Here is a 107,061-nt window from a genome sequence, read left to right on the forward strand (position 1 = left end):
GTTCATAAATTTACAAGGCAAACACATAAGTATATAAACCATGTGTCTGAAATAGTACAGGGGAGCAATCCTGAAACCATTTTGACTCTTCCAGTAACCTCAAATATTCTTTTTTACTTACAAATCCTGCCTTTAGGGCATATTTGTGTGTGAACAGGGTGAGCCTGTGACCTGCATTCAGGAACTAAAGTATTAACCATCACAAAAGAATGGCCAGGCTGCCCAGGTAAAGCAAACAGTGCCAAGCAGGAAACACCATCAGAGCACTCCTGACATATGGTTGTCAAGCCTCTGCTTAAAGACCTCCAAAGTAGGAGACTCCACCACACTCCTTGGCAGCAAATTCCACTGTCCAACAGCTCTTACTGTCAGGAAGTTCTTCCTAATGTTTAGGTGTAGTTTGGATCCATTGCTCCGTGTCCACTTCTCTGGAGCAGCAGAAAACAACCTTTCTCCCTCCTCTATGTGACATCCTTTTATATATTTGAACATGGCTATCATATCACCCCTTAACCTCCTCTTCTCCAGGCTAAACATGCCCAGCTCCCTTAGCCGTTCCTCATAAGGCATCGTTTCCAGGCCTTTGACCATTTTGGTTGCCCTCCTCTGGACACGTTCCAGTTTGTCAGTGTCCTTCTTGAACTGTGGTGCCCAGAACTGGACACAGTACTCCAGGTGAGGTCTGACTAGAGCAGAATACAGTGGCACTATTACTTCCCTTGATCTAGATGCTATACTCCTATTGATGAGGCCCAGAATTGCATTAGCTTTTTTAGCTGCCGCGTCACACTGTTGGCTCATGTCAAGTTTGTGGTCAACCAAGACTCCTAGATCCTTTTCACATGTACTGCTCTCAAGCCAGGTGTCACCCATCTTGTATTTGTGCCTCTCATTTTTTTTGCCCAAGTGCAATACTTTACATTTCTCCCTGTTAAAATTCATCTTGTTTGTTTTGGCCCAGTTCTCTAATCTGTCAAGGTCGTTTTGAAGTGTGATCCTGTCCTCTGGGGTGTTAGCCACCCCTCCCAGTTTGGTGTCATCTGCAAATTTGATCAGGATGCCCTTGAGTCCATCATCCAAGTCGTTGATAAAGATGTTGAATAAGACCGGGCCCAAGACAGAACCCTGTGGCACCCCACTAGTCACTCTTCTCCAGGATGAAGAGGAACCATTGATGAGAACCCTTTGGGTTCGGTCAGTCAGCCAGTTACAAATCCACTGAGTGGTAGTGTCAGGGCTGCTTCCAGATCCTAGCTCACAGAGGATCACGCTAGCCAGCGTTCACTTTATAAAAGTCTTTATTGAGTTACAGTTTCCAATTTCAAACAGCCGCATGCAGCCCTACGTCTTATCAGCTAGACCGGCGAAGCTCCGTCTGAGTCCCCGCCTCCTGTACACCAACTTAATAACCTCGCCTTACTCCACCTTTTCCGCCTTCCCCTCCTTCTCTGGGTCCCTCTGCCCCCCGTGCTCTCTTCCTTCCTGGACTCTTCTGACGCTGACCCCCCGGACCCTTCTGTCTCCTTGCGACGGGCTTTAGGACCTGGCTCCCTTTCCGGGCTGCTTACTCTGCCGCCTTCCTGTGCATTTGAACTTGGCGCGCGCGCCCAACCTCTCACTTTCCGCTTGACCGTTCCTTCGCTCCCCGATGGAGGTGTGGCCACTCCTGACTCATGCCCTCCCCCCTGCGGCGAGCCGCCGGATCCCGATACCTGGCGCCCTTCCTCCCCACTGCGCTCTGTTGGGGACGTTGGCCCCGATTTCCAACTGCTGCTCTCTGAACCCCCTTTTGTCCCTTTTTCCTGGGGTGTCCCCTTAATCTCCCCCCTCGCTCTGGCCACTGGCGCTCCTTTCTGTGAATCTTCCGATTCACTGGAAAGACTCGGAGATCTCGGGTCGTCGTCATCGCTCATCTTTCCTTCGGACTCCTCCCCCTCGCTCTCTGTTTCCTCCCTTGCCCTCGCCTCTGCTCCTGAACCCCTGACATCCATCCCCCCCTCGAAGCCCCCCCTTCCCCCCCCTCCTTCAGGTGTGGGTGCTGGTTGCTCCATTGTCATGGGGACGAATGCCGGATACAGTTCGCTTCCCGTGGCTGGCATCCAGCTGAAGACTTCCGGTTCTTCCTCCCTGCGCTCGTCGCCGACGGTCGCCTCCTCTTCCATCTCTGTGCCGCCGTGCTCGAACCCAAGGTCCTCCCCGAACACGTCCATGTCCGTCTCTTCATCGGTCCCTCCTGGGGGCGTTGCTCGCTCGGGACCCTCCAGCCACTTCCTGCGCCACTGCTCCTCTGGTCGATCATCCCACCAATACGAGGGTTCTGAGGCAGATCCCGAGGGTGACCCCTCCAGGGAACGTGTGTTCAGTGTGGGTTCCTCATCCGAGTCGAACCCCTGGAACGTGCTGTCCGAAAGCGTGGGTGTGAAAAGCCAGTCGTCGAAAAACTCGGCTGGCATGGGCCTGTGTGGAAAGAGGGCATGAAACTCGTCTTTAAGTAGCGGTTCGTCCAAAGCGTAGCCCGGCACCCAGCTGTTGGCACTGGCTGGGGTGCCCTCTCTGGCGAGAAGGTATTCTACTCCCTCTTCCTCCCATCTAGAGTCCAAAATCTCTGTGACCTCGTTGATGGGCTCCTCCTGTGGCACTCCCCGTGGCTCGGTCCCCTCCCGAAGCGGACTTGGTGCCGTTCCTGGCTCCTGAAATCTGTGAGGTGCCTTGTAGGGAGTTAGCACCGATCGGTGGAACACCGGATGCATCCTGGATCCCTCCGGAAGTGTCAGCCGGAAGGCCACCGGGTTGACCTGTGCCTCGACTCGGTAGGGCCCCAGTTGTTTATGCCCTAGCTTCTTCTTTGCCAACGATCTGGCCGGCACTGCGTGGGCTGCCAACCAGACCCAGTCGCCCACTTGGATCTCTTCGCCAACCCTCCTGTGTTTGTCCGCCTGCACCTTGTATGCATGTTTAGCTAGCTCCAGCTGCCGCCGGAGCTGATCGTGGACCTCCTGCAACTCCGACGCGAACGCGTCCGCTGCTTGCGGCTCCCCCTCCCCCATTCTTTCCAGTCCCGGGAAGGTTCTGGGGTGCCTCCCATTGTTGGCGAAAAACGGCGTCACTCCTGTGGACACGTGCTTTGTGTTGTTGTAGACGAACTCTGCGAGTGGCAGGTAATCCACCCACGTTGCGGGCTGTTGATTCGCATAACATCTCAGGTACTGCTGCATAATGGCATTGACTCGCTCCGCTTGCCCGTTGGTCTGCGGGTGTCTCGCCGACGCCAGGTTGATCTTGACGTTCAGGAAGCCCATCAGCTTCTGCCAGAAGTTCGAGATGAACTGTCGCCCCCTGTCGGACAGTATAGACCGCGGCAGACCGTGAACCTTGAACACGTGATCTATGAACAGTTTGGCGGTTTGTTCCGCCATGGCCACCTTCGCACACGGAATGAAATGCGCCATCTTGGTGAACAAGTCCACCACCACTAGCACTGCTGTCTTGCCCCTCGAGCTGGGTAGATCCGTGACAAAGTCCAGGGCCACTCTCTCCCATGGTTCGAACGGGGTTTGCAGCGGTTCCAGCAGTCCCGCCGGCGGTCTGTGCACTGGCTTGGCCCTCTGGCAGGTGTCGCACCTCGCCACGTAGTCTGCGACTTCCCCTCTCATTCTGGGCCACCAGAAATCTCTAGCGACTAATTCCATCGTCTTCTCCGTGCCAAAGTGCCCGGCAGTGGGCGCGTCGTGCAACTGCTGCAATACCTTGGCGTGAAGTTCGTCTCCCGGCACGTAGATGGCCCCTTTACGGATGAGCAATCCATCGCGCTCCTGGAACTCGTTGGTCGTCGCCGTGCCCCTGTGCACCTCTGCCAATTTTGCTTGCGCGAAGGAGTCGTCCTGCAACGCTCGCCGTACCGCATCCAGGTCAACCGTTGCCGAAGCGCACGCCCACGCCGTCGGTGCGAAGATGTGCATGGCCGTCGCTGGCTTCGCCTCCTCCAGGTATTGGGGTTTACGGGATAGGGCATCCGCCATGACGTTGGTGTCTCCTGGGACATACTCTATCCGGAAGTCGAAGTCCGCAAAGAACTCTGCCCAAGGTATCTGCCTCTGGTTCAGGAACTGCACTGTGCGCCAGTGCTCTAGATTCTTGTGGTCCGTGCAGACCTGCACTGTGTGCTTGGCGCCGATCAGGAAGTGCCTCCACGCTTTGAATGCTGCATGAATGGCGAGCAATTCCCTGTCCCAGATGGTGTAGTTCTGTTCGGACTTGCTGAGCTTCCTGGAGTAGAACGCTCCCGGCCTCCAAGCCCCCTGCGGGTCTTGCTGCAACAGGACTGCTCCCACGGCTCTGTCTGAGGCGTCCGTCTCCACCCTCATCGGTCTGCTGGGGTCGACATGTAGTAGTTGCTCTTCCGACGCGAAGAGACGCTTGAGTGCCTGAAAGGACTGCTTCGCCTGCTCCGTCCAGATGAACTTCTTTTTCTTGGAGCTGAGCGTGTCTGTGATGGCCGCCGTCTGCATTGCAAATCCCTTGATAAACTTGCGATAGAAGTTCGCAAAGCCGATAAACCGCTGGACCTCCTTTCGGTTGCGCGGGCTCTTCCAATCCAACACGGCGCGAACCTTGGCGCTGTCCATGGCGAGCCCCTTGTCTGACAACTTGTAGCCCAGAAAATCCACCTCCGTCACGTCGAACTGGCACTTCTCCAGCTTGGCGTACAGCCTATGCTGCTGTAGCCTGCTCAGCACTTCCTTGACGTCTCTGTCGTGGGCCTGCTGCGATTCAGAAAATATCAGGATGTCATCCAGGAAGCAGACGCACTTCTTGTAGAGGAGCCCCGCTAACACGTGATGCATGAAAGCTTGGAAACAGTGGGAGCCATTTTGCAGTCCAAACAGCATAACTCTGTATTCGTAGGTGCCCAGGGGCGTGAACATGGCTGTCTTCCACTCATCGCCCTCCCGCATGCGAATGAGGTTGTACGCCCCGCGCAGGTCCAACTTTGTGAACACGCGTCCTTTGCGCACCGTCGCGAGGAGGTCGTCGATTCTGGGCATGGGGAAATCCGATGGCTTGGTCATGCTGTTTAAGGTCCGATAGTCCACTACGAGCCTTTTTTGGGGCGTGTCCCGCTTCTTAACAAAGAATACAGGACTGCCCCCCGCTGCCTTGGACTCCCGGATGAAACCGCGCTCCAAATTATGATCTATGAACTCTTTGAGTTCCTGCAGTTCGTCCTCAGACATGGAATACAGCTTCCCTTTAGGCAGCGCCGCCCCCGGCAGCAGGTCAATTTTGCAGTCATATGGTCTGTGGGGGGGCAGCCTGTCTGCCTCCTTCTCGCAGAAAACCTCCAAAAATTCTGCGTACTTGTGGGGAATCGCTTGCAGCGTGCCTAGCAGCAGCTGTGACTCCTCTTCCTCTCCCTCCTGCCGGGGCAGGATGCAGTGTTCAGCACAATAGGAAGAGCCGAAGACCAGCTGCCGCTGGTACCAAGCCAGCGTCGGGCTGTGCCTGTCCAGCCAACTCATGCCCAATACAATAGGCGTGTCCGACAGTTGGGTGACATTAAAACTGATGATTTCCCTGTGATTTCCCAGCCGCATCATCATTGGCGGCGTTTGCTTCACCACCTGACCCCCGAGCAGCTCCCTGCCATCCACCGTGACAACCTGCAGGGGCAGCGTGGCAGGCAGCAACTGTATAGCGTGCTGATCGACGAAGTCTTGCCCAATAAAGTCCGCATTGCTGCCAGAGTCCACGGTGATTGGCACGTCCATTGTGAGTCCATTGGGTAGCTGGAGCGATGCGGTGAGCTGCACTACTGGTTTGGGCGGGAGGGGGTCTGTGGGCTGCAAAATCTCTGGGGACTGCTTCACTGACTCGTCTGGCTGGGCCCCAGTGCCTCTGTCTCCAGCCAGACTCCGTCGTTTCCCTGCTGTGTGTCTCTGTGCTGAGTAGCTGCAGTTACCGTTGCAGAGGCTGCAGTGTGTTTGTGGATCCTCTGGGGACACTCTTTCGCCATGTGCTGAGGACTATCGCAGATGTAGCACTTCCGGTTCCCGCTAGGAGGCTTCGCCTTGACTGCTCCCGGCGCTAGGGCTCTGGTAGCTGACTGAGCCCTGGCACCTCCAACCTCCATAGGTTCCGCTCCCCCTCCTGGCGGAGGCGTAGATTGCGCACGCGCTGCTTCCCTGGGAACGAAGGAAAACCCTCTCGCTGGTTCGCGCCCTCCGCGCCCTCCGCGCCCTTCGTCCCTGCTCCACGGACGTTCTTCCAGACGCACCCCAACCGTCAGCGCCCTCTGAACGACCTCCTGCGTGCTCCGGGGTCTCTCCCCCCTCGCAATTTCGTCTTTAACCGCGCCGCTCAAGCCTTCCCAAAAAAGGTCTCTGACTGGAGCCGAATCTCTGTCCCATTCCAGGGCACTGACCAGTGCAAAAAAGCGGGCATGATACTGCCTTACACTGGCCCTCATCTGCTTCAGTCCGTGTATCTCTTTCCGGGCAAGATCCACGTCTATGCTTGATAAAAAGCACGCATCCATTGCTTTAATGAAGGCATCCGCACTTCGGAGCGCCGGATCCTTATCTCTCCACAAATTGCGCAGCCATGCTTTAGCATCTCCATGCAAATGGGACAGGATAAACCCCACCTTCTCTTGCTCATCTCTAAAGTCCTTGTCCAGCAGTTGCAGCGCACACTGTACATCTTCTCGTAAGTTGGGGTACTGTTGTAAATTCCCATCGAAGTGAGATACTAGACCGCCTGCTCTTCTCCCCAACCCAATTCCCTCCGGTTTGGGTGTCAGTTGCCCTTGCTTCGTAAGCATTTCCAACCTGATCTGGAGATCCTTGTAGGCGGCTGCTTCCCCCTCTCTCTTCCTGGATGCGAGTATCTTGGCATTCAGTTGTGTCACTGCTTCTCGCAGATCCGCTATCTGCTGTTCGGCAGTCATCTTGTCTGCCGTTCGTGAGCTCGCGAGTAGGCACCAGTCTTCACCCCTTTCTCTGAGGCTTTAGGTGCCAAAACTAGAGACGGAGCTTACTGTCAGGGCTGCTTCCAGATCCTAGCTCACAGAGGATCACGCTAGCCAGCGTTCACTTTATAAAAGTCTTTATTGAGTTACAGTTTCCAATTTCAAACAGCCGCATGCAGCCCTACGTCTTATCAGCTAGACCGGCGAAGCTCCGTCTGAGTCCCCGCCTCCTGTACACCAACTTAATAACCTCGCCTTACTCCACCTTTTCCGCCTTCCCCTCCTTCTCTGGGTCCCTCTGCCCCCCGTGCTCTCTTCCTTCCTGGACTCTTCTGACGCTGACCCCCCGGACCCTTCTGTCTCCTTGCGACGGGCTTTAGGACCTGGCTCCCTTTCCGGGCTGCTTACTCTGCCGCCTTCCTGTGCATTTGAACTTGGCGCGCGCGCCCAACCTCTCACTTTCCGCTTGACCGTTCCTTCGCTCCCCGATGGAGGTGTGGCCACTCCTGACTCATGCCCTCCCCCCTGCGGCGAGCCGCCGGATCCCGATACCTGGCGCCCTTCCTCCCCACTGCGCTCTGTTGGGGACGTTGGCCCCGATTTCCAACTGCTGCTCTCTGAACCCCCTTTTGTCCCTTTTTCCTGGGGTGTCCCCTTAATCTCCCCCCTCACTCTGGCCACTGGCGCTCCTTTCTGTGAATCTTCCGATTCACTGGAAAGACTCGGAGATCTCGGGTCGTCGTCATCGCTCATCTTTCCTTCGGACTCCTCCCCCTCGCTCTCTGTTTCCTCCCTTGCCCTCGCCTCTGCTCCTGAACCCCTGACAGGTAGCATAGTCAAGACCGCATTTTACCAGCTTCTTTACAAGAATATCATGGGGCACCTTGTCGAATGCCTTGCTGAAATCAAGGTAGGCTACATCCACTGCGTTCCCTTCATCTACCAGGCTTGTAATTCTGTCAAAAAACGAGATCAGGTTAGTCTGACATGACTTTTCAGAAATCCATGCTGACTATTGGTGATCACAGCATTCCTTTCTAGGTGCTCACAGACTGTTTGCTTAATGATCTGAACCAGAATCTTCCCTGGTATTGATGTCAGACTGACTGGGCGGTAATTATTTGGGTCCTCTCTTTTCCCCTTTTTGAAAATAGGGACAACATTTGCCCTCCTCCAGTCTGCCGGGACTTCGCCTGTTCTCCAGGAATTCTCAAAGATGACTGCCAGTGGTTCCGAGATCACATCTGCCAGTTCTTTTAATACACTTGGAGGCAGTTCATCTGGCCCTGGAGACTTGAATACATCTAAACTAGCCAAATATTCTTGTACTATCTCCTTAGTTATTCTGGGCTGTGTTTCCTTTGCTGAATCATTTGCTCCAAATTCTTCAGGTCGGGCATTGTTTTCTTTATCGGAGAAGACTGAGGCAAAGAAGGCATTGAGGAGTTCAGCCCTTTCTGTGTCCCCTGTTTGCATTTCACCATCTTCTCCTCTGAGTGACCCCACTGTTTCTTTGTTCTTCCTTTTGCTACGAACATACCCATAAAAGCCTTTTCTGTTGCTTTTAACCTCTCTAGCAAGCCTGAGTTCATTCTGTGCTTTAGCTTTTCTGACTTTGTGTCTATACGTGCTGGCTATTTGTTTGAATTCCTCTTTGGTGGTTTCCCCCCTTTTCCATTTTTTGAACACATCCTTTTTTAATCTTAACTCAGTTAAACGTTCTTTAGATAGCCACCCTGGCTTCTTTAGGCACCTTCCATGTTTCCGTCTCATTGGTATTGCCTGACGTTGTGCTTTTACTATCTCCCTCTTAACAAACTCCCAGCCATCATGAACTCCCTTTCCTTTTAGTATTACTGTCCATGGGATCTCACCCAGCACTTCCCTAAATTTTATGAAGTCGGCTTTCTTAAAGTCAAGAAATTGAGTCCTATTGGCTGCTCCTTTCCGCTGTATAGTAAACTTCAGAAGAGCATGATCACTCGCGCCTAATGATCCTTCCACTTCTACCCCACTAACCAGGTCATCAACATTGGTTAGGACCAGATCTAAAATGGCTGTTCCTCTTGTTGCTTCTCCCACTTTCTGGACAATGAAGTTGTCTGCAAGGCCAGTGAGGAATCTGTTTGACCTTATGCTCTTGGCTGAGTTTGACATCCAACAAATATCCGGGTAATTGAAGTACCCCATTACTACTACAGTGGTACCCCGCAAGACGAACGCCTCGCAAGACGGAAAACCCGCTAGACGAAAGGGTTTTCCGTTTTGGAGGCGCTTCGCAAAACGAATTTCCCTATGGGCTTGCTTCGCAAGACGAAAGCCCATAGGGAAATCTCCGGGACAGCAGGGAAGCACAGCGCGTCTTCCCCACTGTCCTCTGACCTCCTCCGAAGGCTGGCGGTGGGGCGGAGAGACCTCCTCCCGCCGCCAGCCTTTGGAAGGCTGCTCCAAAGGCTGGCGGTGGGGCGGAAAGACCTCCTCCCGCCGCCAGCCTTCGGAAGCCTGCTCCAAAGCCTGGCGGTGGGGCGGAAAGACCTCCTCCCGCCGCCAGCCTTCGGAAGCCTGCTCCAAAGCCTGGCGGTGGGGCGGACAGACCTCCTCCCGCCGCCAGCCTTCGGAAGGATGCTCCGAAGGCTGGCAGCGGGAGGAGGGCTCTCTGCCCCACCGCCAGCCTTTGGAAGGCTGCTCCGAAGTCTGGCGGCAGGAGGAGGTCTTTCCACCCCATCGCCAGCCTTCAGAAGGCTGTCCTGAAGACTTGCGGTGGGAGGAGGGTTTTCCTTCCCACCGCCAACATTCAGAATGCTGTTCTGAATGTTGGCGGTGGGGAGGAAAAACCCTCCTCCCACCGCAAGCCCCGGGAACAGAGGAGAAGCGCTGCGCCCCTTCCCCTCTGTTCCCGTACCTGTCCTGAAGGCTTGCGGTGGGGAGAAAAGCCCTTCTCCGCACCGCCAGCCTGGTAAGCGGTTTCCATAGGAACGCATTAATTGATTTTCAATGCATTCCTATGGGAAACCATGCTTCGCAAGACGAAAAACTCGCAAGAAGAAAAAACTTGCGGAACGAATTAATTTCGTCTTGCGAGGCACCACTGTATCTCCCTTCCTTTTGCATGCTTGGCCATCTGTTCCAGGAAGGCATCATCTATGTCCTCCGTTTGGCTTGGGGATCTATAGTAAACTCCCACAATGAGGTCTCTGTTATTCTTCTCTCCCTTAATTTTGACCCAAATGCTCTCATTTTGGCTTTGAGGTTCTAAATCTTGGATCTCTTCATAGGTATACACATCCATGACATATAACGCCACTCCTCCTCCTTTCTTGTCTGGTCTGTTTCTCTGAAATAGATTCTATCCCCCCATTATTACATTCCAATCGTGGGACTTATCCCACCAGGTTTCAGTGATGCCTATTATGTCATATTTAGTTTGCTGTACCAAGAGCTCAAGCTCATCTTGTTTATTTCCCATGCTTTGCGCATTAGTGTACAGACATTGAAGTCCATTAATCATTCCCCCGTGTCTCTTATTTAAGGATTTTTTCCTCCCACCACTAGGTCTGCGTGCTGTTTGCTCCATTTGGTCTATGACATTTGGATGATCATCTTCATCAATTGATAGACTCTTACCTTAAGGAGCACTGTCTCCCTCCCCCACATTAGTCAGTTTAAAGCCCTCCTGATGAGGTTTCTGAGATTTTTGGCAAAAACATTTCTCCCAACCGTTGTGAGGTGCAGCCCATCGCTTGCCAGAAGTCCATCTTCAAGAAACTGCAGTCCGTGATCTAAGAATCCAAACCGTTCCTGTTTACACCATTTGCGAAGCCAGCTGTTCACTTCCACTATTTTTCCCTCTCTCCCTGGGCCACGTCGTTCAACTGGGAGGACAGATGAGATGACTACTGTGGGCAAGAAACCCATAAAAGAAATGGAGTGGCCCTCATAGTCAACAAAAGAGTGGCGAAAGCTGTACTGGGATGCAATCTCAAAAATGATAGAATGATCTCGATACGAATCCAAGGCAGACCTTTTAACATCACAGTAATCCAAGTTTATGCACCAACCACTGAACTGAAATTGACCAATTCTATGAAGACTTACAACACCTGTCAGAGCTGCTTCAAGATCCTAGCTCACAGAGGATCACGCTAGCCAGCGGTCATTAAGTAAAAGTCTTTATTGAGTTACAGTTTCCATTCTCAAGCTGCTGCGTGCAACTCTACGTCTAATGGCTAGATCGGCGAAGCTCCGTCTGAGTCTCCGCCCCTTGTGCACCAACTTAATATCCTAGCCCTGCTCCACCTTTTCCGCCTGACTGTTCTCCTCTGGGTCCCTCTGCCCCCCGGGGTCTCTTCCTTCCGGGATTCTTCTGACGCCGACCCCCCGGAACTCCCTGTCTCCTTGCGCCGGGCTTTAGGACCTGGCTCCCTTTCCTGGCTGCCTACTGCGTCACTTTCCTGTGCATTTGAACTTGGCGCGCGCGCCCAACCTTCCACTTTCCGTCTGACCGTTTCTTCGCTCCCCGATGGAGGTGTGGCCACTCCTGACTCGTGCCCTCCCCCCTGTTGCGAGCTGCCAGCGCTTGATCTCTGGCGCTCTTCCTCTTCCCTGCTCTCTGGCTGTGACGCTGGTCCCGATTTCCAACTGCTCTCCTCTGAGTCCCCTCTGGCTCTATCTTCCTGGGGTGTCCCCCTAGGCTCCCCCCTTGCCCTGGCCACTGGTGCTCCTTTCTGTGAATCTTCTGATTCACTGGAAAGACTCGGAGATCTCGGGTCGTCGTCATCACTCATCTTTTCTTCTGCCTCCTCCCCCTCGCTCTCTGTTTCCTCCCTTGCCCTTGCCTCTGCTCCTGAACCCCTGACATCCATCCCCCCTCGAAGCCCCCCATTCCCCCCTCCCCTCCTTCCGGTGCGGGAACTGGGTGCTGCTGTGTCAGAGGGACGAACGTCGGATACAGTTCGCTTCCCGTGGCGGGCCTCCATCTGAAGTCTCCCGGTTCTTCCTCCCTGCTCTCGTCGACGACGGTCACCTCCGCTTCCATCTCTGTGCCGCCGTGCTCGAAACCAGGGTCGTCCCCGAAAACGTCCATGTCCGTCTCTCCCTCACTTCCTCCTGGCGGCGTTGCTCGTCCTGGACCTTCCTGCCACTTCCTGCGCCACTGCTCCTCTGGTCTATTGTCCCCCCAATACGAGGGTTCTGAGGCAGATCCCGAGGGGGACCCCTCCGGGGAACGGGCGTCTCGTATCGGGTCCTCGTCCGAGTCGAACCCCCGGAACGTGCTGGCAGAAAGCGTGGGCGTGAAAAGCCAGTCGTCGAAAAAGTCTGCTGGCATTGGTCTATGTGGGAAGAGGGCATGAAACTCGTCTTTGAGCAGAGGTTCGTCCAAGGCGTAGCCCGGCACCCAGCTATTCGCACTGGCCGGGGTGCCCTCCTTGGCGAGAAGGTATTCTACCCCTTCTTACCCCCATCTGGAGTCCAAAATCTCCGTGACTTCGTTGATGCGTTCCTCCTGTGCCACTCCCGCATGCCCGGTTCCTTCTCTGAGCGGACTCGGTGCCGTTCCGGGTTCCTGAAACCTGTGCGGTGCCTTGTAGGGAGTGAGCACCGATCTGTGGAACACCGGATGCATTCTGGAACCCTCCGGAAGCGCCAGCCTGAAAGCCACCGGGTTGACCTGCTCTTCGACTTGGTAGGGCCCCAGTTGCTTATGCCCCAGCTTCTTCTTGGCCAACGACCTGGCCGGCACTGCGTGGGCTGCTAACCAGACCCAGTCTCCCACATGGATCTCTTCGCCAACCCTTCTGTGTTTGTCCGCTTGCACCTTGTATGCATGTTTGGCCAGCTCCAGGTGCCGCCGCAGCTGATCGTGGACCTCCTGCAACTCCGACGCGAACGCATCTGCTGTCTGCGGCTCCCCCTCCCCCATCCTTTCCAGTCCCGGGAAGGTTCTGGGGTGCCTCCCGTTGTTGGCGAAGAACGGCGTGACCCCCGTGGACACGTGCTTCGTGTTGTTGTAGGCAAACTCGGCGAGTGGCAGGTAATCCACCCACATCGCAGGCTGTTGATTTGCATAACATCTCAGGTACTGCTGCATGATGGCATTGACCCGCTCCGCCTGCCCGTTGGTCTGCGGGTGTCTCGCCGACGCCAGGTTGATCTTGACGTTCAGGAAGCCCATCAGCTTCTGCCAGAAATTCGAGATGAACTGTCGCCCCCGGTCGGACAGAATAGACCGTGGCAGACCGTGAACCTTGAACACGTGGTCTATGAACAGTTTGGCGGTTTGCTCCGCCGTGGCCACCTTGGCACACGGAATGAAATGTGCCATCTTGGAGAACAAGTCCACCACCACCAGCACGGCCGTCTTTCCCCTCGAGCTGGGCAGATCCGTGACAAAGTCCAGGGCCACTCTCTCCCATGGTTCGACCGGAGTTTGCAGCGGTTCCAACAGTCCGGCCGGCGGTTTGTGCACCGGTTTGGCCCTCTGGCAGGTGTCACACCTCGCCACGTAGTCCGCGACCTCCCCTCTCATTCCGGGCCACTAGAAGTCCCTGGCGACTAATTCCACCGTCTTCTCCTTGCCAAAGTGCCCGGCAGTGGGCGCGTCGTGCAGCTGCTGCAGTACCTTGGCGCGAAGTTCGTCTCCCGGCACGTAGATGGCCCCTTTGCGAATGAGCAATCCATCTCTCAGCTGGAACTCGTCGGTCGCTGCCGTGCCCCTTTGCACCTCTGCCATCTTTGCTTGCGCGAAGGAGTCAGCCTGCAACGCTCGCCGCACTGCCTCCAGGTCCACTGTTGCCGCAGCGCACGCCCACACTGTTGGTGCGAAGATGTGCATGGCGGCCGCTGGCTTGGCGTCCTCCAGATATTGTGGCTTACGAGAGAGAGCGTCCGCCATGATGTTGGTGTCCCCCGGGACATACTCTATTCGGAAGTTGAAGTTCGCAAAGAACTCAGCCCAATGTATCTGCCTTTGGTTCAGGAACTGTGCCGTGCGCCAGTGCTCCAGATTCTTGTGGTCCGTGCAGACCTGCACCGTGTGCTTGGCGCTGATCAGGAAGTGCCTCCATGCTTTGAATGCTGCATGAATGGCCAGCAACTCCCTGTCCCAGATGGTGTAGTTCTGTTCGGACTTGCTGAGCTTCCTGGAGTAAAACGCTCCCGGCCGCCAAACCCCCTGCGGGTCTTTCTGCAGCAGGACTGCTCCCACGGCTCTGTCCGAGGCGTCTGTCTCCACCCTCATCGGCCTGCTGGGGTCGACATGCAGCAGCTGCTCTTCCGACGCGAAGAGACGCTTGAGTGCCTGAAAGGACTGCTCCGCCTGCTCTGTCCAGATGAACTTCTTTTTCTTGGAGCTAAGCGTGTCCGTGATGGCCGCTGTCTGCATAGCGAAGCCTTTGATAAACTTGCGATAGAAGTTCGCGAAGCCGACAAACCGTTGGACCTCCTTCCGGTTGCGTGGGCTCTTCCAGTCCAACACCGCTCGAACCTTGGCGCTGTCCATGGCGAGCCCCTTGTCAGACAACTTGTAGCCCAGAAAATCCACCTCCGTCACGTCGAATTGGCACTTCTCCAGCTTGGCGTAGAGCCTATGCTGCTGTAGCCTGCTTAGCACTTCTTTGACGTGTCTGTCATGCTCCTGCTGCGATTCCGAAAAGATCAGGATGTCATCTAAGAAACAGACGCACGTCTTGTAGAGGAGCCCTGCCAACACGTGATGCATGAACGCTTGAAAAACGTGGGAGCCATTTTGCAATCCAAAAGGCATAACTCTATATTCGTAGGTGCCCAGCGGCGTGAACATGGCTGTCTTCCACTCATCTCCTTCCCGCATGCGAATGAGGTTGTACGCCCCTCGCAGGTCTAACTTGGTGAACACGCTGCCCTTCCGTACCTTTGCGAGGAGGTCGTCGATTCGGGGCATGGGGAAGTCCGATGGCTTGGTCACACTGTTTAAGATGCGATAGTCCACCACAAGTCTTTTTTGGGGCGTGTCCCGCTTCTTAACAAAGAATACAGGACTGCCCCCCGCTGCCTTGGACTCCCGGATGAAACCGCGCTCCAAATTATGATCTATGAACTCTTTGAGTTCCTGCAGTTCGTCCTCAGACATGGAATACAGCTTCCCTTTGGGCAGCGCCGCCCCCGGCAGCAGGTCAATTTTGCAGTCATATGGTCTGTGGGGGGGTAGCCTGCCTGCCTCCTTCTCGCAGAAAACCTCCAAAAATTCTGCGTACTTGTGGGGAATCGCTTGCAGCGTGCCTAGCAGCAGCTGTGACTCCTCTTCCTCTCCTTCCTGCCGGGGCACGATGCAGTGTTCAGCACAAAAGGAAGAGCCGAAGGTCAGCTGCCTCTGGTACCAAGCCAGCGTTGGGCTGTGCTTGTCCAGCCAACTCATGCCCAATACAATGGGCGTGTCCGATAGTTGAGTGACGTTGAAGCTGATGATTTCCCTGTGATTCCCAAGGCGCATCACCATTGGTGGCGTCTGCTTCACCACTTGCCCCCCTAGCAGCTCTCTGCCATCCACCGTGACCACCTGCAGGGGCAGCGTGGCCGGCAGCAACTGTATAGCGTGCCGGTCTACAAAGTCCTGCCCTATAAAGTCCGCATTGCTTCCCGAGTCAATGGTGAGCGGCACGTCCATGGTGATTCCATTGGGCAGCTGGAGCGATGCGGTGAGCCTCACTACTGGTTTGGGCGGGAGGGGGTCCATGGGCTGTGAAATCTCCGGGGACTTCTTCACTGACACGTCTGGCTGGGCCCCAGTGCCTCTTCCTCCAGCCAGACATCGTCGTTTCCCTGCTGTGGTCCTCCTTGTTGCGTTGCTGCAGTTACCATTGCTGAGGCTGCAGTGTGCTTGTGGAGCCTCCGGGGACACTCTTTCGCCATATGCCCTGGATCCTCGCAAATGTAACACTTCCTGTTCCCTCTAGGAGGCTTCGCTTTCACTGTTGTCGGTGCTAGGGCTCTGGCTGCTGACTGAGCCCTTGCACTTCCAACCCCCATAGGTTCCACCCCTCCTCCTGGCGGAGGCGTGGATTGCGCACGCGCTGCTTCTCTGGGAAGGAAGGAGGAGCCCCTGGCTGGTTCGCGCCCTCCACGCCCCTCGTCCCTGCTCCACGGACGTTCTTCCAGCCGCACCCCCACGGCTAGCGCCCTCTGAACGATCTCCTGCGTGGTCCGGGGTCTCTCCCCCCTCGCAATTTCATCTTTAACAGAGCCGTGCAATCCCTCCCAAAACAGGTCTCTTACAGGAGCCGAATCCCTGTCCCATTCCAGAGCACTGACCAAAGCGAAAAAGCGGGCATGATACTGCCTTACGCTGGCCCTCCCTTGTTTCAGTCCATGTATCTGCTGCCGAGCAAGATCCACGTCAATGCTTGATAAGAAACACCCATCCATCGCTTTAATAAAGGCATCCGCATTTTGGAGCGCCGGATCCTTATCCCTCCACAAATTGCGCAGCCATGCTTTAGCTTCCCCATGCAAATGGGACATGATGAACCCCACCTTCTCTTGCTCATCTCTAAAGTCTTTTTCCAGCAGTTGCAGTGCACACATTACATCTGCTCTAAAGTTGGGGTACTGCTGCAGGTTCCCATCGAAGTGAGAGACCAGACCGCCTGTTTGTCTCGCCAACCCAATTCCCTCCTGTTTGGGTGTCAGTTGCCCTTGCTTCGTAAGCATGTCCAACCTGACCTGGAGATCCCTGCAGGCGGCAGCTGCCTCCTCCTCTCTCTTCCTGGATGCGAGAGCCTCGGCATTCAGTTGTGACACTGCTTTTCTGAGTTCCTCTATCTGCTGCTCAGCCGTCATGTTGTCTGCCGTTCGTGAGCTAGCTAGCAGGCACCTGCTTCTCTCCTCTCCTCGGGGCTGTAGATGCCCACAATAAGGAGACGGAGCTTACTGTCAGAGCTGCTTCAAGATCCTAGCTCACAGAGGATCACGCTAGCCAGCGGTCATTAAGTAAAAGTCTTTATTGAGTTACAGTTTCCATTCTCAAGCTGCTGCGTGCAACTCTACGTCTAATGGCTAGATCGGCGAAGCTCCGTCTGAGTCTCCGCCCCTTGTGCACCAACTTAATATCCTAGCCCTGCTCCACCTTTTCCGCCTGACTGTTCTCCTCTGGGTCCCTCTGCCCCCCGGGGTCTCTTCCTTCCGGGATTCTTCTGACGCCGACCCCCCGGAACTCCCTGTCTCCTTGCGCCGGGCTTTAGGACCTGGCTCCCTTTCCTGGCTGCCTACTGCGTCACTTTCCTGTGCATTTGAACTTGGCGCGCGCGCCCAACCTTCCACTTTCCGTCTGACCGTTTCTTCGCTCCCCGATGGAGGTGTGGCCACTCCTGACTCGTGCCCTCCCCCCTGTTGCGAGCTGCCAGCGCTTGATCTCTGGCGCTCTTCCTCTTCCCTGCTCTCTGGCTGTGACGCTGGTCCCGATTTCCAACTGCTCTCCTCTGAGTCCCCTCTGGCTCTATCTTCCTGGGGTGTCCCCCTAGGCTCCCCCCTTGCCCTGGCCACTGGTGCTCCTTTCTGTGAATCTTCTGATTCACTGGAAAGACTCGGAGATCTCGGGTCGTCGTCATCACTCATCTTTTCTTCTGCCTCCTCCCCCTCGCTCTCTGTTTCCTCCCTTGCCCTTGCCTCTGCTCCTGAACCCCTGACAACACCTTATAGAAATGACACCAAAGAAGGATGTTCTTCTCATTATAGGGGATTGGAATGCTAAAGTAGGGAGTCAAGAGATAAAAGGAACAACTGGAAAGTTTGGCCTTGGAGTTCAAAACAAAGCAGGGCAAAGGCGAATAGAGTTCTGCCAAGAGAACAAGCTGGTCATCACAAACACTCTTTCCCAACACACAAGAGACGACTCTACACATGGACATCACCAGATGGGCAGCATTGAAATCAGATTGATTATATTCTCTGCAGCCAAAGATGGAGAAGCTCTATACAGTCAGCAAAAACAAGACCTGGAGCTGACTGTGGCTCAGATCATCAGCTTCTTATAGCAAAATTCAAGCTTAAACTGAAGAAAGTAGGAAAAACCACTGGGCCGGTAAGATATAATCTAAATCAAATCCCTTATGGATACACAGTGGAAGTGAGGAACAGGTTTAACGAGTTAGATTTGGTGGACAGAAGAACTATGGATGGAGGCTCGTAACATTATACAGGAGGCAGCAACGAAAACCATCCCAATGAAAAGGAAATGCAAGAAAGCAAAGTGGCTGTCCAACGAGGCCTTACAAATAGCGGGGGAGAGAAGGCAAGCAAAATGTGAGGGAGATAGTGAAAGATACAGGAAATTGAATGCAGATTTCCAAAAAATAGCAAGGAGAGACAAGAAGGCCTTCTTAAACGAGCAGAGCAAAGAAATAGAGGAAAACAACAGAATGGGAAGAACCAGAGATCTGTTCAAGAAAATTGGAGATATGAAAGGAACATTTCGTACAAAGATTAACATAATAAAAGGCAAAAGTGGTAAGGACCTAACAGAAGCAGAAGACATCAAGAAGAGGTGGCAAGAATACACAGAGGAATTATACCAGAAAGAAATGGATGTCTCGTACAGCCCAGGTAGTGTGGTTGCTGACCTTGAGCCAGACATCCTGGAGAGTGAAGTCAAATGGGCCTTAGAAAGCACTGCAAATAACAAGGCCAGTGGAAGTGATGGTATTCCAGCTGAACTATTTAAAACTTTAAAAGAGGATGCTGTTAAGGTGCTACACTCAATATGCCAGCAAATTTGGAAAACTCAGCAGTGGTCAGAGGATTGGAGAAGATCAGTCTACATCCCAAACCCAAAGAAGGGCAGTGCCAAAGAATGCTCCAACTACCGCACAATTTCACTCATTTCACATGCTAGCAAGGTTATGCTTAAAATTCTACAAGGCAGGCTCAAGCAGTATGTGGACCGAGAACTCCCAGAAGTGCAAGCTGGATTTTGAAGGGGCAGAGGAACTAGAGACCAAATTGCAAACATGCGCTGGATTATGGAGAAAGCTAGAGAGTTCCAGAAAGACATCTACTTCTGCTTCATTGACTATGCAAAAGCCTTTGACTGTGTTGACCACAGCAAACTATGGCAAGTTCTTAAAGAAATGGGAGTGCCTGATCACCTCATCTGTCTCCTGAGAAATCTCTATGTGGGACAAGAAGCTACAGTTAGAACTGGATATGGAACAACTGATTGGTTCAAAATTGGGAAAGGAGTACGACAAGGCTGTATATTGTCTCCCTGCTTATTTAACTTATATGCAGAATTCATCATGCGAAAGGCTGGGCTGGATGAATCCCAAGCCGGAATTAAGATCACCGGAAGAAATATCAACAACCTCAGATATGCAGATGACACAACCTTGATGGCAGAAAGTGAAGAGGAATTAAAGAACCTTTTAATGAGGGTGAAAGAGGAGAGCGCAAAATATGGTCTGAAGCTCAACATCGAAAAAACGAACATCATGGCCACTGGGCCCATCACCTCCTGGCAAATAGAAGGGGAAGAAATGGAGGCAGTGAGAGATTTTACCTTCTTGGGCTCCATGATCGCTGCAGATGGTGACAGCAGTCACAAAATTAAAAGACACCTGCTCCTTGAGAGAAAGGTGATGGCAAACCTAGACAGCATCTTAAAAAGCAGAGACATCACCTTGCCAACAAAGGTCCGTATAGTAAAAGCTATGGTTTTCCCAGTAGTGATGTATGGAAGTGAGAGCTGGACCATAAAGAAGGCTGATCACCGAAGAATTTATGCTTTTGAATTATGGTGCTGGAGGAGACTCTTCAGAGTCCCATGGACTGCAAGAAGATCAAATGCATCCATTCTTAAGGAAATCAGCCCTGAGTGCTCACTGGAAAGACAGATCGTGAAGCTGAGGCTCCAAGACTTTGGCCACCTCATGAGAAGAGAAGACTCCCTGGAAAAGACCCTGATGTTGGGGAAGACGGAGGGCACAAGGAGAAGGGGATGACAGAGGACGAGATGATGGGACAGTGTTCTCGAAGCTACCAGCATGAGTTTGACCAAACTGTGGGAGGCAGTGGAAGACAGGAGTGCCTGGCATGCTCTGGTCCAGGGGGTCACGAAGAGTCGGACACGACTAAACGACTAAACAACAACAAATGTTTCTAAGTAACTGCAGTGGTTTCTAAGATATTCTGCAATTTTTTCTCATTCTTGATTAATTTTTTTGTCATCTTGGTGCCTGATCTTCCGGGTCATCTTTAGCATTCGGCATCGTCCATCGCTTTGGTAATCTGCTCTTATGTTGGGACCTTCTCTTCCTTCCACATCTGGGCTGACAACATTCTTGCAGCTGTTGTCACATACAGAAACAGTCTTTTTAGGTCTATTGGTATTTCTTCTTTTGGTTTAAAGCCTTCTTAAGAAGGCTTCTGGGGTTTGTTTTCCCAATTCATTATATAGCATTTCCAGAAGCCCTGGTGTTCTGTACTGAGCTGAATCCTAGAACAATAGGATCCAGAATGCAGCAGTCTGATTGGTCCGCAGGAGCCACCCAATCCAGCTCCAGGTGGAAGTGAATCAGCAACCTGATTGGCCTGCAGGAGCAGCCAATCAGGCTCCTAGATGAAGTGAATCAGCAACCTGATTGGCCTGCTGGAGCAGCCAATCAGGCTTCTGGAGGAGGTGAATCCACAACCTGATTGGACTACAGGAACAGCCCTGAATTAGCCAATCACACTGGGCCCATTGTGTAAATAATGTATATAACAGCTAGACATTTTGGGAAAAGTTTAATTCATTGCTACCATGAAATAAATAAAGAGCATGAAATTCACACTCGACTCCAAGTATATTTCACCTTTACTACCTTACATGATCACCACATATGGTAAAAGGTACCCTCCCTGTGTTTTTGTACATTTTTGCCAACTTTTACTGGAGCCGAATACCAACGGTACATCATTTTCTTGTAGTTTTCCTTCGATGCACAACAAGATGTACATTTTAAATCCTCTTTCCACAACCTCTCCCCTAAATTAATTGGTATGTTATAACCTATATCCTTTGCTCATTTCTTCAGAAGTATCTGAAGAAGTGTGCATGCACACGAAAGCTCATACCAAGAACTAACTTAGTTGGTCTTTAAGGTGCTACTGGAAGGAATTTTTTTATTTTGACTATGGCAGACCAACACGGCTACCTATCTGTAACTGTATCATCACTGCTTTTACTTCTTCATCTTTTTACATTCAAGCTTTTTTGGGGGGGGGACCCAGCTTTGCAGGGAGGGGGGCCTCTGCGCCTTGCAGGCAGCGTCAGATTAAATCCTGTGGGGGGCCCTAGATGGTCAAAATCTCTCACACCCCCGCCTTGCCAATTATCTCCTAATACTTGACTGTCATTTTCTTTCAAGATCAAATCAATATTATTTTTATTCATTTTCACGGTGCCCTTAAAATAATAATAACAATAATAAATTTTTATTTATACCCTGCCCTTCCCGGTTCAGAAAACCAGATTCAGGGTGGCTAACAACAAATTTAAAACACTTAATTGTGATACAACAAAAAACAGCATAAAATACAGTATAAAAGCATGAATAACAATAAATTAAAAGTTCTAAAATCAATTTAGGGAAAAATCCATCCAATAAACATGAGATGATCACCAGGGCTAGCTGGCTGAATTACTCCTATCTGGGCCAGCGAGGAGACCAGGGGAGAATTAGCTGTGGGATCCCAGAGTGGGGAATCCTCATAAAAAGGGGAGAGGGAGTGATACGGAACGGAAGGGGGGGGGGGCTCCTGTTACAATGTATCCATTCTGTTTCTGCTTTTGCCCTATAGTACAGAATGGGTTTGAAATCATTGAAATCTTTAGAAATTGATATAAAATCAACCGTAACTCCGATTTCTTCGCTCTTGGTGTCATTCAGCTCAGTTCCCCGTGGACTCCATGATGCTATCCCTACTTCCATAATCCCCGAAGCAGCAGGTCACGTACGCAGGAACTTCTTAATCCTGTCAGATCGTTTCGCCAAACCTTTCCTCTAGGCAATATTAGGTGGCAGACGATGCATATCTCTGACCCATTGTCTTGCCACCACCGGTACTCAATAAATGTGTATCTATGTATATTTCCCGCTCCGCATATCCCCCCTCCCTCATCCGAAAATGCTAATTAATGTAATCCCACCTTTTCATAATGTATTTATGACATGTAAAGTATATTCATGATGTAACTTGTGAAACCCAACCTTCCCATAATGTATTCGTGACGTTTCATGCACTGTATTCTGGGATATGGAGGGAAATTTCAAAAGTTCATGTCACCCCTTTCTCTGGGTTCAATCTCGCCTTGAACCTGTTGCGCAATAAACTTGGACCTTCTGCAGTTTGCTCCTGTGTCCGGCTGAGCTCATTTTCTTCCGCAGGGACCCACGGACTTAGTCCGATGAGCTGGGTGGCAGAGTAACCCCGCACCCAGATTTTAGCCGTAACAGTTGGCTGCCCAACGCGGGGCTTGCGGTTCTCCCGAGCTGCTGACTGGGGGCCCCGAAATCTTCAGCCGGCTCCAGGCCATTTTGCCTGGGAAGATCCTTTTGGACCCCCAGCCATCTTCTGGGCGGTAATCGAAAGCCCTAGGAGTTCAGCCGGGGAGCAAAAGAGGGATCCAGCCGGCTTATTCATCGATCCCGGGATCATCATAGAAGACGCGTGAGTATAAGGAAAAAGGAAAATCCAGTGCACTGGTGGGAAGGGGGTGGAATCTCCTGGCAACTGAATTCTCTGCCCTCCTCTCTATCGCTCCTTCTCGCCTTTCTCTTGGTCCGGTTAGTGAGAGAGACCGTGGACCGCTGCTCAACCCGAAAGGGGGGTTCTGAGCTCTATCCCTTTTCCTTAAAATCTCCAGCCAGCCGCACCAATTGGGAGCCCGAAAGTAAGACGGAGAGACCCGACTTGAAAGATAGCCGACTTTCTGCAACGGGCATCCCAGTTGAAAGCAAGGGGTTGGAGCTCTCTTTCCGAACTTCCCGAGCGTCCTTGCTAGGGGGCAGGAAGTGGTCTTGCTTTCTGTATCAATCCCAGCCGCACCGGTCGAGCTACATACCACGTGTACTGTAAGCTCGCTTCCGAAAGCAAGGGGGATTTTCGACCCGAAATTCTATCCAGGGACCACCCGATCTGGCACCGCATGGCGCGGGCGTCCAGTAGGGCCCCTTTTCCTGAGATGTGACGATAGGTAGGAGGTTGCCAGGAGGGATAGCCCATGAGGAATTGGGCAGGACCGGCAGAGTGGAAAGAGACCCCAGGTTATAGGAAATAAGGAAATAAGGAAATAAGGAAATAAGGAAATAGGAAATGGAATGCAAGGAACCGGATAGCTAGAGCTCTCTAAAACCCACTAAGGAAGTTGCCAGGCAACTAGAAGCCCCTTCTCCTCTTTACTATATGTCCCTGTACTAAGCATACCAAACCCCTAGACATACCAATCCTAATCAGCCCCTCTCTTTCCCCCTTCTCTATCCCAGACACCCCCCCCCAAAAAAAGGAAAAAGCAAAAAAAAAAAAAGCAACAACAGCAACGCATGCATCTATAAAGGGGTACCCAGTCAACCAAGCGTTGTGAGCCCTACCAGTCTGATTACCTGGTGGTGTGTTTGAAGAGGCAAGGAGGCTCATAAAACCATGTGGGACCTTCCTACTAATTTCACTTAATGAAGCCAAAGGTAGTGGCCCATCTCCTTGCAATAACCAACTAAAGGATGAGAATATATATGTTTACATGTTGTCTGTTATGTGTGTTGTCTGTTAATACATATATGAGAATATGTATGTTTACATGTTGTCCGTTATGTGTGTTGTCTGTTCCTTCTGTCTCTGGCAGACTGCCTTTCTTAAGTGTGCATAGTTTAAACTGCAAGCTTGCTTCAAAATTTAAATCTAAGGAAGCCATGCTGGATCTTAGCAGTCCTAAATAAGAGAAGATGAGAATGAAGTGTGCAAATGTTTACCCCACCTCTTGCTTTGCCCCAACTTTTGAGATTGTGAGTCTACAGTCTTATTTTGGAAGGTGCTTTTAACCTAATGTTTCTGCTGCAAAAGCCTAGTTGAGCACAACTGCTCTCTCAAGCTAAAATGCAGTGTATGCATTTCATTAAGCGTATGCCTATAAAAGTATGGTGTTCATTCTAAGAAAAATATTTGAGTCCAGTTTTAACTTTGATTTGGTTGGACAGAAGAGTTATTGTAAGGCTCCTGATATCAGTCTCTATAAGACTTCATGGCCTCTTTTGTTAGAAAATGCCCCCCTCCCCCTTGTTTCACTCTGCCTCTTTCAGTTGTTTTCTCCCTTCTTACTTCTGTGCCAGGTAAATTTACTCCCGAGTAAGCTTCCTTTAAAGGAAACTGCAAAGAGGGGAGGGGGCAACACTTGTGTATTCCCTTTAAAAATTAAATCTAGGGCTGCTTTAACTGTGCTTTATAAGAGATCCTCTCCCTATCTTACGAAAACTGTTCACTTCTTCCTTAAATATCATTTCAAACTCACTCAAACTATCTCAAGATCTGCAAAAAGGGTTCTGTGTAAAGTTATGTACTTTTATTTTCCTCTTCCTTAGTACATGATATGAGCATAGATGATTCCTTTCCCAGCTGTAAATCTGTACTTAAATGTGTATGCCTCTTTGGTAGTACAAATCTTGCTGCGAAATCTTGCTGTGAACCCTATATTTTGGAGGGTTGGACTAGATGACCCCAGGGTCCCCTTTCAACTCTCCCAATTTGTGGCTGTGTGGAAGGCTATGTGTCTGCAAGCATTGGAGGGTAATTCTTAAATTCTGGTGTGGTAATGGAGTTGAAATTCAGCCTAGCTTTGCTCTTTAGTTTTAAAAGGTGAGAGGTGAAGCCCAACTGGTAATATCAAGCATTTGAGTGATTACAGTGTTTATCATTTTGTCTACTATTTAAAAATCAGATTTAAAAGTCTACTCAAAGTTTAAGCACATACAAATGAATAATCAAGTACAATTAGCCTTGACCAATGACTGGCCATTTTTACTCATAAATAAGAGAGCGGTTGATTGTTCTGCGAATGACCAGATAAAATGACCAATAATGATAGCCCTTTCCTGTACATAAAGGAAGGTGAATACTGTACTTGAATTACTGAGTTTCTCTTTTTGTGTTTTAAAATCTAACTCTACTTTTAAAATCTACCCCTTACCTTTCCCTTCCTTATTCAAATTGAGCCAAAAGATGCAACATTTTCAATGGTATAAAAGGTTTCTGAGACATGAACTCTGCACATGCACAGAGGCTAGATCAGCTTAAAGAGAGAGAGAGAGAGAGAGAGAGAGAGAGAAAGGAGGGGGGAGAGAGAAGGTTTGGAGAGCAGTGTGCTGCAGGGAGAAACCTTTCCAAATTTCCTTATGTAAAACGTGGAACCATTGAGGGAAATCATCCTTAATGTGTTTTGCTCCAGGGGCTACTTAAGACAAGAGTTAAGTACTGGACATGCCAAATTTTTTCACAGGTAAATATCAAAGCACTCCCACTGTGAGTTCCTCTCTTGAGTAGTTTCTCCCCCCCCCCCATGGGATTTAAATTTTATAAGAGTTTTTTTTTTTTGTGTGTGTGTGTATGCCTATACATTGCCTATACATTTAGGAACAGCATTTCCTGACAGGCTTCTCACATGAAATAATTTTCCCTTTTAACAGGATATGTGAACCCCGATAACAAAGTGTTTGTCCCTTTTCCTCCCACAGCAACTTTCTTTCTGTTCTGTGAAACAAGTCTGAATCCCTGCTACAGTTTGACTTCCATCTCTTTGTGGCTTTGACACTTTTTTTAAAGTTACAAGTAATCTGTTTTCATTTATTTAATCTGTCTCTCCATGATGTCTATGAAGTTAATCGAAGCACAACCAAACATTGTTTGTGGAATGGTATTTGTTTACCTTTTTGACTAAGCATTTCTTATTAATTCTGTCATTTTGGCTAGTGCAAGGTACTTGCACAACTTTAAATTGCCATTCATTTTTTCCCTTGGTATTAAGTCATTTTCCAGTATTGTCCTATAGCCAATGTTGTCACATCAAGAAACACTCTTTTATTTTCATTGTTACTTCAGATTTCTTAAAATTGTGTGTCTTAGCATTTATTTATTTTTCGTTCCTCATAAGTCATTGTGTGTGTTTCATTATTATTTTAACCTTGTATTTTTTACAGTTCTCTTTCTCTCCAAAGTGAAGGAAAGCAAACGAACTTGGCAGATAATAACAGTAGTTATAGGAAAATGTGATAGTAATACTGGAATGAATGAAACGCTTAATGTGCTAAGATTTTTTATTATTTGCAGCTTCCCATGAAAACTGGAGGACATCCTTCTTGTCTAACTGTGTTTTTAAGTCGCCCCAAAACCCTGCCCCTTACAGGATATCACTTCTACAGATGTGCAATGATGAAAAGCAGCAACAACCCCTTCGCCATCACAAGACCTGCAACGCCAGAGTTTTCAAAGTGCCCACAGCTATCTCTTTCAAAGGATATAGACTGATGGGGAGTGGGGCTGACAAAGGGGGGAGGAGTTGAATTGCAAGGACATTTTCCCACTTTTGAACCTTAAGACTGTGCTCCAGGATTCAAAAGATACATACGTAAAAGATCACAATTGTGTCAAGATATGTAACTGATATTTAATTAGTTTGTTTTGTATTATGTGTTATTATGTAAGAATGTTGAAATGTGTCTGACAGTGTGATTTCCACAAAGGGGGGCAATTTTGTGTGTAATTGTTTTTATGTTTAATGTCTTATTGCTTACACACCAATGGAGAATTCTCATGCATTTTATACTTTCTAATAGCTCACACTATTGTGTAGTCCAATGTTTAGATCAACTTGTAACCACATTTAATTGTTCCACCGCCAACTTTCCCTATCCATTTTAAAATGTGTTAAACCTCGTTTTGCCAAGGACAAGCTTCTGGATCCACAAAACACCAGGTACATGAAGGTGCATATGCTTTGGTTTAGCAGGAATGATTTCTTATAGACTTAAATTGACTTATTTGGACAACTGCCCTTGTTAAGAATGGTTTTCTTTTAACAGATTGGTTTGAAGAGATGAGAACCATGGGGCAAGATAAATTCAAATTGGGCTCAGTTTGAATTGGGCAAGTGTATCCAGGCTGCAATTAGCCTTTTGGTCCTTTAAGTGCAAGTGAGCAACCCCCATGCGTGCAAAACCACAGCCTATAATAGAATCCCATAGGAAGGCCAAGGCCAAGGCATCTCCCTCACGAGATGTCCAACCTGTGCCAGCTATGGTGAATGCCAGGCAACATGGTTAAATGAAAGCCCCGAGGGGATTCAACAGACAGGATGTGCTGCTGTAGCACTATGTCAGTGTGAGACCACAGAAGAGCTAGCTTGACACCTGAGAAATACACAAAAATGGCGAAGGACAAAACACCAACTGCATTTTTCAGTCAATAAGACCTTCCTGCTAGGTGTAAAGCATAAAACACTATTGAGAATGCCACAAGTAATTTAGCAACAAAATACAAGAGGTGTTCTTTATATAATACCCTATATGCAGCTACCTGCACTGCTATACTTGCAAATGACCGTAAGAGGCATGGCTTGCAAGTCCCTTTCAGGTTTGCATAAAGACACACATCCCATTCACCAAGATTTAGGGTGCGGAGAAAAGATTTGCAAGTTCTTACAGAACTTTAATGCAAATCTATCTCCGAATGGGGGACTGATACGGAACGGAAGGGGGGGGGGCTCCTGTTACAATGTATCCATTCTGTTTCTGCTTTTGCCCTATAGTACAGAATGGGTTTGAAATCATTGAAATCTTTAGAAATTGATATAAAATCAACCGTAACTCCGATTTCTTCGCTCTTGGTGTCATTCAGCTCAGTTCCCCGTGGACTCCATGATGCTATCCCTACTTCCATAATCCCCGAAGCAGCAGGTCACGTACGCAGGAACTTCTTAATCCTGTCAGATCGTTTCGCCAAACCTTTCCTCTAGGCAATATTAGGTGGCAGACGATGCATATCTCTGACCCATTGTCTTGCCACCACCGGTACTCAATAAATGTGTATCTATGTATATTTCCCGCTCCGCATATCCCCCCTCCCTCATCCGAAAATGCTAATTAATGTAATCCCACCTTTTCATAATGTATTTATGACATGTAAAGTATATTCATGATGTAACTTGTGAAACCCAACCTTCCCATAATGTATTCGTGACGTTTCATGCACTGTATTCTGGGATATGGAGGGAAATTTCAAAAGTTCATGTCACCCCTTTCTCTGGGTTCAATCTCGCCTTGAACCTGTTGCGCAATAAACTTGGACCTTCTGCAGTTTGCTCCGGCTGAGCTCATTTTCTTCCGCAGGGACCCACGGACTTAGTCCGATGAGCTGGGTGGCAGAGTAACCCCGCACCCAGATTTTAGCCGTAACAGGGAGGGAAGGAAGGGGAATAAAAGATCAGGCTGAATTCAAATTAAAGGCCAGGCGGAATAGCTCTGTCTTACAGGCCCAGCGGAAGGAGGTTAAATCCTGCAGGGCCCTGGTCTCCTGGGACAGAGCATTCCACCAGGTCGGAGCCATCACTGAGAAGGCCCTGGCCCTGGTGGAGGATAGTCTGACTTTCTTAGGGCCCGGGACCTCTAAACTATGGTTATTCATGGACCTTAAGGTCCTCTGCGGGGCAGACCAGGAGAGGCGGTCCCGGAAATACGAGGGCCCTAAGCCACAGGTGTGGGGCCCATGGACTGTTGCCCACTCTGCCTCTCTGGTCATCCGGGATGGCTTGCAGGGGGGCAGGTCTCCCACAGTTTCCTCTGTAGAAGGGAGCATCTCAGTTTTTGGTTTTTTAGTTTTTGGTTTAAAATAAAATAGGTATTAAAGACTCTTTCCAGGATGCCAAGATCCTAGTTTGGGCAAGTACTCCTTGGTGAGAGGATGCCACATTTAAAACCCTAAACCCTTTTAAAATGGGGCTCTTTTCGGGGGGGGGTGTATTGCTGGGTTGTTGTTTTTATCCTGATTATATATGTTGTGATCTTTTCTGTGAACCACCCTGAGACCTCAGGGTATAGGGCAGTATATAAACTCAATTAATAATAATAATAATAATAGTGCAAAAGATGCAACAAAGAATGACGGAAATATAGGCTGCTAGACCTTTAAAGTACGCCCTTCTAAGTTGCTTCCGAAGTTCCCCACTTCCCTTAGCATGGAAAGAGGCGGCATGTTAGGTAAGTTAAAAACGCAGGCAGGGTAATGTAGGTTCCCAAAGGTAAATGTTTCTAAACGATTTGTGTTGTGACATGGGGTTTGTGATTTCAGCTCTCTTGATATAACATGCTGGAGACAGTTCTCTAGTAACACTTCTTTATTAAAGCAACAAGACTAAAGACTGGGGAGGGGAAAGCTACATTTATAGGGACAGGGAACTAGCAAGAAAGGATACATTTTGGAGGGAACAATATCAGGCAATCACAGTCCTGCCTTTTGGAGGGAACCAATAAGACAGAGGATCCAAATACAGCAGCTTAAATGAACCAATAGTAGCTGTACCCTCTGGAACCAAAAGGCAGTTACTTTACCCTAATGCAAATACAGACAATAATAATACAGATATAAAATCCTTTGACTCAATACACAACAATTTGTATAGAAACATCAATCTTAAGCCACACAATCTAAGCTTGGAGCCCCCAGCTTAGACCTCCTTCCTGGAATGGGAAAAGCAGCTTCCTTCCTCCCAAGGTGAGGGAGAGTGGCCTAGCTAAGCCTGGCAGGACAGTTTACTCTATGGCATTAACCCCTTCAGGCATTAATGGGAGTTAAGTATGGAGGTTCTATGGCGCTGGGTATCCCCCAAGAGTCTTCTTCGTGGAGCTGCTACCTGGCAGGGTCAGATGGGACCTGGCTAGGTGTACCTGGGAACTCATCTACCTGCCAGGACAGTAGAAACACTTTTGGTCTCCTGGCTTGTAAGGGAAATGGGTCTCGGCAGATCTGCCCGGCTGCTCTCCTGGCCTGCTTTTAACAGCCGTACCTCAGCCCAGGCCTCTTGGCATCTTTGCAGTATGTGGGCTTCCATTCATGGCTGATTTCGGGGGGGGGGTATTGTCTCCCAAGACAGATAGATGCCTACAACAACCACCACAATTATTATTAATTTAATTTGCATGCGTTCCTTCATTTGGAGATCTTCTTCTTTGGCGATCCCTCGTAGCTGAGGAAGATTGTCTTCCGTGAACAGGGTCTTAGCAGTGAGTCTGTAAGCGACGTGGAGGCCAATTCTGGATCCACACGTCCTTCCACAGTGCGGACAGAGGTTTCTGGGCAGGTCTCTGGATTTGCCAAGCGTGCCTTCCTCTTAGCACGTCTCTCCCTTTCATCTCAGGCTAGTGTTTCCCAATTGTTGGTGTTTATACTACATTTTTTAAGATTTGCCTTGAGACAGTCTTTAAACCTCTTTTGTTGACCACCAGCATTACTCTTCCCATTTTTAAGTTCAGAATAGAGTAGTTGCTTTGGAAGACAATCATCAGGCATCCACACAACACGGCCAGTCCAAGAAAGTTGATGTTGAAGAATCATTACTTCAACACTGGTGATCTTTGCTTCTTCCAGGACACTGATATTAGTTCACCTGTCTTCCCAAGTGATGTGTAAAATTTCTCAGAGACACCGTTGATGGAATCTTTTGAGGAGTTGGAGAGGCGTTCATACAGGGCAGTTTGCAATATGAAAATACAAAATGAGAACACAAAAGGCATAATGGAACACGAACAAAAACAAATCAATAATTGAATTAAACTGGCTAGTAAGGTAGCCCATCTGGGTTATGTGAGCAGGGAGCCCATCCCGTCCAGAGTCCTGGTCTCCCAGTAGCCCACCAGATATTCCAAGGGATAGCCCTTTCTCCTCCATGAAAAGGGCCATCCCAAGTTGGAGGCCATCCCTGCCCCTCAGGAGGGAATTCCATAGCTTAACTCTGCACTGCCTGAAGACAGGCTTTCTTTCCTCTGCCCTGACTCTTCCAGCATTCAGCTTCGTCGGATGTTTGTGAGCACCTGGGAGATGTGAGCACCTGGCAGCTGGACGTTCTGAGCCCAGGTTGCTCACTCCAACTCCAGAGGCGAAATGCCTTGGGCTGCCTTTCTCAGCCACTGTCCCTTGGTGGCTTTCTCAGGGCCTGCGTATTTCTTCATTTCCTCACCTTTCTATCCCACCATCTCATTTTGCTCTATTCCACACAAACATTATATCCCTACCCCTCCTTATCCCATCATGGAGCCCACCTAGATCCCCAGTCCGGGTCCAGACTGAGTCAGATAATGTTGGTTGGATGGAATATTTGGTTAAAAGGAAAAGTTGAGGTATATATTAAAAAAGTATTCCTGGACAGCTAGATCCAGGTTTGGGGCAGAGCCACTCTTTGGTGAGAGAGCTCCAGCAGATATTATTATTATTATTAAAAATAAAAAATTCACTAGCACCTTAGAGACCAACTACGTTTTTTCTTGATATGAGCTTTCATGTGCATGCCCACTTCTTCAGATACCTTAGGATTAATAATAATAATTTATTATTTACAATAAATAATTCCACATTACAAGTGTCCTTACATGCCTGTCAAAGATTTTAACCATTTACAGTGATCTTTTAAATAAATTACAAATTCACTCTCCAGTCTTTAGAAAATACTTGATCTGCCTGGTTTCAGATCTTCCCCGTCAGTCTTGCCATCTCCGCGTAATTCATCAGTTTCACATGCCACTCTTCTTTTTTTGGTACTTCTCCTTCCTTCCATCTCTGGGCTAAAAGCATTCTTGCTGTTGTTGTTGCATACTTAAAAAGGCTTTTATCTTCTCTTGGTAGCTATTCATCTATTATTCCTAATAGAAAGGCTTCTGTTTTTTAACAAATGTATTTCTAAACATTTTCTTTAGTTCATTGTATATTATTTCCCAGAAAGCCTTTACCAATATACATGTCCACCACGTATGGTAAAAAGGACCCTCCTTCTCTTTACATTCCCAAGACAGTTTTGAAATTGTTTTGTACATTTTAGCAATTTTACTCGTGTTAGATAATAATATGTCATTTTCATATAATTTTCTTTCAATGGACAGCATGCAGTAAACTTTATTTCTTCTTTCCAAAATTTTCCCCAAGATGAAAGTTGAATATAATACCCAAAATCTCTAGTCCAATGTATCACCATTGCCTTAACTTCTTCATTTTTTGTGTACCAGTCTAAAAGTAGTTTGTACATTGTATCGAAACCTTTTTTTAAATCAACCTTAAAAACATCATTTAATTGGTGATACTGTAACCAATCCAGTAACAATTCTCTAATATCTTCAAAATTTCTCAATTTTTGTTAGTCTCCTGCCTCTTTTAACAAATCATTATAGGTGGCCCAATCACTTCTCATGTTCAATTTTTTAAATCAAAATTACTTCCAATGGAGAGAGCCACCATGGTGTTCTCCATTCTAATAAGTTTTCATACCTGTCCTATACCTTGTAGATTGATTTTCTTATCAAGTGGTTCAGGAATCCTTTATGTACTTTCATTTTATCATACCATAAATATGTGTACCACCTAAACCTATTATCATGACCTTCTAGATCTAATAAATCTGTATTTTTTAGCAAAATCCATTCCCGCAGCCAGCAAAAGCAGGACGCCTCATAGTATAACTTCAAATCTGGCAAGGAGAAGCCCCCTTACCCATAACATCTACATTTTTCTGTAATCCATTTGTCCCCTGGCAGCTCATTCCTGAGGGGGTCATATTTTCTGCGGTTCGAGTGGCTCTTAGAAAGTTCTTCCTAATGTTTAGTCGCAATCTGCTTTCCTGGCCCCCTTCTTCTCCAACTTCCAGCCTCTGCCCCTTCCTGCTCACTAAACCTTGATGCCTCTTCAGCTTCCGACGCCTCCTCTTCCCAGTCTGCTCCCAGTGTCCCACCACCAACCCCTGGGCTCTGAGCCTTCTTCCCTTGGGGGTTCCCATGGGGTGCCAGTCCATAACACCCACACATCAGCAGGTCTCCAGCCTCAGCCTTTCTGTGTTAAAATACGACCATCCCTTTGCAGAGTAAAAATGGAAGCTTGAGATTAGGCTGCTTGGCCTTAGATATACTTCTCCAGAGTGTCCCAGCACTTTTGGAGTCACCCTCTTTCCCTCCTACAAAAATAGCAGGTGATAGACTGAGTAGTAAGCAAAAGGAAATATGATTCCTCACATTCAAGTCTTGCCAGGATCCAGCAAAGAACAGTGAAGAGGACAAGGCAGGCAGTGATACTTATAAGTTACTTTCAGGGCCGTCTTAAGCATATCCGTGGTGCTGGTGCCGGGAGGCGCTGCGTCCAGCCTCCGCCTCTTCCCTGGCGCCCTGGCGCCCCCGCCACTAGCCTCTATGGGTAAGTCGCCCCTGGTTACTTTCCACTCACTGAAAGTAGCAAGATGGCGCTTGACAGAGAGAGAGGAAACTTACAGTAAGGCTCTGTCTCTATCAGCTTGTAAATGAAAAATGAGAATGATCTGAAGCCAGGAGGATTTTAATCCTTAGTCTAAGTTTCCTGCCACAGTCGAAACAAAACAAAAAATTCCTTCCAGTAGCACCTTAGAGACCAACTAAGTTTATTATTGGTATGAGCTTTCGTGTGCATACACACTTCTTCAGATGCACACAAAAGCTCATACCAATAACAAACTTAGTTGGTCTCTAAGGTGCTACTGGAAGGAATTTTGTTTGTTTGTTTGTTTCAACCACGGCAGACCAGCACGGCTACCTAGCTGTAACTTTCCTGCCACAGACGTTCAAGGGAAATAACATCACACAGAGTAAAATTCCCTCGCTGGGGGAACTTTTGCATGACACCAAGGTCTCCCGACAAAACAAACATCAGAAGGAATATTTAGTAGAATCAATGCATTGGAAAAGGAAGCTTATGGTTTGAATGCCATAATCGCTGCACTGGTTGGGTTAGTGGAGACAGGAATTCTAACCGTAGCCCTGCAGACGGGGCGGCCAGGGACAAAACTGACATGGCTGGTGGTTTGGAGGCACAGCAAGATGGCAGTGGGTCTGAGCTCACTAGGTCCAGGGCTTTTTTGCAGCCAGAACTCACCAAAACTAAGTTCCGGCACCTCTCAAGGGAGCTGTTCATGGTGTGGTCTGGCACCTCTTTTTCTATCAAAATAGCACCAACTACCGGTAGGTCCCTATCAGGGTGAGTAGCTAAACCATGGGTAGGCAAACTAAGGCCCGGGGGCTGGATCCGGCCCAATCGCCTTCTAAATCCAGCCTGCAGACGGTCCGGGGATCAGCGTGAGTAGAATGTGTCCTTTTATTTAAAATGCATCTCAGAGGCAAGGGAAAGCTGAGGGTAATCGACAAGGAATCTGGACTTTATGGCGGCCAATTCCAGGAAGTTGAAGGAGCTCCTGGGTGAGATCCCAGGGTCAGAAATACTCAGAGAGAAGGGAGTCCAAGATGGATGGGAGCTCCTTAAAGGTAAAATCCTGAAGGGCCAAATGCAGACAATTCCATCAAGAAAGAAAATTGGGAGGCAGCTAAGGAAACCGGTGTGGCTGCATAAGGAACTTACAGATGAGCTGAGAGTTAAGAAGGGAATGTGTGAGAAATGGAAGAAAGGGGAAATGATAAAGGAGGAGTAGACACGAGTAGCCAACAGTTGCAGGGTAAACATCAGGCGGGCTAAAACTCAGAATGATCTCAGGCTTGCAAGAGAGGTTATAAATAACAAGAAGGGCAGAAGTAGTAATTCCATTAGGATATGCTTCTGGAGGCAAAGGCTACAGAATGTTGGACTTCAAAACAGGAGAGATCAGCACCATCTATGTAGTCAGTGGCGGAGCTAGGGGTGCAGGAGGAAGAAGCAGTGTGGGGCCAGGACAAAAGTTTTTGAAATATACTCAGAGTCGCAAGGTGATTTCATGCTCTTTTATTCAGCTCATAGTGGTGAGGAGGAATGAATGAATGTCCCCTCAAAGTATCTGCTTTATATACATTATTTACACAATGGGCTGCACATGATTGGTTAATTCTGGAATTCTACTGTAAGCCAATCAGGTTGTGGATTCACTTATATCTGGAGCCTGATTGGGTGGTTCCTGCCAACCAATCATACTGCTGCATTGTTCTTGGACCAATCAGACTGCTGCATTCTGAATCCTATTGTTCTAGGACCAATCAGACTGCTGCAATTTGGATCCTATTGTTCTAGGACCAATCAGACTGCTGCAGTTTGGATCCTATTCAACTCAGTACATAACACCCCTCCCCTCTAAGTTCCAGTCCTGCCCGGGAGGTCGCATTCATAGTCCTCAAGGTATGCCGGCGGCCTACGTGTACGTTGCGGCCTGGGGTGTTCCCTGGTCTGGGGTTCAGGTTCTGGCTCGTGTTCCAAGGATGCTGGCTGTGATGGGGTTGTTTGGTCTGGTGCAACCGGCTCGCTCAGTCGTGGTTCTGGTTCCGGTGTCCTTTCGGCCTCACGGGTCCTCTCTGTATTTACTGATTCTGCCTCTCCTGCTGGCCCCTCCTGCTCTATGGGCCTCACTGCCCCTCTGTTCCCTTGGGACTCCTCTGACCTTTCCTCCTCCTGGTTTTCTCCTGGGAATCGTCGCCGTATCTGGTCGCAGTGGCGACGCCAGCATTGCCCCCCATCCGTTAGCACCTCGTACGACACGGGGCCAGTGACCCTGGTGACTGTGGCGGGTACCCATGCTGGGCCTGCCCCAAAATTCTTTGCGTACACTGGGTCCTGGGCCTCAAAGGTCCGGGGGTTCCTGCCTTCCCCCACCACTACCTCATCCTGAGCTCTATCGGGGTGAAGGCGGTCCAATCTGATTGCAAGGCGCCGACCCATTAGTAGTTCAGCGGGGCTCCGGCCAGTCGTTGAGCTGGGGGTGCTGTGCTGTGCTAGAAGGAATGTGGCAAGGCGGTACTCCCAGTCCCCTTGCGTCATGCGGCGAAGGGTGTCCTTGGTGGTCCGCACCATGCGTTCTGCTTGGCCATTGGTGGCAGGGTGGAATGGCGCCGAACGGATGTGGCGGATGGCATTCTGCGCTGTGAAGGTTTGGAATTCTCCTGACGTAAATGCAGTCCCGTTGTCTGAGACGAGAGTGTCAGGGAGCCCGTGGGTTGCAAACAGCCTGCGTAGTACCCGGATGGCTGCGGACGTGGAAGTGGACGGTACCAGTGCGACTTCCAGCCATTTGGTGTAGGAGTCCACCACTATGAAGAATGTTTTCCCCTGAAAGGGGCCAGCGAAATCCACATGCAGGCGTGACCATGGTGCTCGGGCGGACTCCCAGGACTGGACTGGGGCCCTTGGGGGATCTGGGCGGGATTCTTGGCAGGCCTGGCAGTGTTTGACCCAGGCCTCTATCTCTCCGTCGATCCCTGGCCACCACACATAACTCCTGGCAAGGGCCTTCATTCTTACTACCCCTGGGTGTGTCTCGTGTAGGGCTGTGAGGACCCTTTTGCGGAGGGGCTGGGGAACAACGACTCTGCTTCCCCATAACAGGCACCCCTTGTGGGCCGACAGTTCATGTTTGCGGGTTGTGTAGCTGGCGAATTCTGGCCCGGGGCTGTTGCTGGGCCATCCCCTCCACACCCAGTCCAGGACCCGGGAGATGACCCTATCTCTCTTGGAATGGTGTGCAACTTCTTGTGCCTGAACGGGGCGGTCGGGAAGCAGCTCCAGGCTCATAACCTCTTGTGCAGGTGCTGGGTCGGGGCCTGTTTCCGGTAGTGGTAGCCTGCTGAGGGCGTCCGCATGGCCCATTGCCTTCCCCGGGCGGTGAATCAGTGCATACTGGTAGCTGGCAAGGAAAATTGACCACCTGAGGACGCGAGGAGACAGCACTTGGGGGGTCTGCTTTTCGGGGGCAAACAAGCCAAGCAACGGCTTGTGGTCAGTCACCACGGTGAAGGGCCGCCCGTACAAGAAATCATGGAATTTTTTTACTCCCTTCACGATTGCCAGACCCTCCTTGTCGATTTGCGAGTAGTTCCGCTCGGTTGCGTTGAGTGTCTGGGAAAAGTATGCCACCGGTACCTCTCTTCCATCCGGGAGTTGGTGTCCCAGGACAGCGCCAATGCCATAGGGTGAGGCGTCGCATGCTAGCACCACCGGCAGCCTCTCGTCAAAGTGTGCCAAGACCGAGTTTGAGACAAGCAAGTCCTTGACTGCCTGGAATGCGGCCTCCTGGCACTGGCCCCACACCCAAGGGGCCCGCTTGTCCAGGAGTCTGTGTAGGGGCTCTGCTACCGCCGCCTTGTGGGGAAGGAAGGAATGGTAAAAGTTCAATAGTCCCAAGAAGGCCTGAAGTTCAGTCTTGCTCTTGGGCGCTGGGGCATCACAAATGGCCTGTACCTTGTCCCCAGTTGGGTGGACCCCTTCTGCGACCACCATGAATCCCAGAAAGTCTACCTGAGGCACTCCTAGTAGACATTTTTCCCGCTTCACCTTGAGACCCGCCGTCTGGAAACGGTGCAGAACGGTGCGGAGGCGGTCCTCAAACTCCTCTGGTGTGGGCCCGGCAATCAACACATCATCGAAGAAGGGGGTGACACCAGGAATCCCTTTAAGGAGAGAGTCCATTAGATTCTGGAATATGCCTGGTGCCACACTGACACCGAATTGCAGCCGCTTTACCCTGAACGCTCCTCTGTGCGTCACAATTGTCTGTGCCTCTGCTGTGGCCTCATCTACTGGCAGCTGTTGATATGCTTGGGCCAAGTCCAGCTTGCCAAAAATTTTCGACCCAGCCAGGGTGGCAAGGACATGGCTGACCACTGGCACTGGGTATGCGTGGGCCGTGAGGGCCTTGTTTATGGTACATTTGTAGTCTGCGCAGATGCGGACCGAACCATTAGGCTTGACGGGTGTGACGATTGGGGTTTCCCAGGGGGCATTAGGCACCGGCTCCAGCACTCCTTGCTCCACGAGTCGGTCCAATTCCTCGTCAATACGGGGTTTCAGGGCGAACGGGACCCGGCGGGCCTTGAGCCTGACCGGTCGTACTGCGGGGTCAAGCTGTAGAGCAATGGGGGGGCCCGTATACTGTCCCAATTTCCCATCGAAAACCCCTGGAAATTCCTTGCAGATGGCGTCCACGTCCACTTGTAAGGTAGTGTGGTTCACCCCGGTGATGGCTAGCCCCAGTGGTCCAAACCATGCCAATCCCAGTAAGCTAATGTAGGGGCCCTTGACCACGAGCAAGTCCAGTTGCCGCGTCCGCCCTCGGTATTGCACCCTGAAGGTCCCCACCCCCATTGTGGGGACCTTACGTTTCTGGAAGTCCCGGAGGGTGAATGGGGCCAGCCTGAGTTTGGGACCCCCAGTAGGACACAGTTTCCTTAAGGTCCTTGCCGAGATTATGGATAGAGTTGAGCCCGTGTCAAGCTCCATGCGGCATGGGGCCCCCTCTATCTGTACCTCTACATAAATTTTCTCTACGTTGGGGTGGGGCAACTGGTATACCTGGAAGTCCGTGAGCTCCGTCGAGTTGCCTTGGTGCGTTGGGCCCCGGGACCTGGGGCTCTTGGATTGGTCATCTGATGCCTGGCGTCGGGTGGGCCGAGCTCGACACACCCGGGCGATGTGTCCCAATTTTCTGCACTGCCTGCACTCTGCGTTGCGGAAACGGCAGGTCCTCCTCTCATGACTTTCCCCGCAGCTTGCGCAGTTCCCTCCTTCTCGTCGAGGCAGCTGTGGTATGTGGGCTGCTTGAGTGCGCTGCTGTACTCGGTGCACCTCCTCCCTGGCAGATCCTGAGTCGTCGGTGAGGTCTTCGTGGTGGACCCTCGGTTGGGATGGCAGGCTCGGCCGTGCCTCTTGCGTCGACCTCTCGGCAGCTTCCGTTGCCAGGGCCTCCTCCAGAGCAACCTGGAACGTTAGGTCCTTCTTAGCGTAGAGGCGTCGTTACAGCTTCTCATCCTTCAGTCCACCGACGAGGCGGTCACGAAGCATGTTCTCCAGCTCTGAGAAGTTGCAGAACTGGGCGGCTTGGCGGAGAGATGTCACAAACCCAGTTATGGTTTCCCCAGGGGCTTGCCGCTTTGCGTAGAAGGCATTTCGACGAGCCACCACTGAGGGCTGCGGCGAAAAGTGCCCCTTCAGCTGTTCCATTATTGTTTTGTATGGAACAGTAGCGACGTCTTCAGGCGCAAGGAGAGCCCGGGCGATTTCAAATGTCTCCTCTCCGCAGACGCTGAAGAATATCGCCCTCTTCTTGGCGTCTTCTTCGTCGGTGACCCCTTTGGCTTCTAGAAGGAAGGTGAAACGGGAGGCATACTGTCAGGGGTTTAGGTGCAGAGGCACGGGCAAGGGAGGAAACAGAGAGCGAAGGGGAGGAGACAGAGGAAAGGATGAGTGATGACGACGACCCGAGATCTCCCAGTCTTTCCAGTGAATCAGAGGATTCACAGAAAGGAGCACCAGTGGCCAGGGCAAGGGGGGAATCTAGAGAGGCACCCCAGGAAGATAGAGCCAGAGGAGACTCAGGGGGGAGCAGCTGGAAATCGGGACCAGCGTCACCGCCAGGAAGCAGGGAAGAGGAAAGGAGCCAGGGGGGAAGCGCTGGCAGCTCACCACAGGAGGGAGGGCAGGAGTCAGGAGTGGCCACACCTCCATCGGGGAGCGAAGAAACGGTTAAGAGGAAAGTGGAAGGTTGGGCGCGCGCGCCAAGTTCAAATGCAGAGGAAGGCGGCGCAGTGAGCAGCCCCGAAAGGGAACCAGGTCCTAAAGCCCGGCGCAAGGAGGCAGAAGGGTCCGGGTCAGCGTCAGAAGAATCCCGGAAGGAAGAAGCCCCGGGGGGTAGAGGGACCCAGAGGAGGACAGTCAGGAGGAAAAGGTGGAGCAAGGCTAGGATATTAAGTTGGTGCGCACGGGGCGGAGACTCAGACGGAGCCTCGCCGATCTAGCTAGTAGACGTAGAGTTGCAGACAGCAGCGTGAGAATGGAAACTGTAATTCAATAAAGACTTTTACTTAATGACCGCTGGCTAGCGTGATCCTCTGTGAGCTAGGATCTTGAAGCAGCTCTGACAGTAGGCTCCGTCTCCACATTGTGGGCATCTGCAGCCTCGAGGAGGGGAGAGAAACAGGCGCCCACTAGCGAGCTCACGAACGGCAGGAGACATGACGGCTGAGCAGCAGATAGAGGACCTCAGAAAAGCAGTGGCACAACTGAACGCCGAGGTTCTCGCATCCAGGAAGAGAGAGGACGAGGCAGCTGCCGCCTGCAGGGATCTCCAGGTCAGGTTAGACGTACTGGCAAAGCAAACACCCCGGCAGGAGGGAATTGGGTTGGCGAGACGGACAGGCGGACTGCTCTCTCACTTCGATGGGAACCTGCAACAGTATCCCAACTTTAGAGCCGACGTACTGTGCGCACTGCAACTGTTGCATAAAGACTTTAGAGATGAACAGGAGAGAGTGGGGTTCATCATGTCCCATCTGCATGGGGAGGCGAAAGCATGGTTGCGCAATTTATGGAGAGATAACGATCCGGCGCTCCAGAATGCGGATGCCTTTATTAAAGCGATGGATGGGTGTTTCTTATCAAGTATTGACATTGATCTTGCACGGAAGGAGGTGCATGGGCTGAGACAAGGGAGGGCCAGCGTCAGACAGTATCATGCCCGCTTTTTCGCCTTGGTCAGCGCCCTGGAATGGGACAGAGATTCGGCTCCTGTAAGAGACCTCTTTTGGGAGGGACTGCACAACTCGATTAAAGATGAGATAGCGAGGGGGGAGAGACCCCGAACCACCCAGGAGGTCGTTCAGAGGGCACTGGCTGTGGGGGTGAGGCTGGAAGGACGTCCGTGGAGCAAGGACGAAGGACGTGGAGGGCGCGAACCAGCCGGGGGCCCCTCCTTCTTTCCCAGAGAAGCAGCACGGGCGCAATCCACGCCTCCGCCAGGAGGAGGAGCCGAACCTATGGAGGTTGGAGGTGCAAGGGCTCAGTCAGCAACCAGAGCCCTAGCACCGGCAGCAGTGAAGGCGAAGCCTCCTAGAGGGACCAGGAAGTGTTACGTCTGTGAGCAGCCAGGGCATATGGCGAAAGAGTGTCCCCAGAGGCCCCACAAGCTTACTGCAGCCTCAGCAATGGTGACTGCAGCAACGCAGCAGGGAGGACCACAGCAGGGAAACGACGATGTCTGGCTGGAGGAAGAGGCACTGGGGCCCAGCCAGACGTGTTAGTGACGCAGTCCCCAGAGATTTTACAGCCAGTGAACCCCCTCCCGCCCAAACCAGTAGTGAGGCTCACAGCATCTCTCCAGCTGCCCACTGGAATCACCATGGACGTGCCAATCACCATCGACTCCGGCAGCAACGCGGACTTTATAGGGCAGGAATTTGTCGACAGGCACGCTGTGCAGTTGCTGCCGGCCACACTGCCCCTGCAGGTTGTCACTGTGGATGGCAGGGAGCTGCTAGGGGGGCAAGTGGTGAAGCAGACGCCACCAATGGTGATGCGACTTGGAAATCACAGGGAAGTCATCAGCTTCAACGTCACTCAACTGTCTGACACGCCCATTGTATTGGGCATGAGTTGGCTGGACAAGCACAGCCCAACGATGGCTTGGTTCCAGAGGCAGCTGGTTTTCGGCTCTTCCTTTTGTGCTGAACACTGCATCGTACCCAGGCAGGAAGGAGAGGAAGAGGAGTCACAGCTGCTGCTAGGCACGCTGCAAGCGATTCCCCACAAGTACGCAGAATTTCTGGAAGTTTTCTGCGAGAAGGAGGCGGACAGGCTACCCCCTCACAGACCATATGACTGCAAAATTGACCTGCTGCCGGGGGCGGCGCTGCCTAAAGGGAAGCTGTATTCCATGTCTGAGGACGAACTGCAGGAACTCAAAGACTTCATCGATCATAATTTGGAGCGCGGTTTCATCCGAGAGTCTAAGGCAGCGGGGGGCAGTCCTGTATTCTTTGTTAAGAAGCGAGACACGCCCCAAAAAAGACTCGTAGTGGATTACAGGATTTTGAACAGTGTGACCAAGCCGTCGGACTTCCCCATGCCCCGCATCGACGACCTCCTGGCGAAGGTACGGAAGGGAAAGGTGTTCACCAAGTTGGACCTGCGGGGGGCGTACAACCTCATTCGCATGCGGGAGGGTGATGAGGGGAAGACAGCCATGTTCACGCCACTGGGTACCTACGAATACAGAGTTATGCCTTTTGGACTGCAAAATGGCGCTCACGTTTTTCAAGCATTTATGCATCACGTGTTGGCGGGACTTCTCTACAAGACGTGCGTCTGTTTCTTGGATGACATCCTGATCTTTTCGGAGTCGCAGCAAGAACATGACAAGCACGTCAAGGAAGTGCTGGGCAGGCTAAAGCAACACAGGCTCTACGCCAAGCTGGAGAAGTGCCAATTTGACGTGCCGGAGGTGGATTTTCTGGGCTACAAGCTGTCTGACAAGGGGCTCGCCATGGACAGCGCCAAGGTTCGAGCAGTGTTGGATTGGAAGAGCCCACGCAACCGGAAGGAGGTCCAACGGTTTGTCGGCTTTGCGAACTTCTATCGCAAGTTTATCAAGGGCTTCGCGATGCAGACGGCGGCCATCACTGACACCCTTAGCTCCAAGAAGAAGAAGTTCATCTGGACAGAGCAGGCGGAGCAGTCCTTTCAGGCCCTCAAGCGTCTCTTCGCGTCGGAAGAGCAGCTGCTTCATGTCAACCCCAGCATGCCGATGAGGGTGGAGACAGACGCTTCGGACAGAGCGGTGGGGGCGGTCCTGCTGCAGAAGGACCAGCAGGGCGTGTGGCGGCCGGGAGCGTTTTACTCCAGGAAGCTCAGCAAGTCCGAGCAGAACTACACCATATGGGACAGGGAGTTGCTGGCCATTCATGCAGCGTTCAAGGCGTGGAGGCACTTTCTGATCGGCGCCAAGCACACGGTGCAGGTTTGCACGGACCACAAGAATCTGGAACACTGGCGCACGGCACAGTTCCTGAACCAGAGGCAGATACGTTGGGCTGAGTTCTTTGCGGACTTCGACTTCCGAATAGAGTATGTCCCGGGGGACACCAACATCATGGCAGACGCTCTCTCCCGCAAGCCACAGTATCTGGAGGACGCAACACCAGCGGCCGCCATGCACATCTTTGCACCGACAGTGTGGGCGTGCGCCGCGGCGACCGTGGACCTAGAGGCGGTGCGGCGAGCGTTGCAGGGGGACTCCTTCGCACAAACGAAGATGGCAGAGGTGCGAGGGGGCAAGGCAGCGGCCGACGGTTTCCAGCTACGAGATGGATTGCTCATCCGTAAAGGGGCCATCTACGTGCCGGGTGACGAACTTCGAGCCAAGGTGCTACAGCAGCTGCACGACGCACCCACGGCCGGGCACTTTGGCAAGGAGAAGACGGTGGAATTAGTAGCCAGGGATTTCTGGTGGCCTGGAATGAGAGGGGAGGTCGCAGACTACGTGGCGAGGTGTGACACTTGCCAGAGGGCAAAGACGGTGCACAAACCGCCGGCTGGACTGTTGGAGCCGCTGCAAACTCCGGTCGAACCTTGGGAAAGGGTGGCTCTGGACTTTGTCACGGATCTGCCCAGCTCAAGGGGCAAGACGGCAGTGTTGGTGGTGGTGGACCTGTTCTCCAAGATGGCGCATTTCATTCCGTGTGCTAAGGTGGCCACGGCAGAGCAAACCGCCAAACTGTTCATAGACCACGTGTTCAAGGTTCACGGTCTGCCACGGTCTATTCTGTCCGACCGCGGGCGGCAGTTCATCTCGAACTTCTGGCAGAAGCTGATGGGCTTCCTAAACGTCAAGATCAATCTGGCGTCGGCGAGACACCCGCAGACCAACGGGCAAGCGGAGCGAGCCAATGCCATCATGCAGCAGTACCTGAGATGTTATGCGAACCAACAGCCTGCGACGTGGGTGGATTACCTGCCGCTTGCAGAGTTTGCCTACAACAACACGAAGCACGTATCCACGGGCGTCACGCCGTTCTTCGCCAACAACGGGCGGCACCCTAGAACCTTCCCGGGACTGGAATGCAGGGCAGAAGGGGAGCCGCAGTCAGCAGATGCGTTCGCGTCGGAGCTGCAGGAAGTCCACGATCAGCTGCGGCGCCACCTGGAGCTGGCTAAACACGCATACAAGGTACAAGCGGACAAACACAGAAGGGTTGGCGAAGAGCTCCACGTGGGAGACTGGGTCTGGTTAGCAGCCCACGCAGTGCCGGCCAGGTCGTTGGCCAAGAAGAAACTAGGGCATAAACAACTGGGGCCCTACCAAGTCGAAGAGCAGGTCAACCCGGTGGCTTTCAGGCTGGCGCTTCCGGAGGGTTCCAGAATGCATCCGGTGTTCCACAGATCGGTGCTCACTCCCTACAAGGCACCGCACAGGTTCCAGGAACCCGGAACGGCGCCGAGTCCGCTCAGAGAAGGAACGGGGCACGCGGGAGTGGCACAGGAGGAGCGCATCAACGAAGTCACGGAGATTTTGGACTCCAGATGGGGGGAAGAGGGAGTAGAATACTTTCTCGCCAGGGAGGGCACCCCGGCCAGTGCGAACAGCTGGGTGCCGGGCTACGCTTTAGACGAACCTCTGCTCAAAGACGAGTTTCATGCTCTCTTCCCACATAGACCTATGCCAGCGGACTTTTTCGACGACTGGCTTTTCACGCCCACGCTTTCGGACAGCACGTTCAGGGGGTTCGACTCGGACGAGGAACCGACACGAGACGTCCGTTCCCCGGAGGGGTCACCCTCGGGATCTGTCTCAGAACCCTCGTATTGGTGGGACGATAGGCCGGAGGAGCAGTTCCGCAGGAAGTGGCTGGACTGTTCTGGCCGAGCAACGCCGCCTGGAGGAAGTGCGGGAGAGACGGACATGGACATTTTCGGGGACGACCCTGGTTTCGAGCACGGCGGCACAGAGATGGAAGAGGAGGTGACTGTCGTCAACGAGAGCAGGGAGGAAGACCCGGAAGAGTTCCGATGGAGGCCTGCCACGGGAAGCGACCGATATCCGACGTTCGTCCCTTTGCAACAGCAGCCCCCAGCTCCAGCACCGGAAGGAGGGGAGGGGGGACTGGGGGGCTTCGAGGGGGGGATGGATGTCAGGGGTTTAGGTGCAGAGGCACGGGCAAGGGAGGAAACAGAGAGCGAAGGGGAGGAGACAGAGGAAAGGATGAGTGATGACGACGACCCGAGATCTCCCAGTCTTTCCAGTGAATCAGAGGATTCACAGAAAGGAGCACCAGTGGCCAGGGCAAGGGGGGAATCTAGAGAGGCACCCCAGGAAGATAGAGCCAGAGGAGACTCAGGGGGGAGCAGCTGGAAATCGGGACCAGCGTCACCGCCAGGAAGCAGGGAAGAGGAAAGGAGCCAGGGGGGAAGCGCTGGCAGCTCACCACAGGAGGGAGGGCAGGAGTCAGGAGTGGCCACACCTCCATCGGGGAGCGAAGAAACGGTTAAGAGGAAAGTGGAAGGTTGGGCGCGCGCGCCAAGTTCAAATGCAGAGGAAGGCGGCGCAGTGAGCAGCCCCGAAAGGGAACCAGGTCCTAAAGCCCGGCGCAAGGAGGCAGAAGGGTCCGGGTCAGCGTCAGAAGAATCCCGGAAGGAAGAAGCCCCGGGGGGTAGAGGGACCCAGAGGAGGACAGTCAGGAGGAAAAGGTGGAGCAAGGCTAGGATATTAAGTTGGTGCGCACGGGGCGGAGACTCAGACGGAGCCTCGCCGATCTAGCTAGTAGACGTAGAGTTGCAGACAGCAGCGTGAGAATGGAAACTGTAATTCAATAAAGACTTTTACTTAATGACCGCTGGCTAGCGTGATCCTCTGTGAGCTAGGATCTTGAAGCAGCTCTGACACATACGCTTCCCAGTCTCCAGATGCTGGGTTGAACGGCGAGAAGCTGCTGACAGTTGCCATTCTGAGTTCCTTGTGTCCCGGAGCTGAAGCCTGGATACACGGTGCGAGGCAGCGGTGCGGCAGGTGGCGGTGCTGCGGTGCTGTGTGTGCCAGTCAGCTCAGCGGGATCCCACCTTCGTCGCCAGTGAAATATACTCAGAGTCGCAAGGTGATTTCATGCTCTTTTATTCAGCTCATAGTGGTGAGGAGGAATGAATGAATGTCCCCTCAAAGTATCTGCTTTATATACATTATTTACACAATGGGCTGCACATGATTGGTTAATTCTGGAATTCTACTGTAAGCCAATCAGGTTGTGGATTCACTTATATCTGGAGCCTGATTGGGTGGTTCCTGCCAACCAATCATACTGCTGCATTGTTCTTGGACCAATCAGACTGCTGCATTCTGAATCCTATTGTTCTAGGACCAATCAGACTGCTGCAATTTGGATCCTATTGTTCTAGGACCAATCAGACTGCTGCAGTTTGGATCCTAGTCAACTCAGTACATAACAGTTTTGTTGGACCAAATGAAGCCCATTTAGTACGCAATCTTCAGAAGGGCCTCTGTGGTCTAAGACAGGCTGCTGGGCAAGGAATGAGACATTGTACAGCATGTGCACACAGCCAGGGCACACAGAAGCCACGCAGACAGTGTTTGCACGGCAAATGCAAAAATGGGCCCTTTCCCTGTGTACTGGCATTCGTAGATGACTTGCTTATTGCAAGAAAGAGTGGCCAAGATTACACACATAGTTCTCCAGTATTTAAGCAAGGGTGTGGAGGTCAAGGAATTTGGAAAATCCTCCTACAACCCAGAGAGCAGAAAATGTATTGTTTCTTGAGAGCCAGTGTGGTGTAGTGGTTAAGAGCGGTAGTCATGTAATCTGGGTAACCGGGTTCGCGTCTCCGCTCCTCCACATGCAGCTGCTGGGTGACCTTGGGCCAGTCACACTTCTTTGAAGTCTCTCAGCCCCACTCACCTCACAGAGTGTTTGTTGTGGGGGAGGAAGGGAAAGGAGATTGTTAGCCGCTTTGAGACTCCTGAAGGGGAGTGAAAGGCGGGATATCAAATCCAAACTCTTCTTCTTCTTCTTCTTCTTCTAAGTCAAAAGCCAAAGGTCACTGAGCTGCTTGACAGCCTCGGTTCTTTGAGTCTGTAGGGTCAGTTACAAGCATCACTGTCTGCCTGGTACCCTGTTGTTTGCTGAATCCTGGCAAGACCTACATGTGAGTAAATGTGTTTTCTTGTACTTACCACACAGTCTGATTACTTTTGCAGGTGGCAAAGGGCGTGACTCCAAGTACATTTAAAGCTAAGCAACCCACTCTCAAGTTTCTGTTTCTACTCTGCAAAGGGATGGGAATAGTTTAACTCAGAAAGGCCAAGGCGCTAAACCTCTCATGTGAGAGATAAATTAACTTTGATATATCCTCTCTTGCTTATCCATCAAATAGTTTCTGCCCAGAACCCTCCCGTTCCACCCAATAGAAGGTGAAATAAGATGAGCCCCTACTCACTTGCATGGCTCCCATAGGGTGATTTTCTGGGGAACTGAGGAAATCAATAGCCCCCCCCCCCATCGCAAACATGGCTCTTGCAAGGAGGTCCTGCTTTGCCTGCAGCGTTGGCCTACACCACAGGGTTGTCTGTAGGCTAAGGCTGGCCCAGCTAGCAAGAGAGCGCACATGACCACAGAGGCCCCAGAAGCCTCAGTCCTCCCTATCTGTAAAATGGGCCCAAGAGGGACCTGCTTTTCCAGCTTGCTGTGGGGATGGAGGGGCCAGTGCAACAGGCCTCTGCTCTGTGTGGCTGGGCCAGGAGGTGGAGGAAGGAGTGAGCAGGGCCTAGCAAAGTCACTGCACCCCCCCTCCAGATGTGCCTTGGGATGGGGGGGGAGCTGTGTGGAGCCTTTGCACCCTGGGTGATAAGAATGGGGGTGTCGCCACGTGGGGAAGGTTGAAAGTAGTAACCCCCGCATCAGACACTGCCTTCTTCTCCCACCACACCTAAAAATTGCAAGCTGGGGGTGCCCTGTGATGGAGGGGGAGTCATGCCGGGAGAGTGGTGGATCCAGCGTGGTGGGGGCACCGTGAGACGCCCCCCCCTCTCCCGCCACCTCGCCTTTCCTGCCCTCCGCAGCGGCTCCGGTGCCCCCCTCCAAATGCAGCAGCAGCTGCTGCCGGCGGGCGCCTTTAAGAGTGGGCAGCGCTCCTGCGGCGACGCGGCGGAGATGCGCTGCTGCTGCTGCTGCTCCTCCTCTGCGCGGCCGGCCGGGCTGTGATGCTGAGGCGGCTGCCGGAGGAGGAGGAGGAAGAGGAAGGAGGAGGAGGCGGCAAGGCGAGGAGCGAGGAGGAGCGAAGAGCAGCAGCGGCAGCGGCGGCGGCGGCGGCGGCGAGAGGGAGCCTGTGCGCGCCGCAGCCTCCGCGCCAGCATCCTCCTCCTCCGCGGCCGCCGCCTGCATCCTCGCCCGCATCCTCTCTCGCATCAGGACCAGCGGCGACATCCTCTCGCATCAGGACCAGCCGGGGAGGCGCCGCCAAGAGGCGGGCGGGCGGGGGCGCAGTGCGGGGGAGGCAGGCAGGCAGGCCCGGCGCCCCCCCCCGCCCGGCGCCTCCTCCTCCTCCTGCCGGGCCGAGCCCCCTCCCCGCGGCTCCCGCTCCCTTTCCCCTGCCGGGCCGGCCGACCCCCTCCCCGGCTGGTCCATGAGCCGCGAGCGCGCAGGCAGAGGCTGAAGGCACCATGTCCTATGCCCCCTTCCGAGGTACGGGCGCGCGCGTGGATGTGGGGGGGGGGTGAGAGAGGGGAAGCTCGCCGCCCCCGGCCAGGTCCACCCAGCCCGCGCCCCATTTTCGGGGGATGCAGCGGTGAATCCGGAGCGAGGCTGGCGTGGGCTAGGATTGACGGGGCGCGCGGAGTGGGGGTGGGGGGCTGCAGGCTGGAGATTATTTTGTGTATCTTGGGGGTCGTCCTGGGGCCTGGCGGGTGGGGGGCGGCTGGAACTTGGGGGGCAGGTGCCCCCCCACTCCACCCCCGTCTGGCCCGCGGCCCGCTTGGTTCTCCACGTGGGGCGGAGGGGGCAGGGAGGCGTCATCCTAGCGCTGGATCCCAGACCTTCCCGGGAAGGCCTTCGTGGGTTGGGGGGCAGGTAGCGCAGCTCCTTCCGCCCCCAGCACCTCTCTGTGGGGAGAGGAGGCCGAGCGAGGCCCCCGCCATCACCACCAGAGGCCCGGGATCCCCTCTGCTCCTCGCAGATGCTGAGCTGGGGGGGGGTTCTGCCTGAGACGGAGGCCTGTAAGGGGGGTGCTTATAGCTCTTCTGGCCCCCCCGGCCCATGCTGCTCACATCTGCCGTCCTCCCTGGACAGAGTGAGCCCCTTCCTCCTGCCTGCATCCTTGAAGGCCCCTACTTGACCCATAGCTCGGTCTTTCCTTCTCCTTCCACCTCAACTCTCAAATTCGCCCCCCCCCAAAAAAAACTAGCCCTCTCTGGCGATCCCACTTCCTGCCGTGCAAAGGGTCAGGGTTGGCACTGCCATGTGGTCCCATCCGCCAAATGCGCCCCCTCCAATTGCTGAGCACACCATGATGGCTAGCTCGGGGGTGGGGGTCCGAATAGGGTCCTGGGGGTTTCCTGAGTGCCCCCTCCCACTGCCAGCTGTGCCACCCCCTCCTGTGGCCCTCATGTGGCAGCCTGTCTCCTGTTGCAGCTGGACCCTCAGCAGCCAGCAGGACCAGTGGTCAGGGAACAGGGGCCCCGGCCACACCTGGAGACTGCTCCGCGCACCTGCAGGTTCCTAACTCCTACTCTGCCCATGCTCAGAGGCCTAGAAGCCTCAATCTGTGCCTGCCTCTCCTGTGGGGCAGACTCCCTCTCAGCCATGGGGGGGGGAGCACAGGCAGGAGGGCAAAGTGGGTGAGGGGCAGCATTTTGTGGGGAGGGGGCTGCTGTACGCCTGGCAAACACTTTCATGCACATATTTTGTGGTTGTGCCATTGAAAGCATGGCGGGGGGAGCAGTGTATCAGGATCCCACACCAAGTGATATGTGGGGGACGGGGAGAGAGGGGAGAGAGTGACCGGTGTGTGTGTGTGCGCGTCTTGCTCTCTGTTCCCAGTCCTTGTGTCTTAAGAGGAAGGGGCTTCGGGGGGGGCTCTGGGACCCCTCGCGTGGCACCCGGAGGCCTCCCTTCTCTTCCTGTGGCAGGAGAGGGGGCGTGATGTTGCTAGGCAACCCTGTCAGAGGGATGCTGGGGTGGTGGTGGGGGGGCTGTTTCAGCAAGAAGCACATTCCCAGAGTGTGATGCTGCACTGCAGGGAGCTGCTGCCCCCCCAGCCACACACTCCCGCCAAGACCTCCTTCTCCCCCCCCCCAAGACAGGAAGGTCCGGCTTCTCCACACCCCACCTTCCCATCGGGTGGCCTGAGGAGGAAGGGGGCAGCCCAAGCCCCTCCCTTGCTGGCGTGTCCTGGGTTGCCCGAGGGGCTCTGCTGCCACTTCCAGGAACTGGGGCTGCCCCCCCCCGTCCTGTCACTCTGTGGTTGACCCATAGCACAGTTGTTTGGGGGTGCCGGTCCCAATCTCCCAGGAATGACTTGGCGAGAGAAGGGTGGCCACTTCTCTCCCCCCCCCCATTTTCTCCTTGGGAGACCACCCAGGGCCTTTCTTTCCGTGGGGGGGGGGCGTTCTGGTTGTGTCTACAGTGGTGCAACTCCTTCCTGCTTCCCCCCAACAAGATGCTGCTGCCCAGTGGCTTCTGCCGCTGCCCCTTTGCATATCATTTGCATAGCAAGAGAAAGAGGATGGAAAGGGGGAGGGGGGTCTCCAGGACAGGGATGAGGTCTGGGACATCTCTGTGGTGGCTGGCAGGCAGCTGAAGGGTTAACAGTGTGCTTTGGCAGGATCCGCACCCCTGTCCTGTGGGGGGGGGGGGTCCAGGTGACCTTGTGGGGGCTCTGCCTCATATGACCAGCAGAGGTTGGGTGTCGCCTGCTGGGGAAGCAGCCTTCCTTGGAGAGCTCCCCCAAAACTTCGCTTTTCCTGGGCCGAAGCCACATGTTCCCCTCTTGATGTGTGTCGGGGGGGGGGGATTTTTGGCAAGCATCCCTGAAGATGATTTAATGAGCTTGTGGAGAAGGGATCTGCATGCCTCCAGATCTGATTGGCACCTTGAGCTGGGAGCAGATTCGCATTTGCATGCCATTTGCATATCGCCAGCCAGTCCTTTTCTCAAAAGCAATGTGTGTGGGAGCTTGGCATTTTTACGTTGCGGGGGGGGGGGGCTGTTCTCCTCTCTGCCACCATTTCCTGGCCTGTGGCTCTTTCTTGTTGGACTTGGGGGGCAAGGGGGGCAGGCAGCGCCACTCGCACCCAGGTCCCTAGCCCCTTCGCTCCTTCTATGTGTCCCCCACCCACCCAAAAGCTGGTGGTGCCTTACAGGCTCCTCCATCCTGAATTGGCCTTCTAGCAGGTGGAGAAAGAATGGCAAAGAAAGAGAGAGCGCAAGAGGGGGGGCTCGGGGGGGCAGCCACAAGCAGCAGCCGGGCACCTCTTCAGGCCAATTCATGGAGGGGGGTTAGAATCTCAGATATATATATAATCTCATTGCCAAATGGCACCTGAAACCTGGACTATGGTTGCTACAATTGAACGTCTAGGCGCCTTTTTTCGTTGTGGTTGTTAGCAATGATATCATAATTACCAATAACATCATTTCTATACTGCTTTATATTTTAACAAACATATCTCAAAGCGGCTGGCACACCTCTAAACATCAGAAATAATAATTCAGAATAAATTTAAGCTTTGAGAAAAACATTTCAGCTCCTTCTCTAAGAGACATTCTGTTTTTCCCTGTCGCCACCTGGCATCCTGAGATCGCTACGTGGCCAGAATTGGACCCGTGCCAGTCTCCAAACGCGCCTGGCGCCTGGCTAATTTCTAACGCTGCTTGGGAGGTTGTGGACCCTCCTCCTGCCCCCTTCCGTGGGGCAATTCTGAAACCCACTTGCTGCACTTCGGAATGCAGTCACACAGGGTCAGCCGAGGAGGGTGCCTGAGTTTCTGGCTGGGGGTGTGGAGGACTGGACTGGGCTGGGGGGGGGTGACACTGGGTGATTTTCACCTGCCTGTGGAGATGGGATGAAGGCAAGGATATAAATTTAATAAATAAGAATGGTGGTGGTTGCTTGGGCCATCTCTGGCATTGCTTTGCCCGCTGGGGGCAAGATTGTGTTGCCAACCTGCTGCCCCCCCTCCCAGGTGTTTGTCTCAGGAGGACCTGGCTTTTTCTGCCTGCTGCTCAAAGCTGCAGGGAAGCGCCTTTCCCTGTCACAGCCGCCTTTGGGCAGGTGGGCCAAGGCTGCGCCTGAAAACGAAGGGATGGAAATTAGGAGCGGGGAGCATGCGGAGGCGAGTGCGAGGGCAGCTGCCCCAAAAAAGCCGCTGAGGTGAAGTTCAGAGGGAGAAAAGGCAACACTTCTCCCAGTTCACTGGTGGAACTCCTTGCCACACGAGGAGAAGGTGCCCACTGGCTTAGGCAGCTTGGAAAAGGGCTGGGGAAGGGAGGCGAGGTTGGTGGCTCTCAGGGCCAGGAAGCAAAGAAGAGCCTTTTGGAGACTCTTTCCAGCACCTGCGGCCAACGTTTCCATTCAGGGAAGCCCACCCAGACACTCGATATGCAGACACGTCTTTTCATATTTCCGCTCGCTGGCGATTTTAAGCATTTCCCCGACTGTTTTCAACTGCCTGTTTTACGTTTCAGCGTTCCGGTAAAACTCTTGTTAGGAGGCTTATTAGAACCAAGCCGTATGCAAAGATTGTAGAATCAGAGAATCATCGCATTGTCAAGTTGGAAGGGAACTGTCTAACTTGCCTCCCCCCTCAAAAAAAGAGCTGATTTTCATTTTTCAGCAAAATCTGACAAGCTGACAGCGTGTAAAATTCAATTTGCTTAGTTTTTTTTTTTTTTTAAAGGGCTCTCTGTTAGGTAAAAGGGGCATTGCTGGTGGCGGAGAGATGGCAGAGTGGACCCTCCCCCATATTTATGGAGCTTGGTGGGGGTTCCTTGGAGACATTTGAAGCCCAACTCCTGATGATGATGATGATGATGATGATTATTATTATTATACCCTCCGTCTGTAGATATCAGGGTGATTCACAACATAAACATACAATATAAAAAACACAAAATTTAATGAAATTTACACACCACTTGACTGGAAAAAACCTCAGCCATTTACAGAAAGAGAAAACAAGCAAAATTTGGGGGAAATCACAACCCTACAGAAGTTAGAATACGTACTAAAACAGGTTAAAATAACCTCTACTTTCTGAGCACCCGTGCAGGCTTGTCTGAACAAAAATGTTTTCAGCAGGCTCTGCCTAGAGTCCCATGAAGGTGCCTGTTGGATTTCAAGAGGCAGGGAGTTCCAAAGGGCAGAGTTAGGGATAGGCACCTTGCGTATCTCAGGAATCCATGCACCTGGTCTGCCCCTGTTGGGTGATAAAATGGAGAGAGGGAGACGGGGTGCTGGGAGATGCCCCCCTGCCTGGCACCTCCCCTGCCAGGCTGGCCACGTGGGGGATGATGGGAGTTGTAGTTCAAGGGAGGCCATCTAGGGAGGTCGCTCCCTGAGAAAAAATGGTTGGGGGCAAGAAAGGATGCAAAGCCAAGAAGAAGGGCCCTTCCCCGAGGCCTCCTCCGGAGGAAGCCATGCCTGGGTGGCCTGGTGGGTGACTCTCTCGCACCCGAGTCCCATGTGATGCCAGGGCTGGTTCTTGGAGTCCATTTTGAGCTTGTGGGGAGCGTCAGCCCCTCCTCCTCCCAGTTGTGGGGCTGCCCTACTCTCCCTTCCTGCTGTCTCAGGACCCCTTTGGAGGGAGAGGCCAAGCGGGGCCCATATTTTTCTGCAGCCCCTGCCAAGATGGAGGCCGCCGCTGCTGGCTCCCTTCCTGGCCAGGGAAGGCGGCCTTTTGTGCCCCCCACCCCTCCCAGGTGGCCCCCGGGCCCCTCTTCAAGTGGGCCCCGGAGGGACCTGTTCCCCCCCTTCCCTGGCAGGGACTTCTTCAGTCAGGCCCCTCGGAAGGAACCAACGAGGCTGAGATTTTTTTGGGGGGGAGGGGGATGCTTTCGCCATTGACACACCTCATTTGGATCCCCCCCCCCCATGCCTAATAGCGTCAAATACTTTGGGGAAGTAGGTAAAGGGCAAAACCTGCTAAGTTCAGCTGGTTACCTTCTCCTGCGTTGGCATCAGGCTCCCCAGTTCAAGGTCTGCAGCTCAGAAAGTGGAAGGCCAGCCCCCAAATGGGCACAAGGGGGGGGGGGCTGGACAGGGGGACTCCTGCCTCCCGGGCACCACGATTCTTACTAAGATGACTATGATTAGTTGTAATAGTAGGAATGCCATCCGTCTGAGTGCCTTACGGCGATTTCGCAAGAAAGATGCCTGACACTTTGGGCAAATTCAGAGGACGGGCCAGGGCAGAGGCAGCGCTGCTTCTCCCGCCCCCGCCCCCCCCCGGGGTCATGTGGGGGTAGGATTTCATTGGGAGCACAGCGCTGACTCCCTAGTACCCAACCTCTAGGGGTTGAACGCCCCCCATCAAATATTTGAGGGGCCACCCCCAAAAATCTGATGGGCATTGCCATTCTTGTGATCAATTATATGGGGCAGGCTTACCTGTCCCCACTATCGTATGCATGTTATTATTATTATTATTGCCATTATTAATAAGCAAACTTGTATACCCCCCTATAGCCATAGGTCTCGGGGCGCTTCACCCTGTAGCGCGGCGGGGCTCCGTCATGTGGCGGGGAGTCCCGCCGTCCCGCCTGCGGCCGCTGCGTCTGCGCGCACGAGGCGAGGACGTGGGCGTGGCTTCCCCTGCTGCTGGGCTGACGTAGAGGGGCGGGGTTTCATCCGGCTCCTCCCCTCGGCCCCACCACTGCGCAGCCGCAGTGCCTCTCCTCGCCGCCGCCGCCTCGGTTTACCTCAGGCGGAGGTCGGTCGCCGGGGCCGCCGCTTCGCCTTCGCCGCCCACCCGCCCGGGGGATGGGCGAGGAAGAGGCCTCGGAGGAAGGGGCGGGAAGCTCGTGAGGAGGGGCGGCCGGAGGAGGAGGCCCAGGGGGGGGGTTCCCCACCCCTCGCGGGTCCCAGGAGGACGGCGGAATCATGCCTAAGCCCCTGAGCTGAGAAGGGGCCCCCAAGGGTCATCTAGTCCAGCCCCCTGCAATGCCCGATTCTGCGCATGCGTGACAGGCGGCCGCCCAGCCTCTGCCTTGGAAGGAGAGCCCAGCAGCTCCCGAGGGAGCCCCTTCCACTGCCAAAGAGCTCTTGCTGCCAGAAGCGCCGGTCTGCCAAAAACAGGGTCAGCTGAAGGAAAAGCTGTGACTTGATATCGATTCACAAATGTGTGAGGAAAGTCCAAGTGGGTGTCCCTCAGCTGGCCGCCCCACCTCTGCTAAGAAACCTCTGTTCCACTGTCAAACAGCTCCAGTTCTTCCTGGTGTTTCTTCGGAATCTCCTTTCTTGTCACTTGAAGCTCCTGGTTCGAGTCCTACTCTCCAGAGCGGGAGACAGCAGGCTTTCTCCATCTTCCATGCGGCAGCCCTTGAGATATTGGAAGATGGCCATCATATCTCCTCTCAGTCTCCTCCAGTCCCCTCAAGCGTTCTTCGCAAGGCTTGCTTTCCAGACCCTTGATCCTATTCCTCTGCACACCTTCCAGCTTGAACAGGGAGATGTTAGAAGAGTTGGCTTCACTCTTTCTGGAAACACACTGGGAAATGGGTAACAGCAGAAGAAAGAACTGGCACACTGTTGGCTAGCACAAATATGCTGCCTAAAGTACACAGAAGAGGCAGCAAACACTGTCGTTGGTTGTGAGGAAGCTTATACTTCTGAAAATTTTGCAGATGGAGAAAAAACAGAAGAGTCACTAGGGACCGAAGAGCTGGTTGTAGTAAGTTCATACACACTGGGCCATTGTGGGTGATCAGAAAAAGATAAAATTGTTGACAAACCATTTCCAAGCATTATGCATTTGAAGATCTATTGCTGCAAGAAATACCTCCGCTTCCTTGGATGACACATCATATACTTTTTTCCCAAGCTAAAAAGTCCCCAATGCTGCTGCCTTTCCTCATAGGGGAGCCGCTTCATCCCCCCCCCCCCGATAATTTCTTTTGCCCCTTTTTCCAGACCTTTTCCAGCTCTACAATATCCAGGGCAGATGTGGCCACCTCTCTCTCTGCTCACCAAGCAGAGGCCCTGTTCTGGATCCTTGGAGGACCCCACTTTATACACCCCGTCCTCTTTTTCCTACACTCTGCTTGCTACTAACTTCACCAGTCCTTGACCCGCTGATTCCAGGACTCCTGGGCTTACTGGGTGTGTGGGGGTCTTTGGTCAGATACTTTGTTGAAAGCTCCAGTCCTCAGTCTGAACCTGCCTTCTGCTCCTTAGCTTGCATCCTCCTTGGAGATGCCAGAGGGAGGCAGGGGACTGGGTGCTTGGTCCCTAAGGGCCATCCCTGTGCAGGGAGAGGCAATGCTCATCTCACAGCAGGCAAAGGGCGGGGGGTTGTGGACGGAAGTGGGTAGTTGGGCACTGGCTCCGTCCAGGGGCACCTGTTTCTCTTACTTCATTGGAATCCGTGTGAGGGGGCAGCTTGTGGGCCTTATTGCCCCTGGGACACTCAGATCCCGGAGGCAAGCCAAGGGGAGGATGAAGAGAAGCTTTTGAGCGGGACCAGGGACGCGGGTGGCGCTGTGGTCTAAACCACTGAGCCTCTTGGGCTTGCCGATCAGAAGGTCAGCGGTTCAAATCCCGACGACGGGATGAGCTCCCGTTGCTCGGTCCCTGCTCCTGCCAACCTAGCAGTTCAAAAGCACGCCCAAAAGGTACTGCTCCAGCGGGAAGGTAAACGGCGTTTCCATGCGCTGCTCTGGTTTCGCCAGAAGCGGCTTAGTCATGCTGACCACATGATTTGGAAAAACTGCAGACAAACGCTGGTTCCCTCGGCCGGTAAAGCGAGATGAGCACCGCAACCCCGAGTCGCCTTTGACTGGACTTAACTGTCAGCGGTCCTTTACCTTTAAGGTTTGAACTGGAAAAAGATGGGACCGCCAGACTGTTCTGCACCCAATTCTAAGGGCTGCAGGCCTTGGGTTCGTGACCTTTAAAGTCCAAACTTCCCCTTGCGGCCAGGACACAGGCTGAGGGCTGCCCCCTGCCAAGGTTGGCTGCCCTGTAGTTCCTGGGCTTGAGTCAAGATGTTCCCAGCAGTGTTTAAAGCCCTAAAGAACTCGGCCTCTGAGAGACCGCCCCTTCCCCCAGACCTGCCTGGGCATTAAAATGAGGAGGGCTCTCAACAGTTGTTCTGGTATGTGTGGGGTGAGTAGGTGGCTCGTGGGAGAGCCTTCTCCACAGTGACCCCTTAGCTGTGGGCTCCCCCCCCCCCCGTGCTCCTGGCATCTTCGTGGGTCAGCTTTTGATGCATGCGCCTGCCCTTGCTCTGTGACAGTGACTTGTTCTAAACTCTTTTAAATCTGCCATGGCTCCCTCCCCTCGGAGGGAATATGAAGGGCCTTTCCAGGGGTGGCCCCCTGGTGACTGGGTGTCCGCAGCAGAGAGGCCCACTTTGGCTTTCTCTGGCTTTTCAGACTCAATGCCTTTCTGTGAGGTGTATAGTTGCAGATCTTCAGCTGCTGTGCGTTTTTGTAACATACTGTTAATTATCTGCTGCCTCCCCTAACCAGCCCCCCCCCCCCGATGGTATGGGAAACATCTCCCAACCGGATGAGGCTGACAGGAGCAGCCCTCCAAAACAACATCCTGGGGGGCACCTGGGGGGGGGGGAAGGCTGTTATATGCCTTCCTTAGGGGTTATGGTTTTCATGTTTGGTTTCTGGCTTTGGTTTTGATGTGTGCAAGTGCAAGGCATCCAGAGAATGTCTGCTACCAGTAACAGTGGAAGGAAGGAAGGAAGGGGCATGGAAAGGGTGTCGGGGGCCTTGGCAGCTGACCTGCAACTGTGGGCATGGGGGGGGGCCCTCCTTTCCAGAGGCTGGTGGGGCTGGCAGTGAGGGCACCCCCTGGGCTGGGGGGCTGGGACTTTGGCCTGTGTGGCTTCTCAAGATCCTGGCCATCTTGTTGAGCTTGGCTTCTTCTTCACCCACATTCCCACCCATCTCTTTTAAGGATCTAAAAATATCCTGCGCATTCAGAGAACCGGTCCTCTGGTCCTTTGGCACCTGGAGGCTGAGGCTGCTGCCCTTTTCTCCTTGGGCCTGGCAAGCCATGCACAGGTTGCAGGTTGCACCTTTTGGGGTGACCTGCTTGTCAGCCCCACACTCTATGGGTAGCTGAAGTGCCCCTGAGCACACACATAACTGGACTAGCTTCTAGGACCTGGCTGGGTTTTTCTCGCCACTGGAGGGCAGCACCACATTGCCAGGCGAGGCCCTTATACAACTCCCCACCCTCTGCTCCCCACCCCCATATGGAGATTCCTTCCCTGCTCTCCAAATGGAGGCTCAGCGAGGAGAGGGGGCCCCTCTTCCCCCTCCTCCTTCCAGGGCCCACTGGTCACCCTCCCGGACCACAGAGCCTGCCAGGAGGCTGCTGAGGGCTCCCCAGGGTGAGGTGCCTCTGCCAGGGACCTCCTGCATAGACCATCTGGTGGTTGTGGGGAAAGGGGGCTGAAGAGGCTGTCCCAGTCCCCAAGCCAGTTGGCATCCAGCTTCCCGGGGTGATGAAGTGTCCCTCTGGTCAGCAAAAGGAGGAGTCTCCAGCCAAGTTCAAGAGGCAAAACAGCGGCCAGCAGACCTGATCTTTATTGGTTGCAACAAGGCGCAAAGACACAAAGATCAGGAGCCCCGAGCCTGGGGCTGCGCGGACTTTTAAGACCTCTCCCCATTTCCCATAATACATTTTTCAACAGCATCATCAATACATCGCAAATGTCACAAAGTTAGGAGTGTTTGGCGTGTAGAAACATGAGCCCATCGCCCAACCCTCTGTTCACCATCCTTGTTCCAGTCACCTTTTAAGTACCTGGACTTAAGTTCCCAAGAACAATAAAAGTATTTACACATCCCCCTAGCTGCAAGGCTTCCCTGTGCTGCTCCTTTGAAAGTATCAGGATTCAATCCACCATCCCTGGATTTCTGCCTGGGGTATGTCCTGTCCTTGATCGCCTCCTGCCTCCTATTCACTCCTTATGGAGGGGCAAGGATATGTGACCTTTATGTTTAAGGGATTATGGAGGCAGGGTGGGCCCCGATTCCCCTCTTCCAGAGGAGATATTAACCATTGGAACCAAGGAAATCGGTCAAGCCATTGAATTTTGGTGATTATTTGAAGTTTCTACAGTTTTCTATATTGGATAGTCAGAGGAAACAGTATCTGCTTATTGCTACGATTTTATAGGCTGCTTTTCTGAGCCTCTGCATGTGTGGTGCTTGTGTAAACGGCGAAGAGAAACGGTCAGGTTCATTGTCCTGGGCTTACTTCGAGGCCCGGGGGGGGGGGGGACGACTTGGGATATTTGGGGAGTCGTCTAAGTGCCCTGCCCCATCCCTGTTTTTAACACCTTGCACAGACCAGGAGAGGACACCTTATTTGCAGACAAAAGGTCCCAGGGAGGGAGAGAGTCCTTTAAAGGGTTAGATTTAAAAAGTCACCCTCCTGTTATTTGAGGGCACACACTGTAGTGAAAATGGGGCTTCCCTGACCACAGCTGTGTTGTTGGCATGACCTGGTGGGCCCAGGTGAGACCCCCCCCCCGTCCCTGCTTGAGACCCTGGAGAGCCACCTGCCAGCCGGGCGGACCAGTGTGGCCTGAGGTGGTCCAAGGCAGCAGCTGCTCCTCTTGCAGGAACGGGCCCTTGATGGCTCCAAGCCAGGACTGCCAAGCTGTGCTTCCGCAGTCGGAGATAGCGATGCTTCTGAATGCTAGTTGCTGGAAACTGCTCTTGCGCTGGGTTGCTGCTTGCGTGTTTCCACAATGGGCATCTGCTTGGCTACTGTGAGGACAGAATCCTGGGCTAGGTGGACCCCTTTGGGTCTGATCCTGCAGGCTTTCCCTCTGTCCCTTTGCTTGCTGTTTGGCCCTTAGGGTGGCAGCAATGGCGGCTGTTCTCTTGGGGGTGGTGTTGGGGTAAGGGGGGCTCGCCTTGGATTTGGGGGGCCCAATGGCTGCCTGATCCTAACCTGTGAACTGGGCCACAGCATGTATGTGTGTGTGTGTGTGTGTGTGTGCGCATGGTGCCGATCGGGTATTTGCCAGAGGAGGGAGAGGGGCTGGCCAGAGGTGGGGGTGGGAGGGAAGGGGGTGCCCGGGGGCCTTTGCTTAATGCTTCCCTTTCCACTTTGCGCAGATGTGCGAGGAGCCCCTATGCACCGCGCCCAGTACATGCACTCCCCTTACGACCGGCCCTGGAACCCCCGATTCTGCATCATCTCCGGAAACCAGCTGCTGATGCTGGATGAGGAAGAGGTGAGAGGCCGGCAGGTCGTGGGAGAGGGGGGCGCTGGGGGGGACGGGGAGGGTGGGGTGGGCATTTTGCTCCTGGGGGGGCACCGGGGGGAGCCCATTGCCCAGCCACCCTGAGACATACAGCTCCTACAACTCTGTATGCAATTAAATAGAACTTCCCAAAGACCAAATATAAAAATGAGACTTATATTCCACCAAGTGTCTGTTTCTTTAAATATAGCTTTTACATAATGTATGCAGTACCAAAATCATATTCAGGTGCAATACAGGAAGTCTCAAAGCCAAAGCTCCATCCAAATATTCCTTCTTTCAGTAAAGAGAAAATAATCACTACAAGTGTAATAATAATAATAATAAGAAGTGGTGTAGGATAACCCACACACCAGAAAAAGCTGTCCACATCCCCGAGAGTGTTGTAGCTTTCCTCTCAGTCACTCAAATTGCAGTCCCCCAGCTGTGTGAAATCCTGAGATCACTGGATGCCAATCTCTGTGTCCAATGTCTTCCTCCGGTCAGCCCGCAATGGAACGATAAGACGGCAAAGCACATACTCAAATAGAAAAGTCAGTTTCTTAAAACGGAGAAGGCACTCTGCTCATTGTGTAAGGGTTGTCGCTGCTATATTTAAAGAAACAGACACTTGGTGGAATATAAAGGTCTTATTTTTATATTTGGTTTTTGGGAAGTTCTACAGAACTTGCACACAAAATTGTGTGAGTCTTTATTTCTCTGCATTCCTTTGCATTGTATTTTGCTTGCCCTGAGATTCGTGGAGGAAAGGGCTATTGAGGGCTGCCAGCTGCCATGGCTGTGCCTCCATCCACGGCTGGAGGCAGCAGGAAAGGGCAGTTGCTCTTGGGTTCATAGAGTCAAATCAAATAGATTTTTATTGCATTAGCCGTGAGGCCATAGCATGATATACATTGAAATAACAACATAAAATGGGGATGGGGAGATAAAGGTAGATATCGTCCTGGGCGATTACTTAAAGAGAGGGGGAAAAAAACTGCTGAGGCTGGAGGAGGACCGTTAAAGGTTCATAGAGTCATAGAATCACAATACTGCAGAGACGGAAGGAACCTCGAGGGTCATATGGCCGTCTGACCTCTGCTTAAAAACCTTCTGGCGGTTCCCTCACTGCGAGAAGTGAGGTTACAGGGAACCAGGCAGAGGGCCTTCTCGGTGGTGGCACCTGCCCTGTGGAATGCCCTCCCATCAGATTCAAGGAAATAAACAACTGACTTTTAGAAGACATCTGAAGGCAGCCCTGCTCAGGGAAGTTTTGAATGCTTGGTGGAAGGCATATAAATAATAAGTTATTGTTATTATTATTACCAAGGGAGAGTCCACTGTAGGGATCAGATGGGATTACCATGAGGAATTATAGAATATACATCAAGCCATCGTGTCCACGATGAAGACATTGTGTTGACTGGGTTTGATATATTGACGATAATTTCTGATTAAATCCCATAAGATTCTACATTCCTGCCCTTTTCATGCCCTTTTGACTCCACTGCCCATTTCTCTCTCCTCACGTCACGTACACAGCAGTTGCTTTGCCAGGCAGGCATCCTGGGCCATAAAAGATAGTGGGCAGTTTCTTTGATGTAGTTTCTTATATATAATCTTAAAATGTTAATCTTGGAGCCAGGAAACAGATCTCACATGAAGGTGGTAGTGATCTGGTCTTTCTGGCCATCCTTCTTATCATGTTTATTTCTCAGCTCTGGAGTTGCCAGATGCACCCCTTTGTAGTTCTCAACTTATTGACCACCCCTTTGTAGTTCTCAAGTTATTTACTACCCCTTTGTAGTTCTCAACATATTTACCCCAAAATATATGCATGCTAATTAGTGTTGTAGTGTAACTTTTTCCTCACGTGGGGTTTGATGAAATGCTCAGAGGAAATATGATTGGTTCTCACAAGCACTGTGTAAAAGATTCTTTTGCTAATAAAATGGCCTGGTGAGGGGTGTGGTTTACGCACTTTCTCCGAGCGCCTTGCTGGTCAAAGCCTCATGTCTTGTTTTTAATCAGGGTCCAGTCCTTCCTTTACTTTGCAAACGCAACAGTCCACCACATCCTGAGGGAGACCATTCTGCTGTCAAGCTCCTCTTATCCTCAGAAAGTAATAGCCCCATTCTATATTCTGCCTTGGTCAGACCACGCCTGATTCAATGAAAGTTCTCCTTAAGTTTTAGTTGGAATCTCCTCTCTCAGAGATTCCTGCTGCCCCTGCTGCCCCCCTTCTTCCCCTCGGATGATGGCCCAAATCCTGCCAGGCCTTGGCCATCTGCCCCACCATATTCTTTGCAAATGCTGACAGGCTGCTTGCAGCAGCAGCAGTTCACAGAACCATAGAACTGTAGAGTTGGAAGGGACCCTCCGGGGCATCTAGTCCAACCCCCTGCAGTGCAGAAATTTCAGCCAAAGCCTCCATGACAGACACCCTCCTAACTATGTGTAAAAACCTCCAACAAAGGAGAGTTCCTTCAACTTCTGAGGGAGTCTGCTTGGAGTTAGGAGACAAGCGCTAACTTCTCTGGCGGGTGCTGGAGACCCCCCCCCCAAGGCACCACAGCTGGACTCATGGAGTTTAAATCCTCGGGTCCGTGGGGGAAGGCAGCCTCCAGCCTCTGGGAGCCTTCCTTGTGAAGCAGGGAGGAGCATCATGGGAAGCCTGAAGTGCAGAGAGAGAGAGAGAGAAGGGAAGGAGGGAACCCTGGGGGGTCTCCCAGACCCCAGAAAAAGACTTCCCAGAACGTCCCAACCCTGCCTCCAGGTGAAAGGAAAAGGGAATCTACCACAAGGTGTTGGGGAGAGGAGAGTCAGAAGAAGCAGGCAATGGGGCAGAAAAGGCGCCTGTTCCCTGGGGTGGGTGGGTGTGCGCGCTCCTTCTGAGCAGCCAGAGGATGTGTCAGCAGCAGACATTCAAAGCACACAGCTTCCCTTAAAGAACTGTAGTTCACCTTGCACAGAGCTGCAATTTCCAGCAAACTACAGTTCCCAGGATTCTTCAGGGGAAGCTGTGTGCTTTGAATGCCTGGTGTGGGTGTGGCCAGGGTCGGTGCCTTGGCACCCATCGCGGACTCACTGGTTTGGTCAGAGTCCCGCCCCCCCCCCCCCCGTTGTTGAGCTGGGGCCTCGTCTTCTGCTTCTGCTTCTCCCCTGGGAGCACCACGTTGGCCCCCAAAGCTGCTTGGGTGTGGGGTGGACTGTGGGGTGGAGCGGGTGGGTCTTGGGACTCCTTTCCCCTCTGCTATCCCTTGTGCCCTTGTGTCTGCCTCTCTCCTGTCCAGATCCACCCCCTGCTCCTTCGAGAACGCCAGCGGGATCCCGCTCGGAACAAGCTCCTGCGCCGGACCGTCAGCGTCCCTGTGGAAGGGAGACCCCACCCAGAGCACGGTAGGGGACCCCCAGGGGGTGGGCGCTGTTATTGGGCGTGGGCCGTGCACTTGTATCATGCCAAGGGGGAAAGAAAACGTCTTGGAGCGCCTTGTGATCCCAGCAGATCCTGTGCAGGGAGAGATCCTTCTCCACCCTCACCCCCAGCAGTGATCTTGCTTGCCTTCAGAAGTCTTTGGGCGGCAGGACCTTTGAGGTCACCTTTTTGCCCCTGCTTTTCCTCTCAGCTGCAAGGAGGGGGTTCTGGGTTCCACGCGGAGGAGCACAGCCTCTGGGGCAGAGGAGACTGGCAGGAAAAGAGCAAGGCCACCGAGAACACCTTGAGGGCAGGATCCACCCCATGTCTAGCAGGGTGGCACTTGGGTGTGGGGCTGCCCTCCCCCCGGAGGAGGAATATGGGACCAAAGCTGTTGGTCTGTCTCTGAGATCCACAGGCGACGCTGCCACCCTCCCCTCAGCCAAATCTCCTTCCTCCAGGGACATTAGAGCACACGGGGCATGTCAAAAGTGCTGTGGGGGTCGTGATTACAAACCCATAGATGCCCCTCCAGCACCCCCAGGGCCCTCAGGCCACTGGGACCCCCCCATCTCAATCCATGCAGGTGTCCCCCCCCCCCGGGAAATTCAAGCTCCTCACCTAGCTATGTTGGAAACCCCAAGTCAGGACAAACTCCCTGTGTGGGGGGTGGGGGAACGAGGGCACCCCCCCAGGGTGGTGCATGCCAGGGGATTTGGTGGTGAAAGTGCTCCCAGCACAGGGGGTTGATCCAAGTGATCCACTGTGTGCAGTGGCTTTGATAAAGGCAAATTCCATGCTAGGGATCATTAGGAAAGGAGCTGAAAATAAAACTGCAGATGCCGTAATACCAATCTGTGGTGTGACTGCATGTGGAGCCCTGGGTCCTGTTCTGGTCACTCGCCTCACAAAGGATATCGTAGAGTTGGAAGAGGTTGAGGAAGGGGCCACTAAGTGACCCAGGCGAGGGAGCGCAGAAAGGTTGCAGCAGCTTCGAGAACAGGCGGGGAAGAGACAGGATAGAAGTCGATAGGACTATTCATGGCCTGGGGACAACAGGGAACGGGTCGGCCACCGTGAGAAGAGGGTGCTGAACTAGGTGGCCGGATCCAGCGGGCTTTTCCTATGTTTTTACTCCAGGCCTCTCGGCAGGGCTGCTGAGAATGTGGGGGATCTTCAGTCAGTTCTGTCCCTCAAATCCTCCTCCAAAAGCTCCCCTGGGCAGGAAAGGGAGGAGCAGAAATTCCCATATAGTGAATGAAATGGTGGGGTCTGAATGGGGCCTGAGCTGGCAGGGGCTGGCCGGGGGGCTCAGGGCCGAGAGGATGTGTCCCTTCCGTCTGCTTGTGTGAAATCACACGGGAGCCCCCCTCCCATGACTCTTGGGGGGTCACTGGGGAAAGGGAGGGAGCTTCTCTTTCCCCAACCAGTCCCCTCCTTAACACACCAGTACCCTAATAATTCCTCTAATCCAGACCAAATTGGGGTGGGGCGGGGGGTGTTCACAGGCGCCTGCCTCGTTTCCCCTTCTGTGTAGAGTTGCCATATCTCCTGAAAATCCCAGACATAGCCTCTTTTGGGGGACCAACATGCCCGACCGGGGAGAATTTTATATTTTAAAGGAAATGTCTGGGGTTTTTTTTTTGGGGGGGGGTATTTATTTATTGATTAGGCTCAGGCTGTCAGCGGTTTGGGCTGTCCTCTTTTTTGCTCTTCAGGATAGGACAGCCTACTTCTGCGGTGACGTCTGCCCAGTCACTGTTCCTTAGGGGACTCTCCTTCCCTTCCCCATGTCCACCCCCTGCATGGGTCGCCATGGGGTGAAAGTCCCCCTCAGCTACCCCATGGAGATTTCACTTGGGCTCCCCACACAAGTGCCACCGTGGGGTGAGAGGGGGCAGTAGAGAATGGAGTTGGGGACACCCAGTTGTTCAGGGTGTGGGAGACAAGGGATTTTGAGGCGCCCCAACGTGATCTCTCCAACGTGGATGGGTGGGTGGCACTGGCATTGTGGTGGGGTGCTGGGAGAGGGGTCGCGTGGGGGCCCGGAGGTGGTGGAAGTGGGCTCACAGGGACATCTTTGGGCATATAGGCAGTACAAGGAAGACGAGGGCGTTGCTGAACAAAGCGCTGGTCCCTCAGCAGCCACAGCCAGGGCTTCTGGTGCATGATAGGACCTGTGGGCACAGTGTCTGTTCTCAATGGAGAAAGTTCCGGGTTCAATGCCACGTGGCATTTATAGGGGCAGACAAACCCATGGCCTGGCTTGGTGGGGAGACAGCTGCTCTGTGCCCCCTCCCTGGAATCCCAAAGAAAGCCAGCAGGCAGGGCAGGCTGGAGTGAGCTAGGTGGACTGACTCAGGATACGTCCCTCGTCTCGCCCTTCAAGACCCCATCCCAAAGGGACCCCAAGTATTCCCTGAGGACCCTGCCCTGGCCCCACTGCAGGGGCTCAGGGTGAGTTGCAATGTGTCCTGGTCCCATGGCCGCTTGGCGGCTTGCGTGGATGGACTGGGGTTTGGATCTGGTCTCTGGAGAGGCAAAATAACCAAGGAGGAGGAGGAGGAGGAGAGGAATTCACTTCTATAGACAGAGGGGATTTGGATGATGGGGACCGTGGGCTTCCAAACAGCTTTGGGCAGAGTGATCTTAACGTCACATGCACACTCCTGGGGTCTGAACGGGAGGTGACAGCCCAGGAGCGAGACCTTGGGGTCATAGCAGGGACCTCTATGATCATTAGAACAGGGATCGAAGATATAACTGCCACTCTTACCATTCCATTATACAAATTGATGGTGCAGCTGCCTGTGGAGCCCTGTGTCCTGTTCTGGCTGCCTCAGCTCAGAAAGGATATTGCAGAGTTGGAAAAGGTTCAGGAGAGTGACCCAGGGATGGAGCAGTCCCCTGTGAAGAAAGGGACTTTTCGTGTAGAAAAAAGGCAAGTGAGAAGCGAGGTGGTGGGGTGTTTGTGAAGTTCTTGGGTCCTGCTTCTTCCCTGGTCGCCCCCCGTGAGGAGAGCAGGGCGACGCTGGGCCAGGGGGGTCCCCTTGCTTTGGGGCCTGGGACATTGGCAGGGGAACCAAAAGGGCCAACCATACTGTACGCTTGTGAAACACGGACCACTTGTAAACGCCACCTCCAGCTCCTTGAAAGATTCCATCAAGGGTGTCTCTGGAAAATTTGACACATCTCTTGGGAAGACAGGCGAACGAATACCAGTGTCCCGGAGGAAGCAAAGATCACCAGTGTGGAAGCAAGAACTCTTCAACATCAACTTTCTTGGACTGGCCGTGTTGTGTGGATGCCTGATGATCGTCTTCCAAAGCAACTACTCTATTCCAAACTTTAAAATGGGAAGCGTAATGCTGGTGGTCAACAAAAGAGGTTTAAAGACTGTCTCAAGGCAAATCTTAAAAAATGTAGTATAAACACCAACAATTGGGAAACACTAGCCTAAGACGAAAGGGAGAGACGTGCTAAGAGGAAGGCACGCTTGGCAAACCCTCACCGGGTTCAACTCCCTCCCGGAAACCAATGTCCGCACTGTGGAAGGACGTGTGGGTCCAGAATTGGCCTCCACGTCACTTGCGGACTCCCTGCTAAGACCCTGTTCACGGAAGACAATCTTCCTCGGCTACGAGGGATCGCCAGAGCAGCAGTAGCAGCATTTGGTTTGTTCAGAAAAGGGAAGGGGAAGCGCCAGAAGCCTTTTTCTGGGTGAATCCCCACCCCAAGGAGCCGCCTCATATCGCTGGGGCCACCCATGGGCGCTCTTTCTTCCTGGGGAGTGTGTTGGGGGGACCCTGCCTGGGCTTCAGCTGCAGCCCCCGCCCTCGTGACCCACTGCCAGCAGCTTCTCAGCTATTCACTCCAGAGCCCCCCACCCGCGTCCCATCCCATAATAGTGAGTTCCATTGAAAGGTAACGGCTCCTGGGCGCTTGACAACTGTTGCTATAGGAACCCTCTCTCCCTCTGGCTGCCTTCCCAGGCAGCCCTATTCAGAGCTGGGTCTCCGTGGGTGTTGCTGCTCCGTGGGGCTGCCAGGGACCCAGGAGTCCGGGCTCAGGCGCCCTCCCTGCAGGGGGAGAGGGGGAGCGTTGAGCCCCGCGCCCTGCCGTGGAGGGCTCTGTTCCAGGCCCCCAGCCGAGGATGGGGAGTCCTGCTTCTTCCCCCAGGTCCCCCCCGTCCTGGCTCCCCATGGGCCCCCTCTCCGGGGACGGGGGTCTTTGGGCTCTGACCTGCGCCCTCTTCTCCTGCGGGGCTTGTGGGGAGGGGGCAGGGTGTGTGCCCTTCGCTCCCCTCCCTCTTCATCCTCCCTTCCCCCCTTTCCTGCCCGAGGTTTAAAAAAAGATTTTGGTCTCCCGGAGAAGTTGGCTTAAAAGGTTTCCATGGAAACTCCGAGAAGAGATGAAGGGGAGAGGCAGCCGGAGACAGGCGGAATCCGGGGACATGCGCCCCCCCCCCCAGCACACACACACGCGCGCACACGCGACGCCCCCTCTTTGCCGCGGGCCTCCAGCGCCCCCTGCTGGCCCGCCGCCAAACTCCAGCTGACCCCGAGTGACCCTGCTCGGGCCGAGGGGCCCCCCGGACCCAGAGATGGGGGGAGAGGCGCGCAGAGTCCGGGCTTGGGGGTTTCTGCTTTCGTGGCCCCAAGGAAGGGAGCGAGGGGGGGGGGGTCTGCAGACGGGGCCTTTTCCAGGGGGGGGGGCGGCGCAGGGAGTTGAGGCTTCTGGCCGGCCGGGATCCCGGGCCCCTCCGCCGCCCGCCCTGCCCGTCCCCGTGCCCGTCCCTTCTTCCCGGCTCTCTTCCCGCGAGCGGCTGCTGACAGGCGAGCCCGTCTCCTAGCAACGCCTCGGCATGCTGCGGGGAGCGAGCGAGCGGGCGAGGCGGCGGCGGCGGGCACCGAGCGGGCGGGCGGGCGGGCGGGCGGGCGAGGAGCAGGCAGGCGCCGGAGCGGGCCAGCTGCGCCGCCGCCGCCGCCGGGCCGGCGGGTGCCAGGGGGACCTCGGCCCGGCGGGCGGGCTGGCGGGGGGCGCTGGTCCGGCCGCATGGCCAGCTAGGCTGGGGCCCGGCGGCCCCTCGATGGGCCGCGCCCGGGGCGAGGAAGAGGAGGAGGAGGAGACGGAGCCCTAGCGGCCCGGAGGCCCCTCTGGCGCGCAGGTAAGGGGCGGGGGGGGGGCGAGGGCGATGCGCGGGCGGAGGGGGGGAGCAGCGCGCCCCCGCGTCTCTGCCCCAACGGGCGGGCGGGCAAGCGCGCCCCCGGCGAGGGCATGCGAGGTGGCGGCGGGGCGCTGGGCGGACGGAGGCCGATCCTACGGAGCCCGGCCCCGGGGAGAGGAGCCGGGGCTCGGCCTGCGCTTCCCGGGGGGGAGGGGGTCGCCGCCTGCCTGCCTGCGTCGTGCGTGCGTGGCGGGGGAGGGGGACAGGGAGCCCCCCTCCAGCCCTGGCACCCGGGCAGGAAGCGGAGGAGATGCCATCGCCGGTGCCCCCGCCTCTGGAGCGCAGCGCCTCCCTGGCCCTTCTGGAGGACCTCGGGGGAGCCCAGGGGCACTTGCCCAAGGGGGCTCCTGCCAGCCCAGCGTAGCCCCCCCCCAAAGGGAAGCTGGCACGGCCTGAGAGCAGCAGCGGCAGCAGCAGCCCCCCCACCTCTCTCCCTCTCTCCGCCATGCCAGCTCCTCCCGGCAGTGGTCTTCCCCAGTGCGAGCCGAAGCTGCCTGGCTCCTGGGGGGCCTCCGGGGGGGCCTGAACTGCCCCCAAAGGCTGGAGCGCCTCTGAGCGTGCCTTCCCAGCCCCATGGCAGCCTGCACAGGTGTGCTGAGGGGCAGCAGCTGAGCATCCCCCCCCCCCGCCATGGGCAGGTGCCACAAACCTGTCCATCTGGCTCCGCAGAGGCTCACCTGGAAGCTGCTGGCTGGCTTTGCCTCCCCCCCCCCAGCCCCTGAAGACAGACCCCAGCAGAGCAAAGACCCCCCCCTTGCGGGCAGGGCTCCTGGGGCTTCCCCTCCTTGCCCTCATGCTGCCTTTCAGCCCCATGGCAGGCATGGGCACCCATAGGAGACCTGCAGGGGGGCTTTGCTTAGAGGGAACCCAGCGATGGTTTTTGAAATGTGTGTGTTGGGGTAGGGGAGGAGATGTGGCCTCAAAAGACCCCCCCCCACGTGGTTCCTCCTTGGGGCTGGACATGAGGAAGGGGGGGGGCAGCAGGCAGAAGAGCTGCTCTGTGGTTCCCGCTCTGGATTCCTTTCCCTCTCTGTGGTTCTTTCTCAAGGTGTCTTGGCCCAGATGTGGGGTGGGTGGAGGGGGGCCTGTGCCCCAGAGCCTGGAGAGGGGGCCTGGCTGGCTGGGGGTGGCAGCAAAGACAGATGGCTCCCCCACGGAGGAGAAGGAGGCACAGATCCCTTGCTCTGTGTGCCTGGGGGGGGGGGCAATGGGCACAGCCCCTCCCTGCCACCTTCTGCTACTGGGGCATCAGTGGGCGGGGTGGGGAGAGGGAAGTGCTGATGCTGGGAGGAAGGGGCCAGGGATGCCCCCCCCTGACTGGGCCTGGTTTGGCAGCTCTTCATCAGCCCCAGCCCCCCCTTCTCTCCCCCCCCCGCTCCACTGCCCCCAGAGCAGGAGACTTTCCTCTGGGAAGGCTGGCTTGGTTTGGAAAGTCCTCCCGGGGGGGGGCTTTCTGCCCTTTCCTCTCCCCCCCCCAGTCACAAGCTTGGCCTGGCTGGAGGGGCCTTGGCTGAGCCCTGGGGCAGAGGGAAGGTGAGCTGCCCTGTGACCCCCCTGCAGGCAGGGAGAAGCAGCCAGGCACCCCCTTCTCTGGCCCAAGAGGCGGCTCAGGAGGGACCCAGGGCCCCCCCCAAAGCCCCGGCCTCGAACCCAACCACCTGCCCACCGGGCAATGCAGAGACAGAGGCTGGTGGCTCCAGGCGGCTGCTGGGGCTGCGTTCTCCTGGGGGGCCTCTCTGGGAAGAGAAGGAGGCTGCTCCAGCCGCTTTGGGGCTCTTCCTAGCTGATTGGCGCCTGCTCTCGCTCACTGCGCCCCCCCCCACTACTCCCGGCCTGCCTGTCAAGCGCCCATCACCCCACCCCGTCCTGTCAGCATGGCAAGCTGCTTCCGAGCAGATGTGCCTAAATTGGGGGGGGGGAGGCCGCAAGATCTGGCTGCTCAGCAGATGTGCCAAAGAGCACCCCCACTTGAGTGACGGCTGACATTCCAGCAGCCCTTCTGGGCGGGGGGCTCCTTGCCCCGGCCCCCTCTCTGGGCTCCCGTGCCCTGACCCGGTCGGAGGTTTCAAGGCAGGCCTCGCGCTGAGTGACAGCTCTGTGTGAGTGACGGAGGGGGGAGCACCCCTGAGATGCGCTGCCCAGGTCCGGAGCTGGGAAGTTCAGGAAAAGGGCAGACCAAACAATGGAGGGGGGGAGGGGCTGCCCTGGGAAGGAAGGTGGCTGCCTCCTGTGGGAGGGAGTTCCAGAGGCCAATTGTGGGCTGCATGAAGCCTCCTACGTTCAGCTTTCTGGGATGCTCACAAGCTCTAATGCTATGAGAGAGGGAGGAAGACTTCTGCCTCTCCCCTTTTTCCTCGCCTCTTCTCTAGCCTAGAAAGTCCCTTTCTTCACTTTGGTGGCTCTTTCCTGAGCCGCTTCCCTTCTGAGGTGAGGCGGCAGACAGGGACACAGGGCTTCAGATGTGGCCGTCCTGCAGACTTGTAGAATGGCATCAGCATTTTAGATTTTGTGGTGATTTATGTGGAAATTGTTTAGCTTGGTTTTCTATTTTTTTATGTTTCATTTATTGTTTATGAGTACTTTTGTTACCTTGCAGTTGTGTATTTCTTTACGTTATAAGCCGCCTTGAGCTTGGTTTCAATTGTGGAAAAGTGACATACGTATACAATTATGTATATATGTAGGAATATTGGCAGTTTTATTTTCAGCCCCTTTCCCAAAGACCCCTAGTACGGCATTTGCCTTTTTCATGGCCTCCACCCAACCTCTTCCCCAAGGTCCCTGCTGTGACCCCAAGGTCTCGCTCCCGGGTCGCCTCCTGTTCAGGAGTCTGTATGTGAAGTTAATATTCCCCCCCCCCCACACATCACTTTGCTCTGAATTTATCCCGAATTGCCTTTGCCATTTTACCACCCATTCCCTCAGTTTGGAGAGGTCCTTTGGGGGCTCTTTGCAATCTCTTTTTGCTTTAACAACAATTTAGCGTCATCCACAAACTTGGCCCCCTCACTGCTGGCTCCTAACTCTGGGTCACTGATGAGCAAGTTCAAAAGCTCAGGCTCTGATCCTTGGGGGACCCCCGTTTCTCTCCGTTTGGGAAACCGATTCCTGGTGCCCCCCCTCTTGTTCCTTGACTGCTCAGCTGACTCGGAAGTCTTTGGTGAGGAATTTGGTCCAGAGCTGTTTGACAGTCCAAGTACACCGCCAGCCAGATCTCATAGAATCCTAGAGTTGGAAGAGACCCCAAGGGCCATCGAGTCCAACCCCCTGCCAAGCAGGAAACCCCCTCAGAGCACTCCTGACATATGGTTGTCAAGCCTCTGCTTAAAGACCTCCAAAGTAGGAGACTCCACCACACTCCTTGGCAGCAAATTCCACTGTCAAACAGCTCTTACTGTCAGGAAGTTCTTCCTCATGTTTAGGTGGAATCTTCTTTCTTGGAGTCTGGATCCTCTGTCTCAACGGCTGCTTTGTGAGATGGGTCCTGCTCTTGCAGGCGCTGTTTCTGCTTCTGGGCTCTTGCTTAGGTTACCTTTAGCGCTGCTTTTCACTCGGTTTTGGCCGAGGGGCCTGTAATATCCCGGGACTGGCCTTCCATTGACTCCTTTCCGGTCCTCGGGTCCAGAGGGACAAGTCCTCCCTTGCTGAGGGGAGCTGTGTGGCCCTCAAGTCCTGCTGGCGCCTGGCCCCTTCTCTTTGGGGTGCCTAGGCCGGGCGAGGCTCGACCTCCCTGGAGGTGTCTCCGTGTCTGGGGCAGGGACTGGGAAGTGGAGGAGCAAGAGAGGAGAGCAGTGTCCCAGGCAGAAGCCCAACCGGTTCAGCATCTCTAGGGCATTGCGGGGGGGGGGGCAACGTTGGCAGCCCCAGGATGGGAAGGGGGAGGGCACTGCCTGCAAGCACCCCCCCCACCCCATGCCTCTTCTGAGATGGCAGAGTGCAGCATCAGCCCCGACCCCTGGGTCCTGTGGGGGGGGTCTTTGGTGGGTGGTCTCTCAAATGCAGGTGGCACGTGGCCGGGGGGGGCGTAAACAGCCAGGCAGGCCTCTGTGCAGCTTTGGCTGCTATTTCCAGCTCTGACGCCAATTCTTTCTGCTATTTGAGGCTCCTGTGTCCCCCCCCAGCCCCTCCTGAGGTGGAGGAGGAGCTGCCTCCGGCGTGCTTCTTCCCTCCCCCCCCCAGCTGCTCATTCACAACCACCCAGCGCCACACATGCCAGGCGGTCCCTGGAGGCAGCACACAGGAGCCTCTTTCCGCCCCCCCCCTCCGATGCTGCCCCTGTCGCCTATGGGGAGAAGAGGAAGCCCCCTTCTTCCAGGGCCAGAGCCGGGCTGGGGGAAGGGGCGCCCCCGCTTCTCTGTCAACCACATGCGGAGGCTGGGACGGTGCCCCCCCTTTCGGCGGAGGGGGGCGCTGTCTGTGTCCTTCTGCTGTCGCCCCCCATCCCTCCAAGAAGACCCTGCGGCCCCACCGGGCCCCCCTCCCCCTGTGGCCTCCACTCTCCTCCACTGGCTCCCAGAGGGCACCCCCCACAGCAACAGGGGGGCACCCCCCGTGACGGCCGCCTCTCCTTTTGCAGAGCACCACGCTGCCCGGTCCCGTCGGAAGAGCGTCCCCGGAGGGAAGCAGTACAGCATCAACATGGACGCCCCACCCGCTCCGCCCTTCCGGCCCTCGGTGAGCAAAGACCCCCCCACCCCACCCCCCGCCACGCACCTCCGGGGGAATCCTGGAATGGGAGAGTCAGAAGGGGAAGCCAGGGGCCATCTAGTCCAGCCCCCCTGCAGGGTCCCTCCAGCCAAGGGCAGGCCACCCAATCATAGAAACGGCAGAATTGCAAGGGGCCCCTGAGGGTCATCGAGTCTGACCCATTGCAATGTGGGAATCCCCATTAAAGAATCCCTGACAGATGGCCAGGGAGGGATGACAGGCCTGGGGGAGGGAGCCCCCCCCCGTGGGACCCTGCCCCCCTTGCCCTGTCTGCAGGAGAGGCAAAGGGGGCAGGGCAGGGGGGGAGAAGGGGGGCCGGCACCCGAAGAAGACGCCTAGCAAGAGCCCACCCCCAGCAAGATATGGGGTCACAGTACAGGAAGGGGGGGCAGCTGTGAAGAAGCAAGGGTGACCAGCTCCCCCCACCCTCCAAGTGGGCATGAGGGACCGGGGGGGGGCTGGCTGCTCAGCCCCAGGGGGCCAGTGTGGGGACAGGCCCTTTTCCTCCCCAGGAAAGCAAAGATGGAGGTGGGGGACATGCTGAGAGGCTTCTGGGAGGAGGGCAGGGGGCTCTGGCCGCCCAAGGCAACTCCTCTCTGACTCTGTCTCCCCCCCCCCCGGACCTTTGGGGCCCCCCAGCAGCAGGGATTCCTCAGCCGGCGCCTGAAGAGCTCCATCAAGCGCACCAAGAGCCAGCCCAAGCTGGACCGCACCAGCAGCTTCCGCCAGATGCTGCCGCGCTTCCGCAGCGCCGACCATGACAGGTGAGGGGACGACGACGGCAACGAAGAGGGCCAGGGCTCCTCCCCCGAGGGAGAGGCTGGGCCGCCCCTCCCAGTGAGGGGTGGGCAGGTGGGGAGGCAGGTGGGGGTGCCCCCTCCCCTGCAGGTGGACGCCAGGCCCGTCTCCCTCCCCCCCCCAAATCCTTGCCACTGGACGCTCTCCACCCCGACCCCCAGATCCCCCTGCTGCTGCCCCCCTCCCTCCCCACGGCGGTGGCTGCGCTTGGCTGCCTCCCTGGGAGGCTCATCCCTGGGTCCCCGCATGTATTTTTAGCCTCCTCCCAGCCCCCCCCCCCACTCTGACGGCAGCCCCGACACGCTTGGGCTCTCTCTCGCTCTCCCTCCGCTTACGCCGCTCGGCTAAAAATATCCTCCTGGGGGCGGCAGCTCCGAGCAGAAATGCCACTGGGGAAGGGAGGGGGCCTCCCAGCAAGAGGAGCCAGCTCACAGAACTCCTCTCGCACCCGCTGCCCACAAGGGGAGCCCCAGGGGGTTCTCTGAGAGGGCTGGGGGGCAGCTCTGTCCTCGACTGGAGACACGGAGCTGGTGGGGGACCCCTTTGCCCCCCAGCTGCCTCTCTCCCTCCCAGAGGCTTCCCTGGATAAGAGAGAGAAGGAGCGGTGGGGCAGAGTGGGGGGCCGTCCCCCCATCCCGGGAACTTCCTCTTCCTCTCCCCCCCCCCCCGTGTCCGGGGCTGATGCTGCCCGCCTCTCCTCTGACGCTGCTCTCCATCTCTCTCTCTCTCTCTCTCTCTTTCTCTCCTCCGCCTTGACCCCGTTCCAGGCTGGGACCCCCCTGGCAGCTGCAGAAATGTCCCCCTGGGGGGCAGACGCCAGGTACCCCACCTGAGGGTGGGCTTTGCCCCAGCCGCCACCGGCACCTCCCTCCTGCCCCCTCACTCCCCCTCCCTCCCCACCCCGTAGGAGCAGTCTCACCTGCGCCCCTCCTTCAGGCCCCCTGGCACCCCCTGGACCCGCCTCCCTCTGCTCTCCCCGCACTCCGGACGCGGCCTCCGCACCCCCGCCTGCCCCCCACCCACCCCTTCCCGCCTGACCTGTCCCTTTGCCCCCTCGCAGGGCCCGCCTCATGCAGAGCTTCAAGGAGTCCCACTCCCACGAGTCCCTGCTCAGCCCTAGCAGCGCCGCGGAGGCCCTGGAGCTCAACCTGGACGAGGACTCCATCATCAAGCCCGTCCACAGCAGCATCCTGGGCCAGGAGTTCTGCTTTGAGGTACGTGGGGGGGGGGCGAGAGAAGGGAGGGTTGGGGCCTGGGCACGTGCAGAGCGCAGGTGACCCCCGCCCTTCTGCCGCCCCCTCCAGGTCACCACGTCCTCGGGCACCAAGTGCTTTGCCTGCCGGTCGGCCGCTGAGCGGGACAAGTGGATCGAGAACCTGCAGAGGGCCGTCAAGCCCAACAAGGTAGGCCCCCCAACCCAGCCCCCCCCCCTGGCACCTGCCAGCCCTCGCCATTGGCTTGGGAGCCTGCTCCCCAAAAGCTCTCAGGTGGGCAGGGAGCCAGTCAGCCGCCACTTCCTCCCGTGAGGTCACTTCCTTTGCACCCGCTTCGCTCTGGGACGGGGGTCCTCCCTTTGCTTTGCCCCATGGCGCTACAAATGATAGGGGGGCCCTCCTGCTATTGAGCTCCGGTGTGGCTGTCTGTCATCTCCTCCTCTCTGAATCTGCCTTTCCCTCTTTCCAAGCCATCCTGGCCTTTGCCGCCCCCTGTGGGAGGGAGTTTCACAGTTTAACTAGGCGCTGCCCAAAGAAGCCCTTTGTTTTATCTGTCCTGAATCTCACTTCTGGTGGCTTCCTTGGATGTCCACAAATTCCAGTGTCATGAGGGAGGGAGGAAAGCTTTATCTCCACTCTCTCCAAAGTCCCCAAAGCTGCAGCCTTTTCTCACGGGAGAATAAATCTGCCCCCTCCCCAAAACCGCAGAAACAATCATTCCACACAGCGGATCATCGCAGGCAGGGCAGCAGAGCTTTCCCCTCCGCTTTTGGGGGCTGGCGTGAGGAAGGGCATCTTCAGCCACAGAGGCTGTCCCAGAAGCACTTCTTTGGAGAGGCAGTTCCACATTCTTGGGGTCGCCACTGAGAAATCCCCCTCGCGAACCACAAGCAGGCCCCAAACCGTGGCAGGCGTCCTCCTTGCTGATCTGGTTTGGGGCGTCCCTCTTTCACTCCCAGGTGGAGAGGACCAGCCCAGCCTCCCAGGCTCTGTGTGTGTGTGTGTGCGCGCCAGCTCCCTAGCAGAGCGTGGCAGGGATTGGGTCCGGCGTATGAGAGCTGCCTTTGTTCCCTGGGAGGCAACTTGCTTTTCTGCAGACCTTCCTCTTCATCTCTGACTTGTGCAGCTCTTCTGTTGGGACCCGGGTTTCCTGGGGCCATCTGCTTCCACCCTGCTCCATTTGGGCCAGGGGCACAGAGGGCCAGTAGTGGGGAAGGAAGGGCCACCTCCTGCCCCAGAACAGACCAGGCTCCACTAGCTGCCTCCAAACGGTGCTGTCTCAGCCTTGAAATTGAAAAGAGAATGACTGTGGTTCGGAAACAGCGATTCTCAGCAGAGAGCTAAAAGCCCAAGATGAGATGACGGAAGCTGCAACTTGTTTTCTCCTGCTCTGGAGGGTTGGATTCGAACCCCTGGCTTCAAGTTACAAGAAAGGAGAGTCTGACCAAAACATCAGGAAGAACTTTCTGACAGCAAAGGCTATTTGATAGTGGAACTGTCTCCCTCAGGAGGTGGCGGACTCTCCTTCCTTGGAGGTTTCCAAGCAGAGGTTGGATGGCCGTCTGTCATGGATGCTGGAGCTGAGATTCCCATATCTCACGGGGTTGGGCTAGATGACCCTTGAGGTCCCTTCCAACTCTATGATTCTCTGGGAGCCAGAGTCAACTGGGCCGTCCTTCTCTTAAGTTTCATACATCTCTCTCTGGTTTTGCCTTTGCCCTGCTGCTTTCCCCAGAAAACTTACTCTTTAGGGCTAAATCAGACTAGGCAACAAACCACGGAAAACGTGGTTGCTGTTTCTTCCATTTCGTGGGGGAAAGTGGCTGGGCAAGCAGAGTTGTGGGTGAGGCCTCCCTGTCTCGCTCTCGCTCTCTCTCTCTCCTGCCCTGAACTGTGCCACTTATAGCAGCAGCGCCTGTCACTTCTTGGTTAGCCTGGTAAGCTGAAGTGGCAGCTTTTTCCAGGTCAGGCCGCTTTGCAACGAGGAGCCGCTCCTCCTCCTCCTCCTCCTCTCCTGGGGTTGGAAAAGGGTATTTTTTCCTGGCTTTCCTCCCCATTTGCAGTTCTGTGTCCAGGCTGCAGGTATCTTGGCTGGCAGGAGAGGGATGATTTTGTGGTTGTGAACTGGGTTGCTCTGCCAGCCGCAGGTTCCTCCGGGACGCCAAAGTGAGCAAAGGGCTCTCCTTCCTTGGAGGTTTACAAGCAGAGGCCGAGCGATGCTTGAGTTGTGATTCCTGCACTGCAGGGGGCTGGACTAGATGACCCTGGGGTCCCTTCCAACTCTACCATTCTGTGCTTCTGGGAAAGGGTTTTTCCACTTCCGGTGCCGATGTCAGCTGTTGGCCTCTTCTCAGGAAGTGTCCCACGATGAAAGGTTCCCCTTCTTGTCTTTTCCTTATTTATATTCCTTAGATTTCTATCCTGCCCCTCATCACAAGATCTCTGGGCGGTTTCAGGGTATGACGTTGGCCGTGAGCTCATCTCCAAGAACGGAGGCCAGGGCTCTGGCCGGCTGCCTCACGGCATTTGCTTAGGCCTTGGTGACTGAAGTCTGAGGACTTCTTTTGGTTGAGTCCCATCAGGGGGAAAGGCAGGGGACAGATAGATAGATACCATGAATACATCCGCAGAGCTCCTTTTTACCCCAAGGCCTCTCAGTTCACCCAACGTGGAAGCATGGCAGAGCCAACTGGGCCATCAGCACCATGTGAGATTCTCTGGGTGCGATTCAGCTGCTCAGATCTCATGAAGCACCTTATCAGACATTGGCAGAAGACTCTGCAGAGCAGGAGCTGTTTATCTATCTGTGGAACTCCCTCTCACAGTGATGGCCACCAACTTGGATGGATTTCAGAAGTTGTTGGCATCCATCTGTCTTGGGAGGCAATGGAGGAGTGCACCGGGGGGGGGGGGCAAACTCGAACTCTTGGAAGGTTACTCTTGAGCCATTTCGGGCTTTGAGTGCCAATGAATTCGGCTCCCAAACCAGCCAGCCCCCAACCCCCCTGCTTCTGCTGTGGGGCCTTAGGCTGGGGCCAGGACTGGCTTGGATCTCATCCTGATCTTTGATCCAAATCTTTCCCTTCTATTTTGTCCGTGAGGCATCTGACAAAAAGTACATACATGGATGCGGGGTAAAAGGGTGAATGCAGTACAGTGTAAGCAAGTGTAAAGTAAACTTTGGAGCAAAAATTAATAATCTTAATTTCAAGTCCAAGCTCCTGGGGTCTGAATGGGAGGTGATGGCCCAGGAGTGAGCCCTTTAAAAAAAAAAAAAATTATATTTTTATTGGTTTACAAATACAAAAAACAAACTTGTACATTTCAGCTTCCTAATTGCATCTTAATTCCATTTTTTTACTTCCCTCAATTTGTCTGAACTTCCTTCATTTTATCACTTTTAACACATTCCTACCCATTCTTATTAAAACTATTAGGTTCAATTCATTATTTTTACTTATTGTTACATTTTCACATCACAGAGCTTCTTTAAAACTTACAAACGTAATCTGGTTATCACTTAGTTTTTGCAAATATTGAATAAATTTCTCCCAATATTCTGTAAATCTTTGATCTCGTCGATTCTGGATCCTTCCTGTCATTCTGTCCAATTCCGCATAGTCCATCATTTTGGTTCTCCATTCTTCTATCGTAGGCAGCTCCTCTTGCTTCCATTTCTGAGCCATCAATATTCTTGTGCTGTCACTGCATATAAAAATAGCTTCTTCTCTTTCTTATTTATCTCATTCCCTGTAATGCCTGGTAAGAGTGAACCCCTGGGGTCATAGAGACCTTGGGGAAGAGGGTGGCGTGGGGACCGTGGAAAAGGCCAGCGCCATGCTGGCACATCCTTAGGAAAGTGAACCTGCCCAAATTCATGCATACATATATAATCCTAGCTGTATGCCACCTTTCCATAATTGCATGGCCAAATGCTGCCCCCGCCAGGCACTCCTTTCTTGGTGGGGGAGAGGGCTGGAGCAGAAGGCAACAGGCCCCCATCCTGAACCACGCGGGGCAGTCATGGTAGGATTCCACCCCCGTCCAACTTCTGGAGAAATTGGGGCTTCTCTCTGTGTAAAGGTGACCTCCTGACCTGGTCCTCACCACCAGAATGTGGTGGATTTGGGTAAGCAGGTTTTGTGGTATCACCTCTTCGAAAAGCACCCCAGTTCCGTCGTGTTGCTTGGTGCTTTCAGCTCTCTGACAGTGTTTCCCTTTCCTGAGCATAGCTTTTGTCCCACGTTGGGAGTTTTATGTGTCCCAAGAAAACTGTTCTGCACTCCTCAAAAGCGCCTTTCTCCTTGTTTCTCTGGAGCCCAGAGGGGTCTCCCATTCACGTGCCGTAGATTAGGCTGTCATCCATGGAGACAGGGACTCCTTTCAGGTCCCTAAGGAGTTCAGTCATCTTCCTTTGAAAAGCCTTGGGAGCATGCGTGATTCCAAACGGAACCTCCTGCCAGGCGTGACGAGAGCGGGTGTTTGCCAGAAGCCACATGGAGGAAACGCTTTGGCTCCAGCCGCTGTCGGGAGCAGGTCCTCTGGCATTGGCAGGGCACAGTCTTCCCCAACATCGGCTTTGCTAGACTTTTAAGGGTCTGACAGATGCACGTCCCCCCCCCCCCCGTTGGTGTTGCTACACACCAGGCAAGAGGTTTGGAGGTCTCCTTTCTCGCCGCATTTCCACCTTGTGGAGCCAGGGATTCTGTGGGGTGCTGGTGCCCTCCGGAGTTTGGCACCTGGACATAAAACAAGATCCCCAACATCATCTGAGACCTGCTGGTATAGGGTGGTATTTAAATTCAATAAATCATCATCGTCGTCTATCATACCTGTGTCTTTCTGTTTCTGTCACAGAACGTAGGATTCCGAGTCTGAGCATTGGTCCCTTTGATGCAGTAGGGACTCAGCCGTTCAGAAAGGGAGCCTGTATCCTATGTCCTCCAGGAAGGCAACCAGCTCGCAATTGCTGCAGGTGTCGTTTTGCACCTTCTCAGGCAGGAAGACAAACATAGCACAGGTGTGGCAGGTCTCTGCAGCAGGTCCCTCGCCCTCCCTGTCTCTTGGTCCTCTGCACACTGTGAGGCAGCACTCTGGGTCTCCCCTCAAAACACCCTCAGAAACGCCCCGGTTTACAGGTTTTGATCACAAGGGCTCAGAAGCTGCAATATCAGCTAAGCAGAATTGCTGCTGGCTGCTAGCGCCTTCCACAAGTCTCCCCCAGCTCTTTATTCTCTTCCTTTGGACAAGACTTCCATTTTTGGGAGGAATCCTTCTCGCCTCCAATAGCTTCTTTGGCCCTGCTCTTTAACAGTTCTGGTTCCTCTTGGCCCTCAGATCAGGAACATGCACCTGATTGGTGGTACCTTAAGCAGCTCCCCAACATTCTGATCTGACCCCCTTAATAATAATAATAATTGTTATTTATATCCCGCCCTCCTCAGCCGAAGCCGGGCTCAGGGCAGCTAACAACAATAAAATAGTACAACATTCTAAAATTTCATTATAAAAATTAATTAAAATCAAATTGATGGCAACCATTAAGCTAATGCTGCCTTTCAGCTTTCTTTTTTCTCAATCCCCTCTTTTTGGGGACTTTTTATATTTTAAAGTCAAATGTGGCGAGCATTGGATTTTCTTGTCGATTGTCCATTTAGAGCGCTGTGTTCACCATTCCCAGTGAGTTCAGGAGCACTTACACACTGTACCAGGTCCTGGGTATCACTTGGGGGGGGGGTGTCCCATGTCACTTGCTTGGCTAGACCAAAAGGCCCCGTCCCTTGTGGCTGTTCCTCAGAAGGGAGTCACTTCCAGCTGATTGGAGGTTTCTGGTTGCTCTTGTTTGACCCTTTGGGAGACGAGGCTACGAAAACCACACATAGTGTTGCAAGTGCAGTTAGCCCATTAGAGAGAGAGCACCCCTCTCCTTGTTGGAGAGAGAGGCTTGGCAGAGACGCTTCCTCTCCCCTAGCAGACGTGGCACAATTATTCCAAGGACATTAAAACTTTGTTAGATTTGTATCTGCCACCATCCGCTTTTAAATAAGCATTCCCCACAAAACAAACTTAGGCTAGAATAAATCACGGGCAATTAGCTTTGCAAATAAATTAAGATTTTTAACCACCGAGTTTCAGAAGTTGCAGCAAACAAGTCTCCTACTATTGGCAGTACAATAAAGAAGAAAATCTTTCCAAATGACCTAAAAAAAGCCTTGGTTTCCTTAGAAATAGGATCATACAATCTTTGGGTTAGCAAAGTTGCAGGCTGTGAAAATCTCATTTAGAGAGATTTTCCATTCACATGGTTTTTCTTGCAACTGGGAGCAATTCCACATGGCTCCTTTCTTCGAGGAAGGTGGAGGGTGAGGAAAGGCAAACCTGCTGGAAGCCTGCTAACTCCGTCCACACTGGCGACTCAGCTCAAGGCTTATCCCTTTCAGGCATTCAGGTCTGAGTCAGGAACAGTGTCTTGCCACAAGCCTGATGGATCGCTTAGTCGACATCCTGTTCTCACAGTGGCCGGCCAGACACCCAGAAGCAGGATCCCAGCACAAGCTCATTAGTTTATCTCAGCGCTGCATAAAGAAGGACTTCCTGCTAACTGTCCTGAATCTTCCGACATTCCGCTTCCTTGGATGTCCAGCTTCAGTCCCCGAGGGAGGCAGGGCTGGGAAGGGAAGACCCCTGGAGAGTCCCTGCCAGTCACTCCCAGGGGCCAGAGACCAGCGGCCTCCCCTGGGTTTTGGTCTGAAACCCCAAGGGGGGTTTCTTGCAAGTCCTCTGCCTCCTTCATTATCTGGAGTCTGCAGTGACCCTTCACCGCTGGCCCCCGGGGTCTCTGCCTGCCCTCTAGGGGACGTGCCTCCTGCCTGCCCTCCCACTTGCCTGACCCCCGCCTTCTCTCCCCCTGCCCAGGACAACAGTCGCCGTGTGGACAATGTCCTGAAGCTGTGGATCATTGAGGCGCGGGACCTGCCCCCCAAGAAGCGCTACTACTGCGAGCTGTGCCTGGACGACATGCTGTACGCCCGGACCACCAGCAAGGTGCGGACAGACAATGTCTTCTGGGGGGAGCACTTTGAGTTCAACAACCTGCCGGCGGTGCGGACCATCCGGCTGCACCTCTACAAGGACACGGACAAGAAGCGGAAGAAGGACAAGAGCAACTACGTGGGCATGGTCAGCATCCCCATTGCCAGCGTGACGGGGAGACACTTTGCCGAGCAGTGGTACCCGCTCAGCCAGCCCAGCGCCAGCAAGAGCAAGTCCGGCTGCTGCCCGGCCATCCGCGTCAAGAGCCGCTTCCAGACCATGAGCATCCTCCCCATGGAGCTCTACAAGGAGTTCGCCGAGTACGTCACCAACAACTACCGCATGCTCTGCGCCGTCCTGGAGCCCGTCCTCAGCGTCAAGAGCAAGGAGGAGGTAGCCTGCGCTCTGGTCCACATCCTCCAGAGCACCGGGAAGGCCAAGGTACCCCCCCCCCGGGGAGGGAGGGGTCGGGGAGCGGGCCTCAGGCAGGGAGGGGGGATTCCATGGGCAGAGAGCCGCCTGGCCACTAGCGCCCCCTCTGCCTCTCCCCGGCAGGACTTCCTGTCCGACATGGCCATGACGGAGGTGGACCGCTTCATGGACCGGGAGCACCTCATCTTCCGGGAGAACACGCTGGCCACAAAAGCCATAGAGGAGTATCTCAAGCTGATTGGACAAAAATACCTCAAAGATGCGATTGGTGAGCAGGGGGCGGGTGGGCTGGGGGAGGGGAGGGAGTGTCCTTCCATTCAGGCTGTAAGTCGCCCTGGAGCAGGGTCTGAGTGTCGTGGGGGGGTCTCCTGAGGAGGGCAGGCCTGAGCTGCGGAGGAGGGGGCCTCCAAGTGGGGCATGTGTCCATGGAGGTGCTGCTGCCCCCCAGCCCCACCTGCCCCATCTCCCCGCAGGCGAGTTCATCCGGGCCCTGTACGAGTCGGAGGAGAACTGTGAGGTGGACCCCATGAAGTGCTCGGCCTCCACCTTGGCAGACCACCAAGCCAACCTGCGCATGTGCTGCGAGCTGGCACTCTGCAAGGTCGTCAACTCTCATTGGTCAGTGCCGGGAGTGGGCAGGGCTGGTGGGCGGGCGGTTTGGCAGGGGGAAGCGGGGATCGTGGTGCCAGGGACTGGCGGTCCACAGGGGGTGGGTTGTGGTCCTGCCCGGCCGCCCGCTCACCCCTCTCCCTGCCCCTCCAGTGTGTTCCCGCGGGAGCTGAAGGAGGTCTTTGCGTCATGGAGGCTGCGCTGCGCCGAGCGGGGCAGGGAGGACATTGCCGACCGCCTGATCAGCGCCTCCCTCTTCCTGCGCTTCCTGTGCCCGGCCGTCATGTCCCCCAGCCTCTTTGGGCTCATGCAGGAGTACCCGGACGAGCAGACCTCCCGCACCCTCACCCTCATCGCCAAGGTCATCCAGAACCTGGCCAACTTCTCCAAGTGAGTCGCGGGGAGGCGGGGAGGGGGGGGGCAGCACGGACAAGCCACCATCCGTGCAGCAGGCTCAGCAGGGCAAAGGTGTGGAAAGGCTTTGGGCTGCCCGCCCAGCCCTCGCCAGCCCAGCTCTGCCTCTGAGACCCAGAGCTCTTGGGGCTGCTTCCAGCACAGTTCAGCTGAGATGGGCACAGCCACCCACTGGCGGGGGGGGGGGGGGAGAGGCAGAGCTAGTCTAGCTGATTTATTTATTTTGTGGAAATTTTGCACCACTTAATTGTAAAAAGAACCTCAGAACAACTTATGAATAAAAGTTAAAAACAGCTATCTAAAACACTGAAGAAAAAAGGAAGCCACAAAGAGATGAAAGCAAGTGCCACATAGCTGGGTAGGCTGGTCCGAAGAAAAAGGTTTTTAGCAGGTGCTGAAAAGAGGACAGTGAAGTTGTCTTGCCTGAAGTCAATAGGCAGGGAGTTCCAAAGTGGGGGTGCTGAGCATCCGTGGGGCCAGGCCCCCTCACAGATGCCCCCAACAGGCTCCTCCTCCTGCAGTGACCCCCCTCCATTTTTCCATCCTCCAAAAGAGAGTGCCCTCAAGGCCAGGTCAGCCATGGGTGAGGGGGGCAAGGAATGCCTTTGACTAAGGTAAATCTAAGTTTTACAATGACAAACTAATAATAATGGGTGATGTCAGTGGAGGGATAGCGTTAGAACATGATAAAATAAGCAAATGTGGCCAAGCTAAAGAAGGGAAACTACCAGAGACCTTCTTCACAATGGTGTAATCGATGGGCCTAACAGAGATACAAAAATCATACAAAACATGAGTGTTGCGTTCCAAAAGCAAGGAAGGATTGGACCCTGATTAATAAAATACACACGAGGCTTGACCAGCCAGACTCTGGGAGGAGTGTGTATCACCACTCCCTCGTCCAGGCTGTTTTATTAACAAAAGAACCGTTCACGCAGTGTTCGTAAGAACCAATCAGATTTCCTCTGAGCATTAAAAAAAAACCCCACGTGGGGACAAAGTTAATGTTAAAACTACAAACAGCTAATTTGTCCTCTGCTCCTTTCACTTGTGGAGACTCCAGCTTGACAATATTTTTGTCCCTTCTCGACAGATCAGCCCCTTTTCCATAGTCCACACTGAACTCCATGTGGTATTTAAAAGCATGTTTCAGGGTCCCTCCAAAGTTGAGAACCCCCACAACTCCAAACTCCTCCCGGCCCAACGCCAGACTTGAAAAGTCAAAACATCCCTGCATAGGGGGGGTCTATCCAGCCCCCCATCTCCAAGCCAAACAAGACTCTATCTTTCCAAATCTGGCTTTTTCCAGGTTCATTCGTCAGATCCAACAACTCATGTTCCTGCTGGGCCACAGTTCCCTCCATCTCTGCCTCCCGGGGTCCAGCCACAGCCTCCTCCCTATCTGATCTGTCAGAGCACACTCCTGAATTGATTCCTGAGTGGGTTCTATATAGATACCCACTACCTGTCCAAAATTTCTGATCGCAACAGTCATCAAATCCGTCTTCTCATATAACTGTTCCAATAAAGCACTTGTCTTGCAGAAAGCACGCACCAGAGCCTCCGAGTACATTGTTGTGCAAGGTCAAAGTCTGATTCCACGATCTTAATCTATTGCAGCTGCAAAGCTCCCCAGTTCAGATTTAATAACAGTTTCACAAGCTCCCTCTAGGGCAGTGTTTCCCAAACGTTTTTGGGCAACGGCACACCTGTGTACTAAAAAAAAATCTCGCGGCACACCACCATTAAAGCCCCGCCCCGTGACGTCAGCGCGCAGCGTCACGCCGGGAGGGACGCACAAAAGTGAACGTTTTTTCCCTCGGCAGCTCCTCTCAGCTGCGCTCAATCCGCCTCCGCGCAGGCTGAGGGAGGGAGGGAGGGGCGCGTGTGACCCGTCTCTGCTGGGAGACCAAACCCAGCGAGACAGAGTCGCGCGGAGGCGCCCAGGCAGCGCTGCCGGCTGCGAGGAGGAGCGCCAGGCAGCAGCAGGAGGCGCGGCCTCTCCTCGCCGCCCCCGCCCCGCCTCTCACCGCCCGACTCGCCCGCCTCCCTCCAGGCATCTCGCGGCACACCAGCCGGTGTCTCACGGCACACTCGTGTGCCGGGGAACACCGGTTGGGAAACACTGCTCTAGGGGAAGAACTTCTATTTGTAGCCATCTCTTTTTTTAAAAAAAAGCAGATCTAGCAACAAAGTTTCCTTTTTCAGATATTTTGTCAATGTTTTATTCCTTTTAACTGCGAAGGAGAACAATGGAATCACTATGTTCTTTTAACTGTCAAAAACGTTTATCTATAGTCAATGAACTCCAAAACCGTCTGTCCTGACACCCTGCTCCCAGGTTCAAGACGGTGGAAAATTCCTTTTCTTTACACTCTCTTCTACAGGTTTAAACAGTCCAGAAAAAAAAATCCCCCCTCTTCTCCTGCTTCCGAAGGGGGTTCAGTAGTTTTAGATGATGAAAGTTGATCCTTTACAAACGATTTACTAAACTCTAGCTTGCCATGTCTTTGCTTTAATCTTTCTACAAAAAGCGGAAGGCTGACTTCCTGTTTAGACCTTCCCGCTTCAGTGCTAAATTAAAGGAATTTCTTAGTCCAATTTTCCGTTCTACTCACGGGTCGTTGTTTAGAGTCCAATTGCCCAAATTTAACCTACTCACGGGTAGTTGTTTTTGTAGCCAGATTGTCACAGGAAAAAGGTAGCGCTCTCCGGTAACGGCTGTGCGGCTTCGCTCCACAGAAGAAGCAGTTGACTCTCAGCACCGCTTCGCTTGCCCCGCTTCGCTCCGGAGCCCATAATTGGGTTCCTTTACAAATTGGGGGGCGCGCAAAAGGTGCCCGCCGAGTCCCACGGTCACAGGCTTCACCCGCCTGTGATTTTTTAAAGGGTCCCCGCTTCGCCGTAGCGGAACAGACCTGATTTCCATAGAGCCAGTCCCTCCGGATCAGAGGGAGTCCGCCATTACCGATGGCGCCACCCCGGAAGTCCCAAGATTAATTTAAATAACGAGACCAACCACTAAATAGTATGGGATGCTAGTAAAGGGGATCGTAAGGGGGTTATTTATTCAACAAAATTCATACTAGAGGAAGAAAAGAGAAGAATAAAAACAAACACTAATGAAGGAAATGTTAATCTATGAAAAAAGATTGACAGAAAAACCAGAAGACTCAACCATCAAAAGACAACTGACAGTACCTCAGACACAATTCGCAATGATCATGCAAAGTGAAGTAGAGCAAAGAATTGTAAAGCACTCAAACAGAAACAATTTGAATTGGCAAGTAAACCTGGGAAACTACGAGCATGGCAATTGAGAAAGGAGAAGAAATTTAAACACTATAAAGAAGATTGCAGCCGAAGATTGAATGATCTACAACCTAAAATACATTAATAAGGAATTTCAGAAATATTACGCAAAATTATATACAAAGGGAGGAGAAAAGGAGGAGATGATACACGGGTCCATGACTGAATCTAAACCTCCTTGCCTAACTAAAGAACAAAGAGACGGTGGAGAGAGACACTGCAATTCAACAAGCAAAAAGAAGCACAATCTCCAGGACGTGGTGAGTTCTCAGCTATGCACTACAAAACTTTTCAGGAAGTCATAGTACTCCCGCTGAAAGAAGTGATGGATGGAGCTTTAAAAGGTGGAAATATTCCAGTGTCATGGGAAAATGTGTTCATAGCACTAATCGCAAAACAAGATTTGGCTATACCTCACCCAAAAAACTTTAGGCCTATCTCTTTATTAAATAATTATTATAAACTTGTATTATACTACAATCCTGGCCAAAAGGCTGAGAGAAATATTGAAGGTACACATGCACAAAGATCAAACAGGCTTTTTATCTGGCAGACGGATGAGGAGGAATGACAAAGAGGCAGTATTACTATTCCTGGATACAGAGAAGGTGTTCAGTGACATTCCATGGATGTTTATAGAGAAGGTTTTAGAAACCATGGACTTGGGGGGGGGGTGGAATTAAAGCAAACATACTTATTAATGGCAAAGCAATGGAAGAATGTAGTATACAGGGACTTCCGGGGTGGCGCCCTCAGTAATGGCGGATTCCCTCTGATCTGGCGGGACTGGCTCCACGGAAAACGGTTCTGTTCCGCTATGGCGAAGCGGGGACCCTTTAAAAAATCACAGGCGGATGAAGCCTGTGACCATGGGACGCGGCGGGCACCTTTCGCGCCCCCCCCAATTTGTAAAGGAACCCAATTATGGGCTCCGGAGCGAAGCGGGGCAAGCGAAGCGGTGCTGAGAGTCAACTGCTTCTTCCGTGGAGCGAAGCCGCACAGCTGTTGCTGGAGAGCGCTACCTTTTTCCTTGGACAATTTGGCTACAAAAACAACTACCCGTGAGCAGATCAAATTTGGACAATTGGACTTTAAACAACGATCTGTGAGTAGAACGGAAAATTGGATTAAGAAATTCCTCTTAATTTGGCACTGAAGCGGGAATGTCTAAACAGGAAGTCAGCCTTCCGTTTCTTGTAGATAGATTAAAGCAAAGACATGGCAAACTAGAGTTTAGAAAATCGTTTGTAAAGGATCAACTTTCATCATCTAAAACTACTGAACCCCCTTCGGAAGCAGGAGAAGAGGGGGGATTTTTTCCGGATTGCTTAAACCTGCCGAAGAGAGTGTAAAGAAAAGTAATCTTCCACCGTCTTGAACCTGGGAGTGGGGTGTCAGGACAGACGTTTTTGGGAAGTTCATTGACTATAGACAAATGTTTTTGACAGACAGTTAAAAGAAGAGAAACATAGTGATTCCATTGTTCTCTTTCGCATTTTAAAGGAACAAATATTGACAAAATATCTGAAAAAGGAAACTTTGTTGTTAGATCTGCTGTTAAAAAAAAAGAAGAAAAGAGATTGATACAAATAGAAGTTCTTCCCCTAGAGGGAGCTTGTGAAACTGTTATTAAATTTGAACTGGGGAGCTTCGCAGCTGCAAACAGATTAAGATTGTGGGAACAGACTTCTGACCTTGCATAACAATGTATTCAGAGGCTCTGGTGTGTGCTTTCTGCAAGACAAGTGCTTTATTGGAACAGTTACATGAGAAGACGGATTTGATGACTGTTGCGATTAGAAATTTTGGACAGGTAGTGGGTATCTATATAGAGCCCACCCAGGAATCAACTCAGGAGTGTGCTCTGACAGATCAGATGAGGGAGGAGGCTGTTGTTGGACCTCGGGTGGCAGAGATGGAGGGAGCTGTGGCCCAGCAGGAACATGAGTTGTTGGATCTGACAAATGAACTTGGAAAAAGCCAGATTTGGAAAGATAGAGTTTTGTTTGGCTTGGAGATGGGGGGCTGGATAGACCGCCCTATGCAGGGATGTCTTGACTTTCCAAGTCTGGCGTTGGGCCGGGAGGAGTTTGGGGTTGTGGGGGTCCTCAACTCTGGAGGGACCTTGAAACATGCTTTTAAATACCACATGGAGTTCAGTGTGGACTATGGAAAAGGGGCTGATCTGTCGAGAAGGGACAAAAATACTGTCAAGTTGGAGTTTCCATGAGTGAAAGGACCAGGAGACAAAGTAAAGTACAGGTATAAATACGAAGAAGATCTGCGGAAGGGACATGGAAGAGACTTAAGGGCCTCGGACATAAGATTACCAGGTTAATGAACTAGATGGATGGGATAGATAGGACTGACAAAACCCGGGACCAGGAGGAAGAGATGTTGGATGAAGATTGGAAGAATTTTTTTAAAAAAATTTATTTAGGATTGTTTTGTAATTAATGAGTATTAGAAAAATGTTGGAACGAAATTATTTGGCTTTAGCAGAAATGTTAAAAAGAACTATGCAAGAATATGTTATGGTTATGAGAAATTGGTATAAATAAGATTTAAGCTTTAAGTTAGGGTTTTTATAGTAAGATAAGGTTAAAATAGATTAAGGTAATTTAATGACAGAATATTATGAAAAATGGGAAGGATTTGCTGTGATAATTAATAACTAGAATACAAAAAAGGGAGGTGTGAGGAGGTCGATGAAATAAGGTAATGACAGTTAAGAATTTGAGAATATTGGATCTGTTTTTAAATTTTTGTGGTTTATTTTTGTTTTTGATTTTGATGTGTTATGTGTTTTGGTTTTGGTTTTTGCTTTTGATTTTTATCGATTTGTACTGTTTGTTTCCCCCCTGGTTTTTTTTCCTTCTTTGTCTCTTTGTTTTCTTCTGTAATTTTAAAATGCTTAATAAATATCATTATAAAAAAAAAGAATGTAGTATACAGAAAGGGACAAGACAGGGCTGTCCATTGTAACCACTGTTAATTCATTTTGGTACTTGAAGTCCTTGCCAAGAAAATTCGAGTAGACACAGGAATCATAGGGATTCGAGTAGGACAACGAAATTACAAACTTAAACCATTTGCGGACGGCATAGTTTTGACACTGGAAAATCCTTTGAAGAGTATCCCAAAAGCTTTATAAGTTATAACAAAATTTGGAAATCTTGCTGGATTCCATATTAATAAGGAAAAAACCAAAATGATTATCGAAAAGCTTGTTCCTATACGCAACAGCAGCTGCAAGAATAGTTTATGCAAAAAGTTGAAAAGAGGCTATCCCGACAAGAGACTGTTAGTTACATAAATTAATAGAATTTGCTGAACTAGCCAGCGTGACAACTAAGATAAGGAATATAGATGGAAAGATAGAAATGTTGAGGAGTATTTAAAAGGAAGCAGTCTTAAAGTTAATTTGCAAGCCAGACACATTGCTGTAGCCTAGTCCAGTCTGAACAACACCGGGGGGATAAACTGAGAGCAGGCAGGAGTTGCTCCACGGACACGACCCCCCCTTGATGGTGCAGGGGGGTCCTCAATGGCTGCCTTCTCCCTCCCCTGTGCCCCCTCAGGTTTGGGAGCAAAGAGGAGTACATGGCCTTCATGAACGAGTTCCTGGAGCTGGAGTGGTCCAGCATGCAGCAGTTCCTGTACGAGATCTCCAACCTCGACACCCTCACCAACAGCAGCAGCTTCGAGGGCTACATCGACCTGGGCCGGGAGCTCTCCACCCTCCACGCCCTCCTCTGGGAGGTCATGCCTCAGCTCAGCAAGGTGCTGGCCCCGCCCAGGGTGGGGGAGGGGGGTGCGGGGCCCGCGGCTTCTCCTCCCCCCCTCTGACCCCCGGCCCGCCTCTCTCCCCCGCCAGGAAGCCCTCATCAAGCTGGGGCCCCTGCCCCGCCTCCTCAACGACATCAGCCTCGCTCTCAGGAACCCCCACATCCAGCGCCAGCCCAGCCACCAGGGCGAGCGACTCCAGGCCAAGCCCGTCATCCTCCGGGGACCCTCCAGCGACATGCAGGCCACCTACATGATGCGGGACCTCAACAGGTCAGGCCGGCGGCACGGGGGGGCGGAAGGAGGGAGGGGGTTGCCAGGGCCCCCCAGCCGACACAGCTCTTCTGAGCCTGCTCTAGATTTGCACAGAATGGGAATGGGCCCTGCGGGTCGGGGTGCAGGAGGGACCTGGTAAGCTCCCCCCCCCCTGCGGGTCTCTAGCCTGACTTTCCCTCTTCCCCCACAGCTCTGTCGACATGCAGCCTTACATGATGCGAGGCATGAACAGGTGAGTCTGGCCAGGCCCCAAGAGGAAGGCGGGCTGTGCTGGGCCCAGAGTGCGAGGGGGGCTGCTCTCCCTGGGAGGTGGCCCCTCCCCTTTGTGACCGGCTGTGCCCCCTTCGGGGCTCCTGGAGCCGCCCTCTAGGCAGGCCCGGGGCAGGGGGCACTCCCCAGGGCAGTGGGGCTGCTGCTGCCGCCGCCGCTGCCCCCTTTCCTGCAGAGGGGCCTCATCCGGCCAACCCCCATTGCTGTCTCCCCCTGCAGCTCCATGGACATGACCCGCCTGCCATCGCCCACCAAGGGCGAGAAGGGGGGCTCCAAGGACATGTTCTTTGTGGCCCGCCCCCCGCTGGCCCGCTCCTCCCCGGCCTACTGCACCAGCAGCTCCGACATCACCGAGCCTGACCAGAAGGTGCTGAGCGTCAACAAGAGCGTCTCCATGCTGGACCTGCAGGACAGCCGCATGAACAGCATCTCCAACCTCCACAGCGCGGGCGACATGCTCAACAGCAGCCAGGCCTCCATCACAGCCGGGCTAGGCCTGCGCCACAGCCGCCTCTCGCAGGGCAGCGGCTCCAGCATCGCCGCCGGCCTGCGCCTCAGCCAGATGGGGGTCACCGCCGACGGGGGCAGCGGGGGCACCTCCTCCTCGGCGGCCCAGCAGCTCAGGATCCCCCTCTCCTTCCAGAACCCCCTCTTCCACATGGCCTCCGACGGACCGGCCGGCGGCCCCCTCCACAGCCACGCCCACCCGCACCGGCCGGCGGAGGGCAACCCTGACGCCTTCGCCCCCTTCCACGGCTACAGCAAGAGCGAAGACCTCTCGGCCAGCAAGCACATCATCCACAGCCACAGCTACAGTGACGAGTTCACGCGCCAGGGCTCCGAGTTCACCAAGCGCCAGCTCTCCCTGCAGGAGAACCTGCAGAACATGCTCTCGCCCCCCCAGATCACCATCGGGCCCCAGCCCCAGCGCACAGCCCCGCCCCAGCCCCAGCCCCAGCTCCAGCGGGGCAAGTCCCAGCAGCTGACCGTCTCCTCCGCCCAGAAGCCCCGGCCCTCCAGCGGGAACCTCCTGCAGCCCGAGGCCACCTACGGCCAGGCGCGCCCCCGCCAGCAGTCCGTCAGCAAGGAGACCCCCTCCGCCCTCAAGCCATCCATCACCAAGCAGGTGAGCGGGCAGCAGAAACAGCCCCCCGTGGAAACACGCCCCCCACCCTGGCCCCTCTTCCCAGGCTTGGAAGGTCAGCTGCCGGTGCAATGAAAACCAGGGGGAATCTAGTGGGTCAGAGGTAGTGGACAAGCCAGAGGCCCTTTTCAAAGTGTGCAGATATTCGTTACTATTCTTGATTAGATTGATGTACTGACCTCGGGGCGAGTCACAAGATTACTCTTGCCTGCGTTTATTCTCCAGGGAGCCCCAGAATGCAGCCAGGCTTCGCCCTCCCATGTCACCCTCCCAACAAACCTGGGAGGCAGGCAGGGCTGAGAGCCGGTCCCTGTCCCAAGGCCCCCACGGAGCTTGGTGGCGGGGCGGGGATTTGAGCCCAGGCCTCTCCCGGGCCCTACCCTGACACGGGGACCATTCTTCCCCTCCCCTTGCCTCAAGTCCTCTTCTGGGTGTTTCTGGTTTGCCTTTCCTGTTCTTCTATGTGATAGTAGGAATCCCTTTCCCCTTAGGCCTTTGAAACTTTGGTGTTTTGCCTTTTCTTTTTCCTGGCCCCGCGTGCGCACAAGGCTTTCTCTCGAGGTGCCCCCCGAGGATGGAGCAAGGCACAGAGAGAGAGAGCTTCCCGGGGCCTCTTGGCTTCTTCCCTCCTGTGCTGTGAGCTGGCAATTTTGGTGAGTGGGGGGAGGATGGCGCGGATCACAGCCTTGCGTCCGTCTCTGCAGGAGAGAGGAAAGAGGCCATTCCTGTTCCTGCAGAGTTCAGTGCTTGCCACGAGTGCAGCTCTCCTTGCCAGGAAGCAGGGTCACCCTGAAGAGATCAGCCGGTGCGGTCATTGTCTTTTTTGTTCGCTTTGAGCGGGGAGAAGTCTGCTTTCAGCCCCTAGGACAGCGAGATCATACAGCTTCTCTCCCCTTGCAGTACATTTGATTGTCCTCTCTGGGTGATTTTTAAGTTGTATTTTGCTTCACCTGTAATGCACTGTGAACACTCCCATCTGTCTTGGGAGACAAGGGAGGAGTGTGCCTTTGGAACTGAAGTCAAACTGTTGGAAGTTTGCAGTGCCTGTTGTGGCTGCAGAAACCGAGAGGGGCGAGACATGTTCAGTTGCAGCTGGGGCAGAGGAAGGCATCCAGCTGTGCTTCTGCAGATGCACCAGGGCATTTCTTCTCTCTGCGCTCCTCACAGCGGTCATTCCTCCTCTGGTTGCGGCTGTCGGTCTTCTGGCACTTCAGTCGTGTTGCCAGCCTTCATCTCACATTTACAGACATCTTTGTACATGCAGTAGACATAAGTATGATAGTCAGTTTGGGTCTTAAAGCCATTAGGAGAGGAGAGCCCACAGATTTCCTGGAAATGAGTTCTCCTAAATTCTCCCAGGAGTTTTTCTCCCATTTCTGCCATTGCTGCTGCCGGGAGCTTCAGAGGAGGAGTTGGCACCTGCCCCTGTTTGCAAAAGCTGGCCAGATTCTGCAGCTTCCTGGGCTGCAGGTGCCGACGCGCCTCGTGCTTTTCCCACAAGCTTTCGGTGAAGTTTGGGAGGCCGAGTGGAGGTTTGAGGTGATCCAGCGTTCCTTTGCTCCTGCCTTGGTATATAAAATTTATATACTGCTCGACTGTAGGAAAACCAGAAAATTGTCACTGGAAAAATTTGCAACTGTCAATATGGAACGGATTAGGTCTCTTTGCCCAGAGTCTGTCAGCTGGAACACAGATTTGGGGAGCTGGTGTTAATCTCTGAAAGACTGTATTTGCTCCCACGAACCCGCCTGGGTTTTGAGATCTCCCGGCGAGGCCCTTTTGTTGCCCTGCCACCCTGCCAGGCGCCCTGGGTGGGAGGGCGGGACAGGGCCTTCTTGGTGGTGGCTGCTCCCAGGCTCCCTCCTTGTCCCTCCATCCCAAAAGGCTTTGGGGAACTGGCCGCTCTTCATGAAAAGGACTGGTGCCCTGCGGTTTTTATTGTAATTATCTGTATGCTTTAAACAGATTTTAGGTACACATACGTTAGGCCTGAGCGGTACATTGACGTTTGGTTGGCGATACACCGCGATGTTGAAAACCCAACATTGCCCAGCCCTAGCATACAGTCTTAATTCTATTGATTGCTTTTTGATCATTGTTTTTTTCTATTTTTATTCATAAGCCGCCTTGAGTCCCATCAGGGGGAAATGGTGGGGAATAAACAAATATATAATAATACAATAGTACTTTGTGTAAGCGGAAGTGTGTAGCATAATCTCTGCATTCTCTATGGCGGGCAGTGGCTTTTCTGACTTTCATGTTTGGGGGTCACAGAGGGGTTCCCCCAAACCTTATCTGTGTCAGTTTCCTCCTGCTTCAGTAGCTTTATTGGGTATTAGTGTTGTATTGAAAAGTTATCAATTATTAAAAAAATAAAATGTTACAAAGAAAAGGAGAAGAAAAGAACAAATAAATAGGCACAAAATTGTGTAAAGAAAAAAAGTATATATGAAAAATACCCTCATTCATTCTTTCCCCCCCTTTTTTATTTCAAAACCAAAAAAATTTACAAACATCTAATTCAAAATCCATATTCATTTTCTAACATAAATCTATTACATAGATTACCTAAATTAAAATATATATTATTTTATTTTATTTAATACCCTCATTCATTCTAATAGGATACCATGCAATAGTATAGGATAATAATTAGCCAACTACATTTTGTATAAATTCATTCCAAATATTGCCATATTTTTGGTTCCTCAGTAACTTGAGGAACGTAAGAGGCGAGATGTCTAGTGAGGAATCTAATGAGTTCCAGAATTGTTTCTTTGAATAAAATAGGAAAGAATAAAAGTAAAAAATATATTAAAAAATAAAAATAAATGTCCAGTAGCACCTTAGAGACCAACTAAGTTTGTTCTTGGTATAAGCCTTTGTGTGCATGCGCACTTCTTCACATGCACACGAAAGCTCATACCAAGAACAAACTTAGTTGGTCTCTAAGGTGCTACCGGACAATTTTTTTAGTTTTTTTTAATATATATTTCAGCTGTGTCAGACCAACACGGCTACCTACCTGGAAGTCAAAAAGTGTTGAGTTGAGGCAGGAAGGTGAGGAAGGCAGGCAGAGACCTGGGCGCCCTTCTCTCGCCCTGGGGAGGCCCAAAATGTCTCCCTGCCCAGAGCGCCTCTTCCTCTCCCACCACCAGGAGGACTCAGAAGGCCGCCTTCCCGCTCACCTGCGCTTCAGCATGAGAGGAAACTTCAGAGCGGTTGAGGACAAGAAGGTCCTTCTCAGTCGCCTCCATGCGGAACGAAAGAGAGGAACGTTTTCCTCATGAGTCCGAGAGGAGGGCTAGGGGTTCCTCTGGAGCAGGAGGGCAAGGGGTGTGTGTGTGTGTGTCAAAATTCAAGGATAGTATTAAATAAATAACTAAATAAATAAATAGATATTTTATTGGTACCCTGCCCTCCCCATCCAGAGCTGGGCTCAGAGCAGCTAACATCATATAAGTAATACAACATGCATAAAAACAAGGAATCAATTGATTAAAATGCATCCACACACACACACACACACACACAGTGAGGGGGGAAAGTATTTGATCACCTGCTAAATTTGCCGGTTTGCCCTCTGACGAAGAAATGACCAGATCATAATTTTAATGGTATGTTTATTGTAGCTGTGAGAGACAGAATAACAGGAAAACCCCCAGAAACCCGGAAGACAAAAGTCAGAGATAGATGTGCATTATAATAAGTGAAATAAGTATTTGATCCCCTATCAAGCAGCCAGGTGTCAGGCTGCCTGGTATCTTCACTGTATGTAACAGGCTGAGATTAGAAGGAAAAAATTCACCACCGTGCAAGCAGATTTTTATTCTGAAAGTGTGGCCCAGAGGAAAAGGTTGGGAAAGCCTCGCTCTCCAGAGGATGGATTGGAACTGGCCTCAAGCAGAGGAAAAGGTTGGGAAAGCCTCGCTCTCCAGAGGATGGATTGGAACTGGCCTCAAGCAGAGGAAAAGGTTGGAAAAGCCTCGCTCTCCAGAGGATGGATTGGAACTGGCCTCCTGCAAAACCACAGGAGGGAATTGTCTTTTTCCTCGTTTTGTGGACCGTCTCCTATAGCTATGGAAAAGGAAGAGTTTCTTCTCTTTTCTCTAGGTATTCAATTCATTGGCCCCTGAAATTCGCTCCGCAGACTCCAGTTTTCGGTGAGGATTTGCGTAGCGAGCCCACAATTTCTGCTCGCACAGCAAATAAACAAATCCCACTGATTCTTGTGGGGAAATGTCTGCCGTGTTCCTGACCACGGACTCTATGGCGCGTCTAGGGAGCTTTCGGTACTAAAGCCTCATGTTCGGATAACTGAATTTTTGCTTGGTGAATATTCGTAAAGTGGGACCTGTGTCCATAATACCTTTTCTCCCCCCCCCCCTTTTTGATAACAATTTATTGATTTCCCAAAAATAACAGAAAAACAACAAAAACAGAAAAGAAAAAATCATAAACAGATTAAGCCATCATTTTTTGGTCGACTTTGGTTCCATTATAATATACTTGTTTGTGTGCATCCATAAAACCTTATATACTTAACAATCTAGTTTTAAAACCTTCTTCATCTTATTACAAGTGACTTTTATAAGTCATACTAATGTAAAAATCTGTACGCAAAGCTTTAAAATTATGCATCGAACAATTGCCCATTTTTGTAATAATTTGTCCTGCATAGTTCGGTAATTTATTTGGTCAATCTTCTTCTTTCTCTTCTTTGGCCGAGGCTTCTTCCTTTCATAGGGGCTGACTACTCTTGGCCTGGCATCCAGTCGCACAAATCGGAACAAAGTCTTTTGCTCAAACAATCCATCAAGTCCTGTGCCTCTCAATATCAGAACTTCATTTTTTTTTAACAACAATCATTTCCTGCATTTTCTTCAAATCTTTATATGTCTTTTCCGAGGCCATTTTGATAATTTTGCATTGCCACCACATAAGGTAGCGTCTTAAACTTTCTGCCCTCCCTGTTTGATTCTTCTCTAACATAGTCAAATCCTCCCGAATCATTTCAGACGAGGTACCATCTTTGTCAGTCAGGTAGTTTGAGGATGGAGGTCCTGGTGACTATTGGGCATGTTCTTTTTCTGACCAGGGCTCCGTCTTTTTGGGTGGGTGGGTGTCATAGCTCCATTCTGGCCCAGGAGACTGTGTTTTCCAGATCTGTTGAATCTATCAATGTGGGAACCCTGGACGCTGCCCCTTCTCTCAGACCATCTCAGTCAGGATCCAGCCTTCCATCTTCAGGCAGACGTCTTCCACCTGACTGCTTAGAGGCTGAAAGGATCTGTGGATTTGTAGCTTGTTGACTGGCTGAACACAAAGAGCGCTCATTAATGGTTCCTCGTCCTCCTGGGAAAAAGTGACCAGTGGGGTGCCTTAGGGTGCTGTTCTGGGCCTGTTGTTGTTCAACGTCTTCATAAACGACTTGGAAGGAGGAACTGAGGGGGTGCTCATTCCATTTGCAGATGGCACCACATTGGGAAGGGGAGCTAATGCCACAGAAGACGGATTTGGGATTCAAGGTGACCTTAACAGATTGGAGAACTGGGCCCAAACTAACAGAACGTATTTCCATAGGGACAAATGTCAGGTTCTGTGTGTAGGCAGGAAGAACCAGATGCACAAATATTGGATGGGGGACACCTGGCTCACTAGCAGGACATGTGAGAAGGATCTAGGGGTCTTGGTGGATCACAGTGGGATGCCGCAAAAAAAAAGCGAATGCTCTTCTAGGCTGCATCAGCAGAAGTCCAGTGTCCAGATCAAGGGAAGTCATAGTGCCGCTCTATTCTGCTTTAGTCAGACCAAACTTGGAAACCTGCGTCCCAATCTGGGCACCTCAGTTTAAGAAGGTTGTTGAGAAGCTGGAATGTGAGCACAGAAGGATGACCAAGGGTCTCTAAGAAGCCAAGCCTTAGGAGGAACAGTTGAAGGACTTGGGCATGTTTAGCCTGGAGAAGAGGAGGCTGAGAGGAGATAGGGGAGCCATCGTCAAATATCTGAAGGGCTGAGCCATGGAAGAGGAAGCAAGCTTGTTTTCTCCTGCTCTGGAGGATGGGCCTCGAACCCGTGGCTTCAAGTTACAGGAAAGGAGATTCCAACTCAACAACAGGAAGAGCTTTCTGACAGTGGAAGGGGCTCCCAGGAGAGGTGGTGGACTCTCCTTCCTTGGAGGTTTCTGAGCAGAGGTTGGACGGCCATTTGCAGGACGTTCTCTTGGGTGTTCCTCATACATTTGTGAATCCGTATGAAGTAAAAGGTTTTCCCTCAGCTGACACTGTTTTTGGTTGACAGCCGCTAAGAAGATGGTTAGTATTTGGCGTTGATGCAGAGGGTCCTCAGCAGACCCTCCTCCACTCTGCCAAAAATGGAACTTAGGGGGAACTTGCCCCACCTCCGTTTCTTCCTCTGCATTCTCTTAGTCTTACAGAGTGTGGATTCACAGGGTTTTGAACGGAGGTGTAAATGTGGCGCTGCGTACTTTCCTAATGTCTGTGTGGCTGTTTCTCCTCCAGTGGGGTAGAGGGGTCATTCGTAGCTCTGCCAGTTAGATCTGGAGGGCAGGCTGGATCCTGCCCCGGAAAGAGGAGGTAAAAGGCTTGAGGGGCCCTGTCAGTCCAGGGGGAAGAGGCCGAATGTCCTGCAGTCCACTATTTGCATGGACAGGCCCAATTCCCACCATCACTTTGCTCAGAGAGTTGTTTCCAAGCTTCAAGGGAGGTGAACAGACTCTCCGAAGAAAGCAGGGGTGTGCAACACGGCAGAGATGAGAGCGATGGGGCCTGGTGGGTTGGAGGCCCGACTGACTTGCTCCCCCCGCCCGGTGCCCCTTCTGCCCCTGCAGCAATCGCACACGCCTTCAACACTGAACCCCGTCATGCCGGCCTCCGAGAGGACAGTCGCCTGGGTCTCCAACATGCCCCACCTCTCGGCGGACATTGAGAGCTCCCACATTGAGCGGGAGGAGTACAAGCTGAAGGAGTACTCCAAGTCCATGGACGAGAGTCGGCTGGACCGGGTAACTGGGGCACGTTTGGGGCGGGCCAGCTGGGGCAAGCGGCCTGCGTGGGCTCCGTGGGGCTGGTGGCGGGGCGGCTTCCGGGCTCGGTTGCAAGACTGCTCCCTCCCTCGCCCTGGTGCAGGTGAAAGAGTACGAGGAGGAGATCCACTCGCTGAAGGAGCGGCTGCACATGTCCAACCGGAAGCTGGAGGAGTACGAGCGGCGCCTGCTGAGCCAGGAAGAGCAGACCAGCAAGATCCTCCAGCAGTACCAGCAGCGGCTGGAGCAGAGCGAGAAGCGCCTCCGGCAGCAGCAGGTGGAGAAGGACTCCCAGATCAAGAGCATCATCGGCAGGTGAGCTGCAGGTCGGAGCCGCGGGAGGGGAGGGGGAGGCCCCGGGGGGAGGGGCAGAAGGCAGGGGTCCCCCCAGCTGGGCAGGGGATCCCCCAGGAGGAGAGGCCCCTGGCGGGGAGGGGCCTGGGGCAGGGGGGCTCCCGCCGGGCGGCCGTTCCCCGGGCCGCCATGGGAGCCCCCCTTTCCCGCAGCTGCTGGCGGCCCCGGCTCCCGCCGCCTGCCTGCTGGGTGGGGGGGCCCGGATTGACTCCAGTGAAGCCTGTCCCTGCAGGTTGATGCTGGTGGAGGAGGAGCTGCGCAGGGATCACTCGGCCGCCCTCGACGCCTCCGAAACGCGGAAGCGGCTGCTCGACGCTCAGGTGGAAATTACAATGTCATTGTTCTAGCCCATGTCTCCATCGCCATCCCTGTCTGCGTCTCCCCGCCCACCCTCCCTCCCTCTGTCCTCCGCTCACCTCACCCCCGGGCATGCCGCCCCCACCCTGCCACCGCCTGAGTCCGCTTCTGCCTCTCCCCCCTTCTGCATGGCGGGAGGGGCTGTGCCTGGGCAGGGAAGGAGGGAGGGAGGGAGGGAGGGGGCTCCCCGCCTGCTGACACCTGGCCCCACACACTGGGTAGGGGGACGGGGTTCAGAGTCCCTTTGCCTGGCCCTGCCCAGGTGTGGGGGAAGTGGGGGTCAGAAGAGGGGCGCTGAGCTGCAGGGGGTGCCAGAAGGGGAGGGAGAGGGGCTGGCTGCCTTCCTGCCCGCTGGGCCTTTTCTGGCCTGGGATGCCCTCGGTCCTGGGCGCTCCCCCTCTGCCAAGCAGGAGTTCCTCCAGCCGGAGGGTCTGTGTTCAGTTCTGGGAGGGCCCTGGGGGTGGTTGGAGTGCCTGCGATGGAAAGTGAGACCCTCCCCAGAGCAGCAGGGGGCTTTCTGTCCGCATGGCAGATGCCCGAAGAGCCAGGCGGGGCCCAGGGCCAGAGTCTCTGCCCTCTGAAGCCCATCTCCTGTGGGGCTGGCAACCTGGGGAACCACCCATAAGGCTCTTCTTACAGCCCGAGGTTTGGCCTGGCTGGGGGGCACACAGGGTCGTCCCCCCAGCACACAGGAGCCCTTCCCCCTCCAGCCCCTCGTCCGCCTCCTTGGCATTGGAAAGAGATGGACGGGGGGCTGTGGGAGATGCCCACCTGCCCCTTCTCCTTGCCCTGCCCAGGCCCTCCCCCTCCCCACCCTGCCCCACAGCTGCTGGGGGGTCCCTGACCCAATCACTGTGTTTTCTCCGTTTCATCCTAGCTGTTCACCAGGTAACTCTGTATGACTCAGCTTTTCTCACATGGAGGGATCGGGGGGACACCCGCCACTCAGTAGCCGACCAGGTGGGTCCCGTACACGCCCATTGCCCCTCTCCCGCCCCCCGTAAGGAGTAGACCCTCTCTTTGCCCTCCTTTCCTCCCCTCTGCCTTTCCTCTTCCTGATCCTCCTTTATGTCCCTATAGGTGTGGGGGGACCCTCTGGGGGGACCCCATTGGGTGCCCACCTGTAGGAGGACAGCCTCATTCTGGGGGGAAAGGAGGTCCTCAAGTCAAAAGCTTGGCAGGGGGTACCTGCTGCCCATGGGGGGAGGAGGAGGGGTGGGGCGTGGGGCCCTCCCCCCTGAACATCAGTCAGAGGGAGGGGCGGTTCTGTCCACTTGCAGCAGGAGCAGCCTCTGGGACACCCACCTCCTCCTCCTCCCCCTAGGGAGGCCGGAAGCACCACAGGGGCACCCAGGGCCTTTTCAGCCCCCCAACCCATGCTGCCCGTCCCAGCGTGACCCCAGGCCCCCCGCCTCCCGCACTGCTGCCCCGCCCCCGTTTGTCTTGTGTCTGTCCGCACCGCATTCCACTTGGACACCCAGCACTGTCTGTTCCCTGGCGGGAGGGGTTTGTGCATGGGCCTGGAGGGGGGCGGGCAGGGTCCTGTGTGCATGGGGGGGGGAGTGTGGGAGGACCCCATCCACCGGTCTGTCAAGGAGGGGGCCGGATGCTCCCAGGCACAGGGGGGGCCGGGCGAGTGGTGGTGGACAGCTGGCCCAAGAGGTTAGTGCCAGCCAGGGGGCGGGAGTGGCGGCATGTGGGGCTGGGGTGCGTGGAGGCGCTGTCCCTGGGGAACTCGGTGCCCGACTGCTGCCCTCCCCCAGGGTTCAGTGGGGGCGAGGATGCCAGAGGCCACGTGGGGGGCACTTCACCCCTTAGAGAGGGAGCCCCAGGATGGGGTCACCAGGGAGGGGGAGAACGGCCTCATTCCTCCCCGGGCTCAGCATCATCAGGGGTCAGTCCTGCCCAGCTTCCTCCCCCCTTGCAGGTGGTTCAAAGGTGGTGGGGGCACGCATCCTGCACCAGGGTCTGGCCTGGGAAGAAGGGAAAGGAATTGTGGGATCTGGAGAATGGGTGCTTCCCAAAGGCCTGTCCTGCTCCCCTCCGCTTGCCACGGGGTGTCCCCACAGCTGCCTCCCTTTTCCCCTCTTGGGGGGAGGGAGCCCTGGAGCAGGGAAGACAGTTGCACCCCCCCCACAGCCATGAGGGATGGGGAAGGGGGGCATCAGAGGGGGGGGAGGCCTGCTGCAGCCGAGTGGCCTGCACCCACCATGCTCAGGAAGGCCTGTTCTCTGGAAGCACCCTGGGAGTGGCTGGGCTGGGGGGTGAGCAGTTCCCCGTGGGAGGAAGGGGGCAGGATAGAGGCCTCTGGGAAAGCAGGGAGAGAGGGGGAGCCCCCCTGATTCCTGAGGCCCAAACTGGGGGGCTCAGGGCAGGGCCAGGAAAGGGCGTCTCCACCCAGCGGGGGTTGCTATGGGGAGCTGAAAGAAGGGGCGGAGCCAAGGACACAGCCCAGCCTCAGGCACTCGGCTCTTGCTGGGGGGCACGGGGGGGGGGTTGCAGTCCTGCCTTCCTTGTGGGGACGCCTGGCTGGCCCCACAGATCCACCATGGGCTGACCCGGCTGCCAGGCCCAGGCCTGGGAGAGCCACAGGGTGTCCCAGCCAGCCCCATGGAGCCCACAGCTGGAGTCCCAAAGCGGCCCCCGAGTGGGGGGAGGAAGGCCCTTGGACCCCCTTGGGCTGCTGGGGGGAGGCCGCTCCTATTGGCCTCTGGGGTGGTGCCGCAGAGGGGCCCAAGCGGGAAGGCGGGGGCTGCCTTGCAAGAGCCAGCACCCCCCAACGTTAATAAATAAGTGCCCCCTCTTGCCCCCCTCTGTTACAGGAGAGGCAGCTTTCCGCCGTGGGTGCAGCAAACCCGCGTCTGAGCGCCGCTATGGGGCAGCCCTGGAACGGGATCCACTCCGGGCAACCGCCTCCGCCCCCGCGACTCCAGATCACGGAAAATGGAGAGTTTCGCAACACCGTGTCTGAGCACTAGCGGCCGCCCCCTGCCTCCCCCCACCTCCCCGAGCCGGCGTGGGGTGGGTGGGGCGGGGCGGGGGTCCGGCCCGCCTGCCTCCGGGTGCAGGGAGGGGGCGGGAGCATTTTCAGGGTGTTTTATAGCAGGACACAGACGACAATCTTAACCCCCATCACACCCTCTCTGACCCCCACCCCTGCCCACAGAGCACCGCCTTCCCCTGCTCTGCCCCCAAACAGAGTGGGGGGTCCCCCTCCCTCCCTCCCTCCCCCCAGGTATTTCTCAGGAGTGGCATCCCCTTGCTCCCCCCATGGCAGCATTGACCTTCCTCCCCAAGGCAGCAGCCCCAGCAAGGGGGGGGAGGGTGCTGTTCCCCTCTTGGGCCCCCTTCCCCGGCCTGGGGGGGCAGGAAGTTCGCCCGCAGGGGGGAGGCTGGTCCCGATTCCCTTGCCACGCGCACTTGCCTCAGCCAGCTGCCATGACGGGTGGGGCTGCCCCCCCGCACCCCACCTGCTCATTCTCTTCTCCAGAGGGGAGGGAAGGGAAGGCTGGGCGGGAAGGGGAGGACCCCCCCAGGCCCCAAAGCTCCGCACTGCCCAGCCCCCCCCAGGCAAGGCTGTGCCTCCCTCTCCCCCCATTCTGCGCTCTCCATCCTCTGACAAAGGGCTTTGCCTGCTCTGTACAGTGACCCCCTCTTGCTTTCTGGATATTCTGGATTCTCTCTCTCTCTCCCTCTCTCTTTTCCCCTGTGTTGTGGGGGGCAGCGCAGGGCAGGGCAAGGGGGGTTGACTCTTTTCTTCTTTCCTTCCCCCCCTCCAGGCTCCCACCCCCCATTTCCGACCGGGGGAGGGGGCCTGACCAACTCTCTCTCTCTGTCTCTCAAAGAAGCCATTTTTGACCTGCCCAGCCAGCCCAAAGCGGGGCCCTCGAGATGGGTGGGGACCCCCTGCCCCCCCGGAGAGAAGCAAAGGGGCGGGGGCCACCCCCCACTTGGCGTGGTGCTGCTGCTCTGCTGGCCCCCCTGTCCGTCGCCCGCCTGCCCGTTGTGCTTTTGGTTCCTGAGCTGAGCTGCTGCAGGGTGAGAAGTGTTCGGCACAAGAGTTCGTGGTTGTCGTGGCTGTTTTCTCCCCCCCTCCCCGCTGCGCATCGCCCCAGCCCCTCCCCCAGCCCCGCTTTGAGCCCCTGACCATTTCCGCCTCCCCTCTGACCCCCATATTTATTTTGTAAGGACTCTCCTTCCCTCCCCCCCTCTTTCTTTCTCTCCCCCCCCCCGGACAATGACGGTGGCTCCGGCGGGCACCGTAGATATTTATACGTATTATTATGATGATGAATTATTATTATTATAATATAAAGAGATTGTACATATGTGAAGTCCCCGCTGCCTGCTCCCCACGGACTTGCCCCCCCCCTGGTGTAATTACCGCGGGATTTGTACTGTACATATGAAGAGCTGCTCCTTCTCTCTCTCTCTCTGCCTCCTTCCCCCCCTCTCTCGAACTCAGAGCCTGTGTACATATTTCCTCCCTTTGGAAGGGGGGGGGGTTCAGGTCACTCCGGCCTCCCCAGGCATCTCCTCTCTTTCTCTCTCAAGCTCTCAAGTTTATTTTATGTCAAATTTATTTTTTTCTCATTTTTTTCTGGAGTGTGTGGTGAAAACAGACGAAAATGTTTAATAAAAAGCAATTGGTCTTTTATGCCACATCAGCCATAAAGGCAGGGGGAGGGGTGGGATGGGGGGGGGCTTCTGTGGGGCAAGTGCCCCAGCCTGAGGGGCTTCCCCACTCCTGGAGGCATGAGAGTGGAGGGCCCTGCAGTGGGCACTTGGCAAATTTCTGGCTGCTGGGGGGGGCAGCTTCTGCCCGTGTCCAGGTCGGGCTGAGAGAGAGAACTTCAGCCAGAAGCCCCCCAACTGTTCTCTGCCCCCCCAGGAAGGGTTCCAGAGTTGTGGGTGGCCAGAGCAAAGTATTTGGGAGCGTGAGTGTGCAAGGGCCTCACTCTCAAGGGAAGGTGGAGCAAGATCTGTCGGGCATAATACTATTGGGGGGGGACGCACCCGAAAAAGAAAGGTATATGACCCGTGTCAGGTTAGTTCATAAAAGAATTTGCTGGATCCTGAGATCTGAGGCACGGGACCCAGCGCTCTCTCCAGCAAGAGGGAGCCCCCAGCAGTTGAGAATCGCAGAATTACACAGCACAGCGAAGCGCAGGAATAAGAGGCTGTTCTACCTTTCAAATAGGCAGGGCTTTGTTTCCAGCCCTCTTGCAGTGAACAGGCCCCACTCTTAGTCCCTTGGAACGCTTTACTTACAAAGTCCAAAGGTCAGATTCATGCGTTATTCCATGCAGCAGCAAGAACTTAGGAGACACAGTCCCTGGTCAGCTTCACGCGGCAGAAGAGAAAGAAGAAAGAAGCTTCACTAAGTCACCGGAGTCTTAACCCCTCGTGCATTCACTAGCCCTCAGTTTGCTAGTTAGATTTGACTGCAGTCTCCAACAGAAATTGTCACCCAGCTGACCATTTGCAGAGAAAGGGTCTGATCCGGCCCAAAGGCAACCTGTGGAGATGCGCCGCTGATCCTTGCAATACACTCCTGATCGTTGTCAATGTGTAATCATAAGAGCTGTTTGACGGGGGACCTGGGAAGGGGGTTTTAGAGCCGATGTTGGGTGACTGCGCTGCAATTTTTGCATTGCAGGGGGTTGGACTAGATGACCCCTGGAGCCCCTTCCAACTCTACAGTTCTACGGTTCAATGATGATTGTGTCTTCTTAGAAGGTTGCATTACCTTGGAAGGGGGTGGCTGGGAAGGGACCCTGTACTTCGGAACCTGCCACTACGCTGCCAACCAAAAGCACTCCTATCCCATGGGAGGGAGAGGGGGGGCTTCCTTCCTCTGCTGCCCCCAGGAGGCTCTGGAGCTTTTTCCCACCTTCTGCAGCCCATGACCTCAGTCCACTGAGGTCCAGCTCCAGAGCCTTCTGGCGGTTCCCTCCCTGTGAGAAGTGAGGTTCCAGGGAACCAGGCAGAGGGCCTTCTTGGTGGTGGACCCCGCTCTGTGGAATGCCTTCCCACCAGATGTCAAGGAAATAAACAACTAACTGACTTTTAGAAGACATCTGAAGGCAGCCCTGTTGAGGGAAGTTTTTAATGTTTAATGCTGTATTGTGTTTTTTGAAATTCAGTTGGCAGCCACCCAGAGTGGCTGGGGAAACCCAGCCAGATGGGCGGGGTATAAATAATAAATTATTATGATTATTATTAGGAGAGGAGCAGCTGCAAGGTGGGTTTT

At 53.9% G+C, this 107,061-nt stretch overlaps 1 protein-coding gene and 1 long non-coding RNA gene across 10 annotated transcripts; both read left to right on the forward strand.

Moving 5' to 3' along the window:
* Window positions 1-48,517: 48,517 nt before the first annotated feature.
* Window positions 48,518-105,465, forward strand: SYNGAP1 (synaptic Ras GTPase activating protein 1). Of its 9 annotated transcripts, none has more exons than XM_081181755.1 (20): window positions 48,518-48,666; window positions 60,289-60,407; window positions 63,710-63,815; window positions 73,635-73,732; window positions 74,405-74,529; window positions 75,624-75,777; window positions 75,868-75,966; window positions 82,693-83,250; window positions 83,365-83,509; window positions 83,715-83,859; window positions 84,004-84,240; window positions 91,158-91,359; window positions 91,454-91,635; window positions 91,829-91,870; window positions 92,128-93,034; window positions 99,903-100,076; window positions 100,201-100,412; window positions 100,671-100,771; window positions 101,686-101,768; window positions 103,631-105,465. In XM_081181755.1, exons 1-20 carry the CDS (start codon window positions 48,645-48,647, stop codon window positions 103,784-103,786), a joined length of 3,867 nt encoding a protein of 1,288 aa, XP_081037881.1. In that variant the 5' UTR covers window positions 48,518-48,644; the 3' UTR covers window positions 103,787-105,465. The 9 variants fall into 9 exon arrangements, 8 of the variants coding, with proteins under 8 accessions (XP_081037881.1, XP_081037882.1, XP_081037884.1 ...); XM_081181756.1 differs by having other exon boundaries at window positions 74,408-74,529; XR_014004811.1 differs by having other exon boundaries at window positions 48,519-48,666; window positions 100,684-100,771; window positions 103,631-103,767.
* LOC308582296 lies at window positions 60,508-62,423 on the forward strand. Its single transcript, XR_014005608.1, has 2 exons — window positions 60,508-61,266; window positions 61,443-62,423. It is a non-coding gene; the product is annotated as an uncharacterized lncRNA (long non-coding RNA).
* Window positions 105,466-107,061: the final 1,596 nt, after the last annotated feature.

The sequence above is a fragment of the Podarcis bocagei genome (genome assembly GCF_964188305.1).
Source record: "Podarcis bocagei genome assembly, chromosome: 2".
NCBI classification, from domain to species: Eukaryota; Metazoa; Chordata; class Lepidosauria; order Squamata; family Lacertidae; genus Podarcis; species Podarcis bocagei.

Bases quoted from the DNA above. Each gene is read 5' to 3' on its own strand.
- SYNGAP1 (XM_081181755.1), top strand. From the start codon at position 48,645: ATGTCCTATGCCCCCTTCCGAG. The intron at 75,778-75,867 runs GTACGTGGGGGG...CGCCCCCTCCAG, and splicing joins GCCAGGAGTTCTGCTTTGAG to GTCACCACGTCCTCGGGCAC. The intron at 101,769-103,630 runs GTGGGTCCCGTA...CCTCTGTTACAG, and splicing joins GCCACTCAGTAGCCGACCAG to GAGAGGCAGCTTTCCGCCGT.